Raw genomic sequence first — 144,179 nt, 5'->3', positions numbered from 1 at the left:
TTCCTGTAAACAAGTTTAAACATTTATGATTATCCCAGGATCTTTCCACTACAATGAGCCTAAAATAAACTTTTCCTCTTCAGCAATTCTTCAACATTTCTTATTGCTCACTCGTACAATCTGAAAGAGAAAAGACACATGTAAACACTACTTTCATTAACCTCAACACTCCGACCCTATTAATACTCACACCTTCAATAATCGCAACCGCCAAACCGCAACTGCTTTGCCACTCCATCTGGATCTGGACACTGGAAACTGGAGCTGGGGATTATTTTAAAGTTGCTTGGGTACTCATTGTTAAAAGCTCCATTTAGGGTGTGAACCATATGAATAGAGCTGAAACAAAAATGTAAATGATGTATAGCATCAACAATTAGAATTTTAGATGTTAAGTCAATGATGATGAGTAGTTTCAAAAGATTTCAACACCTTTATTTATTTTGAAGGATTAACATTGGTTTTTGCTGTTTTATTCAGATTAGCCTGTGTACAGAAATATTAAAAATGAAATTGATTAGCGATAGCATAAATCAATACCTAGGGCCGGGACCTCTGCTCCGGCTGATACCATCTCAATCCCGAGTCTTACCTACACCAGCGAAGCTCTTAGAGCCTTGAGGTGTGGATCGGACTCAGCAGGCTGTTCTATACTGGAAATAGGGGCCAGCACTGGGAAGGCCCTTAACATTTGTCCTACCTGTTCACAGATCCTGCCAAGACTAAGCTGGGATCCAATTGCGCCCCCCAGGGACAACAATGAAAAACCAGTCCGGAAAAGGCAGACTGCGGTTAAGTGTCTTTTACTTAATGCCAGATCCTTGGTCAAACACAGCACGGAAGTAGCTGATCTAATTCAGGACGCTGGGGTGATGATAGCTTTTATCACAGAATCCTGGACCGATGCTGCTTCTGGCCCTGACATAGTGATTGCTACCCCGCCGAACTATGTTTGCTTCACCCAAAATAGAGAGAAAAAGAAAGGTGGTGGTTTAGCTAATATTCACCATCACTCACTCAGAGGATCCTTCCAACAGGGGCCCATAGGTCCAGATGAGACTCTTCTTTTTAATTTCACCTTATCTGACCACCAAACTTTCAGAGGCTGCCTAGTTTATAGACCCCCTAGGATGAAAGCACCTTTTTTTCTCGCTCCGGGTAAAATATTAGAAACTGCTGCTACTGCCCAAACATTCACTCTACTAGGCGACTTTAATTTTCACTTAGAAAACGGCTCGAACCTGGATACTTGCGATCTTATCGAGCTGCTACAGGGAGTAGATCTGATACAACTGGTCAGTGGCCCCACCCATAAGGCAGGGCACACCCTGGACGGTATTTTTTCAAATCATCCGAGCCTCAATGTACTATCAGTCCAGCCGATATACTGGTCAGATCATTCAGCAGTCCATTTTAACTTTGTCTCAGCCCCACCAGTGAGATCATATAGGGTCAGACCCGCCCCACGACAGATAAGGAAATGGAATGACATAAATCAAGATGAGCTGGAATGCTTATTAAAGTCAACTTTGGAGCCACTTTCAGGAAATACGGAACAAGCAGCCCAGGCCTACAAGAGATGGCTTGATGATGCATGTTTACAACTGGCTCCCCCTAAAACCTTTCTCCCCACACGGTCCACTCCTTCCGCTCCCTGGTTCTCTGAAGAGATCAGAGACCATAAAATTGTCTGCAAAAAAAGGAAAAAATCTGGCAGGCAACTTTTAGCGAGTCAGATAAAAAAATCCTGAACATTGAGCAAAGAGCGTACAAAGAGAAGATCCAGCAAGTGAAACGAGCCTTCTTTACGAAAAAGGTTAGAGAAGCCAGTAATGCCCCGAAGGAGCTTTTTCGAACTGTGGCTTCTCTGGAGGTCCCCAAGACCATAGAGGTACCCCCCAGCCTTCCGCTTTGCGAGAAGCTGGCTACTTTTTTCCGTGAAAAAGTTGAAAAAATATTTTCTCCTTTAGACAGTCAAATAAAAACTTCGGTGGAATTCTCCACTAATAACTCGGAATCCGACAATGGCCTAGAAAAACTTTCTTTCTTCTCTCAAATCAGTGAGAAAGAGGTAATGAGCCGACTTCAAAAGATAAAATCAGGCTCCCCCCATGATCCCTGTCCTGCCTCTATCGCCAAACTAGCGCCACTTACTATTGCAGCTTGCCTTACCCCCCTCTTTAATCTCATGCTGGATAGTGGGGAATTTCCCGCAAAATGGAAACGAGTCTCCATCTTACCTCTCCTTAAAAAAACTAACTTGGACATAGCCGATTTAAACAACTATCGGCCTATTGCAAGACTGCCCCTTCCAGCCAAAATCATGGAAGGCTTTTTAAATACGCAGTTAAGCATTTTCTTGAGAACAGGACAACATCTGGACCCATCCCAACATGGTTTCCGTGCTGAACATAGCACTGAATCCGCCCTAATTAAATCGGTAGAAGACATTAGAAGAGTGGTAGACAGAGGAGGTAGAGCCGCCCTGATCCTGCTGGACCTGTCCGCGGCCTTCGACACGGTCCATCACAAGTTGTTGGTGGACCGGTTGAGGGCCTGCGGAGTTCAAGATAAGGCGCTGAAGATCCTGCAGGCCTTCCTTTCCAACAGGACTCAGTCGGTGACACTGGGGGATTTTGAATCACGCCCCTTTACACTTCCTTGTGGAGTACCCCAGGGCTCCTCTTTGAGCCCGACCCTTTTTAATGTCTATGTTTCCCCTCTAGCTCCGATAATTCGAAACTTCGGTTTCGACCTCGCAGCTTATGCGGACGATACCCAGATAGTGGTGTCGCTGCTGCCGGGGGATATAGATAGCACTGCGGATAGATTCAAAAGCTGCATGCGAGAAGTGGGGATTTGGATGGCTCAAAACTGTCTTAAATTGAATTCCTCGAAGACAGAAGTGCTACTCTTTGGCTCCAAAGATAACTTCTGATCCCCGAGATGGTGGCCTGAAGAAATGGGAACTCTGCCCGCCCCAGTGACCAAAGTGAAAAATCTCGGCATTTTGGTGGACGACACATTATCTTTTAAACCTCAGATTAATGCCCTGGTGTCCTCCACCCACTTTGTTCTTAAAACCATCAGGAAAGTGCTTCCATTTCTGGAGCAAGAGCACAGAAAAACAGTGGTCACCGGTCTAATTCTTTCCCGGCTAGACTACTGTAATAGCCTTATGCTGAACGCTCAAGTTAGCGTACTAAATAAACTCCAGACCTTACAGAATGCCGCCGTACGCCTGATAACAGATACACCCAAGTTCGTATCGGTGGCTCAGGACCTGGCAAAACTTCACTGGTTGCCAGTGTGGAAACGAATTACCTTCAAGGCACTCTGTGTGGTCTTTAAAGCAGTGCACGATCGGGGCCCCAGCTGCATGAAGGAACTTTTCCTTTGGTACAAACCGGCAAGATCTCTTAGATCTAGTCAGCAGGCTCTGCTTTCGGTTCCTAGAGTTAAGAAAGCTAGATGGGGAGGTAGGAGCTTCTCCTTAGGAGCCGCAGTAGCCTGGAACAAGCTTCCCCTCTATATTAGACAATTGCCCGATCTCCTATCCTTTAGAAAGGCACTGAAGACTTGGCTCTTCATCCATTAAAGCACCGATCCACACACACCAGCTCATTCTGCTAGCGCCAGGACACCTCCGGGTAACAGTGCGCTCTAGAAATGTAAAAAATAAATAAATAAATAAATAGTATGCGTATTTTCACAAGATAGTAGTCCTGGTCAGCGCTCTACCCTTTGACGCTGTCGTGCACGCACACCTACAAAAGAGGCGGATGATGCAGCCGCGCAGTGGACGCACGCATTGGGTGCAGAACTGGTGCGCCAAAGGCATGCCTAAGGCAAGCCCGTCTGCGCCTGTCACGCCCGACCGGGACTAGGGGCCACAACTCCTGCCGTTTTTTCAAGGGAAACTTACATATACACTGCGTATCAGCTGATCAACCTTAGAGGATCTACTTTGAGTAAGTATTCTTACTCCATCTTACCCTCCAGCAGTATCAACCACTGCCTTAATTGTTCTTTTAAACTCTGTTCCCCTGCTAACCCTTCAAGTGCCAAATCCTCTCAGAACACTCTTAAGATGTTCCTACCTAACCGTCGTTCTTTCACCAAACATTCTTCAGAAATTCTGTTATTCCTGGAGGAAGAAGCCGCTGATGTCCTGTTTCTCACTGAGACCTGGCTGAATAGTGAGGCAGATTTTGACCTCACACAGGGGCTCCCTTCGGAGTATGCCATCCAGAGGCAAGACCGGGTGTCCTAAAATCTCTAAAGCCTGTCTTCATAACCTAAAGGCGGAAGAGGATAACAGCTGCAAAGAGTGTCAGTTTAATTGGCACACTAGAGATACGCAGAAGGTTGAGGACATTAGGCTTATATGTGGGTTACTGAACACCAGATCCATGTGGAAGCATAAACTGGACATATATGATCTGCTCACTGATATAAAATTCGACCTCCTATTCCTCACCGAAACGTGGCTTGATTCCAACTCAGAGCCAGATGTTGTTGCTTCCCTCCCGGCAGGATATACATTGGTGAGGTTGGATAGAGCCTCTGGTAGAGGTGGTGGGATAGCGATAATATCTAAGTTGCCGCTATGCTGTCAACTCGAACCGCTCACTACCGCTGATAGTGAGACAGGAGCCTTCTCTATTAAGGTTAATGCAGGCAATACGGTGAAGGGCTTCCTGGTCTATCGCTTTCCAGGTCCATTCACTCACTTTACTACCAACTTAATTGAAGGTATAACGGAAGCAGCCCTACGTAGGGATAAGTTCTTGCTATTAGGTGATCTTAACATCCATTTGGATGATCCATTGGACAAAGGAGCCACTGACTTCTGCCAGGACCTTCACTCTCTCCAACTCCATATTAGATCTCAGGCCCCTACCCATCAAAAGGGCCACCTACTGGACCCTATTTTTGCCAACTGGGATGAAATTGAAGTAAAGACCCCCATACCAATTCCCTGGTCCGATCACTTTTTAGTGCCTTTTGTTATAAGTGTCCCTGCAGGCAACATCCACGAGCGAACTAATCCGAAATACCCGAGTCGTAAGTGGGCTGCTTTTTCTAAAGCCAAGTTTGATACTGCGCTGATTAAAGGTGGCAGACCGGGAGGTCAGGATGCTGATTCCGCATCTGATAGACTGGAAGGTCGCATTAAAGATGCTCTGGATGACATAGCTCCCCTTTGTCACAAGAATTCCTGTAGTAGACCCCAGAAATCGACCCCTTGGTTCAGCGATGAGGTCCGCCGAGGTAAGGCGGAGTGTAAACAACTCGAAAGGCAGTGGAGGGTGGCCTATCTTGATCAAGCTAAACAGAAGTATGAAGCTAAACTGAGAGACTATCATAGCTTAATCAGGCGTTCCAAAGCAACTTATTTATCAGGCAGAATAGGGGAAGCTAGAAACTCCACGAAAGAGTTATTTAAGATTTATAAATAAATCTCTCTCTGTGGTCATCGGCTGACCGGTCTAGTGTCTCAGAGGAATCCTGTAACCGCATCGCAGCTTTTTTCTCTGAAAAAGTGGCTACCATCTACTCCACTTTTTCAGGAGGAAACAGAAGGGGATCGGATTTTAGAGAGTTTGAACAAGAAGCTGTGGATGTTAATAGGCTGGAGAACTTTCTCACCCCACCCCCTAACGAAACTACAGCAGATATGCTGCCCAATCAAGTCAGCTTCCTGGATGTCTAACAACTGCCTGAAGCTGAATGGTGCCAAAACTGAGGTGCTCGTGGTGGGGGGTGGTCCGGATGTGTGGACCTCGGCATGGTGGCCAGCATGCCTAGGCACCACTCCCGTGCCCTGTCAGCAGGCCAAAAACCTCGGGTGATGTTTGACTCTGACCTATCGTTCACTCCCCAGATTGGTCGAGTGGTTGGAATGTGCTACGAAATGCTCAAGAGCCTGCGGAAGATTCTGGACCTGCTCCCCGTTGGTGCCAGGCGGACGCTGGTGCACGCCCTTGTGACATCGCGACTAGATTACTCCAACCTCCTCTATCTGGGGACCACGGTTAGAAGTCTGAATCGCCTCCAGGTGCTACAGAATGCCGCAGCCCGACTGGTGCTGAGGCTTCCGAGAAGAACGGCCTCCAAAACGGCCCTGAAGGCTCTCCACTGGCTCCCAGTTAGGGAAAGGATCACTTTTAAAGCATTATGCACGTGTCATCACATGGGGGAAAGGCGCCCGATCCCTTACAAAGCCTTATCACTCCATACAGACCTAAGCGGATGCTTAGATCCACTGGTACTGGCTTGGTAGCTGTCCCCAAAATTAACAAAGCGCGCATGGGGGGCAGATCTTTCAGGCTCCTTGCAGCCAAGAGTTGGAACATGCGTCCGCTGGAGCTGCGTTTAGAACCCTCTGAGCCTAAGTTCCGTAAAGCTCTCAAAACTCACTTGTTCCGTTCATTACTTGTGTAATCCATCTCTATCTAGCCTCCTCATATTCTCTCACTCTAGCCCGGGGACACGCCGGTGCGCGTAACCAAGCACTTTACAAACTTCCATAATAATAATAAAGGTAGAGGTGGGGGTATTGCTATCATATATAAAATGGAGCTAAGATGCTGCACCTCCTCAAGTTCACTTTCCAACTGCGAGAGTTTTCTTTTAGCAATCAGTGTGTCTCATGTCTGCACTCTTTCAGGGATTTTAATCTATCGTCCCCCTGGCACACATGGACAATTTTGCAAAGTCCTCCCTGAAGTGGCAGCTAATATAGCTAGCTCTCTCCCCAACTTTACTTTATTAGGGAATTTTAAACTCTATTTTGATGACCCTTCCCACCAAGCCATGAGTGGGCTGGTCGATGGCCATGGCGCATTTCAACTTAATCAAACAGTTATTGTTCCCACCCATTCATAAGGTCATCTCCTCGACCCCGTTTTTTATAATATGGAGAGTCTCCTGGGTGGGGTCCCTATCCTAGTGCCCTGGTCAGGTCATCTTTTGATCCCATTCACTTGGAGCCCGCAGATGGCTTTTACCCCACCATCAAAAACCAGAAGACAGGTTTGTCCTTGGTCTAAACTCTCTACAGAGGATTGGGTGTCAATTCTGGAGAATAGTAGACCTAGATTTGATTCTAATCATATCAGGCTAATGACAAGCTTAATGAATGGCTTGAATCATTTATAAGCACAGTTCTTCCATAAAAATGTATCAGTTGCAAGGCTGAAACTAACTGAATGGCCTGGTACTCCCCTAAGCTTTCGGGAGCTTAAGAAAGTTTGTAAAAAACTCGAGAGAAGATGGAGAAAGGATTTCTCATCTGCTAGCAAAACTTAATATAGGGAAGGAATCAAAACCTATAAAGAAAACATTAAATCGGCTCAGGCTCTCTATTATGTAGAGAGTATCACTTCTGCATCAAATTCCCCATGCCAATTTTTCACATTGTAAATTCCCTTCTTAAATTGCCTAATACTCCTGCTGTGTATGATGATGCGTCAGCCCGCTGTAACCAACTTGCAGAGTTTTTTAATAAGATACAAGACATTTATACATATGTTCCTCCTGTGGGGGTTCAGCGGAATCTACCTTTATTGGACAATGGTTCTCCTACCCCAGATCATTTAATAGAGGAAATCCCTCCACTGAATCTGATGTCACTGCAAAATGTATTTGACTGACTTAAATCTGGCTCTCCCAGAGAACCAGCCCATCCGGCCCTTTTAGAGCAAGTATTTGATACAGTCTCTCCAGTTATCTTGGAACTGGTTAATGCCTCATTTCTCACTGGACTAGTCCCCCCACCCCCATGGAAATGTGCAATGGTAAAAGCACTCTTAAAGAAGCCTAATATGGACACTGAGGTGTTGGGGAATTACCGACCTATATCATTATTATCAGCATTCAGTAAGGTCACTGAGAAGCATGTCAATTCTGTCCCCTCTGAATTTCTGGAGAGCCACAATTGTTTACATCCCTCAAAGACCAGATTCAGACCCCAATAAGGCACTGAGACTGCAGTTTTGGCAGTGGTAGAGGGGTCCAGAAAAATCCTGGATGGTTAAGGCTGTGCTGCGATCTTTCTTTTAGATCTCAGTGCAGCCTTTGACACTGTTAACCATTAGCTTTTGATCCGGAGACTCTGGGAGGTGGGAGTAAGAGGGGGATTTTTGAAGTTGTCTAGAAATGTTTTCTGGAGGGCAGGTCTTTCCAGGTTTTTGAAGATGAAGCTTTTTCCGATTATATTCCCCTCAGATGCAGTCCTCTTTTAAGCCCCACTTTATTTATTGTATGTATGAGCCCCTTAGCAGAGATTGTGAAACCTTTTGGATTCCAGATTATTACCTTTGCTGACGACACACAGTTGGTCGTCTTCTTTAACCATCTTGATAACACAATTCCAGGCCTGGTTTTGTGTCTAGAGAAGGTAGCAATGTGGATGGAATGCTGATATCTAAAATTGAATGGGGTCAAGATAGAATTGATGTTCCTGGGCATACCCCCTATTATGAACATAGGAGCTTTCTGGCCAACCTGCCTTGGCACTGTCCCCATCCCTAAGGACCGGATTAAGAGCCTAGGCATCTGGCTCGACCGGAATCTCGACTTTAATGAGCAAGCACACAAGGTTGCTGCTAGCTGTTTTGGCATCCTTAGGATGCTGGGGAAAGTTCTTCCTCACCTACCTTTTCAAGCAAGAAGACTTTTGGTACAGGCACTGATTCTCTTGCGGCTGGATTACACCAATGCCCTTTATCTAGGAGCTCCAAGCTTTACCACCAACAAACACCAGATCATTCAAAACTGTGCTGAGCGCATGCTCCTGAGAATCCCTCACTGCCAATCGGCGAAGTCCGCCTTAGCCACCCTTCATTGGCTCCCTATTCAGGAAAGAATTGAGAAGGCTTTGTGCATGGCACACAAGGCCTTAACAGGCAGGGGACAGGCTATTATTTGCACCATCCTGCTCCCCTACTGTGCTAATAGGGCCCTACGATCGGATAATCAACATCTGGTGGTAGTCGCTAAAATGCAGAAATCCAAAAGTGGAGGACTGCTTTTTTCATATAATGTTGCCAAGCTGTGGAACTCCCTTTCCCTTCAGGTTCATCTGGAGGCTAACCATCTGACATTCCGTAAACGCCTTAAACCTCACTGTTTCCCTAGGCTGCTCAGTGTTCTTTAATGTCCTGCTTCTAGCGCTAGGACACCCTCGGGTACCCATGCGCTTAAGAAATGTCGATTCATTCATTCATTTATCTGATGGTGTCATCAAGCTTCTGGTGTTTCTTCCCTCGATTCCCACGGTAAACATTCATGCTGGCACATTAGTATAACACTGATGCAAAGGCTGTTACATGGAGGAAAGTTCTCATGAGAACCTTTTTACCCAAGCTAAATGATGCTTAATGTTTTCCAGTATGATGACAAAGGCCTGTTTAGAAGAGATAGGGCAAAGTACAATGTATCCAGATGAAGCATACCTAAAATATCTAAATCATTATTTAACATAGCAAACACAGCAATTCTCCTTGTTTTAAGGTAAACGATCTAATACAGTGTGAGGAAGCTGAGTGAAACACATGATAGGGATCAGCAAATTCCTAAGCAAAATGCTGGTACTAGGCAAATCTTCTAAATAAACGTTTATTATGTTATGAGCAGGAGTCAAAAAGAAAGGTTCTTGAGGCCTACACTAAATGTGCACATTTAAGAAGAATAGTTTGGTACAAAAAATGTTTTTTAAACATGCCTATATTCTTAACACTCAAATACATTTCGCCTCATTATTTCATTATTAGTCAGCTATTGCGTATATTAGTTATACACTAGAAAGATTTATTTCGTATTACAATGAGGGGACACATTTTTCTGCCTGCCATTTCGAAACAAAAACATTTCTACTGGAACTTTAAACGCGTTCTAAAGATGCAGTTCTTTTTTTTAAATTGGATTTTATTGAAATCAAGAAAAAATAACAGCAATAATATGAATATAATTAATCCTAGTTGACAAAAAAATCAGTAAACAAAGTAAAAAATGCAGAAGGATAGAACTATCTAGCTGTATACTAAAGAAAAATGCTTCAGTGAAAACAGTGAAGAAAAAGTAGGTGAAGAAAACAAAACAAAAACAAGGTAAGTAATATAGAGCAATTGAAAAGAACATGTAGAATGTATGAATTACATAAAATTATAAGATACATGTAAATTGTATGGGTTATATAACATTGTAACCATAACAATAAAACTGGATATCATAAAACGACGTGGTAATAAACATTCGGAAATAAAGAACCAACTAATTATCTGTGAGTGGAAAGGCAAGGGAAGAAACTTAAGGTGGTTTTCGTACATCATCTGATACATTTTTAGAAGTGGCATTAGAAGAGGCATCTTGAGATAAATACGGAAACCACAGAAGATCTCTTTTAATTGCTAGAGATATAGGAGAGACATAAGTAGTATCTAGTAGATGATGAAAACACACAGCATTCCACCAGGATCTGAAGGTTTCTTTAGCGGCTTGCTTCCAGTTTGAAGTTAATAAATGGAATGCAATAGCTAACAGTAGGTCTAAAAGTTTAAAACTTAGCAGAGATTGAGGCCATTGGGTGAGATAAAGTACGTAAAATATATTTGTGAAAGAAAAGGGGATCTGACCCTTAAAAAGACTTAATTTGGGACCGGAGTAATTGCCAAAATTGATATATTGAACGCCATTCAAACAACATATGCTTTGAGTCTGCAGCAGGGCAGGGACAGGACCAGCAAGTAGGGGATGTTTCTGGAGAGAGGGTCACTATGGACACTGGGGAAAATAGAAAATAGTATTCAATGATAAATGAAAAAGAGGGTATGTGTGGTATTAGCAGCCCAAGAGGTTTTGTGAAGCTTAGAGTAGTGTAGCATGTAGTAATGTAGTAATTCGCCAATCTTGTGATAAATCTTTTTCCCATGCCAGTTCAATTTTAGATTTTTGCCTTTCAGAGGGAAGTAGTAATGATTTGTAAATATTGGATGCTGATAGGGAATGTTCTACGATTGAGAATAAGTGTCTGTAATTCGTCATAAAATCAGAAGTACTTGGTAGGTTATGAAGAAACTGGAAAAGAGAAGGATAGAGAAGATTATATTGCAATGTAGAGGAAGATGGCAAAGAAAATTTTGATTAGAGATCAGAGAAAGTAAGGGGTTGGTTATCAGATAAATGCTGAGATATCCAACATATACCTCTAGAGTGCCAAATTTTCCAGTATATAGAACGATTACGAATCCGTAGTGAATTATTATGCCAAATAGATTGCCGATGGAGGGAACTAGCAAAGGCATATGAAGAAGATAGAAGCGGGTTCAAAAGTTTATGAGAGTGAAAAATGACAGGGGAATGCAAAAAGCAGTGTTATTAGTGAAAGTTAGGATCTTTTGAAACTCAAAAGGGGCAATAAGAAAATTTTCCATCTTTAACCATAGAGGAGGGTATAAAGGAAGATCCGTAGATATTCACTTAGTGGCTTGTTTTAGTGAAAAAGCGGAATGATAAAATCGAGGAATCTAAAACCTCCATTAGACCTCCATTAGGCCTATCCCTCTTTAAAGAAGTCACGGCTATACGCAAAGATTTACCTTTCCATAGGAATTTGCTCAAAGTGGAGACAAGGCTATACGTGAAGATTTACCTTTCCATAGGAATTTACTCAAATTGGATTCAATTTTCTTAAAATAGAATTGAGGAATGTGAATGCGAATCATAGTGATAATATAAAATAATCAGAAGCTTTACCGTTATCAAAAATTGAAGCCTGGGGACCTGAATATAATAAAGAAATTAAAGCAATTCGTTTAGGAGGATGGAACATAAACGCCCAACAAATCCAATCAAATGCTTTCTCAGCATATAGGGTAATTGCGGCAATAGGGTAGTCTAAAGAAGAAGCCTTGCTTAAAACATTAAAGAAGACATGAGAAATGTCAGATGTAAGTCTTCCTTCAACAAAGCCTGCTTGCTCAGGCCCAATAAGGTCGGGCAGAATAGGATCAATACGAAGTGCCAAAATCTTTGCGAAGATCTTATAATCTGTGTTAACTAAAGAAATAGGTCTATAATTCTTACAAAGAGTATGATCCTTATCCTCTTTGGTAATTAAGCAGATCAATGCTTCTTGAAGCATACCGCTCGAAGAACCGTTGTCATTGAAAGATTGGAATAAAAGCAAAAGATTGGGCAAAAGCCATCTGGCCCAGGTGCTTTCCACGATGTAGGACCGAAATAGCATTAGAAATATCTGCTTAAGAAATATCAATTCACAAAGATTCAAATTCATCTTGGCTAGAAGGGGGCGAGGTAATGGTACTAAGGGCCTCATTAGGATGGCGGACGTACCTGCGTCCGTCCGCCACCCCCTAGGTGGAGGGACCGTCCGCAGGGGCAGCGGCGGTCCCTCCGGTGCAATTAGGATGTGACCGCCACCCTGGCGGTCACATGGTGTATCCTTAACCTTGCGGCGGGTGCTGCTTCAAGCAGCACCAGCCGCAAGGTTAAAAAAGCATGTTTTACACTTACATGCACAAAGCGGCAGGCACCGCACGGTGAAATGAAATGAAATGAAATTTGATTTGTAGAGCGCATGGCTGCCCGAAAGCGTCCCAGCGCTTGCTTAGGGAACCCGTCCTGGTATTCCCCTGCAAGATAACCCATTACTGGGCATCCCCAAGATGAAAGCCAGGCATCCCGCTGCGAGGGGCCGTTGTGGAGATTAAGCAAGCTATTGCCCAGAGTTACAGAGTGGGACTCCATGATTGGAATTGGCACCAAGGCGAGAATTGTCAGGTCCGGGAAAACTTGAGCCCAAGACCCGCCGAGGCGGGGAATTGAACGCTGGTCCGGGCCAGACCTCTGCATCAGGGTCTGCCGCTCCAACCACTTGAGCCACACTTCTCCACTGCCTGCCGCTTTGTACATGTAAATGCTGGGGGGTACCATAGGTACCCCCCATGTGCACCCCCCACCCCCCGACACCCTGGGGCCCCCAACTGGCCCCGAAACACCAAAGGCCACATGCTTTTCCACAGCAGAAAATCTGTTGTGGAAAAGCATGTTACAATGCACATCTTAATTTGTCTGACGGTGTCTTGCAGCCACCGCCACCAAATAGCCCTCCACACCCCGCGGATCAGCGGCGGACGGACCTGCCATCTGCCGCTGGTCCCACCGCAATCCCACCGCCATCCTAATCTGGTGGTGGGTGTTTTCTGTGGCCACGGCGGTGAATCCGCATCCTCCGGGCCAGCGGTGGCTTCCGCCGGCGCAGAGGATGCAGATTCACCGCCATCCTAATGAGGCCCTTAATTAGGAAAGGAGGTCAGACATATCTGGTGATGGTTCATGAATATAAAGTTCCTTATAGAAGGAGACAAATTCATTTAGAATATCCTTATCTTTAAAAATCGGAGTGCCGGCAGGACCTTGTACAGGTTCTATTTTTCTTCTTTCTTTTCTCACTTTTAAATAGTTAGCCAATAGTTTCCCCATTTTGTTTTGGCCCCCATAATAGCGAGAACTACTTTTCAGTAGATAATTGGAAGCTGCGTCAGTAGATGATTAATTAAAAGTAAGTTTAGCGTCAATGAGATTCTTTAGTGAGGATTCATCATGAGAGTGATAATATGTGTATTTTAATTGTTTAACTTTATTAAGTAGTTGAGAGGATTGGACTTCTAAGGATTTTTTCTTTTGTGATACAAAATGCACATTAAAACCTCTGGCAGCTGTTTAAAAAAATCCCATACCATCACAAAAGGAGAGTTTGGGGTGTTGTTGATAGTGAAAAACTCGGAGGCAACGGAATTGAATTTTTTACAAAAATTAGGGTCAAGGAGTAGGGAATTATTAAAGCGCCATCTTCATGGGTGTGGAGAAAAGGGGATAATATCTATGTCACGAAGACAGGTGCATGGTCTGAGATGAGGATTGAACCAATTTCAGATTGAATGGCTTGTTGGCCCCGGGATTTGCTTAGGAAAAGGTAATGAATACAGCCTTGTGAATGGTGAGCAGCCGAATAAAAACTGTGGGGCACATTATCAAGAGATGTTTTGCCACTTTTCCGGCACATATCACAGGAAAAGCGGTGATTTTCCTATTGCACTATCAACAAGGACTCGCTAACATTCGTTAGCGCTTGTTTCCTTGCGATAGCAGCCATTTTTTTTTACGCTTTGTATGTCAACCATATTTATCGCTAATGATATGCAAAGTAGGCATTCCTCACTAAAACAACATGCAAACAGTCGCAAACACAACTTCCCTCTATTACCAATGTGGCCCCGGACCCCAGAAGCGATATTAATAGTCGCGCTAACAGTGATTATCACTGGTATTTAACGCCTGATTAAAACCTGACTTAGCCATCTTGTCAATGGGAGATGGATTGTCAGTCCACACCTGCCTATGAGCAAGCTTTACATTAGAGCTTTCAAAATATTGCTGCATTTCTCATGCTATTGCTGGTTGTCACCAACATCGCTGGATTTTACAACGCCTCTGAGCAAAGGGTTGCTAATACGCCGCTAATACAGCGATGTAACCCAGTGATAGCCGGCGATAGTAAAAGACGCGCTAAGTGCGCTTTGCGATAATTATCGCATTCTGTTCATAATATGCCCCTGATTTCTTTAAGGTCAGGATGACAAAGTCACCAAATATCAACTAACGCTTTACGTTGCACTGATCATGAAAATTGTGATTGCATTTTAGAAGGAAAATACTTAACTTTAGAATTCCTGTCTAAAATGGGGTCACGGATTTGATTACAATCACCACTAAATAAAATGTAATCATCATCACATGTAAGCAGTTTATCAGATACATTCGTCCAGAAAATGTTATCACTTGAAGCAGGTCCAAATACATTAAAAATAACCAAAGGAAACCCTGCTGACCTTGCATTTTGGGGCGAATTGTTGAAACCCGTGGTTCTGCTGCCCGAGACACCGCAGAAACCTCCATTGCTGCAAGTAGTCCTCCCGCCACCGCACACCACCTCAGCGGCCGCAGTGAGGAGGACTACAACTCCCTGGGGGCATTGCGGCAGGAGCCGCCATCGTCATTTCCCGCCCCCGGAGGCGCTTGAAATTGCGTGCACTCCCGGTGGAGCGGGTGTAACCCCGATGACCTTGCATTTTGGGGCGAATTGTTGAAACCTGTGGTCCTGCTGCCCGAGACACCGCAGAAACCTCCATTGCTGCCAGTAATCCTCCCGCCACTGCACACCACCTCAGTGGCCGCAGTGAGGAGGACTACAACTCCCTGGGGGCATTGCGGCAGGAGCCGCCATAGTCATTTCCCGCCACCGGATGCGCTTGAAATTGCGCGCACTCCCGGTGGAGCGGGTGTAACCCTGCTGACCTTGCATTTTGGGGCGAATTGTTGAAACCCGTGGTCCTGCTGCCCGAGACACCGCAGAAACCTCCATTGCTGCCAGTAGTCCTCCCGCTGCCGCACACCACCTCAGCGGCCGCAGTGAGGAGGACTACAACTCCCTGGGGTATTGCGGCAGGAGCCGCCATCGTCATTTCCCGCCACCGGAGGCGCTTGAAATTGCGCGCACTCCCGGTGGAGCGGGTGTAACCCTGCTGACCTTGCATTTTGGGGCGAATTGTTGAAACCCGTGGTCCTGCTGCACGAGACACCGCAGAAACCTCCATTGCTGCCAGTAGTCCTCCCGCTGCCGCACACCACCTCAGCGACCGCAGTGAGGAGGACTACAACTCCCTGGGGGCATTGCGGCAGGAGCCGCCATCGTCATTTCCCGCCACCGGAGGCGCTTGAAATTGCGCGCACTCCCGGTGGAGCGGGTGTAACCCTGCTGACCTTGCATTTTGGGGCGAATTGTTGAAACTCGTGGTCCTGCTGCCCGAGACACCGCAGAAACCTCCATTGCTGCCAGCAGTCCTCCCGCCGCCGCACACCACCTCAACGGACGCAGTGAGGAGGACTACAACTCCCTGGGGGCAATGTGGCAGGAGCCGCCATCGTCATTTCCCGCCACCGGAGGCGCTTGAAATTGCGCGCACTCCCGGTGGAGCAGGTGTAACCCTGCTGACCTTGCATTTTGGGGCGAATTGTTGAAACTCGTGGTCCTGCTGCCCGAGACACCGCAGAAACCTCCATTGCTGCCAGCAGTCCTCCCGCCGCCGCACACCACCTCAACGGACGTAGTTAGGAGGACCACAACTCCCTGGGGGCAATGTGGCAGGAGCCGCCATCGTCAATTCCCACCACCGGAGGCGCTTGAAATTGCGCGCACTCCCCACGTCGCGGGAACGCGCGCGGAACATGCCGGGCTAAGCCCGGGCAAAGGGCGGGCCCTCTGTGGCCCTCAGAAGCCAGAGGAGGCCGGGCTGGGCCCGAAACCCTGCTTAATTCAACGCAAATGCTCACTGGAACTGCAAGCACTCACATCTTATACTGTCTTTCATATTTTTATCATTGTGGCCATTTGTGACTGACTATTAAACCATCACTGCAGAAAAAACTTATAACTAGTCCACCCAAACTAACTATCTTCGTTTTGAACAATGACGCGTGAAACTAGAAGCAAGGCTGCAGATGGAAGGGCAAAGCTGACAGGAACCCTTGATGACTTTATAGTATGCACTAATACACTGATAGACCAGGGAAACTGATGCTTATGGAGAGAAGGGTCTCTCAGGATCGAGCATTTGCAAAGAGGTCCTCTATGGGCCACATTGCTGAGGTTCGCAGCCTGGATAATGTGATAAGTAATCCAACCCCTTTGCAGACACACGTAGAGGTCCACAACAATACTTGTACCCAGCCTGCACTTCGGGATTCTATCCCCGGTGATTCCCAGGACCTGGCACCTTCAGGAAATATCCTGATTACCACATTCATAGATTCCCAGGTGGAAAGTACCAATAATGAGTCGCGAGGGAAAAGGGAGGGAGCAATTCCAAAAAATAGACATACCAAAAACAACACCACCTCTAAGAAAACAAAATCGGTAACTCTGAAAAAACCGGGAGCCCAAAATAGTAAAGAACAACAGAGGGAAACATCTAGGGCGGATTCAGGGTAAGAAGAGGTTGGTTCTAGAATATTGCCTCTGACCATTGATGATTCCACTCTAGATGACACTTTGGCTGATATGTTTTCTAACAGCACTACACCCAACAGTACAGGCATTAGTGTAGATAGGGAAGATCTTTTTATATCTACACTAAAGACCCTCATTAAATCCTTATTGTCTCCCCTGGAAAATAAGCTTCTGGCAATAGAAACCCAACTTAATGTGCTACACAAGGATATAGAAGCCTTGCGTATGCCCGAGGATAAAAAAAGTAGGTCATTCAACACTACCCGTCAATAAACCACGAACAATAGACAAGCCATCAACTGAAATACAAAAAACACCTCCCAAAACACCATTACCAAACTCTTGCCCGCCTGTAACAAGCAAAAACTGTGTTAAATCCACTTCGAACACTGAGGCTATCACGAATAAACCAATCAACTTAATTATCCCCACCCACAGTCCTGATAAAGTCCACCAAGATAGGACTGAAAAACGCAGAGGGATCAATCTACCACCTGAAGCATGCCCATACATGGTAATACTAACTGGGGTCCCTGAATTGGTTCCCCAAGCCACTGAACTATTTTGGGCTCTTAAAAATAAGGATTCATTGGCTAAATTCTAACCACCCCCTTCCAACAACAGTAACTAGCAACATCTTGATGGTACAGAGGGTTCCCTGGGTGGGAAAAACTAGAAAGAGTATTCAAGGAGACTGTGTGGTGGTAACCTTTGAAGATCCAAGAACAGTGGACCATATTTGTCTGGGGGCAAAGAGAAATAACGGAGTATCTATTGTGGCAAGACCACTCTCTTTTTTCTATATGCCAGCACAGCCAGCGGACAATAGATGGAGTTGGATGAGGGGCTCAAATTATCCCAGGGGAGGGTGGGGGCATGAAATGCTTGGGGACCCAACCCTAAATACTTGGGGAGAGGGGGTAAATGATGGCTGGACTTCAATACACCGAAGGGCGGGGAGAATACACTATAATGACTGACAGCAACACGCAGAACGGATGGGCCCACAATATGTCCCCTTTACCATCCCCTGCTATAATCGGTTTAGTGAATTAGAGGCAGTGGATTGACGCACAGAACACAAAGAGGCCTTACAGTCCCCCTTATCTGTATCAACCCTTAGTAAGCCTATGGAACCAGTCACTCCCTGATTTGATTATAAGAAAGGAAAGTGAATTGCCCAATAATAGTAGCGTCAGGCAATTAACCGTTCTGGAAAATGGTACCAGACAACCGGCCTGTCTAAATGGTAGTTGGAACATAGCGGGTATTGCATCCAAACAGGAGTGTCATACTTGGCTAGAGTCTGTAAATAGTTTCGACATATTATGTTTCCAGGAAACTTGGTCCAAAGAACCCATTAACCTTAATGGATATGTCTCTTACTCTCTACCCGCTCTGGCATCTCCATCAGGAAGAGCGAAGGGAGGGCTTTTGGTCTTGATTTCTGTTAAACTCCATATCATGGTGAAAAAACATGTGCTAGTAGGCGCCCATTCACAGATTCTATGGCTGAAACAAGATAATGGCAGAAACTTTCTCTTAATTAATTTTTATAACAACGTCTTTGACAGTTCACAGCATCTGGTGGTAGCTGCCCTAGAGAGTGCCCGTGAAGCTATTACTATGGGTTCTAATGCTGCTTTTGAAATGATATAGGTAGGTGACTTTAATTTGGTGGTTTGCCCTCTTTCAGATCGAAGGGTATGTGGCATTGTTGACCTGAATGGAGATGCCGATATCCATTTCCCACATAATCAATATGGGTATTCATTGAACAACTTGTTAGCTGCCTATGATATGGAAATTTTGCCTTCTGCTGAAGATACCACTGGTGCCAAGATTCCTACCTATACAGGACGGAACTCAAGTTCCATAATTGACTATATCTGCATGTCCCACCTCATTTCCTGGTGTAGGGGGCCAAGGGTTATGGATTCTTCCCTGCATAGCGATCATAATTGTGTAGCTATAGAGGTGACCTTTTGGAAGCTAAATTCAGCCCTTAATAATGGTGTTATTGTTAACATTGAACCACACAGAACTAATGGATTTAGAATTAGATGGAAGGGGGACAAAGCAGAAACGATGTCTACTGCCATCGTCAGGAACTGTTTTTCAGATATCATTGCCATCCTGGATAGCAATGTGGACAATAGTAAGACTGTAGCCAATTTTATTACTATTAATGCTCTTATTGAGAGAGTAATGACCAAAACTGGCAAGGGGAAAACTGACCGACAGAGGGGGTGGTTTGACCATGCCTGCACCCTCGCACTGAAAAAGTTGAAGGAGGCACTCACTGTAAAACCGAGAGTAACGAGTGTGGTAACACAACTTAGATTTATCTACCAGGAGGAAGTTAAGCGTAGAAAGAAGGAACTGCAGCTGGAAGCCTGGGATAACTTGGCTCTGGCAGCAGAAACTTCCAATAATACGCTATTCTGGGCAAAAGTGAATGGTTCGTTCTTAAAGGATGACAAAGTTCCCGAATTGACTTCAAATGTTGATTCTGACTCCTGGGTCACTCGCTTTTCAGGTATTTTTGACTCGTAGGGTTGGGCTAGGGTTCGTGATGGCACGTGTCCTGTTGTTCCACTAAATATTACTCTAACGGAAGTTGAGGATAGCATCAGAGCCAGTAAAGGGGGCAAAGCCTAGGGCCCTGACGGGGTACCTATTGACGTATATAAATTCATCCCTGAGATCTGGGGTCCTTTGTTAACCAAAGTCTTTAATGCTGCAGTCTGTTATGGGGTTCCTCCTTCGTGGGAGGAATCCATCATTGTCCCAATTTACAAGAAAGGTGACAGGGGGAGGTGAAGAATTATCGCCCCATCTCGCTATTAGACTCTTCTGTAAAAATTATGAGTCGGGTTTTACTTACAAAATTGGAAGAGTAGGCCACCTCAAATAATATTCTTGCAGACTGCCAATATGGTTTCAGGAAGGGGAGGGGAACCATCGAACAATGCCTCAATCTTGAACTCTTGATAGGGAAGTATACCCAGGCAAAGTCAGGCTCTCTCTACCTCTGCTTCGCGGATTTGAGTAGAGCCTTCGACCTGGTGGACCACGGCATTCTCTGGGCCAAACTGTTAGAACTGGGAGCGCCTGAGGGCATTGTCTATTTCCTGGCACGTGTCAATGCCAACCTATGTACGAGTGTCCGTTATGGCCCAAGTGGGGAATGCACACCCACATTTAGGATAGGGCGGGGTATTAGGCAGGGGTGCGTCCTCGCCCCCCTCCTTTTTACACTTTTTATCAATGAAGTTGATAAAGTTCTTAAAACTGTTGTGGCAGATGCCCCTAAAGTTATTAATATCGACGTCCCGGTATTATTATACGCAGATGACGCGATGCTGCTGTCAAGGACTCCCCTGGGTTTGCAACGACTTATGGATAGGTTTTCTCTTTTTATTTGGTGAACGTAAACTGGTCATTAACAAATCCAAAACTTATGTTATGGAATGTGGTAAAGGTAAGGGGAAACACCACCCATATTTTATTGATGGCCAGAAGGTCCAATTTGTGGATAATTTTTGCTACCTGGGTATTACATTTTCTAAAAATAAAGGCTGGGGTTGTGAGCTCAATAACGTTAGTTCCAAAATGACGAAAAGCGCACATGGGGTATGCAAATTTGCCACTAAATTGGGAGATAGGCAGATTGAAGACATGCTTAAGATCTATGAGGCGAGATCCCTATCGATTGCAATTTATGGAGCTGGGATATGGGGTTTCGCATCTGTAAGTAGTCTCCAGGTGGAGGAAAACTGTTTCTTTAAAAGAATTTTGTGCTTACCTAAATCATCTTCTAATGATTTAGCCCACAAGAAACTAGGTATCCCTCATCTGTCTGATTTAATTGCTTGAAGACCTTTAACGTTATGGCGTGCTGTGTGGGCGAAGGAAGAAACGTCCTTAAACAGAGCTATTATAGGGGATTGTCTTTCCCTTGACAATTATCTAAAGATCCCATGGATTAAATATGTAATTAACACCTTTAAGGAGATTATTGGAATTGATGTCAAGGGGGACAGCCTAGCAGCCTCCGACTTGTCTAAAGCTGAACTGAAGAATGCTTTTTTGATGTATAAGTCTGAACAGCGGCGATGTAATGGAGCTAATTTATCCACTTGTTCTTTCTATGCCAAATATAACGAAAGTGCGGGTTTTCAACCTTATCTAAGGCATGTTAATAGAGCGTCCCACCGATTTGTTTTGACTCAGATGAGGTTGGGGATTGTGCACCATTTGGTGGCTTTCCCTTCCCTGAACAAGCACCCAGAGGGCGCGTGCCCATGTGACAATAGTTCCGCACAAAGCACTCTGCACTTTGTTCTGATATGCAAGTTATATGAACATTTTTGTATTGCCTTGTGTTAGGACAGTTCATGATGCCTTGAAATTGCTTTTTAATTTAAATCATGTTGATATCATGCTTTTTTACTTCTACTTTTCTTTTAAAGCGATTAGGGCCAGGAAAAGTATGATTTTTTTAACTATTTATATTGACTTTTTTTATTATGCTTTTTTATTGATGAATGAACCCTGCTTGTATTTGCTGTGCTTTTATGGACATTGTTTTTATGCTCCGAAATAAAGCCTTATGAACTGAAACTGAACTGAACCAAAGGAATCCTATCAATCAAAAGCTTAACAATACCCAGAGTCCTTCAGCATCAGCCTCCTGGTTAACAAAAGAAAAATGTAATTTCTTATGACATAGAATCAAGATTCCATTTTTCTCACCCAAAGCTGGAGAATTGAACACATTACCCACCCAGCATCTCTTCAACTTGGAGGCTTCAATGTCGGAGATATGAGATGCTTGGAGCAAAGCAATATCAGTTTTGAACTTTGCTAGGTGAGAGAGTGCCCGTTGCCATTTATTAAGATTGTTTAATCCTTTAACATTTGTTGGGACAAATTTTGAGGTTTGCAAGGGATTCTGGGGAGCAGAAATTGGTGACAGCCAGACAAGTTACTCCATCCTGGATTCCCCTGGGTGTCTAGTTTTCAAAAATGTATATGTTTGCTAGGTTTCCCTAGGTGCCAGCAGAGCTAAGGTTCAAAATCTACAGCTAGTCACTTTGCAAAATAAGGGTCAATTTTTACTGTGAAAATGTGGTGTTTCCATGTTGCGTTTCGGGCCAGTTCCTTTCGTGGGCACTAGACCTACCCACAAAAGTGATGTACCATTTTTCTCAAAAGACTTCAGGGAATGCGCGTGTGTGGAATTTTGTGGATCCACGCAGATTCCAGAACTTTCCACCACAGAAATGTGAGGAAAATATGGTTCTATGACACATTTTGAGGATTGCGAGGGATTCTGGGTAACAGACCCTTGTGAGAACCAGACAAGTCATCCCATCCTGGATTCCCCTGGGTGTCTAGGTTTCACAAATGTATAGGTTTGCTAGGTTTCTCTAGGTGCCAGCAGAGCTAGGGTTCAAAATCTACAGTTAGGCACTTTGCAAAAAAGGGGTCAGTTTTCACAGAGAAAATGTGGTGTGTCTATGTTGCATTTTGGGCCATTTGCTGTCACTGGCCCAAGGCCTACACCACACAAGTAAGGTATCATTTGGAGAATGCGGGGTGGATGGAAGTTTGTGGATACACGCAGAGCCCAGAACGTTCCATCACAGAAATGTGAGGAAAAAGTGATTTTTTAACTAAGTTTGAGGTTTGTAATGGATTCTGGGTAACAGAACCTGGATCCTGGATTCCCCTTGGTGTCTATTTTTTCTATTTTTTTAAAAAAGTACAGGTTTGCTAGGTTTCCCTATGTGCTGCTGGCGCCTAGTGGGCTTTCTGCCCGCCCAGGGGGCAGATCAGGGGCTGCTGCCCCCATCCACCCCCGGGGGAGCAGAAAGACCATGGCATTTTTGGGGGGTGATGTGGACATTGGCATGCCCATTCTGGGCTGACCTCACCCATGAATTAAAAAAGTAAATCCTGAGGCCTAGTGGGCTTTCTGCCCCCCGAGGGTCAGATAAGGGACTATTGCCTAAATAGGCCTCGGGGGAGGGGCTGAAAGACTGTGGTAATTGTTTTTGGAGTGGGGCATTATCATGCCCATTCCGGGCAGCCCCCGCCCCTACCTTATAAAAAAAACATGGTACTTAGTGCACTTTCTACCCCCCCCCCCGGGGGATTATTGGGGGCTAATGCACCCAAACATCAATAAAAAGAAATCCCGGGTTTCTAGTGGGCTTTCTGCACCCCAGGTCGGCTGATTGTGGGCTACCGTCCCTGGTTGCCTCCTGTGTGGGCAGAAAGACTGACATTTCTCTGGGGGGCATGGGGGCATTGGCATGCCCTTTTTGGGCATCCCCCAGCGCAACATCAATTAAAAAAAGTCCTTGTTTTTTAGTGGTTTTTCTGTCCCGCGGGGGCAGATAGGGGTAAAAGCGCTCCTGTTGAGTACTTTCTCCACCATTCCAAAACAATCCTTTTGGTGTCACAGTACAAGGTATAATACAGTTCAATACAGGGCAGCACAATGAATGATGACCAGCAGTAGCTATATATCACCTTAAACTAGGCAGGTGATAATGGAGACAAGTCATACATGTTTCATGGTGCCTATTTTGTTGTGCAAGCCGAATGAGACAACAACTGGAATCTCAGAACTGTGGCAAATTTAACATTTTTAAAAAGAGGGGGTTTAAGCTTTCCCTTGAGCCACATTTGTTTAAAACAAGGGCAGTTAGGAGGTGGTGATGAGGGAGGGTAGAGAGAAGGGGCATGCTTTAGTTGGAGTGAAGTGGTGGGAGGGACGTGAAAGTTACAAACTGGAATGTGGCACTGGAATGAAAACAACAAGAGTACCGAAAATAGAAGCAAAGGGCAGGACAGAGATTGTGGCGTAACGGCCAAAGCTGGTGGCCTTGCAGCTGGGGAGACGGGTTTTAGTCTTGACGTTGTCTCAACATCCTGTACAACCATCCCTGAAATGAGTGTTAACACACAACTATTAAATGAAAGATATCAGATAAACGAAAAAACATGCAGACGACAAGCATGCTTCAAGTGTTTGCAGGCGGGGCGAGATTAGGTAAAGTAAACAAAAAATGCAGTGCAGACAAAACCGAATAAAAGATGTTCCACCCGCCAACACGGATGCAAAGGAGTACTTGGGCCACGGGACACTAATAAGAGTAAAACACAGAAAACAGCATGCTACAGTCAATAGAAAGGGAGGAAAAGTTAGTGCCAAGCAAACAAACCAATGAAAACTAAAGGCAGGAAGTAAGCCCCTTTTAAGATTTATATTGAATACAATAGATTTCACAAGCACAGTTTGCAAGCACGTTGTGCAGGCAAAACCTAAAAACTGCTAGACTTTTCAGAAGCGGCAGTCTGATTGGAGCTCTGGCAGAAAGAAAGGAGATAAGACCAGGTACTGGCACATATATTCTATCTAAGTCTCCTCACAACAACATGCGCTGTCCGAGAGTAGCAGTGTTTTTGGTAGGGGGGACTGTTCTGTAGTGCGAATTTGACCGGAAGGTACCAGAGCGCTTTACATGAGCACCAGTTATGTTACAGGCAGGAATTCTCATTTTGTTCAGCACTCGGAGATTAAGTGATTTGCCCAGAACCACAGGATGTTGAGTGTCCCTGCTGAGACTCGAAGCCGGTTCCACAGCGTTGAGATCGACCGCACGAGACATTAGGCCACATCCTCTGAGTTAAGTAGTTATGCCTCCAACTTCTTTCTATTTGTGAATTAAAATTAATTGTACAATGATTTTCAATCTTCAGTGGAATAGATTTTTGTACTGTCACTTTAAGAAACATCAATGTCAGATCGCCAAGTGTCAATAGCTTTATACAAGTATATTGTGTATAATCTCTACTTTCTATGCAGGTTGGAGTCACTTGTCCTCTAAATCTATGTTGTGACAGAGAACCTTCAGGCTCACAGCACACAAAAGGTGTTCTGCCAAGACATGAGCATAGGTGACTTATTCATCCAGTTATAAATGTTCAGCAATCACTCCTTGAGGCACTTATGTTGCATTGCAACAGAGGTCTATGTTATTTTTTACTTTACTAAGATATTGTCAACTATTAGTGGTTGCATGGGAATGCACATGTAAAATCCCTGGACTGCCCCTTGTTCAAACTAACACAAAGCACTTCCTTGCATTACTGTTAGGCAACTTGGATGAGATGGAATATAATTAGGGATCCCGGTTTTATGGTATGATTTTTTTTAACATTTCGGTCTGTATTTATCCATATTTATTTTTTGGTCATTTTATCTGTATTTATCCACATTTATTTTTATCGCAAACAAAAGAAGACGCTGCAGCTAGTATTTTTTCACATGCATTTAAAGAGACACTGCACACTTGCACTCAGTTGTTATAGGTTTAGATATATTTATATATACCTCAAATTAAGTAAACACAATACATTCATCGGAAAACTTTGCAAAAATAATTTAAATAGAACATAGGCCTAAACAGACCTTGAGTAACTTGCATTAGGAAACCTTTACTGTAGGGCTGTACACCCTAGGGACCAGAGGGGAGGATAGAAATAGCTTTTTGTAAACAGGCCTTTAAATCCTGTTCTTATCTTGTCACATATAGCCTCTGGGATTAGTTGGACCTACATATGAATTCTTTTGGCTGATTTTTCTTTTATTTTGTTTTAATTGAGGAGATAATACTTATCCAGCGTACACTATTTATGCCTTGCTAAAACACAAGGTGAGTGTTCATATTTTGAGGGGAGGAGGGTGTGGAATGCTTTGTTTCCAGATCGGAAACATTCTTCCTCCAGAGCGAACACAAAGCACAATGGAACTGGGCCAGGACGTCTTGGAGTGCTTTATCTGAGCACCAGTTAAATTTACTTGTTCATATGCATTGTTTACAGACATGTGGAAATTAAGTGAAATGCCCAGAATCACATGATGATTTTATGATGCAGCATCCTAGATTACTCAATGAAAGTATTTAAATTGATTAACTGGCCAAAAGGGTTTCACCCTGCAACAAAAGAACGGCGAAATTGCGTACACAACAAAAGCAATGCACTGCTCACCCTCCACCTTCCCCTCTGGAGCAAACCTAAAGACAAGGGGCTGCTGAAAGCATTAATGCACATTAAATAGGGGAAGGCACACTGAGGCAGAAGCAACAGACTCCAAAATTGCCCAGCTCACCTGAATAAAGCAAAGCACTCTCAGGCCATGAGACCCAGCACACATCCAGAAGTGACACAGGGAGAGCATGCCAGATGGAAATGACTACCCCAGGCTCCCCCCATGGATCCTGATGAATGACCTGCAAAAGGAGAGCATCAAATGTGGTACTAAGAGTCCGCCCTCTTAGTAGGGCGCCTTTCATGTGCAGATGGCAGCCATTTCTCTTTGCATCAGATAAGGCAACCCTGGGGTGAAACACTGCCCGAGCTCAGCTGAATGAAGTGAAGCACCTCAGACTATGAGACGAGGCACATGCTGAGTGCAGATGCATTGCTCTGTGCACCAGATTAGGCAACATTGGGCTGAAGCACTTTGTCGAAATCTTGTGTGTCTGTATTTTTCCGTTTATATTTATAAATACAGACAAAGGAAAAAATACTCCATCTGCATTTATATGTAAAAATGTGTTTAAACAGAAAACTGGGAGCCTTAAATATAATTTAACAAATCAACATTTTGCACCAGTGTGCATCCCTCTTTGTGACTTTGCACTAATACAAAGTGTTAATATATATTTTTTTGTTTTTATTTATACATTCTCTAAAATAGAAAAAATAATCAAACATGTTTACACATCTCATCAAGTCAAACAATTTCGATACTGTTAGAAATGGGATTTCTGGTTGGCTAAGGCTTGCGCCAAAGCCAGGCAGAAACCACCACTATAGTCAGGGCAAGGGACTTACACGCCAAAGATAACGTTTGCTCACCCCTTGGTAGCTTGGCAAGAGCAGTCAGGCATATCCCGGAGGCAATGTTTAAAGCATTTGCGCACGCACACAGCAACAACATCCCAGGCACACTACAAAAGAACTCTACACAAGGTTAGATAAAAATAGCCTTTGTATTCTCATAACACATTAGAATAGTAAACACATAACATACACTGGGCCAACTGGCATGGGCAATATTCACAAGGGATTATTTACACATGACAGGGCCACGTGGGTCACTGTCAGGATCAGCATTTAGCAGAAATTGGTAAAAGTAATAGATCATAAGCATATAACTAGTAACCACTGGTAATCACTGAACTCCACCTCAACCTGTAACATAAACTACATTATGCACAGTCACAACAGTCACGAATTACATTCTGCGCCAACCTCCCCAGCATTAACACATTATGCAATCTCCTCTCCTCCAAGCATTGGAAATGCAATAGGTCTCGCAGCATTAGAGTTAGTGATTTTAGAATTGTTTATGGGGTTTTTTTGTACATCTTTAGCATTTTTGTTTCCTGTAGCCAATGCTAAAGAATTACAAAAAAAAAAAGGCATAAACATTTCTAAAAGCTCTAACTCAAATGCTCCGAGACCTATTGCACTGTGTGAGGGTGAGGGGTTGAGGGTGAGTGAGGGTGAGTGAGGGGTTGAGGGTGAGTGAGGGTGAGGGGTTGAGGGTGAGTGAGAGTGAGGGTGAGTGAGGGTGAGGGTGAGTGAGGGTGAGGGTGGGTGAGGGGTTGATGTTGAGGGTGAGGGGTTGAGGGTGAGTGAGGGGTTGAGGGTGAGTGAGGGTGAGGGTGAGTTAGGGTGAGGGGTTGAGGGTGAGTTAGGGTGAGGGGTTGAGGGTGAGTGTGAGGGGTTGAGGGTGAGTGAGGATGAGTGAGAGTGAGGGTGAGTGAGGGGTTGAGGGTGAGTGAGGGTGAGGGGTTGAGGGTGAGGGGTTGAGGGTGAGTGAGAGTGAGGGTGAGTGAGGGTGGGTGAGGGGTTGATGTTGAGGGTGAGGGGTTGAGGGTGAGTGAGGGGTTGAGGGTGAGTGAGGGTGAGGGTGAGTTAGGGTGAGGGGTTGAGGGTGAGTTAGGGTGAGGGGTTGAGGGTGAGTGTGAGGGGTTGAGGGTGAGTGAGGATGAGTGAGAGTGAGGGTGAGTGAGGGGTTGAGGGTGAGTGAGGGTGAGGGTGAGGGGTTGAGGGTGAGGGGTTGAGGGTGAGGGGTTGAGGGTGAGTGAGGGTGGGTGAGGGGTTGAGGGTGAGTGAGGGTGAGGGGTTGAGGGTGAGTGAGGGTGAGAGGGTGAGGGTGAGTGAGGGTGAGGGGTTGAGGGTGAGTGAGGGAGAGTCTCATTGTAGGTACATGGCTTTAGTAGGGTAGCGGGGAGAGGGAACAGAGGGAGGATAAGGGGAGGGGGGAGGAGAAATGTGACACGGCGGGCAGGGGAGGGGGCGGAGCGGGGGCCTGGAGTCCGGCTGAGGAAACTGATGTGCACGCGCTTTTAAGCTCAATGCGCATGCGCATGCGCATTGAGCTTAAAAGTCACGGGCACTGCAAGGAATCGCCACGATTCCTTGCAAGTTGGACAAAGAGTGGATAAGCCCCCATAGTCTCGCTTGCTCGATGCGCATGCACATCGACAGGCGAGACCTAAAAACAGCAGGTAACAAGAGCGATTGTCCAAAGTGGGAAAAGGGGATGTTAGACTGGGGCATCGTAGATATCATTCACTCTGCGCCCGAATGTAATAACTATAAGGCTAAGCCCCCTAACCCCTGATTGCGTGTGCAAACCAGGTCACAGCATCACAGGATCAGTATTTGCCCACAACAAATGGCATCCAGGGACCAAGTTCACATGTAGGGCAATAGAACAATGTCAACAAATATGGGATGCAAACATACAGAGATATACATGGACAGGAACTAACACACACCCTTGAATAGCAATGGAATTAACATAATTTTCTTTGTTTCAGAGGAAATGGGGCAGTAAAGATGGGAAGCAACCTCAATTGTTACACCACCATGGACGATGCGGACATACAGGGGCACCGCTGGCCTGATGGATCACTTTAGTCAGTGCAGGACACATGCAACTACCCCCAAACTGAATGACTTCTGTACACTTGTAACTCTACATACGCCTACCCCCGTGATACCAGAAGTGGACCTCTCCGACTTGCATAACCATCCCATGGGCCGTTATAGTAATGGACCGTGGTTTGATTTTTGTAAACGTTATTTTACCAACATCACTTCTCGTGTTATCATTGATGTCACATTTTGCGACATATCACGTTTTGAACTGTTATCAAATATATGACCAAGTTCTCACTCCTACAGATTTTCAGATCTTGGGAAGCTGCAAAAGAGCAAGTTGGGCTGTAAAAAGTAAACTAAGGAGCACGCTTTAAGGCAGATCACCCTGCAACTGATGAACTACCCACCTCGGCAGTGTAGTCCACCTTCACTTTCGTGATGGTCCAGTAGCAAGGGTCTTCGCTGCTCTGCAGCCACGACTTGCGGGTCACAATCCACCCGATGCCGAAGTGACGCAGCCCGCTGAGCAGGGCGAAGAGGCGGCTTTCGTTGCGAACGTCCTCCCAAGCCAGCACGGGTAGCCGCTTTCCAGTGAAGGGTCGGGTCATGGTTTGGTAATCCAAGGCATAGCGCTGCGAATCACGCGGGCGATTCTTTAGAGCCCGATACTCGCGAATCTTGCGAGCCATTTCGGCAATCAGCCGCAAGCGCTTCTTCCGAGCCATCGCTAACTCGAAATGGCCACGGACACACAATCAGAAAACACTACGATAAGCCTCAAGCTTTGAAATGTCCCGCTGTAGCTTTCACTTAATAACCTGATTTCTGGCTTGCGCTATGAAAGGACATAGAATAACATCGTATGTGACGGTAGGAACGTTCCATCCGAATCTGTTGCAGAAGGAATGGCAAACCAGAGTACCCGCATCTATGGGTTGAAGAACATGCTGTTGGTGGAAGCAGCCATTGTAAGGTCATTAAGGACTGTGCACCCGCCTAAACAGACCGACTGTGAAACGGAAGCTCAAGGTCGCTAAGGATTGGTTCCCCCCAGGTGACTATCACGGAAAATAAGTTAGCCTCTACTCATAGGTGCACTTTATTTCGCGCCGGAAGTAGGCGGGTTCTTTGTCTTAGTGTAGTAGGTTTGCATTTCTCAAGAAATAAAGCATCTTCAAAAGACGAATTGAGTAGCCATGTTGGAATGGGGAACTCAGCGTATCGTATCCTATACTTATAGAGAAGTAATCCCCATAGTGCTTTATATTCCACTAAAACACCTTAATGAAAACTTAGAGCTTTCGATAATCAACAGACCGCCCAGTTAGAACAGTTACTACATCAACATTTTCAATATTCGTCTTATGTCTGTACGCCATATTTGAGTTAGCCGTCGAGTAACTGATGTGTGTGAGAGTAAGTGTGTCCCTTCGGCACCCAGACCCACTTCACCGGTTCCACATTATAGTCAGTGAGAAAATTCCACACGGCGATTTTATGGAGTTTTAAACACGTTTCGTTCGGCAGCACGGGAAATGAAGAAACTGGGCTTCGATGCAGACAAGCGAGCAGCAGGAACTCTGATCAACGGAACCGTAGTTGGATGCAATTTTATGCGGGTTGCGGAAAGAAGCAAACCAACGGAAGTGTGTTTGTTTTTGGTGATTTGAAATGACACCGTCTGAGCCATGAACCTAGACATCAAATAGTTGTGTTCCCCCGAACCTCCAAAGGCAGAGCTGCACTGCTCATGTGAGCAAGGAATTTCAACCAATTGAAGAAAAAATAAACTCAGCTGACAGTGGCGGACGCATACAATCAGTGCCGATGTGCAACTAAAATCCATTGGAATTGCCTTGCCAACAGTTCAATGTATGCCCAAAACCCATTACGCAAAATACATCTCGTAACAAGACGGAGGGAAGAGAGGGGAGGGGGGAGGAGAAATGCGACACAGCGGGAAGGGGAGGGGGCGGAGCGGGTTAAATTAAACTAACAAGACGGACGGAGGAGAGGGGAGGGGGGAGGAGAAATGCGACACGGCGGGAAGGGGAGGGGGCGGAGCGGGTAAACAAAGACGGACATGCACGCGCTTTTAAGCTCAATGCGCATGCGCATTGAGCTTAAAAGTCACGGGCACTGCAAGGAATCGCCACGATTCCTTGCAGTGTGGATAAAGAGTTGATAAGCCCCCATAGTCTCGCTTGCTCGATGCGCATGCGCATCGACACGCATCTTCCACTGTATGGAACTCCACGAACTAGCCAAAAAACTCTGACATGCTACACAGAGTTCTACAAGCAGCCGAGTGCATTAGGTCGTGCCATTCGAACTGATTTTTAGCTCCAGGTGTTTGTGCCGTGCTGGAAAATCAGCAGGAACTGCACCATGTGCAGCCCAAGAGGGCACTGCTTTTTTCTGCTGCTCTGGTATAAGTTCTACTTGAGCGGCAGCTTCTTAATGCGAACGCAAGATTTCTCAGTGTGAGCTGTGGTGGCCATCCTCTACTGCCCGTGTTGAGAAATCTCACTGGGAGGTGGTCTGAAGTAAGAATTTCTTCACTTGCACTCCCAAACTTAACTTTGGCAAGTGAGGAAAAAACTCTGGTACGCTATGCCGAGTGGAAATTTTGGGAACTCTAAGCACTACGTGGAGTGCAGAGTGGCAAAAACTCTGCAAACTCTACGAGCGGAGTGGAATTTCACTCAAGGCCTAATTTTGTCCTGTCTGCCATCCTGCCACAGGAGATATGATCACCCTTGGAATGCAGGTCCCAATTCCTCCCTTCACGTAAGAATCTCAAAAAGGCCTTGCGGAGTTAGATGTCTGCAGTTTACCTTGAGCCCTTATTTCTGGCCTTCAATCATGAATGGACAGTTGTAGCTATCCCCCCAGCACCCAGATGTGAATTTGAGATAGGCCGACACGCACACAGAGCCATGAGCATCGAAATGCCCACTTTCCCGAAGTGACATTTCCACCTTAGTAGTGCAGAAGGCAATTGGACTACCGGAAAGGATTCGGCTTTAATAACTCATCAATATCAAACACTATACTGCTACTATTTTACACATAGTAAATACTGCTCAATAGCCTTTCCCCTCCTTACCCCATGCTAATCTTATGTGAGAAACATGCCTCGTGTGGCATGATCGATGTGTTACCTCCATGGATGGCACAGTCAGTGCTGCAGGTACATGCCCTGGGTATATGTCTTACCCATACAAAAGGAACTTAACCCGAATCAGCCAATCATGTATATACCAATCACCAGTATTTATATGACAAGCACAGCGCTTTAGAACTGAATGGCAGTGTCAAACATGCTTAAAGTCCTAAGACTAGCACCTAGATCAGCAGACACCCGGGAAGAAGCCAAGCAAAACGCTGAAAGGGCCATTTCCAACATGACCCATCTAACATTTGACTTCTGGTTTGCACATGACTTGATACCAATTCCAGTCCTGCTATCTGGGACATGCCTTGCCAGCTCCCCATATATCCACCTGTGCCACAAACTACAGTGGAAACGTCACAATCAATGAAAGTGGGCCTGAAGACCCAGGAGATGTCCACATGTTAAAATAACGTACCTGTCTCAGCATCTTGAACATAGCATAAAACTGCTAACTGGACAACACTGACGTTCTAACACAGATAAATGCAACAGTACCTCACAGTCTCCCAATACTTTTAAAACATAAATCTTGTAAATTGCTGTTGTTTTGTTGTCTATTTTTGATCTTTCCACATTTTTTTTGCTGGGTTGGCAATATATCTGCCCTTCAAACAGATACACTCCTTAGGTATCGTTGTGTGTGACTGCCACACTATCCTTAGAAAAATGGGGGCAGATTTACATGCCCCTTGCTTTGCCACTACGTCACTTTTTGTGTCGCACTGGCAGCGCATTTTCTGCCCCATATTTACAAGGACAGGAAAAGCCACCTTGCGTGGCTTTTCCTGTCCTTGTAAATATGGCCTTTTACACGCAGCACTTTGGGTGAAAGGGGCGTTCCATTGGTGTTGCTGTGGGTGTGCCCACGCAACACCCATGGAACCAGACATATTTCCAGATTTACGGGAAATCCTAAACCTGGAAATGCGTCAGTTTGCTACACCTCCTTAGGGGTAGCTTAGCAAGTCGCAAAGAGGAGAAATGTTTTCATTTCTCCTCGTTTTTTCCTCTTACAACGCGTGCTGCATTCTACAGCACGCATTGAAAGAGGAAAATGCCTGTAGTGATCGTTTTTGTGCAGGAAGGTGCCTCTTTCTGCACAAAAACAATCTCCCCAGGGTGCAGGCATCTTTGCACCATGGTGCAAGGGGGCCAGCGCCGGCGCATGGCAGCTGTTTGTGCACAAGTGCAGGGGAGAGCACAGGAATGCAACATATCATTGTAGATATGTTGCATTCCCCATGCTCTGAAAGTGGCGCAGCCACAGTGCTTGCGGTGCCGCTCTATGGCACTTTCTTGTAGATCTGCCCCATAGTTTCTATCAAACCCTGTCAAACATTCCCTCTGCTTAGAATCCCTTCGGTGTAGCTGGTTCTGATATTTTTGGGCATAAATCTTGGACTGTTAGCCTTAATCCCTTTTCTGACTGCCTCACTATGTCTCTCGTTCATAGAGGCATGGAGGGTCCAAGCACCCGTACTGCTAACAATAAAAAATGAAATTGTGTCACGTTATAAACTATGACTCAATTATTGGTTCATCTGCAGGCCATTCATCCGTTTCTCCGACGCAATTACACGCCATGGCTCAATCAGGGCGCGTATCATGCAGAGTGCTTCCTGCCCAATGGGCAGAGTTAACTGTTTTACAGGCCGGCGCTCCGTTCTACTTCAAGTGGTCCATTTGCAGGGAAGTAATGCGTTTTTTTCGATTTATCTGCCTTGAAATAGCCCATCTGGTCTCAAGTAAAGAAAAACATCCATGGATGGCACTAAAAGCATATTAAAAAAATTAGTAATTTCCTGATCGCATACATCCATTTTTTGTTATAATTTTTGGCAGAGTTTCTTATTGTTCAGACTCTACACAGATATAAATACTAGGCGACATTACTGAGAAATGAGAATGCCGGTTTTCTGATTAAGAAAGTTAATGTAAAGTGCACAGTTTTTTTTATAATTAAAGCCTTGTGCCATGATCCATTAACTTGCATTTGAATACATAGAAAAAAGCACCATGCGGCAAAAATATATAAAATGTAAAATGCAGGAGAGCAGAGAGAAAAACCTTTATTGTGTTGTTTCTGCAAAACTCACTAGCCAAGCTCCGAAAAGCAGCTCATACTTCTGATTTCAAAGACAGGCAGAAGAGCAGAGAGTAACCTTTCATCAGGAGGGTGCCCAGTGTGTTCAACAAATGATTGTTTACCGACACCTTCCCCTAAATGTAGATCTTCCTTCATACAATGAATCAGATAAGACCAAAAATTCTTCTGTTTTACTTGGAATTTTAGCACCTGGGTGCAGCCACCTCTGAGACCCTATCTCCTAGCTGATCGGTACTGGTGAGGTGGTCAATTTGCAGTTGCTGTGCATTAAATCCAGGCCTGAGGCGTGAAATATAAACCCCACGCAATGGGGAATTGCAATGTAGGATGAGTTATACCAGTAGTATAAAACACAGGCTCAATTAGAAATAGTGGCATATCAACTCTGCGGGGTGCAGGGCCTTGGATCCTATGGGTAACAGGCCAGCAGTGCATGCATATACCGAAAGTGGAGGCTTCAGTGCTTCATCTCTATCTGCTAAGAGTCAGTTACAAGGGAAGAGCACTGAGGCAGCTCAGGGCAGCTGGCACCATGAACACAGGATAGCCCAAGCTGTTGCTGGCAGTCCCCTAGTAGTGTTTCTTCTACCGTGTAATCTTTACGGTGAATGGAATTCCATTGGTGGATTATCTCCAGACTTATCACTTCCACTCAGAATCAGTGTATATTGCAACTATTACCCACCTCAACATAAGCCCCCTAGACTGCTGGACCACAAGAAAAACTAAGGTAGTATATATAATGCACACTCCTAGCACTCTATCGCCTTCCTCTCTTCACCATCCTTTTTAATTAATTAATTAATTGTGTGCTTATATAGCGCTGGAATCACTCCCGAAGGGGTACCTCCGCGCTTCGACCGCTGCGAAACCCTTCCTGGCTTCCCTGAGAGATGGTCCCTTAATGGGTATCTCCAGGGTGAGACCAGGCATCCCCGGCGGTCTGGTGGGGCCGTTAGTGAAGATGAGGCAAGCTAGTGCCCAGAGTTGCCGAGTGTGATCGCTGATCAGAGTGGGCACCGAGGCGAGAGAATTATCGAGTCCGCTGACCCTGGTCCAGAAACCTGCCGCGTCGGGAATCGAACCCTGGTCCCGGGCCGTCCTCTGCTCTCGGGTCTGCCGCCTCTAACCAGTGAGCCACACTACTTCACTAGCCATTCCTTTGCCATATAATCCTCCGTCTTTCCCTTTGTTCTCACTTTCCTCCACACTTTCTCCTCCCACCATCCTACCTTCACTCCTTCTCTCTCCCTCTCCCAATGGCCTGTCCTCCCATTTCACTACACACACTCATGTTCTTACTCTTTGTTCTATATTCTTCCTATATTCTCTTCCTCCTTCTCCTGCCTTTCTCTTTTTCCTGCCTCACCTCTCTGCTTTTCTATTGCTTTGCCCCCTTAAGTCTCTCCCTCCTTTGGCCTCTTCAACCTCTCATTTTGTCTCCCTCCTTTCTCATTCCCTTTTGTTTCCCATTGAACTCCTCTTTCTCATCAATTCTCTACTTCTAACACATCTCATTTTTGTCTTTCTCTCTCATCGTTCTCTTCCTTTTGACTCTTCCTCCTCCAGACGCATCCCTTTTCCATTTCCTTTTGCCTTCTCTCCCCTTACTTTCTACCATACACCTTTCCGCAACCCATTTCTCTCAATCCTTTTCACTTGTCTCTAGATTTATCTTCTTCATTTGTCTCTCCATTCTCATCTCAATCCTTCCATTTCTCTCTCTCATGCCCGCACCTCCCGATTCCTTCTCTCCCTTTATTTCTCACCCCTCACCCTCCTCTTTCCGTTTGCCTTATCTCTCTTCTCAATCTTAACTTATCGTGCCCTTTTATTCACCCTTCTCATCCCTTTTCTTCTTATTCAATCATCACTACACTACATATTCCCAATGTATCCACAACATAGTTGGTGCTCCTTCCTTTTCAACTGTAAAAGGCATTCTATGACATGCTTATCAGAGACATGTCTCATGTGAGACATGTTCTACGAGTTCTGACTTACACCAGCAGCACATTGCATTCAACTAATTGTAGAATCAATTGGATATTTGTGTTAATGCATCCAATATGCAAAATGATACCAAATGTAAAAAAAACATGCTTCAGACCAGCAGAATGTGTGTGTTAGAAATTGAGGTTTCTGGTTGGCTGAGTATACACCCTGAACCTGCAAAGTTAAGGGGCCCCCTAGTACTAATGTGAAGGTCACCTAGCCAGGGAAATACATATTGTAAATAATCTCGGGCAACTTCAAAATAATGAAAATATCAGAACATGTCAAATAAAAATAGTGACACTAGTATTTAGAAAAATACAAAACAATTTATTCAAGGTTCATAATACTATTTTGAATATAAAAATATGATAGGTATAGACCTAAAGGGACCATGATTTGTACAACATCCTAACTGCAAACATCCATCACACATTCACACTGTAATCTAATACTCATATCAATATATATATAATCTGTTTGATAATAATACAATTCATGGATAAGCCAGAGTCAATACAGAAAAACATCTAATTGAACACATGAATATTAGGATGGTTTCCAAGTTGTCTCTATGCGCGTTTCGGTAGAACACTGCCTTCCACAGGAGTTCGACCACCGAATGTTGTGTTCACTTTTGCATAGGGTGATAGATGCCTCAAAAAAAAAAGGGGCCAGCAAGCCACAGGATAATGTCTTTACTTCTTTCAAAAGAGAGGATATATATTGCAAACTTATTGTGCTAACAATGAAAAGGCGGAAGTTCTTCTCTATAACATCTAGACTTTCAGACTGGCAAATGATGAACCTGGCAGGGTGGACGAGCTGCCAATCCACTAGGTCTCACAACGTGTGCTCGGTGCGTTCATTCTGAGATTGGTGCAGACAGCTCAATCGCTGAAGCAGGTCACGTAGACTGGAGCGCCCAGATTTGCAAATGCTTAAAAAAGAGTATACACCCTGTCCATGAGGGAGCCACAATCCTAGTCAAGGTAGGTCAGATAAACAACCTAAATTTACCTGTGCTAACGTTCTGGGAGCTTTGCACAGAGCAGTCAGGCTTAACTTAGAAGGCAATGTGTAAGTATTTGTGCACAATTTAATTACAGGAACACAGTGAAAACACCACAAAGAGACCTCACACCAGTTTAGAAAAGTAGAGTACATTTATCTGAGTAACACAAGATCAAATTGACAAAAATCCAATAAATAAAACTTGAGCTATGGATTTTTAAGGATTAAATATGAAGACAGTGCTTAGAAGACACTAGCGGTCGAAAGGTTAGTTCAGGTTGCGAGGGACCGGTACAAACCCAAAGTTCGGGCCAACTGCAATGGAGGGCATGCTGGCTACAAAAACCCATGCAGGACCTACTAAGAAAGTACCATGTACTGAGCAAAGCATTAACACTGAGCATACGATGCCTCAGGATTTTCCCTGCAGTCCTGTCACTGCGTTGGAGACGAGCCTCGCAGATGATATTGAAGATTTGACGCTGATTCGTTTTCGAGCCATGCAGATGATGTTGAAGAACAGCACTCTGTCATTGTCTAGTCTCGCAGTCATAAGCCACATCGTCATCGATTGGGCACTGTATCAGCATTGCTGGGCAATGCGGAGAATTTTCTCACACAATCGGACCATTGCTCCAGTTTTTGCAGAAAAACAACTGCAGAACCTAAGCTTGAGTCCCAGGACTAGAGGGGGCACCTCAGGCACAGACAGGATTCACAAACAACAGAGTCCAGCAGCACCAGCAGAGTTGCAAGAAGTATTTTGTGTCCCTGAGACTTCAGAAAATAGGAGTCAAGCCAGCAGCCCTTAGAGAATCAGGGATTGAAGGACGTAGAGATCAGGTCCAGTCCCTCTCACTTCCATGCAAGAAGTAGTAGGCTAAGACAGCAGAGCAAGTTGCAAAGTGGGAGTCCCTCCTGTAGCACAGCAATTAGCAGGCAGCAGGCCAACACAGCAATGCAGGTAGCCCCTCCTACAGCACAGCAGCTACTCTTCCAGGCAGAATGTCGTGAATTTCAGAAAAGTTCTGATTTGGTGCTGTCAAGGTTCCAGTACTTATACCTAAATGTGTGTATGAAGTGGGGGATGCATAGGCTTCCCTGTTTTCAGTTTCTATTTTTGTTAAATTCAGGGAGGAGGAGACAAGATGGCGGATTGACGCCGTCTCTGGGAACAGACCAAGGAGGCTCCTGGAGATTTAAGCTTCCCTATGAGCTAATGAAGCATTTCATCTATTCGTGCTAATAGCTGAAAGTGTTTACTGCGAGACTATGAGAGAAGAAGGAGGGATATTAGCCCCTGAAAAAGTTTACCGGGATTTGATGCCGGCGATTTCCCGAGTTTCCCAAGTTTCTAACCACTGCCTTTCACCGGCGCTGGTTGCTGTCGGACTGCCATTTTGGTGCTCTCCTTTTCGGTGCCATATCGGCCCCATCCGCCACTGCAACAGCGCTGTAACCGCTGTAACCGCTGACATGACACCAACAAACACCTCCGCTCGAGGGGGCAGCAGAGTGAATCGTCAGCCGGAAAGCTCTGCTTCGAGCTTGGACGCCAATGCGAGGATGAATGGAGCAGCAGGGGGCAGTAAAAATCATCAGCTGGGGAAGGCGGCTGACTCTGCGGAAGGCGCCAGCATTGCAGAAGGTGGAGTACCACGAGTGCTGAAAAGACAAACATTCGTCTCGGAAGGCCAGTAGTTCAACATCTAAAATTCAGGAAACCAACAGAGCTTACAGATATTGCTACAGTTGCTCCTAATGGCAATTACCTGTACCTGTTAAAGACAATTATAAATGCTATTTCCAGAAAGCAACAAGATTGCAGTACCCCTGCATCACAGAATACCCGGGAACCAGTTCAACGGATCTCCTATTCTGAGATACAATTTACAGAGAATACAGATGACATCTCTACTGGAATAATTGATATGGAGCTAAAGGAAGCTTCAGGGGGTTATACTGAGTCTGGATCTACGGGAAATCACAGAAATGGAAATGCTAAATATATGAATGCTGGAAATGCTGAACTACCCGATTGCAACTCAGGTGCTCAGTGCGCAGACACCTCTATGAATGAATATGAGGGCTCTGTTCTCTCCGGAGAAGACATCAGTGGCCTAAATCTCAGGTCAGGAAAAGGAGCGACACAGTAAGGGCTTATAAAGAGATCAACGGCCTCGCAGAGATGTAAGAGTGTTAGCGCCCCCCTCAAAAAAGGATCTTAAGGCTAAAATAACGAAAGAACCAAAGAAGACCATATCCACAGCAATTATTGCTAATAAAGGGTCTGGGAAAAAGTAAATGCTTCTGGCTAAAGAGCTATCAAATAATAGCCTCATGAGGAAGTGGGTCCAAGCTACAGGAGGAATTAAAACAGTGATGGCCAGACTCTCGAATGTGTGGCTTATTGAAGGAGGGCAGGCAGCAGGTGGCAGTGAAAGTGGGTCAGATAAAGATCAGGGCTGTTTGACACCCAAATTAGACCCAAATATAATCAAGAGGCCTGGCGATCTGGAGGACCTAGTGGATCCCGTACAATGAATCATGATGGGGTACCCCTAGTGCCTGATCCTCTTTTTACTCTGACCACACCATTAATATCTCCAGTACCTCTACTTTCTCATATGCCTCAATCAACTGAGGACTCTCAGAGAAATGAGACTCAGGGCAGTGAAACTACAATATTGTCAATGATTTTACAAGAAGGATCAAGGGGGAGAGAGCTCTTTGCTCAAGTTAAAGCAGATAACTATAATACACAGCAAGCCCTCAAGTAAGTTACAGAGAAAGTCGGGGCTGTGTCGGAGGAGCTAACTGAGCTCCAGCGGAGTCGCTTTTACAAAAGAATCTACATCTAAAACTGTAAGCTTGGTCTTACAGCATGAGGACCAACTTAGGAGCATGCAACTTAAGTTGGAGGATATTGAAAACAGGCAAAGGAGGCAGAACTTAAAACTGTTTGGAATACCAGAAGGCCAAGAGGGGGCGGATCCTAGAGCCTACATAGTCCAGATCTTGCAGAAAGCCTTCCCTGACTTGGGAGACTGGGATTGTCAGGTCCAGAGAGCTCACAGGCTCCCAATTGTGCAACAACGTCAGGATTCTCGGTATCCAAGACTGTTTCTGCTTTATTTTGGCAACTTTCTGCTGTGACAATTAGTTTCCCTAAAAGCGGGCCCTAGATCACCGATTGCTGTCAATTCCTTCTCTATATTTTCTCCGCTCAGACTTTTGTAAGGCTACTATGGATAGAAGGTGGCAACTGAGACAGCTAATTGACTCATTAAAGGATATGGGGGCTCAAGTCTTCCTACAAGAGCCTGCTCGCTTGAATATTATGAGAGGGGGACAGACGTATTTTTTATTCTCTAAGTCAGATGTAAGCGAAATGATCCAGAAATGGCAAAAGGAGGCCTCTTAGATTTAGGCTGCACTGCTTTGTTTTGTTGTCCACCTTTTTCTCTCTACTATGCTTATATTTACTAATTTGTTTCTCTCCAAATTAGATATGAAATAGGGAGGCCTTTGTATTTGGGAGCCGACGTGGGATGGGGTCCTAGATGGCTGCCATTTCATCGGCAGCTAAAGGAAGAGGATTATTCCTCCTTCTACAAACAGGGTGGTGGGGGGAGGGCTTGGGTTGGAGTTCTAGTTCGGGTAGGGTTTTCGGGTGGGTGCAAAAAAAATAAAAAAATCAACATGAGAATATTACAAAATCAAAAAAACAAATGCTAAGATCACTACAGATTCAGTTAATCGGAAAGAAAGCAGAAGATTAATAATAAAATGGAATTAATAAAATGTTTAGCTTGGAATGTGGCAGGCCTGAATAGCATGAATAACAGGCGCCTTGTATCGGAGGAACTTAAAATGTATAACCCACAGACAGTGATTCTTTCAGAAACACATGTCTCTTATAAAGATAGAAGTTTGCTAAAACAATTAGGTTATGATGTAGTTGCATGTCTCTTATAAAGATAGAAGTTTGCTAAAACAATTAGGTTATGATGTAGTTGCTAGCTCAGATCAAAATGCCTCAATCTGAGGAGTCGCTATCTTAAAACATCAACAATTCAGAGCAGAAATAGCTAAGGTGCTGGTAAACAGTCAAAATATCGAGTTTTTAATTTCGACCTACACTAATATCGAGTTGCTAATATCGATGGGACAGAATATCGATGTCCAGAATATCGATGGCCAGAATATCGACCCTAAGGTAAGTAATATCGAAATTACTAATATCGATAGCATATATATCGAAATTACTAATATCGATAGCATATATATCGATGTAAGTAATTTCGATTTACTAATATGTGTTAGAAATATAAGTTAAGTATTTAAATTAATTGTTATAATATGTGTTTAATATGTTTTTATAATTTAAAAATATATAAAAGTAAATGATATGTTTTACTACCACAGCGGGTTGTGGGTTTATAGGGGAATAGGGTGGGAAGTAATTTATTTGTAATTAAATAATTATTTTTCAATGATTAATTTATTTTGCAATTAAATATTAATTGGCAATTATTTATTTTAATTGATTAATTGATTAATTAATTGATAATTTATGTATATTTTTAACTAAATTATGTTTTACTACCACAGCGGGTTGTGGGTTTATAGGGGAATAGGGTGGGAAGTAATTTATTTGTAATTAAATAATTATTTTTCAATGATTAATTTATTTTGCAATTAAATATTAATTGGCAATGATTTATTTTAATTGATTAATTGATTAATTAATTGATAATTTATGTGTATTTTTAACTAAATTATATGTTTTACTACTGGAGCGGGTTGTGGGTTTATAGGGGAATAGGGTGGGAAGTAATTTATTTGTAATATTAATTAATTTTGGGTAAAGGGGTATTTTTAGGGTTCAGGGTCAGTTTTCAGTTTTTGGGTAAAGGGGTATTTTTAGGGTTCAGGGTCAGTTTTCAGTTTTTGGGTAAAGGGGTATTTTTTGGGTTCAGGGTCAGTTTTCAGTTCTTTGGTAAAGGGGTATTTTTAGGGTTCAGGGTCAGTTTTCAGTTCTTTGCTAAAGGGGTATTTTTAGGGTTCAGGGTCAGTTTTCAGTTTATGGGTAAAGGGGTATTTTTAGGGTTCAGGGTCAGTTTTCAGTTTTTGGGTAAAGGGGTATTTTTTGAGTTCAGGGTCAGTTTTCAGTTCTTTGGTAAAGGGGTATTTTTAGGGTTCAGGGTCAGTTTTCAGTTTTGGGGTAAAGGGGTATTTTTAGGGTTCAGGGTCAGTTTTCAGTTCTTTGGTAAAGGGGTATTTTTAGGGTTCAGGGTCAGTTTTCAGTTTATGGGTAAAGGGGTATTTTTAGGGTTCAGGGTCAGTTTTCAGTTTTTGGGTAAAGGGGTATTTTTTGAGTTCAGGGTCAGTTTTCAGTTCTTTGGTAAAGGGGTATTTTTAGGGTTCAGGGTCAGTTTTCAGTTTTTGGGTAAAGGGGTATTTTTAGGGTTCAGGGTCAGTTTTCAGTTCTTTGGTAAAGGGGTATTTTTAGGGTTCAGGGTCAGTTTTCAGTTCTTTGCTAAAGGGGTATTTTTAGGGTTCAGGGTCAGTTTTCAGTTTATGGGTAAAGGGGTATTTTTAGGGTTCAGGGTCAGTTTTCAGTTTTTGGGTAAAGGGGTATTTTTTGAGTTCAGGGTCAGTTTTCAGTTCTTTGGTAAATGGGTATTTTTTGGGTTCAGGGTCAGTTTTCAGTTCTTTGGTAAAGGGGTATTTTTAGGGTTCAGGGTCAGTTTTCAGTTTATGGGTAAAGGGGTATTTTTAGGGTTCAGGGTCAGTTTTAGGTTTTTGGGTAAAGGGGTATTTTTAGTGTTCAGGGTCAGTTTTCCCTACTGTTGCACCCACTGGAGTGGGAATAGTAATTATTGTTAAGTAATTATATTTTATATATTATTTATTATTTTATTTTTTTATTAAATATGTATTATTATTTTTTTAACAATTATTACATATATTTAAATATGTTTAAGTAATTATTATGTATTATTTACAGTTTTTTTTATGTTATTTTAAATTTTTAAAAAATCGATATATTTAACAACGATATTTTTTACATCGATATTAATTTTTCGATATTTTGGTACTTACCATGTTGTACATAGGGCGTCGATATTTTTGCTATCGATATAATTACGCCGATATTTGTGTAGGTCGAAATTCTGTCTGTCGAAATTCTGTCATAGATCCAAGGTGCTATAGCACAGTTAGTGATTGAAAGTTGTAAATATGTTTTCTGTGTATTATACGGCCAGAATATTAACGATTCATCAGTTATAGACCGGGTAAATATAGAGCTGCTAAATTGGGAGGGGGAACAGGTGGTAATGGGGGATTTTAATTGCATCATGAATTACGAGATTGATACTACTAGACATTGGGCTGTTCCGAGAATGCGGAAGACTCAGGCTGCAATCACAGAACTTGGGTGATTACATACTTTAAGGGATGTTTGGCAGGTATTATACCCAAACACAGCAGGCTACACTTATTACTCGGCTGCACATAAGCTATGCTCCCGAATAGATATGGCTTGGGCTACTGACAGGATCATTGAGTCTGGTATAATGGAGATCTGCCCAAGGGTCACTTCTGACCATAATCCAATACTCATTTCATTTAAAACACCAGCTAAGAGCAAGAGACTCAGGTCTTTTTCGTTCCCCCGATATCTATTTTCAGATAAGGAATATATAATCCAGATGAAGAGACATCTGAAAGAATTTCTTGAGAAAAATATTGATTCAGCCTCACCTACTGTAGTGTGGGATACATGCAAGGCCAGTATCAGGGGATTCTCCCAACAATATATTTGGCGACAGAATGGGGAACTCAAGAAGGATTATCTTAAATATTCTTATGGTGGAGAATCAACAGGTAGAAGCACTTCTCAAGGGTTCATCAAAAGCAGAAGATCTGGTGTATATATTAATCTAGGTAAAAGGATGGGGGATGAAGTCTCTGATTCACTGATGGCCGATGTCACACTGGCAGAGATTAAGTTGACGATTGCCGCCTTGCCCACCGGTAAAGCAGCAGGAGAAGATTCAATACCTCTTTAACTATATAGAATCTGTATGGATGAACTACTTTTACTTTTTAATCAAGTAATTAGCGTTATTGGGGTAGGAGGAAAGGCCCCTGACTCATGGAACATAAAACAGATTGTCTTTAAAAAAAAAAAACAACGAATGAATGCGGGTCATATAGGTCAATATCGCTTATAAACGCTGACGCAAATTTTTTTGCTAAAATCTTGGCGACTCGTCTTGCCTCGATATTGCCTGATTTGATGTCTCCTCAACAGCATGGCTTCATTCTGGGGAAGGACACCACGGCTCATGTAAACATGGCTGTGACAGCATTCGATGTTGCTAGGACAAAATCAACCCCACTTGGCATGATTCTTATAGACGCTGAGAAAGCTTTTGACAAAGTGGGGTGGGATTTTCTCTCGACTACATTATCTGCATTTGGTATCAAAGGCAAGTTAATGCAATGTGTCAGAGCTTTATTTGATCATCCTACTGCAAAAATTATATATGATGGACTACAGTCTGCTACTTTTCTGATCTCCTGTGGCACCCGTTGGGGGTGCCCTTTATCAACCATATCATTTGCACTATCAAGAGAGCCATTTATTCTTGCCCTGCAAAACCAGCCCCTAATAAGCCCTTTTGCATGTGGGATGAATAGTCTCAAAGTCATAGCTTATGCAGATGACATTGCAGTATACTCAACCGATGTTGACGAAGCACTGAAGGGGATAATTGAAGAGGCTGAGAGGTTTGGCGCAATCTCTGGTTATAATTTAAACACAAATAAAACCCAAGTCATACTAAACTATAAATCCCCGACTCCAGTTTTGGGAGTCTGCAGTGTTACTACTTATTTAGGGGTTCACAATATCTGCTCGAATAGAGAAGATTGCAGCACTAAATTAAGAATTAGCATAAAGTGCCTATGGGCATTAGCGGGCGAATAAATATAATAAAAATGAAAATTCTGCCCAAATTCCTCTATTTGTTTAGGTCTATTCCTTTAAGAGTGAATAATTCAATTTTTAAACGTTTGGATGGGGTCTGTAGTAGCTTCATAAGGGGGTATGAGAAAGCGCGATGAGCTATCGATCTATTGAAGCTTCCATTTAATCAGGGGGGGGGGGGGGCTTGATTTTCCTGATTTCAAACGAAAACATTTTCGGCAGCATTCTTGGGCCGTCTCCGTAGTTTAATAAATCCTACGAGTAATACTTTTTTCTTTCATAAATTTATGTTAGGGAAGACTATAATATGTTCCTTTTTAGAACCAATGACCCGAATTATTACAAGCGGGTCAAATTTTAGCTTGCTCATGATAGCGTAAATATCTGGCGGGCTATTATGGCTAAATGTAACACGTCATTCTATCACGTCAAACTTCCCTTGTGGGATAATCCTGGCCTCCCAGAAATTTTCCACGGGGTAGTGGGAAAACAATGGGCTAGTACTGGGATCAAATGTCTAGGGGATCTGTATGGTTACAATGGGTTCATTACATTTGAGAGACTGAAGATTTTATATAACCTTCCAGAAAACATGCAATTTAAATATTATCAGATCAGAGCCTACTTTATACATACTATGAAATTGGTAAATGTTCTGGATTCTGATATATGGAATCGTTTTTACGGGGCTAATTTTAAATCGCTGATTAGCATAGGGCACAGAAGTCTAAACACCTATAAGGCAGACCACTGTGCTAGACTAGCAGATCATTGGAGTCAAAGCATGGGGACATCGATCTTGGCTGACACTATCTCACAGGCCTTAGGCAGTATTAATAGGTCTGTACATTCATCTAGCTTGAAGCTGCAACAGTATAAAACTATTTGTTTATTATATTATACACCCAAAAGAATATCTAAATGGGCATCTAATAATTATGCCGTTGATCAGACAAAATGCCCTAAATGCGAACTGCTGGCAGCGGATTTAAAACATATGTTTTTTTTATTTCCTGAGTTAGCAGAATTCTGGCAAAAGGTGACTCAAATAATGTCCCAGAAACTAGGGAGCCCAATAAAGCTATCAGTAACATATGAAATGATGAGCGGAGCGAACACGAGATCTAGCCAAGCGGATTTAATTACCATTTTAATAGTTTGTGCCAGGCTCACAATAGCTCGAGTTTGGATATCATGTGGTCCTGTGTCAGCTTTAGAACGGTGGGGATTGGTCAAAGAGATATATGATATGGAACTAGCATTATCTAAAGTGAGGGGTACCCGATCAATTGGAAAACTCAAGAAAATGTGGGGGTCATTGTTCTAAGACTAAAGGAATATTACTGCATAATCTTGCTTGATATGTATTATACTTTGTTATTGCTGTTATTTATTTGGGCGGTTTAAAAAAGAAGACAATTTATATTTCATTTTTGGTATATACTCATGTTGGTAAATAAAAATTTTCACCAAAAAAATAAATACATTCTGGTGGGGTTTTATTCAGTGTTTTCAATTGATTTCAATTCCTTAAAAAAACAGTGGTTACCAGTGATTACACATTTTCGCGCCATTAAAAACAACAGAAACAGTGTTTTTCCGGTGTTTATTGAATGTTTTGCTTTTAATATTGCTTGCTTTCTGCACTGATAGTGCATGGTATATAGACAGTGTACGTATAGTGTATATAAGGTCCAAATACATTTTTGCATGTTAAACCTATTGTAGTTCACCATACAATACTTCTTCAGTGAGTTTTTGGTCATGTTTTTATTTATTTATTTATTATTGTGTTTAATAGAGCGCAAAATTGACCCGTTAGGGTATCAGAGCGCTTTACACAATTAATAGGTTGTACACAAGTGACATAGGAGGGGGGTAGAAACATTTGGGATAAAGACAGGTATATACATTTTACAAGAGCAAGAAGTCCAAGAGCCCAAGGGTGGGATGCTCGGAGGTGCCGGGTGGGTAGCATCCGGTAAATCCAAAGTGTAGCAGTCATAGGATATAGAGCAAAGTTGCTGAGGGGAATGCAATGCAGTAATTTAGGCAAATAATTTGCCAATTAGGAAGGTTTTGGCCTCCTTTTTGAAACTTGCCAGAGACGGAATTCTTCTAATAGCGGGCGGGAGTGAGATCCATATCCTTGCTGCGGCCCCAGATAAAGCCGATTGTACGTTTTTTTTCTTTCGCAAGCACGGCGGCTGGAGTAAGAGGTCTCGGGCGGATTGGGAGTTTCTGGCTCCTCTGGATACTACGAGTTTCATTTTGAGAAAGGCAGGGGATTTGATGTAAAGAGCCTTGAGAGTGATGCAAGCCAGTTTAAGTTGGATCCTGGCCTCAAGAGGGAGCTAGTTCAGAGCTTTCAGGTGTGGTGAAATGTGGTCATATTTCTTTGAGCCTGTTAGGAGTTTGAAGGCGGCGTTGAGGCAGGCTTTTAAGGGGGCCACAGAGATCTTAGGTAGGCCAGAGAGGGAAGGGCAACCATATTTGAGTCTGGAGATGACTAATGCCTGGACTGCCATTTTTAGGTCTGGAGTATGGAGGAAAGGTTTTAGTTTTCTTAGATAGCTCAGGTGAAATCTGGCGGTTTTGGCCATCAAGTTGATGTGGTCTTGCATATTCAAGCTGCAGTCTAGGGTTATTCCAAGGGATTTGGCAATTTAAAGCTGTGATCACCTTAGTCCATTCCTGTATGTCAGGGCTGGTTTTGGGTGAGGAGATTAGAAGAAATTCAGTTTTTTCGGCGTTAAGCTTGAGCTTGTTAAAGGTGAGCCATTGGACAGTTAGCTTCAAGGCCTCCTTCAAGAGAAGAGATTTTAATGTAGATCTGGGTGTCATCGGCTTACATGTGGTAGGAGATATTGGCGGTGCGTAAAACTTCTGCTAGCAGTTCAAGGTAAAGATTGAAGAGGGTAGGGGACAGGGTTAATCCTTGGTGGACTTGGACCGTGATCGGAGAGGGAGCGGACAAGTTACAGTTGATTAGGAATCTCTGAGAGTGGTTCTGGAGGAAGGACCTAAACTATTCTTGAAACAGTGGAGGAGTGTAAGTACCTCGGCGTAATTGTGGGCAGCAAGGGCTCATTCCATCAGCAAAAGGAAGCAATTAAATGGAGGGGAACAAGCATAGCGATCGCACTAAGGTGCCTAAAAACGAAAGCAGTCGGGCGAAGCTTCACCCCCCTGCTTCAAGTCCCTAAGGCAAAACTAACACTGGCCATAACGTACGTAAGTGAATGCCTTCGAGGGAGGGATGCTCAGCTATTGAACAGCACAACAGCGAAAGAGATGAGAATGATATTCAGTCTGCCCACTTACACCTCACAGGCACAATTAAGGCTGGAATTTGGCCTAAGAAACCAAACGTTGAAGCGAATGGGCACCTATGTCAAAAGATGGCACAAAATCCAGAGAGGAGAAGCTGCAAGTCTAAATTGCTACTTATGGAAAGAAATAGAAATAAAGACCAATTGCGCGGCCGCAAAATATTTAAACCAATCAATAAATTCCTTGTGCCTACAAGAAGCCTGGAGGTCCAGCGGGTCCCATAACAGCTTCAAACAGTCAATAAATCAGTTAGAGCCATCTCATTAACAGAGGACTAAGCAAGCTTAGTCAACCGTGCCCATGGCTGGATGGTCATTCAAAGCTACACAAGCAGCCTCTGCCAAAGCTATATAGGGGTCGGGTTCACTCGGCGCATAAAGGAGAAGTTCTTACACTTACGGCAGGGGCTACTTCCATCACAAAAACACCTCCCTCCATGGAAAAGGCCCCAAGTATCAATCAACTGCCGAATTTGTGGGAACGCAAAGGAAGACATCCAACATCTAATTTGCACCTGCAAAGGCCTGGCCACAGAGCGCATTTCACACTTAAAAGTGCCCTTCAACAAGTTGGGCATAAGATCAAGCCGGCAAGCGGTCATGGCTTGCTTCGATGGAAAATACATTCAATTAGCAAGCCATGTTGTAACATTTTTGGAGAAAGCAGAAAAGAAACAAGACAGCCAGATGGCAGACACCAGCAGAAGTAAAAACCAAGAAGCAAGCTAAAGGCGCACCAAACAGCCAGCCAAGCTGCACATTACAACGTAGTTTAAAACCCAGGGGTAAGACCTTCCATACAGCCACCGCAGGAATATAAGGGACTAATGCCACTGCAAGGGTCACTGAGTGTGAAAGCAGCATACATTTTTGCAGCAACGCCTATTTACTGCAGGAAACTATTCCCATCGTACATTCGTTTTTAAAAATCGCAGGTGCAAGACTTTTAATATAGCCTCCAAGCAATACAAGGGACTAATGCGATTTTAATCCACGCTCAGTGTAAAAGCTCCATGCATTTTTGTAGTAATATCCATTTACAATATGAAGCTATCGTCATTTTATATCTTTTATAACAAGTGTATTTGTCTAACGTATTAATATTTGAAATGGTTTTAATTAACTGAGCAATAAAGATTACTTACTTACATTCGAGGATGGGGCCATCCAGTCCCATCTTGAGATGGAGGCATTCAAGGAGTATTTTGTGGTTGACCGTATCGAAAGCCGAGGATAGATCTAAGAGGATAAAAAGACAGGTTTTGCCTTGGTCAAGGGTTTGGAGGGCATCACCCACGATGTAGAGAATGGTCATTTCAGTGCTGTGCCCAGGCCTCAATCTGGATTGGAAGTTGTCTAGCAGGTGGAAGGTGGTGATGTGTTGGCTTAACTGCTGTTGCACACATTTCTACCGAACTTTGGCAAGGAGTGGGATATTGGATATAGGTCTAAAGTTGTCAGGGGAATCAGGGGAAGCAGGGTTCAGCGTAGGATTTTTTAGGATGGGGTGACTTGACCGGCTTTTAGAGAGTCAGGTATTGAGCCCTGACGAAGGGAGGTGTTGATTATTACAGTCCAACTTGAAATGATAGATTGGGAGGCAGCGGCTAAGCAGTTGGAGGGGAGTGGGTTTTTAAAGTGGTTGTTTGGGTTTAAGGAGGATAGAATTTTCCAGACGGAAAGGTTGTCATAAACTTTGAAGTTGGACTAGTGCGCTTGGTTTTTGGGTGAAATCCTGTGGGGGATGCAGCGTGGAGAGATGAGGCAGTTTCGGAGAGGGTTGATAGTAGGAAGCTGATTTAAGTCTGTTTCCCAGGGCAATAATTTTGTCAGAGAAGAAAGAGGAAAATTCCTCACATGTTACTAGAGATTTGGGGGTTTCTTTGGAGGTTTTAGCCAGTCTGTTAGATTGCTGTTTGACCATTTCAAAGAGCTTGCTAAGTCTGTTCATGGTGTTCCCCAGTTCTGATCTGAAGAATTCTGTTTTTGAATTGAGGATGTTATAGGCATTTCTGGTGCGGCGGAGCAGTTTTATATGGGATACTGAGGGGCGTTGCTTCCAGTTTCTTTCAGTCTGCTGGGAGGTTTTCCTTTCATTGTTGAGGGATCTGTTGAACCAGGAGTTTTTGTTTTTGATTTGGGTTCCTTTTCCTTTAGCGGAGCAAGATAGTGATTTGTGAGGTTGTTAGCCGTTCGGGTATAAGGTGGGGGAGGACAACCTCTCAGCATGCAGTCTGTTTCCCGAGATGTGCACTCACTTTTTCCTTCTCATGTAAACTTTTTTCTGTGAAGAGGCCCTCTCAACATTGACACTTGAGACGGGCAATGCCAAAACAGCCAGTACACAATTTGTTAAGTCTGGCCATTAACATAGTTTTCCATGCCAATACTGGTGCACTTGAAGACTGTGATTCTCAGGGCATGTTCTGCAACTGGGCGTTTATGCCCTCAGAATTATTAAAGCGGTCAAAAATGAAGTAGCACTTTTGAAACTATGGAGGAAATTCCCCTTTACGGACGGGATCTAGAACTTGTACAGAGTACCACAGGAAGGTTTCATTGACTTCAAATGCCATGGTTGGTGAATGGACATTCCTATGCATCATTGCATGCCATTTCTCATACATTGTAAAATAAAAGTTCCTGAATTGCTCTTCAACATTGCTTTGCTTACCAAGCGGCAAGCACTCTAACATGGAACATGTTGCAGAGCCAAAGTCACTTAAGGTGTCGCCTACCCTTCTCTCAAGGAGATGTTTCACATCTACACCAATCATGCTGAACACTTGGCAGATAAGGGTGTTTTCAGACTCTAGTATTTTTATGATGTTCACTAAAGTAGTTATGTGTTCCTGTAAAAATCTAAGAATGCAGTAGAGTGTACTTTTTTTACATCACTATCAATATGCAACCAAAGTTCCTCACATTTCTTGCCTTTGGCATCATCACCCAGCAAACATTTTGAAAACAGTTGCCACATGGATAATATAGCATTCATCACTCCTTGGACTGAGAACCATCATCTAAGTGACACAGTTGGGATGACTCTTTCTTTGATGCCACACAAAGCTCGAAATGGGAAATATTTGCATTTTAGTTCCTGCGCAAAACAAAACAGTGCCTCAGAATGGACTAAAAAGTCCATAACATTCTTCATTAACTCTGAAGATTGTAAAGATGCTTTCAGCATACCACATAACAAGTGGCAAGGATCTCTTGCAGGGAAGCACTTGATCTCAGGTATTGATTTTGTGCTGTCATCACGCAACATTTTCATATACGTACATGGGTAAATGTGATGACACATATTGGGAAAGATTGTTATGAAACCAGACATTTTACCTCTCAGTGAAAGAATCAAACGCAGCCAAAATATCAAATATAATTTTGATATTTCCTGATCCTTTACAGTTTATAAAATAATTAAACAAGACCCAAAACATGCTTCTAAACCCTGTATCTTTAGACAAAAGACCACGGGCCCGATTCACAGAATGAACTTACTACTTTTGGCATTCACAGAATGCACTTACTACTTTTGGTATTCACAGAATGAACTTACTCATTTCGGTATTCACAGAAGTTAGAACTACTAACTTTAGGACTCCTAAATGCCTTCTGTGAATACCGAAAGTCTTAAAATTTGGATTTTTCTCAATTTAGTAGTAGCAAAGTTAGGACTACTAACTTTAGGACGCCTAAATGCCTTCTGTGAATACCGAAAGTCTTAAAATTAGGATTTTTCTCAATTTAGTAGTAGTAAAGTTAGGACTACTAATTTTAGGACGCCTAAATGCCTTCTGTGAATACCGACAGTCATAAAATTACGATTTTTCTCAATTTAGTAGTAGTAAAGTTAGGACTCCTCACTTTAGGACTCCTAAATGCCTTCTGTGAATACCGAAAGTCTTAAAATTAGGATTTTTCTCAATTTAGTAGTAGTAAAGCTAGCTCTCATCTCCAATATATCCTGTGCCTCCTGTTTTGAAGTGATAATTCAACCAGCTGCCAAAGTCAATGATTGCTACTTGCACAAGAGGATGAGCATGCAGGCGGGAGATATGCATTTAAGAGTTATGACCTGTGTACCTCTAATGCTAATGAGAGGGGCCTGCTCCCAGCCAAAAGCAACTGAAGTGCTGCTAATTAAGCCTCAGCACCACCCCTGCTGGTGGCTACTCTGGGTCACTCTGAATACAGCATTCCTGCACACTGTGACACACAAACACTTAGGGGCCAATTTCAATGTCGGACGGACCTGAGTTTGTCTGACATCGATTAGGTACTGGGACTGACTGACCTCCTGTCCATGATCCCAACCCTGCAATTAGGATGCGACAGAAAGCAATTTGGTTGCAGTCTTATTCTTTGTAATAGGAGCATGCATTCTGACCAGAATGCATGCTCTTATTGTAAAGAGAAGAGATGCAGTTCATTCCTGCACCCCGTGCACCGAGGGTCGGGCCCGTTGCCTATGTCATCGTAATCGGCCCTTAAGTGGGATGCCAACAGCCCCCATTGGTCCAGATAATGGGGGAGTTGCTGACTACACAACATAGTAGTGCCCTGGCAATCTGTAGAAGTAGAATATTGTTTTATATAGCACTTATTACCACCTGTTTTGAAGTGCTATAGATAACAGATGTTTAATTAATTGAATGCAATTAATTGACTGAGCTTGGAAATATGGAAGGTTGGGTCAGTGATGCCAAGATTCATACTCCTGTCCTGATGATCAGTCCATATTTCAGATGTGAGCTTTAAATTTACTGCTCCATCTTACCAGCTTTCTAAATAACACATCCTGTATGTATGTATGTATGTATGTGTGTTCTTATCATCACCTCTGTTCAGCAAAGTGAGAGCAGTCGGGACACAATGCCTCCTATAGTCCAAATCTAAGAATTACACAAAAGATAAAAATATCAGAGGCGGCAACAGTCTCATATTATACCAAGATCTGTGAAGGGTATGTTTGGCAGAGGTGTTTTTCCCTACAGGGCGCTTAAACAAGTAACTTGCCACAAATAAAATTATATTCGGTTTTCAGGGAGCAGCTAAGCATCAATTAAATCTGCTCTGGATCTCCCAAACCTTGCTCGCCAATCAGACGGCCTCAAATAGAAACCAACCTTTAGGTCATAACTTATTTTGGATATACTGTTTCATATCACGCTTCTTCACTTTCTAAGCGCTATAAAGAAACAATGCTACTATTACACAACTTTATACCACTGAATATACTGATCTCAGAAAGACTGAGGGTTAAGCTGGTGTGCCCGGGCAAAAATTCCTGATGCGTTTATCAATATATGTATGAACAATGAGTATTTAACTCCCTGAGCCATGAAGCCGAAAACCAACCCACAGACGTGACCATGGTTCCAGGGACATTCTTAGGTGTGACTACTGCATTTTAGAGCAGGGATGCACATACCAGCCCTAAAATATGTAAGTCTAACCCCTTTCCAGGGCTGAGCCATGTCACTGCATCTGACAGAAGTAAGAGTAATGTAGCATCTTGTCTTCCTCTTCATTGTGTGTCAGTGTTTTAAATGGGAAAAAAAGTACAGGGACTCATGAAATTGAGCTGTGGCCTGGATGCATGCAGCACAGTCTGTGGCAGTATCTCTTCACTATTGAGTGATTTTTACACTGCAACTCTGCCTGGTAGCATGCTCAATATAATGTTGCACATCAACTAGTGCACTTCTACTAGTTCACTGTGCCCTTTTCATTCATAATAGTTTGCTGATGTTCAGGTTTGTCATGCCATCTATGCATAAAATTAGGGTCCAGAATCAATATTCATGTAGTGGAATAGTCATTATGATGAACCTGCACTTTCGGTTCTGTTTAATGATATGATTTCCTACATAATCCCTGATTTTAGGGGTTTGCCAAAAGACTTTTCAATTCTACTACAGATAATCAGAGTTTCTCAATTGATTTTGCTGCTCATTTGGGATGTAGAATAATTCTAACTGTGCACTATCCTGTAATCCTGTGGTTACTGATAGTCTTTATTGGTGACTCCATCATGGTGGTTGAATTTCTGTAATAAATATTTTAAACATATTCTACTGATCTAGAACTTAATTATTGATTAGGCCTTTACTGGATATATTGTATTTGTGATGTGTGTGGAGGTGCCTTGACTCAGGGACACATTGCCTCATGAAATTGAGGTTGAACACTGATTCTGAATCATCAATTCTTTGGCGAAGTTATTGAGGTACATTTTGGGATGTTCACATTTGGGAGTTTGCAGTGTCCACACTTTAAATATGGTACTTACGTTGGATGGTTGGCACATGGGAGTTTGAGACTCAGATAGTTGAGAAGTGTAAATGAGAGGAGGCATTACGCTTGGAGAAGTGTACCCGAGGGGAATGAAAGGATTGTTAAAGGAGGAGAGCATTAGGAGATGAACCTACTAAAAAGTGCAAGAGTAATGAAAAACCAGTGTACCCCTGTTCTCCTCAGAGATATATGTACCCAGCTACTCTTCTGAGTATGCATCTCTACCCCTTTGTGCCTCTGCACCCTCTGGCTCCTTTATCAGTCTACCCTCTGTACCATCATTGAATAATGCAGCACTGTGCAGAAACACCACCTACATGGTTCTAAGAAGATGTGACATTTCTTACTACAGTTCACAAGTGAGCCACTTTACAAACTGAGGCCAGAAGGCTGTTTGCACTACACACGCTGTGTGTATAGGACAGAGCCATCGTAAGGATTTTTGGGGCCCTTGGCCAAGTGTATTTTGGGGAATGTCTGGAACCATATTGAAGTTAGGATCTAATTACAGCTCTTTCATGCCCTTTTTGGCCAGGTCCCTCACAGTGCACAGGTGCACTCTTCTAAATACAATGGGGCAGATTTACAAGCCTCCTGTCTACTGTATTTTAGAGCAGGGATGCACGTACCAGCCCTAAAATACGTAAGTCTAACCCCTTTGCAGGGCTAAGCCATGTCACTGCATCTGACAGAAGTGAGAGTAATGTAGCATCTTGTCTTCCTCTTCATTGTGTGTCAGTGTTTTGAATGGGAAAAAGGTACAGGGACTCATTAAATTGAGTTTTGGCCTGGATGTGTGCCAAGGGGCAGAGCTAGAAGCCAAATATTTAAAAAGAACAGGATTTTTTTTGGGTGGGAATGATGCAAATTGCTTTAATCTATGATATATTGCTGGTACCCTTGCATATATTAAGGATATTTTTAACATTCTTTTTCAAATGTTGTTTATATGAAAATTGCCGGTGGACTAATGGCAAATGAATCACATTAAAATGTTAATATTATATACAGTTTTAGCTACCATGGGCAGCTTATAGAAGAAAAGTAGACAATGCTTTCTGACCAACCGATTCTTGTTGACAGATTGTTCAGGTAATTATCAGGCTTCCCTTTTTATCAGAGGCATTAATCCAATGAAAGTACTATCTTAAATTCTCAGTCCACCATGATCAATTGCAAAAATGAAAGTTTCTTCATCTAACAGGACACAGTTTAGTTAAAACCTAACCAATTCAGAAAGTACTGGAAAAACAAAAATTGTGGGACTGCATTTGGCAGCTTGGAGATTGCCAAGAAATGTGACAAAAGAACAGCAGTGATTCTTACTAACAGACATCAAAAAAGCGTCCACATTGATTCAAAGGGGAACTTTTCTTCCCCCGTTGCATGAATAACAAGCTGTCTCATTAGCTGATCTCCTTCCTAGTTGCAGAGATGTTTAATCATTTGGTAATGGGTCAAACCTTTGAATGGGTAGGCCTACACATTTCAAAAAAAGAAGGGACGACAGACGATGTGTGGAAAGACAATTTCTCTTTGGTGGAAGCAGATAATTCATACAGCTAAAACTTTTTTCACATTCACTGATGAACACAGCAATGTTTTAACAACTTTTATCAATGGCATAACATTTAGAGGTATGTAGGCAGCTTTGACCTCCTTGTACTCTCAAAATCCCCTGATGCTATCCACCGTATTTACTCTCAAGATTTGACACAGCTGCCTCACATTTTTGTAACCCTTTTGAATATCCATGCTGTCTTCTAGCCAGTTTTTGGGAGGAAGCAGTTTTATGTCTTGCTTAAACAATTTCATGTTGTCGTCTTTGGGAGTGTCTGCCATTATAATGCTGACATGGGAAGATTTTGTGGTAGAACATTCTCTTTTTAGGATTTCAGCCAAGCTCCAGTAGAATTGACCTGCATTTAGTATTAAAATTTACTCTTTTCATTCAGGTCTACAACCCTGAAATTAAGGCTGCTGCAGGCTTCCATGGCTTACTCGGTGTATGGGCCAGGAGTGTTAGCCATTGATTTATGGATCATCTGAAAGAGTTGTGTCATTGCGCTGACACTGGCGAGAAAAGTCACTCAAATCTGCTGGAGCAACCAATATAATACCAACATTCTTTAAAAATGAGCAAGAGGTCAGAATATTGTTGAGACCTGCATATTTTGCTCTATCTCTGGCATCTTGTTTTTGGTCAACAGCAGCTTTTGAGAAATGCTAGGGTAGTGAAGAAATGTTCTGCCAAACAGCCTTCATGCTCCTATAACTAGAAGCAACCCAGTGAATGGAAAGAATCTGTCCAATTACAAGAAAAATGCTGCTCAGTTTCCTTTGCACACAGTCTTGGTTCTCTTTTATATGTAGTCGACGAATATTACAAAGAATATAGTTTGTCAAAGAAAATCTGAAAATGATTTTCGCCTGAAATTTCTTTCATAACAGCGCCCACAGCTAGCTCCAACCGATGATTGTTACAGTGCTACATAAATATACCTAGGTAGTGAATCTGAAGCTCTAGCATAACCGATGCACCATCACAAGCCAAGGCAATCAAACATTTTCAAAGAAAATCCTCATGAAAGCCGCACAGCAGAAATGATATCATTAGCTGTGGTGCCATCAAGTTCACGTAAGTAAAAAATAAAGTAGTTTAAGAGAAAAACAGTGGTCCTTGACTGTCAATCAGGAAACAAACATTACATGAAAAACATTTTTGATTCTGAAAATGCAAATTAAATCAGCATATTTCGACTCAAGCGGGGTAAGGGAGATATATGTCTTATCTCAATTGGCTCTATATACATTGAATAGAAAAGAAATAGTACCCTAGTGTATCAACAAAATCAATAAATTGTCACCACACTCTGAAAATGTACAGTGTTTTTCTCTTAAACTGATTCATACCCAGGTCCTTTGATTCTATGGGTGTCACCCCATTGATTTAATGGTAAAAAATAAAGTAGTCACATCAGAATCATTTGCGACCACAGCACGCAAGCAGAGGACAAGCACAGATTTTCCACTAAATGTGGTTTATTTGTCAATTAACAAGCATATTTTATGTTTTTACTCCAATGTCCTTTCTACATTTTTTCCTCATGCTCAAAGCTATAAGGGTAAAATGTCAGCACCTGTATTGTTAATATGAAGAACACAGCTCATATTTAACCCGTTCAGTTGTTGCACATCAACATCCAGTGCCCTATCTACAAATGGCCGCCCATGTTTTGTTATTTTATATATTGTACGAAACACAAGACATTTTGTTTCCTGTTCTGCAATGTACATGTTATGTTATGTTATGTTATTGCTATTTGTTACGAGCACAGCTACTCAAGAGTGTCCCGGCGCAAGCCAACTAAAAAGCAGTGAAACTAAGAGAGGCGCAACTTAATTAAACAGCAGAGTCTTTAGGGGCTTCTTAAACAGCCTGAGGTCTTGGGTGATCCGTAGTTCAAAAGGAAGGGCATTATAGGCTACTGCGGTCTTGAAAGAAAAAGAACTGCTGCCGTGCGAGTGAGGCGAAAACAGGGAACCACAACTAAATGGCGCGCGGCTGAGAGCAGTTGTCTCTTGGATTCCTAGAAGCTAAAGTGTCTTCTGAGATAGGGTGGTCCGTTCCATGCAACACTCCATGAGCTAGAATGAGGGCCTTGAACTGGATACGTCTGGCCACAGGAAGCTAGTGTAGGTCCCGAAGGTGTTGTTTCATGCTAGATCTTCCAGGAATGCCAAGAAAAACTCTAGCAGCCGCATTTTGTATTGTTGCTTTCAATTTTTCGAGCTGATATCCAGGAAAGCCAATGTAGAATGCATTGGCATAGTGAATGCATGACAGGATAAGAGCTTGTGTCACCATCTCCTTGGCTGGTCTGGGAAGCAGTGGAAGGAACCCTCTTAGTGATTTCTGTATGCCGAAGCGCATACCAGCAAGTCTCTTTATCTGAGGGAAGAACCGGAGGTCCTTGCTGAACCATATTAAGGGATCGATTAGGATCGCGGACGGAAACGTGTTCCGTCCGCCAAGTAAGGTGGCAAGATACTCCGGACCTGTCCGCGGATAAACCGCCATAGCGATTAGGATAATATATGAACGAAACTCCGATCGCGGCGGACGGCGCACACCAAACTCCGTCCGCGGCGGTCGGAGTATACCTGAGACCGCCGCAAGCGGACGGAACCGAAGAAACACCGGCCTCCGTGTACGCACATGACCGCGTGAACATCCACATCTCCCGCTATACCTGCGTAGGCTCCGTGTCCGCGATTAGGATAACTCCGCAAGTGCCCCGGTAGGCACCGCAATCCACGTCCGCTGCAGTAACAATGCAACGAGAAACCGTGCATCACAGCGGAAGGCCAACACAAACAACATCCCTACCGTCAAACCAATGACAAACAGTGCGACGGAAGTAAATAGCAAACACAGGAAACAGAACTACCACCACCTGAAACATCAAAACCAATCACAAGACACAATGACCCACCCCCTAATACCAAATAATGCACACCAGTCAACACACCCACCTAGCACCTGACTGCCAATAACCATTGAGACAGGACCAAGACACAGACTATAAAAGAACTCCCACCCACTCCCGAAATCCTCTGGATCACAGCATAGCTGCTAGCAAGAGACACAAGAGTACCTACAGCACACACCTATAGAATACACACAACCACCACCCAAACACACCCACAACACAAACACCCACCACACCATTCCTACACACCACACACCTGCACCTCCCACCTCACTCAAACCCACACCCTGAGCACCACACACCATGGCACCAAAATGGAACCCCAAATTCACGGACACAGAGTTAAAGGTAATGGTGGATGAAATCATCCGTGTAGAACCCCACTTATTCGGGGCCCTAGTCCAGCAGACCACCGTAGCCAGGAAAAATCACATGTGGGACAGGATAGTTACTAGGGTGAATGCGTCCAGGACCGTGCCGAGGACCAAGCAGGAGATACAGAGGCGGTGGCTTGACCTTAAAACCTGTGTTAAAGCAATTCATGCCAAAAACCATCTCCGGGCACATCACACTGGCGGCGGAACCCCCCCGGAGCCCTTACCCTACACCGACTGGGAGGACAAGGTGCTGAGCATACTGCACCCAGAGACCCTTGAAGGAATTGAGGAAGGAGAAAAGGCTGGTAAGTACAAACCAAGCACCACGAGCACAACGACATGGCGTGCCTCACACAACTCACAAGACACAACTCCCAGGCCCCAACCCATGCATGCAGTCCACATACTCACCAACGTGTAAACCACTCCAACAGGCCCCCATGTCCATAGGGATGGCGGTGGTGGTGGGTGGGGTGTGTGAGAGGTCACTAGTACAACTCCCAACAGGCCCCCATGTCCATAGGGATGGCATTGGTGGTGGGTGGGGTGTGTGAGAGGTCACTAGTACAACTCCCAACAGGCCCCCATGTTCATAGGGATGGCGGTGGTGGTGGGTGGGGTGTGTGAGAGGATGGCACTACAACTCCCAACAGGCCCCCATGTCCACAGGGATGGTGGTGGTCGTGGGTGGGGTGTGTGAGAGGTCACTAGTACAACTTCCAACAGGCCCCCATGTCCATAGGGAGGGCGGTGGTGGTGGGTGGGGTGTGTGAGAGGATGGCACTACAACTCCTAACAGGCCCCCATGTTCATAGGGTGGGCGGTGGTGGTGGGTGGGGTGTGTGAGAGGTCACGAGTACAACTCCCAACAGGCCCCCATGTCCATAGGGATGGCCGTGGTGGTGGGTGGGGTGTGTGAGAGGTCACTAGTACAACTCCCAACAGGCCCCCATGTCCATAGGGATGGCGGTGGTGGTGGGTGGGGTGTGTGAGAGGTCACTAGTACCACTCCCAACAGGCCCCCATGTCCATAGGGATGGCAGTGGTAGTGGGTGGGATGTGTGAGAGGATGGCACTACAACTCCCAACAGGCCCCCATGTCCACAGGGATGGCGGTGGTGGTGGGTGGGGTGTGTGAGAGGTCACTAGTACAACTCCCAACAGGCCCCCATGTCCATAGGGATTGTGGTGGTGGTGGGTGGGGTGTGTGAGAGGTCACTAGTACAACTCCCAACAGGCCCCCATGCCCATAGGGATGGCGGCGGTGGTGGATGGGGTGTGTGAGAGGATGGCACTACAACTCCCAACAGGCCCCAATGTCCACAGGGATGGCGGTGGTGGTGGGTGGGGTGTGTGAGAGGTCACTAGTACAACTCCCAGCAGGCCCCCATGTCCATAGGGATGGTGGTGGTGGTGGGTGGGGTGTGTGAGAGGTCACTAGTGCAACTCCCAACAGGCCCCCATGTCCATAGGGATGGCGGTGGTGTTGGGTGGGGTGTGTGAGAGGATGGCACTACAACTCCCAACAGGGCCCCATGTCCACAGGGATGGCGGTGGTGGTGGGTGGGGTGTGTGAGAGGTCACTAGTACAACTCCCAACAGGCCCCCATGTCCATAGGGATGGCGGTGGTGGTGGGTGGAGTGTGTGAGAGGTCACTAGTACAACTCCCAACAGGCCCCCATGTCCATAGGGAGGGTTGTGGTGGTGGGTGGGGTGTGTGAGAGTATGGCACTACAACTCCCAACAGGCCCCCATGTCCATAGGGAGGGCGGTGGTAGTTGGTGGGGTGTGTGAGAGGTCACTAGTACAACTCCCAACAGGCCCCCATGTCCATAGGGAGGGCGGTGGTGGTGGGTGGGGTGTGTGTGACTGGACACTGAAATGTCATCAATTTGAAAATAACACGTAATGTCCACAGTACTGATCTGCACAATTTTATTCCCCAGGTGATCGTAATCTCACTGGTGGAACCACCATCCGGCCTCAAGACTCGCCTCACACAGGACTCTCTGGGGACAATGCCACAGCCAGCTCAGGTGCGGAGGATGGTGCGGGCCCAAGCAGGCTGCCGGGGCCATCTGGCTCCCAGGAGATTCCAGCCCCGACTACTACGGCCTGTGCAATTCCTGCTACACCGGCCACTGTGACCTTCATAGCCACCACCACCACCACCTCCACCACCACCACCAGTACCACCACTCCTGCCTCTGCCACCCTGCCTAACCCACCGCACGACGCCGGACCTGCACCATCCCAGCCACACAGGGAGAGTGGGCGGCAAACGAGAGAGCTGAGGCCACATCAGCCAGGCAGGAGTACTACGCAACGACGTGCAGAGGAATGACACCCACCCCATCCCGTGGCACAGTTATTGGAAGCCCTAGCCAGGGTCCAGGCAAACTACGAGGGTGGGCAGGCACAGGCAGATCGTGCCCACCAGGACTCAGTGGAGAACACCAACATGTTGCGGGCCATTGAGAGCCGGCTTGGGCAAATGGTTGACATCATGGCCCAGAACACAACCATGTGGAGGGGATGGATAGCCCGCAACACCCCACCCCCACCCCCCTCAACCAACACCACGGGCAGCAACACCACCGCCACCGCCACCTGCACCCCTTGCGACAGATGTGGCACATGAGCAACCTGCTCCCCAGCTGACTCCGTCCCGCCTCCAAGACGGAGGGGCCGTCCGAGGCTAGAAGTGGGGGAGAGCAGTGTGGATGCTCCTTCCACACGCCCCAAGAGGGGCCGTCAATGACTGAGACACTGCCAGAGCCAGCCATTCACCCAGCAAACTATCCTGTCCCACCTAGCCAATCATTGGCACAGGTCTGCTGGACTAGGCAGACACCACCCAATGTGGTGTCAGCACGGACATTTCATCTGCCATTACCTTCAACTCACACTCCCCCACTCCACACTTATTTGTAAATATGCACCAGCATCAATGCACAATCTGTAAATAAATACCACTTACTCACTCAATGATGTGTTGCCTCCATGTTTATTCACATGATTGTATCAGAAACAGACGTTACCAGGTTCAGGGATCCAAGTCGTACATAATCATGCCGCAGCGGGAGAGACCTAGGGAAAAACAGAGACAGCAAAGACACGTCAGGAAACAGAATCACACTCATCACAACACACTGCAGTGCAACATTCCACAAACCACACTCATCACAAAATGATTGGATGAGAGGACACACATCATGGAGACTTGCATGTCCAAAGAAATAAACACACACACATGCATACATCACATAGCAGAACACACAGATGATGCAGACCACAACGACACAACACCAGCAAACATACACAGGGCATACACAACCAGCACAAGAGGTGCTCACTCACATTCGAGGGAAGTAGCGATCAATGAGCTGGCGCCTCTGGTCCACACCTTCCTCCTCACCACTATCCTCATCAGTCGACATGGGTGGGTTGGGAGGGTGAGGAACTTGTTGTTCATCAGGTTCCAAGAGCAGTTCAATGTTATTGCGCACAGCCAGGTTGTGGAGCATGCAGCAGGCAATCACGATCCTGCATACCTTGCCTGGTGAGTAAGGCAGGGCCCCTCCGGTCTTATCCAGGCACCGAAACCTAGACTTCAGCAGTCCAAAAGTACGTTCAACCACTCTACGTGTCCTTCCATGGGCATCATTGTATCGCATTTCACCCGCTGTAGTTGGATTACGTATGGGACTCAGCAGCCAAGGCCTGTTTGGGTAAGCCGAGTTGCCTATGTTGGGGGAAGAGAGAGACAGAAATATCACTACCAGAATTGGTGGGCACACCATGCCACACAGATATCACTCCTGTCACCACAGCATACTCACCAACAAGCCACGCTTGTGCCGGATGCAGATTTGCCATCAGTTGGGGGACAATGCTGCTCCGCATGATGTGGGCATCATGTGCAGAGCCTGGAAATCTTGCACACACATGGGATAGGATGTTGTCGGCCTGGCACACAACCTGCACGTTGAGGGAATGGAAGTGCTTCCGATTCCTATACACCTGCTCACGTGCCCGTGGTGGAATGAGAGGGATATGTGTGCCATCAATGGAACCCACTACGTGTGGTATCTGACCCAGTGCATAGAAGTCTGCTTTGACCGCTGCCAACTCTGCCGGCTGTGGGAAATGTATGTAGTCATCCTTGTACAGCATCATGGATTTCAGAACATCCCGAAGTACCATGCTGAACATGGACTGTGACATCCCCCCGGCATGTCCAACTGTGTACTGAAAGGTGCCTGTTGCCAAAAAGTGTAGTGCCGCCATCACCTTTGCTGTGGGTGTAATGGAACCTGGATAGGTTCTTCGCGGCTTCAGGTGAGGAGACAATTGGTCTACAAGCTCCATCAATCGACGTCGATCCAGCCGGAATTTCCTGATCACCTCCTCGTCAACCATATCCTCCAGCACAGTGTATGGGCGATGGACATTTGGAGCCCTCCTGTGTGGGAGTAGATGGAATGGAAGTCAATTCACAAACAACGCATGGCTGTGCAACTCACTCACATGTCAACGAACTCTCCCAACAAGTAAAATGTAGTGTATAATTGTCATATGTGTGACATCTCTGATTGTCACTACAACATGGATTGCCGTAGCAACAATGTGCAGCCACTAGCAACATGATGTGTCTCAACATGTGCAATGCAACTTAGTCTCAGGTCAACATAACTGCCAACAAGTCATGTGTCATGACCCAAATGTGTAGGAGCCACATCACAGACACACATGCAAGTGCATGCACACAAACAATAAAGATACACACACACCATCTCATCATGCACCAATGGCAACACCAATAATGGTGGGCATACGTACATTGCATGCATGGTGACACAACAGGCAACACACATACACTGAATACATGTGTACCCCCACCATAGTCATTACCTCACATATACCACACACTGACAACAGAATCAGAATGTGGCGATACATCCGGGATGTACTGTGTAGATGCGAAGAACTAGAAACGTGTGTAGGGAAACACCCGACGTCGACATGCACATGTGTTGCACATTGTTTGCAGACCGATGGGCATAGTATGGACACACATGGAATAGAGCATGACATATGAAGTCACGCAATCACGCACACAACCGTCATAACGCAACTGCAGACAATACAACACGTTGCATCGTCTGAAAATATACAATCATTGGCGCCGCCATGGCGGTGCACTGCTTCCGCTGTTTACGAATGGGCATACGCGGGCCGCGTTCCCTCTTCCCATTGGCTGCATGTGCACGGACCGTCACGGTCACACATCGGCAACCGCATGTGCTAGCCTCCGGGACGGATGCTTCACTTGCAACAATGTTCAATCACTGACGCCAACATGGGGGGCACGTATTCGGCGGGGGAGGTGCAGGCCAACACATCCTTTCGCTGATGTCAATGGACATGGCAGGTCATGACCCCCTTACAGTTACATTGCATCATCCACCGTACACCGGCCGGCCCAGCCTGGCCCAGGACCGGCGTGCCGGTCATGTCAACCATCGCCGTGCCAGGCCCCATCCACTACCGCCGTGCCAGGCCCCGTCCACTACCGCCGTGCCAGGCCATGTCAACCACCGCCGTGCCAGGCCCCGTCCACTACCGCCGTGCCAGGCCCTGTCCACTACCGCCGTGTCAGGCCCGGCCCAGGACTGGCGTTCCCGCCATGTCAACCACCAACGTTGACATGGCCGGCACGCCGGTCCTGGGCCGGGCCTGGCACAGCGGTAGTGGACGGGGCCTGGCACGGCGGTAGTGGACGGGGCCTGGCACGGCGGTAGTGGACAGGGCCTGGCACAGCAGTGATTGACATGGACGGCACGCCGGTCCTGGGCCGGGCCTGGCACGGCGGTAGTGGATGGGGCCTGGCATGGCGGTAGTGGACGGGGCCTGGCACGGTAGTAGTGGACGGGGCCTGGCACGGCGGTGGTTGACATGGCCGGCACACCGGTCCTGGGCCGGGCTGGGCCAGCCGGTGTACGGTGGATGATGCAATGTGACTGTAAGGGGACTGTGGAGAAGTGTGGCTCAATGGTTAGAGCAGGCAGACCTTGATGCAGATCTCTGGCCAGGTACCAGGGTTCGATTCCTACCCCGGCGGGTCTTGGGCTCATTAATTCCCCTGACCGGATATTCTCGCCTCAGTGCCTATTCTGATCATGGGTCCCACGCTGCAACTCTGGGCAATAGCTTGCTTAGTCTCCACAACGGCCCCCACAACGCAAGGGATGCCTGGTCTGCACCATGGGGGTGCCCAGGAGTGGACACTTCACAGGGAAAGCCAGGAAGGGTTCCCTTGCGGTATTCGTACAAGCGCCGGGAAACCCACTGCGGATAGCTGTGCGCTATACAAGTACAAAAACATTTACAAAAAAAACCATAAGGGGGGTCATGACCTGCCATGTCCATTGACATCAGCTAAAGGATGTGTTGGCCTGCACCTCCCCCGCCGAATACGTGCCCCGCCATGTTGGCGCCAGTGATTGAACATTGTTGCAAGTGAAGCATCCGTCCCGGAAGCTTGCACATGCGGGTGCCGGTGTGTGACCGTGACGGTCTGTGCACGTGCAGCAAATGGGAAGTGGGAACAAGGCCCGCGTATGCCCAATCAAATGTAGCGGATGCAGTGCACCGCAACACCATGGCCAGTCATTGGCCCTTTTCCAAACACGCATCCAGGGCTGACCAATGGCTGGCGACGTATGCCACTGACATGGCCTCAAGGCCCTATATATGTGTGATTTGCAAAAGCACACATTCAACGATGACCACCGACTGCTGCCTGTGAACATCACCTCGACCTGCTGCTGCTGAGCTGACCACCAACTGCTGCCTGTGACCATCACCTCGACCTGCTGCTGCTGAGCTGACCACCGACTGCTGCCTGTGACCATCACCTCGACCTGCTGCTGCTGAGCTGACCACCGACTGCTGCCTGTGACCATCACCTCGACCTGCTGCTGCTGAGCTGACCACTGACTGCTGCCTGTGACCATCACCTCAACCTGCTGCTGCTGAGCTGACCACCAACTGCTGCCTGCAACCATCACCTCGACCTGCTGCTGCTGAGCTGACCACCGACTGCTGCTCTAGTGCCATACTCCTTGAACTTGCCATGTCGAGAGTCAAAGAGATCCGGTCTCGTCCCTTCACCGCCGCGGAGCTGGATGTCCTCGTGGACGGTGTGCTCCGCAACTTCGGACGGCTGTACGGCGCCCCCGGACAGGTGGTAAGTGCAGTGGGGGACATGTTGGTGTGCATGAGGTGGTCAATTACCCTGGCCTCTGCAATCTTGGCGGTGTGCTGTGGACCCAACACAATTGTCGGAATGTGCATGGCTGCTGAGAGATACGTGTTGCCCCTATCTGTGTGACTGGCCAACTGTCCACTGACTTGCACCCTTTTGTCTCCCATCATGGTAGTTCAAGCTGCGCCTTCGCAAGGACGTGTGGAGGAGCATTGCATGTGATGTACGGGCAGTGGGGGTGTCCAATAGACGACATACACACTGCCACAAACGCTGGGACGACATTTCCAGGCTGAGCAAGAATGTAGAGGAAGTGACACTAGGGATGATTCCAAGAACGCCACATCTGGCCCGACGCTCAATGACCCCTCTCATGCACCGTATCATTGCTGTGACGCATCCTGACCTGTCCGACCGGCTGCGTGTGGATCAACAGCAAAGTAGCGGTAAGCATACTGTCTGTGTATGTTGCATGGGAGTGCAATGCATGTATTGTTGCCCAGACACATTAGTGACTTCAGTGTAGCGTATGTATCGTTGCAATGGCATGTGGGTGCCATTGGCGGAGTCAAAAGTCACTTCCAGGTCCGGCATGTTGACACGCCACTCGCTAAGCAGTTGAGTGTTGATGCACATGCTGTAGTGGTCCATCGCCCCATGGCAAGACATGTGTGCAGATGTACGTGCTCCTGCCCTGTCCGCATGCTGTACATGTTTCACAGCCAACAGCGCTTATTTCATGTGAGGATGACTGGTAGGGGTGGGCCGTGTGCAGGTTGGGGGCTAGATGTACTTTGTCAGCAATGGCATTAGGGATTCCTTGTCCTACTGTACGTGAGTGTGCCCATGACTTACACCTCTTTTCTGTGCATTTCAGCTTTGGCAGAGGGCACTCAGCCACAGACGGCAGAGATGATTGGAGGGAATGCATCCGGATCAGAGTTCGCGCACACGCAGACTGACACAGAAGAGGGCAGCGCTGGAGAGGGGGACAGGACCGTCCCTGAGGACTCACATGTGGAGACAACATCGTCCTCATCTTCCGACAGTGTTGGTGAGTCTGCACTGTTGTCACAGACTGGGAGTGGCTAATCAACACCTTCGGTCGGGACGCAGCACACAGGGCCCACACTGCCGCCAACTGCACCATGTACTGTTCGTGCACGCAGGAGTAGGGGGAGCAGAGTGGCGTTCGGTGTCGGCACCGCTGCCCCTGCCTCGGTGAGCCAAAATGCACTTTGTGCTGAGGCTGTTGATCTGCTGCGACAGCTGTGTGTGGGGCAGACCAATATGACAAATGCATTCCAAGACCACGATAGGAAGTTGGGGCAGGTGGTGGCATTCATGGAAGGGATGCATGGCGATCTTGCTGGTCTACACAGGACAGTTCAGTCATTGGCTAGCAGTGTGTCGTCTGCCATTGTACAGTCGCATGGACTGGGTGCTACTTCTGTTTCCCCATCTACCACACTGGATGTCTCAGGGGGGAGTGAATATTCTGACCAGGACTCGAATACAGGTTATTGCACTAGAAGCAGCGTCAGCCAGCACGTCAGGGCACGGAGGGATCAGACACCATCCCCTAGGTCAGAAAAATCTGTTCACAAAGACAACGTCAGATACACTGGAGTACACACACGGGATCCACAAGTGGTGTTGGGGGAAATGCCTTCACATGCTACACAGGCATCCCACACAAAAGGTACTCCCAAGGCAAGGGTTACTCCCAGTTCCATGGACACTACCTTAGACATGGACAGTCAGAAGACAAAGGCACCTCTGGAGACCAGGGACACTCCCAAGGACAGGGACACTAGTAAGGAAGGGGCCACTCCCAAGGGCAGGGACAAGGACAGTCAGAAGACAAAGGCACCTCTGGAGAGCAGGGACACTCCCAAGGACAGGGACACTAGTAAGGAAGGGGCCACTCCCAAGGGCAGGGACAAGGACAGTCAGAAGACAAAGGCACCTCATAAGAGCAGGGACACTCTCAAGGGCAGGGACACTAGTAAGGAAGGAGCCACTCCCAAGGGCAGGGACACTAGTAAGGAAGGAGCCACTCCCAAGGGCAGGGACAAGGTCAGTCAAAAGACAAAGGCACCTAAGAAGAGCAGGGACACTCCCAAGGGCATGGACACACACAGGGAGAAGGTGTGTTCTGGAGACAGGTACACCAGAGACGACAAGTCTGCTGCCAGGAACAGGGCACCATCCAGGGAACAGGGAAAGTCCAGAGACAACATTCCTCCTACGGAAAAGGAGCATCCAAGGGACATGGCTTCTCCCATGGACACTGGCGCTATCAAGGACAGGCATACATCACCCCTTGCTGCACTAAGGCTGATGTTGTTGAGGGAACGGAATACAGATGTCTCCGTGGTGGTGTCACCCCTTACCTCCACTCCCATCAGGGCCCGTCAGGAGCAGAGGAAGGTGGGCCCTGTTGTAGCATCCCCAACGACACATGTTGCAGAGGCCAGAAGGCAGCCACACAGCAAACGACAAGCATGCTCCAGCACGTCCCTAGAGAGCATACCCCCGGCAGCAGATGCACCACCCATGGTGGGTAATATTTCATTTCTGTCCGAACCACTTGCCAGTCCTGTCCTGTCCAGGGTGCACTCACATATCCCCAAGAGACGTAGACACGCACCATTGACACATGCCCACCCCGATGTCGGTCAAGTGCAACTATCACCAGCTCCCAGAGCCACCCTGCCTCCCGGCCCATACAGCCCTGTGGCTCATCATTTCAGTGGTCCCAGTGGCGCAGCTGCAGTTGACTCGCATGTGTCAGATAGTGGCACTGTGTCTGTTGTTTGCTGTCATGCATCATGTAGTAGCACTGTATCAGTTGTGCCCTCTCCTGTTTCTGGTGCTGGCAGTGTGTCTGGGTCTATGGCCCATGTGTCAGTCACTCGAGCTGTGGCTGTGTCTCACACTCCTTTATCAGGTGCTGGCAGTGTATCTGGGTCTGTGGCCCATGTGTCAGTCACTCGAGCTGTGTCTGTGTCTCACTCTCCTGTATCAGGTGCTGGCAGTGTATCTGGGTCTGTGGCGCATGTGTCAGTCACTCGAACTGTGGCTGTGTCTCACACTCCTGTATCAGGTGCTGGCAGTGTATCTGGGTCTGTGGCGCATGTATCAGTTACTCGAGCTGTGGCTGTGTGTCACACTCCTGTATCAGGTGCTGGCAGTGTGTATGGGTCTGTAGCTCACGTGTCAGTCACTGCATCTGTGGCTGTGTGTCACACTCCTGTTTCTGGTGCTGGCAGTGTGCCTGGGTCTGTGGCCCATGTGTCAGTCACTCGAGCTGTGGCTGTGTCTCACACTCCAGTTTCTGGTGCTGGCAGTCTGTCCGACGCAGGTACTTCACGCAGACCACATGATAGTGTGATGTGAGGTGCTGTTCACTTCATTCACATGTCATAGCACATGGTGTGTACATTGTCCATTGTGTACAGACTTCCACTATTGTGGTCCTTGGGACGGGTTGCTTGGAATACATACTTGTGCTGCCTCTGATGTACCTGTTCAGTGCTATGGACTGTTGATGCACTTAGCCCCTCTCATGTACTGCCTCTGATGTACCTGCTCTGATGTCGACTATGCCCTGTGGCTGTTGTGATACAGCAGTCTGCCCTCTCATGTACTGCCTCTGATGGACCTGTTCAGTGCAATGGACTGTTGATGCACTTAGCCCCTCTCATGTACTGCCTCTGATGGACATGCTCTGGTGTCCACAATGCCCTGTTGGTGTTCTGATACTGCAGTCTGCCCTCTCATGTGCTGCCTCTGATGTACCTGCTCTGGTGTCCACAATGCCCTGTTTGTGTTCTGATACTGCTGTCTGCCCTCATGTGCTGCCTCTGATGTACCTGTTCGATGCCATGGACTGTTGATGCACTTACCCCCTCTCATGTACTGCCTCTGATGGACCTGCTCTGATGCCCACTATGCCCTGTTGCTGTTGTGATACTGCAGTCTGCCCTCTCATGTACTGCCTCTGATGTACCTGCTCTGATGTCGACTATGCCCTGTTGCTGTTGTGATACTGCAGTCTGCCCTCTCATGTACTGCCTCTGATGGACCTGTTCAGTGCAATGGTCTGTTGATGCACTTAGCCCCTCTCATGTACTGCCTCAGATGTACCTGTTCAGTGCTATGGACTGTTGATGCACTTAGCCCCTCTCATGTACTGCCTTTGATGTACCTGTTCAGTGCTATGGACTGTTGATGCACTTAGCCCCTCTCATGTACTGCCTCTGATGGACCTGCTCTGATGCCCACTATGCCCTGTTGCTGTTGAGATACTGCAGTGTGCCCTCTCATGTACTGCCTCTGATGTACCTGCTCTGATGTCGACTATGCCCTGTGGCTGTCGTGATACTGCAGTCTGCCCTCTCATGTACTGCCTCTGATGTACCAGCTGTGGTGGCCACCATGCCCATGCTCATGCATACACTGTGAATATACCCCGATTATGTGTAATAAAGCAAGTCAATCATGTGTCGTGCTTTGTCGGAGTCATTCCTGCGTGTGTGATACAGGTGTGTTTTTGTATTTGCTTCAAATCAGTGGGTACAGATACCTGACACTCCCCCTCCCAACGTCACGACCCTTGCAGGTACTCCCCTCCAGTAGCGTACCTGCGTAGTCCTCGGTAGTGGGCCAAGAGTAGGACGTGGTGGATCGCGAAGAGTATCGGGTAAGCGTGTAGTGCTGGGTCCATATCGGCGAGCAGCTCGTGGTGGGTATGTTCGCTGTGGGGCATCCGCAGTGTTCAGGCAGGTTGTTTTTCTGCAGCCCTTTTATGTGTATTTTCCGCCATCTTGATTTGGGGGACGGTCCTAGACGTCAGTCCGTACGGCGGAGTCTCTGGATTGGTTACGTCCGCCGCGTGGTCGGGTGTAGATGGCCCGCGGAGCGTGCTCTTCCGTCGTGGACGGAATTTGGACAATCTTTCCTATCCTGATATGGCGGACGGAGTGACCGCGACAGGCGGACGCAGAAAAGGCATGTTCCGCATACTCCAGGGCTGCGGAGGCACTTCCGTCCGCCATCCTAATGAGCCCCTTAATGTGCATGATTTTACATGTTTTGTGCAATATTTTCTGCAGTGACATGACCTGTTGAAATTATTTTGCCGTAGAGACATCTGCTGCTTACATTTCTCTTTTCCATAATGAGTTACGTTGTAATTGGACTATTCCTGTGCAAGTCTTAAGGCTTGCGTTGTATATACACCCAGTGTTTTAGCGATCTACAGGCATATTTATAAGGAAGTGGCGGAACGCGGCATTGGACTCCTCAGCCTAATGCCACACTGCTCCACTTCTGGAACATAGGGATGCACTGTATTTACAAGAATACGGTGCAGCCTTGCGTTTCCCCCTGCGCTGTCGCAAATTTAGCTGCCTAGCCCCAACCCAGGCAGCTTTGCACCATAGTGCAAGAGTTCCTGCTTTGATGAGAATGATTGTTTATGTGCAGGAAGGTGTCCTTTCCTGCACATAAACAATCTGAAATGGTGTTTTGAAGCTTCTATTTGTGCTGCTTAATGCAGAAGACATAGAAGTTGCAAAACTTCATTTTTTTCAATGACTGTTTATATGCAGAAAAGGACACCTTCCTGCACATAACATTCAATTGTGTATTGCTGTTTCCATGTGTGATGCACAATGCAGCACACATGGAAATAGCAAAAACGAGGAGAAATTACACATTTCTCCTCATTGCACCAGGGTAAAACCAGGTTATTACTGGTCTTATTTTGGCACTGCCCCATATTTATGCCACCCTTGTAAATATGGGGCAGCTTCAACATCAATTGTTGTTGTAGTGAAACGCTCACCACAACACCCATTGCCCGCCCCCTCATGCTAAGTATATTGTAAAAGGTTGCCTTATTCACAAGGAGGCATTAAGCCACATAAGTGACTTAAGCCGCCTTGTGAATAAGGCGAGACCCCTAACGCCACTAGGCATGGGCGGAAAATCCGTTCCGCTCGCGGATTTTGCGGATTTTCGGGAAATCCGCAATCCGCGAGATTTGCGAATTTCCCGCAAAATCCGCAAATCCGCGAGCAGCGGATTTTGCTCGCACTGTTCGCGTGAGTTCGCGCCCCGCGAATAAGTGCAAAATTGCAGAAATACGATCTTAGCAAAACTGAAAGTAACTACTTACCAGGTTCAAAAGTTCAGGCACATCATTAGTAGCCATTTCCTGTAGTGCTTCCTGAGGGGCCCCTCCAGAGTTCAGTTGCCAGTTGAAACTATTATGTGACCCTGCTCTGAACCTCAGAATAGTTACACATATGCCACAAAGGTCCTGAATTACAGCTAAGGGAGACAAGCAGGAGCCAGGCTGGAAGTTAAAATCCATTAATCAGCCCCTAATTCATTATTGTCAGTTGGGGTAGGGCAGGTGTTGTAACTAATTTTGCAACAATGAAAGCACTTAGCAAGTGCAAAAGATCACTAATCAGGGCGCACTAAGGAAGCAGGTGCCAGCTAAAAAAATATTCTGTGACACATTAATCAGCCCCAAATTAATTCAGGTCACTTGAGGCAGGGAAGGTGTGCTTTGCTTTGCCGAAAATAATGTACACTGGACAACCAGAGGGTGTGGTGATGAAACAGAGGGTGGCATGGGTGGGCCAGAGGGTGGCATGAGTAGTCAGAGAGTGGCAGTGGTGACAGAGAGTGGCAGTGATGAAGAAGAGTGTCCCAAACAGGCTGGACACGTAGAAACAACAAGTTCGCAAAACTTGCGACCCGACAGGTAAGTTCGCAAATTGCGAAATTGTAAAAACCCTCGCGAACTGGCAGAAACACGGGCGAACACAAAAAAAAAAAAATCCGCAAATTCGCGGGAATTCGCGGATTTTGCGGATTGCGAATCCGCAAATCCGCAAAATTCGCGAACGCGAGATCCGCAAAATTCGCTCATGCTTAAACGCCACCACAACGTCAAGAAAAGTGACATTGTGGCTGCGACAGGGGGTTGCCAATATGCCCCAACATATTGAGCAACCATTTTTTTTTACTTTCAACAATTAGCCAGCTATATTATTTACAGAAATATTGCTTTTGCTCAATATTCCAGCAGTTTGGTATGTCCTTATCTTTGAACTCAATTGTAGCAGATGTAGTGAAAAGCAGTGGTTTTGTTTGGCAAACAGGACAAACTTTAACTAGAATGATGCTCAGTAGTGTCAACAGTGATATCATCTGCATTATGATTAGTATTACAACCTTCAGATACAACACATTCAATGTCGTCAGCACACTCCGGCTTCATTAGCTTCGTTTTAGTGCCTTGAGAGGCACCATTCTTTTGCAACCAGTTCAGGAAACTCATTTTCACTATGTAGACTGACTTTGGAACGGTAGCAACCTAACATCTGACACCGACAACCTCACCCCATTATTATTGTCCCTCAAAGCTCAACACAGTTAAACTGGAAGACTAAAAATATTGTTTTGATCTGCAATGACTATACACACATGTGGCATGGATTATGTAAACTGACTTGTCAAGGTGTAAGCTTGCACAAGTTGATAATATCGAATTGAAAAACTGCACTCTGAGGCGAATTCTGAAATATTCCTGCACGTAGTCCCATACATAAGTCAAGTGAGTTTTAGGCATGAGGTAACTTGCTCAGGATAACACAATTTGTTCTTAGCAGAAGACTTGCTTTGAAGGATAATATAGCTTCCTATAGCCAAGTCTTGATTTGCATTGTGCACAGAGGTCAATTTCACTTACAATGAGCATGCTGTGCTAGCTTGCACAGCACCAGTACATTAAACAAAACATTAAAAGCTGCAGAGACTGGTTTTACTGAAAGAGGAATGATCCTGTTCCTATAATATAGCATTGCATTAACAAGAACATTAAAGGTTGCTTACAGGGGTGAGGTTTTTTATGAGAACCACTACATTTAGGAAGCAGGCGAGGACCAAATTACACGGCAGGGCTTGGATCAAGAAAAGACAATTATGCATCAATATGACAATTACAGATCATGAAAAGACAACTGCAGTGAAATGCAGAACAGTCTGTGGCAGTATCTCTTCACTATTGAGTGATGTTTACACTGCAACTCTGTCTGGGTAGCATGATCAAAAAAAAATTGCACATCAACTAGTGCACTTCTACTAGTTCACTGTGCCCTTTTTATTCATAATAGTTTGCTGATGTTCAGGTTTGTCATGCCATCTATGCATGAAATTAGGGTCCAGAATCAATATTCATGTAGTGGAATAGTCATTATGATGAACTTGCACTTTCTGTTCTGTTTTATGATATGATTTCCTACATTAATCCCTGATTTTAGGGGTTTGCCAAAAGACTTTTCAATTCTACTACAGATATTCAGAGTTTCTCAATTGATTTTGCTGCTCATTTGGGATGTGGAACAATTCTAACTTTGCACTATCCTGTAATGCTTAGGTTACTGATAGTGTTTATGGGTGACTACATCATGGTGGTTGAATTTCTGTAATAAATATTTTAAACTTATTCTGCTGATCTAGAACTTAAATATTGATTAGGCCTTTACTGGATCTATTGTATTTGTGATGTGTGTGGAGGTGCCTTGACTCAGGGACACATTGCCACATGAAATTGAGGTTTAACACTGATTCTGAATCATCAATTCTTTGAAAAAGTTATTGAGGTAAATGTTGGGATGTTCACATTTGGGAGTTTGCAGTGCCCACACTTTAAATATGGTACTTACGTTGGATGGTTGGCACATGGGAGTTTGAGACTCAGATAGTTGAGAAGTGTAAATGAGAGGAGGCATTACACTTGGAGAAGTGTACCCGAGGGGAATGAAAGGATTGTTAAAGGAGGAGAGCATTAGGAGATGAACCTACTAAAAAGTGCAAAAGTAAGGAAAGACCAGTGTACCCCTGTTCTCCTCACAGATATATGTACTCAGCTACTCTTCTGAGTATGCATCTCTACCCCTTTGTACCTCTGCACCCTCTGGCTCCTTTACCAGCCTACCCTCTGTACCCTCATTGAATAATGCAGCACTGTGCAGAAACACCACCTACATGGTTCTAAGAAGATGTGACATTTCTTACTACAGTTTACAAGTGAGCCACTTTACAAACTGAGGCCAGAAGGCTGTTTGCACGACACACGCTGTGTGTATAGGACAGAGCCATCGTAAGGATTTTTGGGGCCTTGGCCAAGTGTATTTTGGGGGCCCCTGTCTGGAACCATATTGAAGTTAGAATCTAATTACAGCTCTTTCATGCCCTTTTTGGCCAGGACCCTCACAGTGTACAGGAGCACACTTCTAAATACAATGGGGCAGATTTACAAGCCCCCTGCGCCACCAGTACATCACTTTTTGTGACATACTGGGGGCGTAGGGGGCTCCTCCATATTTACAAGGACAGGATAAGCCACCCTGCATGACTTTTCCTCTCCCTGTAAATATGGCCCCTTCACACGCAGCACTTTCCGTTGAAGGGGCGTTCCATGTGTGTTGCTGTGGGTGTTTCCACGCAACACCCATGGAACAAGACACATCTCCAAATTTACGAGAAATCATAAATCTGGAGATGCGTCTATATGTTACGCATCTAGGTAGATGCTTCACTTTGTAAACCCCTGCGCTACATTATACCTACGCCAGGTATAATGTATACAGGGGGGGCATTCTGAGGCAAGACAGGGTCATAGAAGTGACGCAGTGAAATCTATAAGATTTCACTGCGCCACTTCGAGGACACAAATGAGTTAATTTCTTACGCCTGCCTCACAGCAGACTTATGACTGACGCAGACCCTTTCACACGGGGCTTGCCCCATGTGAATGGACACATTGCTGGAGTTGCGTCACTTTTGTGACACACTCCAGCAATGCGTCACTTTTGCACCATACAGATACGTCTGAAATACTGACGTATCTGTGACACCTTTAGCCATGATGCGTCATACTGTAAATATGACGCATCATTGGTCTCGCAAGGAGGGCGCAGTGAAAAGTGCGTCACTTTTCATAAATGAGGCCCTAGGAATTTACTCAGTGTCCTTACAATGGGAATTGCCTCAATTTTTTGACACATTGCTGTGTGTAGCCATCCCTAAAATACTGATACAACATGTATCAAAACCCAAGAATGAGTCATCCAAAAACGAACATTCTGAATGCTGGGAAAAGAGATGATTTCTCCTTTACACTGGAAGCCCCTTTTATGGTGCCTGTGTCTGGAGCTGGAATACTCATTAGCATTTTTCCTTACACCCATACCAGATCTTTGGGTGCTCAGAAATGTGAGCAGGAAGGGCTTGCTAAAGGGATGTAAGTTCAGAGGTAGCATTTACACTAATGCTTTCTCCAGCTGATTGTAGGGTCCCATTTGTGCCACTGTTCTCCAAATTGAGCTGAAATTAAACATACATATAATACAGCCTAGAGCAGTTTTAATATCTGGAATCCGAGGAGTGATTTTTTACAAAGATGATATCTTAGTCTTTTATGTCCTGACCAAGTCTTGAGGATTCCAGAACATAAAACTCATGGCTATATCAGTATTGCCACTGCCAGCTGTGACATAATGATAAATTGGCCACTTTTGCACTGATTCTACCATTTCCTTGATCATTTCACTTATTTCCAGTTACAGTAAAATCATGCTCTCTGTAAGAAAGGACATTGCTTACCTTAATATAACGTGATGTCATAAGTAACATGCATTCATAATACCTTGTGCCTTCTAAAAGCAACTACTTTTTTTGAAGGCAATATGCCATTGCCACAGGCCACGAAATGAGACTCTCCTGCTGCTAGAAACCGTTCTTGCCTAAAGAAATTGTGAATATTTCAAATAAGTATGCAAGTTTTTTGTTTTCCTGAAGGCAAGAATAAATTATGGACACGTTCTGTTCCGTGCTGCAAAAGATGCTGAGACTGTTCAAGTTTTACAAACAGAGATGAGCATAGTTGGTGAAAACTCATGTCCGAGAAGATAAAGATAATGCTCAATATACATATCTGGAAATGTTTAAATGCAATTCACCCTAACCACTTGACCTTCATGACTGAATATGGATGCTAACCTTCCAAAAATATGATTTATATAAAGTGCTTAACATTATAAATCTGAACTGATATAGTTTACATGGTCAGGCTGATTCATTAGATGGCTCATATAAAATGTATTGCAAGTCGGTGCCATCTGTTTTACACATTGGCACTTATTTGCATTGCTCCATTGGGGATACATCAGTAGTCCCATATCCACAATAATTTTTACTTCTAGACTTCTCTTTCCTCTTCTCACCTGCCGTATCCTCCTCCTTCCCTTAGCTGCTCTTGTCCATCTGTTTCACCTTTCCTTCCACCTGCCCGTCCAACTCATACTTTCTTCTATTCACCTTTTCATCATTAAAATGTTTCATATTTAAATCCACTCACTATTGCTATCAATATTTCCATGAATCCATCTATCCTTTCACCCATCCATCCTCTCACTCTTCGCTCCTCCATCCTTTCAGCAAGCTGCCCATCTTTTCAAGTCAAGTCAAGTCAAGTCAAAAATACTTTATTCGGCTGATAAAATTAAACAGATACAAACATTTTAAAAACTGCCGATACATTAGGAGAAAGAAATTACACATGTCCATTAAAAGGGCCCGTCATACAAATATTGTGTGTACTAGAATTAATCACTTAGCAAATAGAACTAAAACTAATTAAAGGGAACCAGAAGGCAAATATCAGAATCAGAATGAACCTAAAATACAGCAAGTAAAATACAACAGTAACGAATGCTTAATAAAAAAACACTTAATTACACATTAAAAAGTGGTCATGCTGTTACTATATGAAAATAAATGTCACATAACTACTGCTGGGACATCTTCTTCCTAAGTCTTAAGGTCCCTGGCAGAAAACTCGCAACCCTGAAGCACACCATAGGGGAGGAAATCATTGTTTGTCGAAGGCGGCATAACATTCACAAAAAAATATAAAATTCAAGGTATCCTGTTTCGAAAAATTGTCACAAGGACAAGGCTTTAGGGCAGCAGACGGTGAGTAACCCTCGGGATGGCTAATAACCAGGGTACCTGGTTCAGCCGAAATCTGATTAGAACAAAGCAATGTTGCGCGTTGGAGACGAGTGACAAATACGGCTGTGTCTATGACTACAAACTCAAGGTGAAGTACCTTCTCACTGAAGGCTTGGCTAATTCATATCCCCCCTAATCCCCATCTGCTTAGTCAGGGACCCCTGATTTATATCTCTGGTAGCTGCCGGACCTAAAGGTGTAGGTTTAATATACATGTCAGGGCACCCCAGCCAAGGAACACGTAGGGCCCCCTCGTGGGCAATACGGTCTGCTATAACCAACTGGTTTAAAGTAGTGGTTGTGCTCAACCAGATTCTCAGCATACGAATCAGCGGTGCAGTAGCAAGAAGGTCAGAGATATATATACCCCAGACCAAGCTCTTCATGGAAAATGGGGCTAAAGGAGACAGCAAGAAGGCCATTCATACATTTATTGTTGACCCTCTGAATGTCCCTCACATCCTTGTAGCCCAATACATCACACTCATATGTGGCCCTAGAAATACATTTTTCTTTATACACCTTGAGGAGGGCGGGTATTGGTTTGGACCCCAGCCTTTTAGCAAAGTCCTACGTGGTCCCTACTGCTCTTGCCAGAACGTTCTTTTCAAGCTGTCTTTGCGCAACCCAGGTCCCATGGCCGTCACACATTACCCCCAGATAAGGGAAGTTAGACACTTTTGTCTACCCCCCTACAACACAATTTGCACATAGCAGCCTTTTTACTGCCCATTGTCATGGTATGAGATTTAGAAAAATTGGTGGCTAATTCGAAGTGAGTCCATAAAATCGATAAAAACATGTAAAAGATTTTGGAAAACTACAGTGGTCCTGGCAAACAATACTGCATCATCTGCATACAATAGTGGTGGGATCAGTTTGGCCTCTGCTCATTGGGATGTCTTTAGTACAGGCTGAGAGGAGGTCCCCTAGCACAGGGTCAGACTGATTTGCATATCGTCATTTCTGAACTGGGGTGGCAGAGTGGGCTAAAGAACAGTGATGGATTAAACCCAGATCTGTGGACTGGGTGTGAGTGTTTGATTGTTTCAGATGCTCCGTCCATCACCACCCCCTTTGTACCGCTTTGTTCGCCATAAGTTGGCAGGGTGTGCTCAGACATGAGTCTCTTGCTCACTTTGCCACTGGATTCTAGCATGCCGGGCTGAAGACGGCTGAAATACCAGAAACCGGTCCTCGGAATCTTGTTTCCGGTCCAGGGAAGGCATTGCTTGGCAGTTTCGTCTGGACTGTTCCCATGAGGCACAGGGTAAGACTGATTTGCATATGGCCATGTCTGAACTGGGGTGGCAGAGTGGGCTAAAGAACGGTGATGGATTAAACCCAGATCTGTGGACTGGGTGTGAGTGTTTGATTGTTTCAGATGCTCCGTCCATCACCACCCCCTTTTGTACCGCTTTGTTCGCCATAAGTTGGCAGGGTATGCTCAGACGTGAGTCCCTTGCTCACTTTGCCACTGGATTCTAGCAAGCCGGGCTGAAGACCGCTGAAATGCGAGAAACCGGTCCTCGGAAGCTTGTTTCCGGTCCAGGTAAGACATGGCTTGGCCGTTCGGGATGGACTGTTCCCATGAGGCACTGGGTCAGACTGATTTGCATATGGCCATGTCTGAACTGGGGTGGCAGAGTGGGCTAAAGAACGGTTGTCAATTTATCACCCACTTGGAACCACGCTGCAGGAGCGACGATTTTCCCTTCTCTCTACCCCCACACAAACTGCAGGCCACGATATAAATACCAATGTACTCTACAGCCTGGGCCAGGAGAGAGGGAAGAGTAAAAATAATAATCCCAGGGAGGAGGAAGGCTTCGGGGGCCCAGGTAGTCTCCTGATTGTTCTCATAAACTTGAAAAGCATACAATGAATCTCGCACCCTGCAGAGGAGAGACAAACAGAAAGGAGCACTTATAAATATCACCTCCAGGTCTGTCTCTCTAAGCACATGCAACACCAAGCTCCAAACACAACCTCTACCCTCCTTCTTACCCGATGTGAACTTCAGCAGGGCTGCATAGAAGACTCCTTTCCTCGGTTGCAGTGAGGAAGCCTTCAAGACGGAACACCACTCCGATTCAGTGTTCCTTGCTCTTATGTACACGTTAGGGGAAAAAAGTCCTCGGACTAAAAAAACCCCGTATTCATTTCTGTAGTGCAAATTAAACTCTCCGCATGCCCCGCTTCCCGAAAAACCCGTGGCCACAAAGGTAAATAAAGAAAAAACGTCAGAAAGTCGCCGGTTCGTAAGCAGAACCAAAATTCTCACACAAGAACGCCGAGTGTAATTCAACACCCGGAAATGACAGCACCGGCAAGAAGGCAATGTTCGTGCGCAGCCGCGCACATGAATCCAAATCCCTATCTGTAGCAAGTTAAGATACTTGCAGCGTCCAAATCATCCCACGTCGGTAATCCAATTCAAGCTTCAGGAAAAAAAGTACTTTAAAGTCAGAACGAAGCCTCGCTCTGACTCCCAATTCAGTCCCAGGGAGAACAAACACGAACTCAGCCAAAATCTCAAGAGCACGGTCCACAGAAAGATAACATGACCGAGAGTAAACCAAGCACCGACTGCCCGGCTTCAGGTCATTAAATGCGATCACATGGGTCAGGAGGGGAGGAGGGTAATCAACATCATGTGCATAGAGAGAGGACTGGCAGCAACCCGCATCTAAATCCCAACAGTACCTCCCCTCAAAGGCCTCCCAACCGGACGGGGCTTTGAAGGGTGGCGTAAATGAAAAAGCCTCACTAATCTAGGAGCATGAACCCCACTCGCTGCCTCCCATGTACGATCCTCAGGGGGATATCCCTTCCAGTCTATCAGATACATGAGTTTCCCATTCCTTCTCCTGGAGTCCAAGATAGCACTAACCTCCAACTCTTCTTCCTCTTCTATCATCACAGGGGGAGGTGGTGGCAAAACCTGAGTGGTAACGACATAGGGTTTCAGAAGGGAGGTGTGAAAAACAGGATGGATCCCATACTCATCAGGTAACCCCAACTTCAGTGCTACAGGGTTGACTACCTTGAGTACAAGAAAAGGACCCACAAACCTAGGCTGTAATTTACGGGACCCCCCTATTCTCAAGTTCTTAGTGGAAAGCCACACCTTATCCCCCACCCGATAGGAAGGAGCAGGGGCCCTATGTTTATCTGCCTGCCTCTTCATGTCCACCTTGGCCTTTTCTAGATGTTCCAACGCCGTATTCCAGATCTGAACCAAAGAGAGACCTAAGGCAGTTACAGCCGGTACCTGGCCAGAAGGCTGAAAGGGGATCGCTCGAGGGTGGAACCCCATGGAACAAAAGAAAGGGGTCATTCCCACTGCTGAATGCACACTGTTGTTATAGGCGAATTCAGCAAGCGGGAGAGCCACAACCCAATTACAAGCCAATGATGTTCCCAGACACCTCAAATACTGCTCCATGGTCTGATTAGTGCGCTCCGTCTGACCATCCGACTGAGGATGATAAGCGGAGGACAGACATAGATTCATTTTTAAGGCAGCACACAATTCCTTCCAAAAATGAGAGATAAATTGAGCCCCTCTATCAGAGACAATAGACAGAGGCAATCCATGCAGGCGTACCACTGAAGACAAGAAGATCGTGGCCAATTCCCCTGCAGTAGGCAACTTAACCAAGGGTATGAAATGTGCCATCTTAGTGAAGGAATCAACCACAAGTAATATGACTGTAAAACCAGACTCCAGAGGTAAGTCCGTCACAAAATCCATACTTATTGTTTGCCAGGGAGCCTTGGGGACCGGTAGAGGATGCAACAATCCTGAGGGTTTGGCATGAGTTGGTTTATTCACAGCACACACCGGACAAGCCTTCACGTAAGACTGTACATCTCTTGCCACTGACTCCCACCAGAACCACCGCAAACAAAATTCCATGGTCTTGGTGGAACCAGGATGCCCAGCAAGAGAAGAGGAATGACACCATTCCAATACCATATCTCGGAGATCAGGGGGAATAAACAGTTTGTCCTCATGATACAGCAACCCAGTTCTTAAGGAAATCAAAGGTTGTGACAACCAGGGTGTAAGATCAATCTTTGCCAGTTCTACCCGAACCAAATCATTAAAGTCATCAATGGAAATGTTGCCCACTATTCTCTCAGGAGCTATGAAGGAACACCTCTCTTTCTCCACTGTCAGGTTAGTGTGTTTCACATGGATACGGGACAAAGCATCCGATTTTAACTGTTGTACCGCGGGCCTATAAGTAATGATAAAATCATACTCATTAAAGAATGAGACCCACCTCATCTGTCGAGGGGTTAAGGCTCGTGCTGACCGGAAGAACTCCAAGTTCTTATGGTCAGTGAAGATAGTTATCGGATGCCGAGCACCCCACAAATGATGGCGCCACTCTTCTAAGGATAATTTAATGGCCAACAATTCACGCTACGCCACGGTGTAATTCGTCTCAGCGGGCAGCAAGGTCTTAGAAAAAAAGGCAATCGGATGCATATATCCATTCTCCGCATCTCTCTGGGACAACACCCCCCCTACTGCACACAAAGAAGCATCCGCTTCCACAAAAAAAGGCAATGTAGGGTCAGGATGAACCAAAACAGGGGCTGTCGTGAACCTTTCAATCAACAAATCTAGAGAAGACTGAGCATGGTCTGACCAAACAAAAGGCACCCCCTTGCGTAATAACACCGTCATAGGTGCTATAATTTCAGAGAAATGCGAAATAAACCGCCGATAAAAATTGGCGAACCCAAGGAGGACTTGAATATCTCTTACACAAGTGGGAGACGGCCAAGACGTGATAGCTTCTGTTTTCTTGGGATCCATCATGATCCCCCGTTCGGTAATCACAAATCCCAAAAACTCCACTTTAGGAGTATGAAAACTACACTTTTCAAGTCGAACATACAACTGATGTTCCTTCAGACGCTGCAAAACCTGTCCTACATGGACTTCGTCTTCCTCAACGGTGGTAGAAAACACAAGGATATCGTCTATGTAGACTATGACGCTCAAATCCAAATATTCCCTCAATACCTTGTTGATAAAGGGGGCATGGCTTGGACGCCGATCGGGATGGCGGCGTGAGCTCGCAGCTCCGCGCGGAATCCCGCTAATTCTCCTGTTTTCCGCACCCTGGGCGACCCGAGGTCGACGCTCCTGCCCTCTGAAGTGTGGGGGGACAGCTGGGCACAGACGGAGAGTCGCAGGGGGACTGCTGGCCCCGAGGAGATCGAGCTGGGTGACGGCCGAGGTGTTGCAGAGAGTGAGAAGAAAATGGCGGCGAGGAGGTCGGGAGGCCCCGGACTTCAGCTTTGGGCCGAGTTGTCGCCGGCTGGCAGGAGGTCCTGCACCCGATAGGTCGAGACACTAGGGCCAGCGGTGTCGGATCCGGCGATCGAGGGACAGCGATTCACCCCGCTCAGACCTTGGGGACCCTCGCTGGTCGCCTTCGCTACATCCTTCCTTCCCCCCTCGGACTTCCGAGGGGGTCGGCTGAACAGAGCTTGCCAAGCTGGTCATTGATCCTGAGGGTATCGGAGGCGGCTTCCGACCCTGCTCGGTGCCGGGGAATTGTAACTGAACTACGATCGCGGAAGCTAGACGGGCTCTTGGGCCTGTGGCGCAGTACCCTGGAATGGCGGCGATGGGAGGGCTGGTGGCCGAGGAGCGCCCTGAGGGGGACCCAGCGACATCGACTCGGATGGGCGAGATTCCCTCGCCGGAGTTGGACCAGGAGCAGCGGCTGAACCGGCGTCTGGACGCCATACTCGATGCGATCACCTCGACCAAGGAGGCGCTGCATCAAGACATTGCCCAAGTGGCCACGGGACTGGGGCTATTGCGAGCGGACCACGCGAAGCTGGCGGATAGGGTCAAGGACCATGATTAGCTGTTACTTGACCTGAAGCCATCGGTGGTGACCGCGGAACACAAAATCACGGACATATTGGCCCGGTTGGACTCGCTGGAACGACGGGCGGAGGATGCCGAAGGCCGCAATAGACGGAACAACGTGCGGGTCGTGGGCCTGCCGGAACGAATTGAGGGGGAGGATGCGGTGGCCTACATGGAGACCTGGTTCCGCACAGTGGTGGCGCCGGAGGGGCTTACTCCTTTCTTCACTCTGGAGCGAGCCCACCGGGTGCCTGCTCGCCCGCCAGGGCTTGGCCGCCCCCCCCCGACCGATGGTGGTGCGGCTCCTCCACTATAAGGACCGGGATCTCCTCATCCAGCGGGCTAGGATGTCGGGCCCATACGAGGTTGAAAACAGTAAGGTCACGATTTTCCCGGACTACACTCAGGCGGTCCAGAAGAACAGGGCATCGTTCCTAGCGGTGAAGAAAGAGCTCCGGGAGGAAGGCATCCAATATTCTTTGCTCTATCCGGCCAAGCTGCGGATCATACTGGATGGAACTACGCACTTTTTTCAGACTCCGGACGAAGTTTGGCAGTGGCTGGAGTCGTATAGAGCGGGGACGGACAGATCACATAAAAGCAGGCGAGATCAGCCTAAGCCACCCCGGATCAGACAATCGCAGCGCATCCGGTCCCGCAACAGGCGCCAGCGGGAGAAACGGGAGGCTCAAATGGCGGTGGAGAAGAGGGATGCGCTCGCAGCGACGGCGGCCATCACGGGGTCACAACAGAACAGCGAACTAGCAGAAACGGACTCGGGCGGGGAAGGCAGCAGAACGGGAGAAGACCTCTCAGAAGCGGAAAGCTCGAAGGGGCCGGTGGTGACCCCCCAGACGTCTGTTGGAATATTTTGCGGCTGAGACTGTATTGGGACTTGATCGAGACTTAATGGTAGGGTGGTATCCTGTTGGTGATGAGTGGGTAGCCGGGAAGGGGGGCTGAGCACATAGTAGGGGATGGAGGCGCGGGGCGCGGGCTCCGCTAGCTGGGGTCGGCGGTAACTCACCCCCCCCTGGGCCCTTAAGGCCTGCTGTGGTGGAGACCACAGGGTAGGAGAGTGGGAAGTTGGTTCAAGGTTTGGATGGGGGCTGCCTTTGGGTTCGTGGGCTCTGTCCTGGGGAGTGGGGTTAGGGGTGTTTTTCATTTCAGGGAGTGTTGGGGGGGGGGCAACTGCTTTGGGGGGATTATGAACCTTTGTCTGGATCGGACTGTTCGATGTTGGTATGGGGACATTACCTAACTTGAAATGCCTGACGTGGAATGTCCGGGGGCTGCGGACTATGGTTAAGCGCCACAAAGTACACGCATTCCTGGTGCGCAGGGGGGTTCAGATTGCTATGCTGCAGGAAACTCATCTGACCAAAAAAGAGTGCGCTGCATTGCAAAAAAGATGGCAGGCCAGGTGTTCGGCACCACTTACTCAGCGTATGCCAGGGGGGTGCTGATCTGGGTGAGGGCGGGGATCCCATTTCAGGTTCTGAATCAAGTGGTGGACCCTGATGGTCGGTTCGTGGCGGTGGAGGGGAGGTTGCATGGAAGGGACGTGGTTCTCTGCTGTGTGTATGCGCCGAACACTGATCAGGCTCGGTACTTCGATGGCCTCTCTGGGTCCTTGGCTTCTTTCCTGGCGGGCCCGATAGTGTTAGGGGGGGGACTTCAATTCGATCACGGATGTGGCCCTGGATAGGTCCCATCCCCCCCTGGTAGACTCCCCGGTGCGCAGGTTGGCCATGCACAGGAAGGATTGGCAGGACAGATGGGGGTTGCAGGATGTTTGGCGGGAGCAGCACAGGGACACCAGGGATTACTCCTTTTACTCTGCTCTTCACGATCTGCATGTCAGGATAGATTCGGTGCTTTGCGGTGGGTCCCTAGCCCCATTGATTTCCCATACGGAGTACCTGGCTAGGACCATCTCGGATCACAACCCCCTATTGGTACACATTCAGTGGCAGAGGGAGCGCTCAGCGATACCAACATGGCGGCTCCGGCCGGAGACGCTGGAGGACTCAGTATTTAGCGACGCGGTCCAGCAAGGCATTGACCGCTATTTTGGCGAGAATGAGGGCACGGCTACGAGTCGGTCCACTGAATGGGATGCAATGAAAGTGGTGGTGAGAGGGGTGTGCCTGGGTAGGTTTTCGAATGCGCATACGACTGTGTTGAATGCACTCATGGAAGCGGAAGAGACCTTGAGGGGTTTGGAGCGCCGCAGGCCGGCCAGGCCGGACTTACAGACCCAGTTATTGGAGGCGAAGGAAGCGGTCGCCACCGAGACGGAACGGTTGAGGTGTTACGACTACAGGCAGTACGTCATCAGAGCGCATGCGGAACGGGACAAAGTGGGCACCCTCTTGGCCAGACTTGCTAACCCGGAGCTTAGGGGCTTCCCGATCCTTAGCATTAGCAATGCACGGGGGAGATGGTGTATTCCCAGGCAGCGGTGTTGGAGTGTTTTCGGGTGTACTATCAGGAATTATATCAGAGTCAGTTGGGAGTGGAGGTCCAGGAAATAGCAGAGTACTTAGGGGAGAGGCAGCTTCCGGTCCTAGCTGAAGAGGAGGCGAAGGAGCTGGGCGGCCCGATCACGCTCACTGAAATACGGGTGGCCATTAAACACATGGCTCGTAATAAAACGCCCGGGGTGGACGGGTTGCCAATCGAATTTTATCAACAGTATGTCGACAGCCTGGCCCCCAAGCTTCTGGTGGTGTACACGGAAGCTTATGAGGCAGGGGGACTGCCTGGGTCCATGCGTGAGGCCTTGATTGTACCGCTCCTAAAGCCTGGCAGGGACGCAACGGATTTGAGGTCCTATCGCCCGCTATCCATGCTGACGGTAGACTACAAGATCCTGAGCCGAATCCTAGCCACCAGACTGGCCCCACACATGACGGGCCTGGTGCACAGGGATCAGGCTGGTTTTATACCCACGAGGAGCACGGCGCTGAATATTCGCCGCCTGGTGGGGATAATGGACGCCATCTTGGGTGGGGACGGGGCTCCAGCGGTCCTGTCCGTGGACATCGAGAAGGCCTTTGATAGCTTAGAATGGACTTTCCTGGATGGAGTGTTAGAGAGGTTTGGCATGGGAGAGGGGTTCCGCCGGTGGACGAGGGTTTTATATGCCTCGGCGACAGCGAGGGTGCGCTTGGGCGGTCTGGTGACCGTGGCATACCCGGTGGGTAGAGGCACGCGACAGGGGTGCTCCCTATCCCCCCTATTGTTTGCTCTGGCGATGGAGCCTTTGGCGGTCCATGCGAGGTCGGGTGACAGGTACGCGGGGATAACCAGCGGCGGGCAGCAGCATTATATATCATTGTATGCGGATGACCTGCTCCTGTACCTCGACGACACGGCGCGGGCCCTGGAAGGAGCGATGGACCTGCTATCGGAGTTTGGCCGGCTATCGGGCCTTAAGGTCAACTGGGCGAAGACCTGTGTGTTTCCGCTGAGAGCGGGGTCGCCCAACCCTGGTCGCGATCTGGGGGTGGTCTGGGAGCCGGCTTGCTTCACCTATCTGGGAGTCCGCATCTATCATGCGACTACGGATCTATTGGAGGGTAACATTGGTCGGTGCGTCCGGGCACTGAGGGGCAGCATGTCCTTCTGGTCGACACTCCCGCTGACGGTTCTGGGTAGGATCGCTCTTTTGAAAATGGTGGCGCTCCCCCGCTTCCTGTACTACTTCCGGACGTTGCCTATCTGGATTCCTCAAGGGATCTTAAGAGACCTGAAGACAATGATTATTGGTTTCCTGTGGGGGCATGGCCGCCGTAGAGTGGCGCTGAGTACGCTGCTTCATCCCAAGATTGAAGGAGGTATGGCTGTGCCCGACTTTGAGCTATATTATTTGGCGGCGCAGTTACAGGTCCTCACGCAGAATGTGGCCAGGGTGTTTAGGGGCCCGGAGGAGGACCGAGACCGGGGGATACAACGCCATGTGCTGTCCTATATTGTCATGCAGCAGAGACTCGAGTTACGAGGCCTCACTATGGAGGAACGAACACTCCGGCTGTGCTGGCAGCGGAGCCTTAGGAGAGCGAAGGTGACGCGACCTTATGCACCGGAGATCCCGATCGGTATGCTGACGGCACTGCCACACGGGGGAGATTGGACACCATTGCTAGATTGGGAGGAGGCGGGCCTACAGGTAGTGGGTGACCTGTACGTCGATGGGGCTCTGGTACCGTTCGAAGTGCTCCGGGAACAGTTCAGGCTGCCTGACGGGGGGTTCCTCCTGCACGCGGCGGTGGTGGCGGCTATCCAGAAGCACTGGAAAGGGGGGTTCATGGAACCGACCACGACTATGGCGTGCCAGTATGTGGTAATGGCGGCGGGCACGTTCAAGGCTGTAACATGCCTCCATAACAGGATGCTGAACGAGGGACTGGAACCGCTCTAGGGGCTCAAGGCTAAATGGGAAGAGAGTGTGGGCCGGCCCATTCCAGATACGGTGTGGGACCACATCTTGCGGCGCACGTGGAAAGGCACGAGAAATGCGCGCTTCCAGCAAGTACATTTCTATGTGCTCCATAGGGCCTACTTAACCCCCGAAAAAATACAGCGGTACTTCCGGGTGCCGGACGCCCGGTGCCCGCGGTGTTCGTCTCCAGGAGCGGACATGGATCATTTGTTCTGGGGATGCTCGCACTTGGAGGCCTACTGGGCGGAGGTGGGGGACCTCCTAAACGATGTAACTGACAGAGAGGTGGATTTCGACATGGCGGCATGCTTGCTGCTCTGGTTCCCGCATACCAAACACACCAAGGTGACGAGCAAATTTATTGATCTGGGTCTGATACTGGCGCAAAGAGAAATATCGTGGCATTGGAAGTCCAGGGGTGGGCCGTCACTGCGTAGATGGAAGAATGAATTGCTGCGGTGGTCTGAATGCGAGAGTGTGCTCCGGATGAAGCAGGCTGTTAAGATTGGAAATGAGAAGGTTTTGGATGCAGCACGTGCGTGGGAGCTGGTGGTACAGGCTTTGCGTGATTCTTTGGTGGAGGATGACGACTGAGGGACTTAGGCCAGCGGACACTGCGGGGCAAACACAAACAGAATGGTAACTTACACTGTAGTGGACCCAACCAACGCGTAGGGACGAGGCATACACCTTTAGCAGTTGCCAGGGGGGGGGGTATTGGGGAGGTAGTTTGGTGGGAGTTTGGGGTGGGTCGGATGCCAAGTAGCTGGTCGTCTGCTAGGGCGCCTTGTGATCAGTAGGACGGTGGGGTACTATGCGGATCGAGAGATGGCTGGGGGGAACGGCCAGGCATGATAGGCCCCACAGAGCTCGGGGTAGGTCCCGCCATGGACAGTACCACTGATTACACAACTGGAATGGCTGACGGAAACAATGTTGAGGGTGGGGGGGTAAAAGCAGATACGTAAAACGACATATCAACCATGGTCCCTATGGGACGAGCACCGTGAGGTTCCCCTACTGAGTGGAGTATTATGCCGCCCGGCCTCCGGGATGCGGGCTGAATGGCTGTGTACGATATACGTTTTACTATTGACCGGGGGAGATGTCATGAGTGGACTGGATGACTATTTGTATCCTGTGGTTTCTAATTCTGCAATAAAAACAAATTTAAAAAAAAAAAAAAAAATACCTCGTTGATAAAAAACTGAAAAGCAGCCGGAGCGTTACATAGCCCAAACGGCATAACACAATATTCATACAGGCCGAATTTGGTCCGGAAGGCAGTTTTCCATTCATCGCCTTCACGGACGCGGATGAGATGGTAAGCACCCCTTAGATCTAACTTAGTGAAAACCGTTGCATGCTTCAGTTGATCAAGCAACACAGGTATCAAGGGAAGAGGGTACTTGTTCTTAATCGTACCCTTATTGAGCGCTCTATAGTCTACACATGCCCGAAGTCCACCTTCCTTCTTCGGAATAAAGAAGATAGCCGATGACACTGGCGAGGAAGAGGGACGAATGAACCCTTTCTCCAGCATCTCTTCGATGTACTCCTTCAAATGCTGTTCCTCAGGGCCCGACAAGGCATAAACACGACTACAAGGCAACGTAGCCCCAGGCATCAGGTCAATCCGACAGACAAAAGAGCGATGCGGGGGGAGTTCCCTAGCCTTCCCTTTATCAAATACATCGCTATAAGCAGAATAAGATTCAGGGACCCTCAGAGCTTCCCCCGTTCCTCCAGAACTCACAGCACAAGTCAAAGGGGTAATCCAATCTGTGGCGACCTTGTAACAATTCTGCAAACAATGAACGGAGTCAAGGGTCACCGTTCTCCTTATCCAATCTATCTTGGGGTTGTGTGTCTGCAACCATGGTACCCCCAAAACTACTTCGAAAGAAGGGGCATCGATCAAATCAAAACCTATTTCCCCCGAGTGACCGTTATCCCCTATCATACATAGAGGTTCGGTCTGACGTGTGATGGTACCAGATGACAATTCAGTACCGTCGATGGCCCGTACCGGTTCTGGTTGTTCCTTGTAAACCCAGGGAACTCCAATTCTCTCGGCCAACTTGATGTCCATAAAGTTCCCCGTAGCACCGGAGTCTAACAGAGCCGACACAGGAGCCCTATGGTTGTTGGATATCACCAAACAGACGGTGATAGTAAAATGTCTGGGGACTCTCTTCACTATGCCGGGTATTTGATACGGAGTACAAGGAACCATAGAGTCCACATGCAGGGCGTCCCTGTGCACACAAGCCACCGCCTTCCGTGATGGTTCCTTGGAAGGTTTCACGGGGCAATCCCTTGCATAATGTCCCTCATGGCCACAATATAAACATAGGTTGTTGGATCTACACCTTTCTTTTTCTACTGAAGAGAGCGGTCCTCTAACTCCCATTATCTCCATCGGTTCAGGGGTCTGTTTCAAGTCCCCCCCTGTTCCCCGAGAATCACTCCGAAAAGATAGAGGGCGTGACGGAAAGGATCTAGTTCTTTCTCCCTTTCTTTCCAATAACCGGTGATTCAACTTCACCACCAAATCAATAAACTCAGTACAATCAGAAGGAGGATTAACCACCTGGGAAACCACATCCTTTAGTTCTTCGCTTAACCCCTGATAGAAAATGGAGGTACGTTTATCAACAGGCCAATGGGTTTCAGACACTAATCTATTGAAGGTGGATACATATGTAAGTAGATCTTGTTTACCTTGCCGTAACTTTAATAGTTCAGTGTCACTGGCCTGCATAAACGCATATTTGGCAAATAAGGCATGCATCATTTCTTTGAACATATCATAATTATTCAGAACGGGATCGTTGTTCTCCACCAAAGGCACCGCCCAGGTTGCTGCTGTCCCTGCCAAATAGGAAATCACAAATGCCACTTTGGCGGAATCGTTAGGAAAAGCTGTGGGTCTACACAAAAAGTGGAGCTGACACTGATTCATGAAGACAGCGAATTTATTCGAGTTACCCGTAAAACGTTCAGGGACCGCTAAAGGGACCGGAATAGGGGTGGTAACATTCACTGTCATGGGAGCAGAGCTACTACTCGCCCCTCGGTCAAATTGAAAAGTGGCAGGTTGTATCACAGGTTTTCCTGCTCCCAAACTCCCCAGTTCTCGGGACCTAGCCACATCCAACTCCCTATGCAAACCTTGGTTCTCATGTTTAACATCCTGCAATTGTGTCTGTAAAGCAGTTATGGCACCCATTAACTCCTGCATAGTGGGGACCCTGTCTTCCCGCCCATTCTCCTCACTCTTATCTACATCCATCCTCGCTCGGGCAGCGCAACTATTCGTGGGCTTGGTTTTCTGTCAATTTATCACCCACTTGGAACCACGCTGCAGGAGCGACGATTTTCCCTTCTCTCTACCCCCACACAAACTGCAGGCCACGATATAAATACCAATGTACTCTACAGCCTGGGCCAGGAGAGAGGGAAGAGTAAAAATAATAATCCCAGGGAGGAGGAGGGCTTCGGGGGCCTAGGTAGTCTACTGATTGTTCTCATAAACTTGATAAGCATACAATGAATCTCGCACCCTGCAGAGGAGAGACAAACAGAAAACAGCACTTATAAATATCACCTCCAGGTCTGTCTCTCTAAGCACATGCAACACCCAGCTCCAAACACAACCTCTACCCTCCTTCTTACCCGATGTGAACTTCAGCAGGGCTGCATAGGAGACTCCTTTCCTCGGTTGCAGTGAGGAAGCCTTCAAGACGGAACACCACTCCGATTCAGTGTTCCTTGCTCTTATGTACACGTTAGGGGAAAAAAGTCCTCGTACTAAAAAAAGCCTGTATTCATTTCTGTAGTGCAAATTAAACTCTCCGCATGCCCCGCTTCCCGAAAAACCCGTGGCCACAAAGGTAAATAAAGAAAAAACGTCAGAAAGTCGCCGGTTCGTACGCAGAACCAAAATTCTCACACAAGAACGCCGAGTGTAATTCAACACCCGGAAATGACAGCACCGGCAAGAAGGCAATGTTCGTGCGCAGCCGCGCACATGAATACAAATCCCTATCTGTAGCAAGTTAAGATACTTGCAGCGTCCAAATCATCCCACGTCGGTAATCCAATTCAAGCTTCAGGTAAAAAAGTACTTTAAAGTCAGGACGAAGCCTCGCTCTGACTCCCAATTCAGTCCCAGGGAGAACAAACACGAACTCAGCCAAAATCTCAAGAGCACGGTCCACGGAAAGATAACGTGACCGAGAGTAAACCAAGCACCGACTGCCCGGCTTCAGGTCATTAAATGCGATCACATGGGTCAGGAGGGGAGGAGGGTAATCAACATCATGTGCATAGAGAGAGGACTGGCCGCAACCCGCATCTAAATCCCAACAACGGTGATGGATTAAACCCAGATCTGTTGACTGGGTGTGAGTGTTTGATTGGTTCAGATGCTCCGTCCATCACCACCCCCTTTTGTACCGCTTTGTTCGCCATAAATTGGCAGGGTATGCTCAGACGTGAGTCCCTTGCTCACTTTGCCACTGAATTCTAGCAAGCCGGGCTGAAGACGGCTGAAATGCCAGAAACCCTGTCCTTGGAAGCTTGTTTCTGGTCCAGGGAAGGCATGGCTTTGCAGTTCGGGCTGGACTGTTCCCATGAGGCACAGGGTCGGACTGATTTGCATATGGCCATGTCTGAACTGGGGTGGTTGAGTGGGCTAAAGAACGGTGATGAATTAAACCCAGATCTGTTGACTGGGTGTGAGTGTTTGATTGGTTCAGATGCTCCGTCCATCCCCACCCCCTTTTGTACCGCTTTGTTCGCCATAAGTTGGCAGGGTTTGCTCAGACGTGAGTCCCTTGCTCACTTTGCCACTGGAGTCTAGCAAGTCGGGCTGAAGACGGCTGAAATGCCAGAAACCGGTCCTCTGAAGCTTTTTTCCGGTCCAGGGAAGACATGGCTTGGCAGTTCGGGCTGGACTGTTCCCATGAGGCACTGGGTCAGACTGATTTGCATATGGCCATCCACATCTGTTGACTGGGTATGAGTTTTTGATTGGTTCAGATGCTCCGTCCATCACCACCCCCTTTTGTACTGTCATGAGCCCTTCGGCACCCGTTTTAGAGCTATTTACCCTATGGGACTTTGCAATCTGTGCAGCCTACCATGCTGTTATGTAGGTGCTGGTAGCATGGACTCATTAACCGAGGCCTAAGCATTCGTGCCCACATTCTATTGTTTCACTGAGCAGGCTGTGGCTCTCGATGTTTAGCCAGCCTTTGGTTAAGCATAATTTGCCTGATTTTCCTTCAGATGCCTATCTGGTATCTTTTACCATTATCTTTGGCCCTGGGTGAACCTAATTACCTCTCTAGTGAATGCTAATAGTCCTCTTTCATCCCCTGTTATCTCTAAGCATAGCTCCTCTGACCTCCTGTCTGGTGTGGACAGTTTTCGCCCTTTGTTTATTTTTTTGATCTCAGCAGCCCCAGCCCTTACAAGGAATTGCAACTTGGGCATTTTATCGTATTGTAACCTAAGGGACCACCTCGAGATCTCAGAGTTCTATCCCTTCGTATCGCCACTTCCTTTGGAAACCACCTCCACCCAGTGTGGTGTTGCGCTCTAGTCTACGAGCGTGAACGCGATAACGCGTCACGCCATAGACGAGAGCGAGGCACGCGCGCATGCGCAGAACGGAGAAAAGTAAGAACGCGAAAGGAGAGAACGGCAGTTGGCGACCGGAGCAGCAGCTAGTTAGACGCTCTGCGCTCTATATGCATTGTAGTTGTATTTGGATGGAATAAAGCTGTCCTGAACGCAAGAAGTCTCTGAGCACTGTGTGGGGGACACTTATACATCATTACAGTGGCGACGAGGACTGGGATCACCCCACCGTCCACACACAGTCGACTGGGAGTTGATCCTAAACATCAAGAGACCACCCCAGCTCCAGAGAGCAGCGCACGGAAGCAGCACCAACGCAGAAGCATAGAGCGTGGCAGCAGCGCACCCCCACTACTCGGCAGAGGACCAGTCGCAGACCACCTCACAGGTCAGTGCTGTCCCGGAGGCGAGGGGTTCCTCAGCCAGCACACTGGCAACTAAAGGAACTGTCCAGAATCCAGAGAAGAGCGAGCAGTCCTCCAACCCACAGCGAGGGACAGGGGATAACACCCCAGGCAGCCCCAGAAGCCAAGGAGACACCGCAGGTGGAGCAGAAGCCTCCAGTGCGCCCAATAGCCCTAGGGCCCAAGTAGAAGCACCCAAGGACGAACCTAGGATGGCAAACCAGTCCTCCGCATTGATGGCTCCCATCCCTTTCCTACCCAGACCAGGCGAACCCCAAATGAAGTGGGAAGACTGGAGGGAATACTTCAGGAATTACATAGAAGCGCTAGAGGACGAGAATGGACAACTATACGCCCCAGCACGGAAGAAAAGATTGTTGCTACACAACCTGGGTCCGGAAGGGGTGAGGGTGTTTGCCAACATAGTGCCCAAGGAACGTGACGCAACAGAGGACGACGTCTTCAAGAATGCGCTAGAAGACCTAGACAACTACTTTCGCCCAGCCGTGTGTGTATCTATAGACCGTTACAATTTCCAGCAAAGGAAACAGGAAGCAGGGGAATCAATAGATGACTACGTGGCCGCACTACGGCGTCTGGCCATCACGTGCAAGTATGGAACGCTACAAGATGAGTATATAAAGGACCAGATAGTAATGCATACTACCAATAAATCAGTCCAGGACAAACTATGGGCACAGAGCGAGACGTCGCTCAAGGACGTCATAGCCATGGTAAAGAAAGCTGATATGTCAAAGCGCTGTGCAGACGCAGCCAAACGAGAAAGCACGCAGAAGCAGATGGTCAACAAGATCGATGAGGCCTTGACCACACACAAGCAAAAAGGATCTTACGTAGACCAGAAGCAGGAACCCAGATGGGCAGGGAAGCAAATGGGACGACCGTCCACAGACAGCAAGTTTTCATGCTACAGGTGCGGGAGCACAGCCCACTCGGCACAGGACAAACGTTGCCCGGCGTTTCGTGCCAGATGCGCGTTCTGCGGCCTGGTCGGCCATTTTGAGAAAGTATGCCGCAAAAAGGGGAAGAGATCCACAGTAAAGTGTGTGGAGTCAGTACCGTCAGAAATCGGTACGGAAGACGATCTGGAAGACGGCGACATGGTACTATGTATAGAAGGCCAGGTACTTGAAGTAACAGGAAAACGCACGGACAAACCACGCACGGACATGTTCATCGGCGGAGTCAAAGTGCACGTGGCCGTTGACTCCGGATCTCCCTGGGCAATAGTGCAACGGTCCATATGGGAAGGAGACTTTGTACCCGTAGTAGGGCCTGATCTACGCCCACCGGACATTCATGCCATCTCCTACACCGAAAACACCATTCCCATGATAGGCTTTCGGCCATTGAAGTTCGAATTCAGAGGAAGAACGGCAACCTGCAAATTGTATGTGGCAGAAAGAGGCCCCTCTGTACTCGGGTGGAGAGATGCAGGAGACCTAGGAATCAAATTGGATCTTGGCGGCAAGGAACAAATCCTCCTAACAGAAGAACTGCGGACCACCGACGGTGAAGATTGGAAACTAACCTACCCCAAGGTTTTTGATGGAACAGTAGGGAAATTGGACAAATTTGTCCACAAGATAATGCTCAAGGAAGGAGCGACACCAGTGTCCCACAAGGTCAGGAACATCCCCATATCCACAATTGGAGCTGTACAACAGGAACTTCAGAGGCTGGAAGGACAGGGCATTATAGAGCCAATAGACAGTTCAGAGTGGTTGGCCCCCCTGGTTGTAGCCAAGAAGCCCAATGGCAAAGTCTGTCTATGTGTGGACCTCTGGGAACTCAATAAGTGCCTCGTGGTGGAAAAGTTCCCTCTCCCTAGAATTGAGGAAATGTTAGCGAGAACAAAAGGCGTTACCCATTTCTCCACTATTGATCTCACGTCTGCGTACCACCAAATCGACCTGCATCCCACAAGCAGAAAATACACCTCCTTCATCACGCCCTTTGGGTGCTACCAATTCCGCCGCATGCCTTTTGGCCTGGCATCGGCAGCTGCGGTCTTCCAAAAGTTGATGCATCGATTATTCAAAGATATACCAGTATTTTCAGGATGACATCCTAGTAATGGGGTCCAACCTGGAAGATCACGACGGAAAGCTGACCAAGGTCCTCACCGTGCTGCAAGACAAAGGCCTCACAGCGGAATGGAGCAAATGCAAAATAGGGATGTCATCGGCCACCTACTTGGGACACGAGATAGGGACTCACGGCATATCTCCCAAAGGACAGAACGTGAGAGCCATCAAGGAAGCCAAGGCCCCGAGAACCAAAGAAGAGGTACGGTCGTTTCTCGGTATGGCCGAGTACTATAGTAAATTTGTGAGACACTTTGCCACCAAAACGCACAGGATGCGCCTGCTCATCCGAGACAAGTCAAAGTTCGACTGGGACACTGAAGCTCAAAGTGAATTTGAAACGGTGAAAAAAGACATCAGTGAGGCCATCCCTTTGCAGGGCTACGACCCCTCAGGCAGCACCATCCTGACCACGGACGCCAGTGACAAAGGCCTGGGAGCGGTGCTAGCACAGGAGAGGGCGGATGGCTCAGTAGAGACTATCAGTTTTGCTTCACGAGCTCTCTCTCCCACGGAACAAAGATATAGCGTCATTGAGAAAGAGATGCTGGCGGTCACATGGGCAATGTGCAAATTCAGGCAATTTATATGGGGCACCAGGTTCAAAATCCAAACGGACCACAAGCCATTGGTCAAGGTCCTGACGTCTTCAGGCCATGACACTGCCACCCCGCGCATTGCAAAAATGACGCTCAAATCATTGGACTACACGTATGATGTCGAATACCTACCAGGAACTCAGAACAGGGTGGCTGACTACCTCAGTAGAGCTTCCGCCATGGAGGATGCTCTGGCAACTACACCGGACATGGACGAGATGGTAGCAAGCATGGCTGACAATGAGATGACGATAAGCAGGCAAGATTGGGCAGCAGCCTATGAGCAAGACTTGGAGAAGTCAGAAGTCAAACAACACCTCATGTCAGGTTGGCCGGACAAACGGAGGCTCACTGCAGAGGTGAGGAAGTTCTATGAAATTCGGGAGGAACTGTCCTTAAGCGACTCGGGAGTCTTCCTGTACAGAGGCGAGAGAGTCATTCCACCCGAAACCCTGATACCGACATTGTTGAACCAACTGCACGAAGGACACCTAGGCATCGTAAAGACAAAAGCCCGAGTGAAACAAATGTATTGGTGGCCGGGCATGGATGCCCAAATAGAAAGGCAGGTGAGAGAATGTGAACAATGCCAAGGATCGGACAAAATACTCCGACCTCTCAGGCCAGTGCTAGGGAAATTCGAGAACCCCCAAAACCCGTGGGAAGACCTAGCTGTTGACCTCCTGGGACCAGTGCTGGACAACAGAGGAATAAATAAATTTCTATGTGTGGTCATCGACAAATATTCCAAATGGCCGGAGGTGGATGTACAAGAGTCCATGGACACCGAAACAGTGTTGAAGTTCTTAACTTCCCTGTTCTTAAGTGAAGGAATACCAAAGACCATACTTAGTGACAACGGACCTCAGTTTGTCTCAGACAAATGGACCCGATTCATGAAGAGGAATGGAATCAAATCAAAGCACACAGCAATCTACCACCCAGCGTGTAACGGCCAAGTGGAACGGTTTAACCGCGTACTCATGGGCTCAATACAAGCAGCCATCATACAAGGGAAAGACTGGGAGGCAGAAGTACAGAGCATGTTGTGGGCGTACAGGATCACCCCCACGGTGGTAGGATATAGCCCCTTCCAAATTCTGAGAGGCCGCCTTCCGTTCACCCGGGACAATGTGGTGTGGAGAAAAAACTGTAACCAGCAAATGGTCCCCAGCAGTGGTGCAGCACAACCTAGAAAAGGCTCAAAAGGTGTATGCAGCTCATTACGACAAGCGGCGCAACACTAAAGAAACCGCGCTGGAGGAGGGAGAATGGATCAGAGTCAAACTTCCCACCCTGCAAAAGAAAGGAGAGAGCAAGTATAGCCAACCCTTACAAGTCAAGGAGGTGCGAGGCAGAGCTGCCCTACTCAGCGATGCCAAGGTGTGGTCCCAAGATCGAATGGCGAGAGTCAACAGGATCGTAAGTTGGCCCAAGTCAGAGGAAGAGGAAATACGTATAGGAGGAGAAGAAGAGACGTCCACAAGCGGGGAAGGCCAGAGTGAAGCCTCAGAGGACAGAGAAGAAGGAGGAGAAAAGGAAGCGCAGACAGCAGAGTTAGCGGGGGGCCACGCTATCCCAGCTGCAGATGGTGAGAGAGAGGATCAGAGAGACACTGAGAGGTTTCCTGGAGGAAGCGATGGTGAAGAGAGCAACCTGGTAAGACGCACCCGCATGGGCAGAACTGTCACCTTGCCCTCAAAATATAGAGACTTCGATATGAGTGGACATTAAAGTTGGACTACAGAACTGCTATAATTCAGTGTGTCAAAGGGGGGAGATGTGTGGTGTTGCGCTCTAGTCTACGAGCGTGAACGCGACGACGCGTCACGCCATAGACGAGAGCGAGGCACGCGCGCATGCGCAGAACGGAGAAAAGTAAGAGCGCGAAAGGAGAGAACGGCAGTTGGCGACCGGAGCAGCAGCTAGTTAGACGCTCGGCGCTCTATATGCATTGTAGTTGTATTTGGATGGAATAAAGCTGTCCTGAATGGAAGAAGTCTCTGAGCACTGTGTGGGGGACACTTATACATCATTACACCCAGCTTTGCCGACTTGGATGTTGGGCATTTCTATGGGCAAGTAAGGCTGCTTATATTCTGGGCATTTTTGTTTTAGTGCCTTGATTATTTATATATTGATTATTTTGTATTCTTTTTTTAAACAAAAGAGAAATAGATTGCACACCTGCAATTTGAGGAACTCTGTGGCGGGAATTTACCTCATCCTTGTGAACACCTACCCTATTAGGAGGACTTCTTTACCCTATATATTGTAGTAGGTTTATCTTCATCTTCTCTACTGAGACCAGTGTATTGGGTACTCTGTACACGTGCACTGATCATTTGTAAACAATCTTATTATGTTTAACATTCTTATTTTGAAGTGGCATGCTGAATTCATTAATTAAATTCTGTAAAGCAAGCGATATACTTCAAGTTTATTACTGGCTTTACAGAATTTAATTAGTGAATTCAGCATGCCGGCGCCTGGATACTAACGTAACCTTTTTTTGCTTACTGAGTTGCTCGGTGCTACGCCGTGGTCTACTCGCAGGTGTTGGGGCTGCTCTAGGGAACTATTAGGTCTGTCACTGCTGCTAAAATAATGGTGTTCACACACGGACCTGCCATTAAAGCAGCGCAAGAAGCAGACAATTCAAGTGAGAGCAGTTTGTCTTCAAAAGTCAAGATGACAAACTGCCCAGACTCAAATTCTCGGCTTCCTATTGGCCTGCAGTCTTTACCCCACCCTTTCCCTACTAGTCACAGAACAGGACCATCCCTCCTGTGACAAGTTGGGAAAGGTTGGGGTGACCATCCTCTCCACTCTCTGAGTGACATGAGGGCTTAAGTGTAAAATGCCCGGGGTTTTTTTTTATCCCCACGTCATCAGGGGGTGGAGACTGGTCCTTTAGGCTATGTATTTGCGCCAGGCACAGGAACCCCTGCCCAACATCCTCCAACCATCAGGTATGCTCCCAACGACCTCCTTAAACTTCGAGGCAGATCTGACTGCCCTTGCAAACTTGATCTTTCCAAAGTTTTCGGTTCCACCAGTTGAAGCAAATGTCGTTGGATACTCAACTTCGTCACCAAGCAGCCAATATCCCCCAAACGACCCCACTTTACAGGAGGTCTGATAAACGCCAGGTCAATGTGCAAACATAGTCAGGATATTCACGACCTGATCATCGACCACGACCTGGACTGTCTCATGATCACCGAGACCTGGCTCACGGAAGACAGTAACCCTGACATAGCCATCGCCCTTCCCCCAGGCTATTCCTTTCACAGACAGGATAGACAGAAAGGTAGAGGAGGAGGCGTTGCATTCATCCTAAGGAACTCCTTTAGCTGCCACACCTTCTGCCTCGACCCCCTCACTAATGTAGAGGGACTAGGTTTCTCCATCAAACTTAGTCAAACCCTCTCTTTCTCAGGTGGTCTGATCTACCGCCCACCCGGCAATGCCGCAAAATTCCTTGGCTCCCTTAATGACGCACTAGGACACTTCTTACTCCGCTACCCCCATTTCACCCTCCTGGGCGACTTTAATCTGCATCTCGAAAAATCCGCTGACCCCTTCACCAGAAATCTTCAGCAGACACTGGATATCTTCAATCTGCAACAAAGCGTCAAGCTGCCTACTCATTCCCTTGGTCACACCCTGGATGGTGTCTGTTCCAATTTCCCGTCCATCTCCACCGTGCCCCCTATTCCCCAAATTTGGACGGATCACAGTTTGATCCATTTCCATATCCTCAACGTTCCCCCTCTTAACTATAAAAAACCAACTCGCCAACACATTCAGTCCATCAACTGGAAAACAGTCCAGAAAAGTCTTATTTCTCATCCCTTTTCCTCTACCAATGCCCCCTCTTCCTCTGGTAACATCGACAAAGATGCAGTCTCTCTCAACAACTGGCTCTCTCAAGAAATCTCAAAACGATGCCCACCTAATAAAAAAGACAACACCCTAAAGAAAACGAAAATTAAAGCCCCGTGGTATACGCCTGACCTTACAGCCGCTCACCTACTCTGCAGGAAAGCAGAACGTAAATGGCGTAGATCCTACAACAATGACGACCGTAATAACTACATTCTACAAAGGAAAAATTATCTTTCAACCATTAAATCAGCAAAAAGAACCTACTATGTAAATGCCATTAAAGAGGCCAGCCAAAAACAACAAACCCTCTTTTCCATAGTAAAATCTTTCACCAAACCAAAAGCTCTTCAACCAGAAATCCCCCCTTCCCAAGAACTGTGTGGCAAGATCTCCGATTACTTTGAGGAGAAAATCAGCTCTATCCACAAAAACTTCCCCCCTACCCCCCCCAGTGTACTCAATCTTGGAGCTAGACCAATCTCGCCCGACTGCTAACAGTCTCACACACTTTACCCCGGTGACCCTGACTAAGACCAGAGAAGCTATCCTTTCTTGCAAATCTGGCTCCCCTTCTGACCCTTGTCCCCCCAAGATCCTCCACACCATCATCGATGAAATCAACCCCATCATCAATGAAATAGTCAACCTCTCCCTTAAAACTGGCTCTGTTCCTCTCTCTTGGAAAAAGGGTGTGGTTAAACCTCTTATGAAAAAGGCAAACAAACCCCCCTCTGATTTAACTAACCTTCGTCCCATCACCCTGCTACCTGCGCTGGGCAAAATAACAGAACAGTTAGTTCATAAGGAGCTCAAATCCTTTCTCGATGCCCACAACCTACTTCACCCCCAGCAATCCGGTTTCCGGTCTAAACATTCTACCGAGACCGCCCTGATCGAGCTGACCGATACCATCAAAAGCCTCCAAGATCAAAGGAAGAAGGCCATCTTGATCCTTCTTGACCTCACGGCGGCATTCGATACTATTTCCCACTCCATTCTGCTAAACAGACTTATGGACATCAGCGTTACTAACTCAGCCCTTGCCTGGATCAGTTCATTCCTCAGTGACAGGTTTCAAACTGTCTCACTGGGCCCTTTCCAATCGAAAGAGAAAAAGATCTTCTGTGGTGTTCCCCAGGGCTCCATTCTTAGTCCCCTCCTCTTCAATATATATCTCATCCCCCTGCTTACTCTTATAGAATCGTTCGGCATAACTGTCACGTCCTATGCTGACGATACTCAGCTTGTCCTCCCTCTCGACGACAATTCCAACACGGCTGAACTCAATCTCAAGCGCTGCCTCACAGAGGTTTTCCAATGGATGGACGCCAACCACCTCCGCTGCAACTCGAATAAGACCGAGATCTTGCCCATTGGAAAGAATGCATCCTTCTGTCCCGCCCTGTGGTGGCCTGATAATTCTGCTGCCCCCCCTCAGACTGTTTCATCGGCCAGAAACCTCGGAGTTATCTTCGATTCCGATCTCTCTTTCGATACCCATGTCGCAGCCGTAGCAGGTAAATGCTTCGGCATTATGAAGTCCATGCGAAAGTTCTTTGATTTCCTCCCGCTTGACTCCAGAAAGACCATTGCGGTAGCCCTCATACTCTCTCGAGTGGACTATTGTAATGGCCTCCTGGCAGGGACCAAAAAATCCACCCGTCTGAAACTTCAAAGTGTCCTGCACACTGCTGCGCGGCTTGTCCTTAAACTCCCACGCAAATCCTCTATCTCCACTGCCCTCAAATCCCTACATTGGCTCCCCTTGCACAAGAGAATACTCTTTAAAATTCTCATTGTAGCCTTCCGAGCCTTCAATAAATCCGGCCCATCCTACCTGTCAAGGCGCTTCCCTCACTACACCCCGGGTCGCACTCTCAGATCTACGCAAGAAAACCTCATGACCCCCTATAAATTCAACCTGAAGTCGAAAGGTGAAAAAACACTCAGTACCCTGGCGATTAGAGCCTGGAATGGCATGCCAAGGCACCTCAGACTTCAGACGCATGAGAAGCCGTTTAGGAAACACCTCAAAACGTGGATTTTTAATCTCTCTGATGACTGGACCAAAGCAGCCATCTAGCCCTCAACCACCTTCCCGGCGATCTGGTACCAGGTTTTACAGCGCCAAGATGCTCCCTTCGGAGCGAACGTTAGCGCTCTATAAATACCTATCCAATATCCAATTTGCTGAGCTGACGACCTCACAACCCTCAGGGCAGTGAGCTTGTCAGACCAGCAAATACATTGGGCCAAATACAACAGGTTTCGAAATATATGCTTGCTCGCTGGCAAGCAATGCGTCACTGAGAGTCTCTATCAGACAAATCACGGTAAAAAGAGCCCCGACCTCAAAAGTCAAGAAAGAGGTGTGTGTACATTTTTTTAAATCTTAAATAGGAAAGTGTTTGTTTGTTTGTTTTATCATTTCGACAATGGTCAACTGGAGGTGAAAGTGAAGGGGGGGAGCCCCTCCATCCTATCTCAGAATCTGCCACTGCAACCCAGCAACAACCCCAAGCAGTAATCCTTTGAGAAGGGATACCATTGGAAAGACGATATTCTCTCTTCCCAACAGTGCCTCTTCCATACCTTGAGGTTAATGGGGAGGGTTATTGCCCCAGAGGAAGTACACAAGATCAATAGTGCACTCTCCCATGGAACTGACACTTTTCAATTCCAATTCCTGTACGGTAAGCAGCCCACTTTGCTGCATAACTGTCCCTATTGGTCTTTGAGTAGCCTACCCGAGCAAGAATGGCAAGTCCTGGCCTTTCCGTAATGGGGGCAAATTCTTACACTCTGGTCTACCCCCCCCAACCTCTCCAAAACCACAGCTAAATCCTTCAAGCCCTGAGTCACTGATCTCTGACCTTCGTTATAGCACGGACAACAGCACAGTCACTAATGACCTCATTTTCTACTCTAGAAGAACCTCTGCGTGACGCAAAACCTTTGCCCACCTCCTTAATGTACGTGCAACAAAGAACATTCCCTACAGCGCCAAGCTAACAATAACACCTTCTTCAACCCTGCGAGCTGACCTCACCATCACTCTTTACAAAAATTGCATTGTCTTGATCGAAGCCTCAACCAAAAACTTGGATAAATGTGCAGACCGTTTCACCCGTCTCAGAAACCATTTGCATGACTCTGGTAGGGTAACCAACTCCAGCACCGATGAGTCCTCATGCAGCCTATCCAGCATAGCTAGGCATTCACAAACCCCTCTAAGGTCTTGCCGACAGAGACCCCCCTATCCACTCCAGCACGGCGCCAAACCTTGCCAGCAGAATCACCCCTAGACCTTGGTTCCCTCCCTACTAGCCATGTAGACTGTGCCACTGGTACGCTCCCAAAGCCCTATAATACAGGTCGTGCTTGCCCTCCCAGTCCTCAACCCAAACCACAAAGGGACCCCAGCATAGATCCAACGACCTACAACACAGGCCGTAATAGCCCTCCCCTCCAATCTCCTATACATGCTGACATAACGGTTCCTGAACAACTGCCCCCCATGCCCTCTAACACCTCCACCTGATAGGGACATGGTTTTTCTGCTCTCCAGAGCTACCAAAGTAACCCAGAGCATTCATATCTCTATCTTGGAATTAATAAACCTCCTTCAACTCGCTGAACTCTCCCTCACCAACCTCTTGCCCCTGCCTAACTCCACCCCCACAGTTGACAGAGCCACCTAAACAACCTTTTCCGCTGGCCTTGAGACATCTTCGCCACTATAAGCAACCAAGTCACCTCTCAGAGGAAGAAACCCTCACTCTGGTCCTCTCCGACACCTCTTCCCTTGCCGCCCCAAGTCCACTAGACCTCACTAAAATGGAAATCCCTGCCATCCTCCGAGACTTCAACTCTACCCTAGCTACCCCTTATCCTTTTGACGGGAATGCCAAACATGTTATCCGCTCGGTCACTATCAATGGCAACAGGCCAGCCACCCTCCGCAAAAGAACTGTGGTCAAGAGTAATCTAGCACCTGTTCACCTGTCCGCCTAGACTCCCAAAACTCCGTCCAAATCTTTATTGTCTTGTCTGTTAATCAATTACCGATCGGTAGCTAAGCAAGCCGCAGATATTGCTGATCTCATCCTTTGCAAAACTTCGATTTAGCAATCCTAACAGAATCATGGCTCAATGAATCCTTATCTCCATGCCTGGACCTCCTTGTCCCTCCTAACTAGAATATCGCAAGGCGGAACAGACAATTTAACAAGAAAGGAGGAGGCATCGCCTGCATCTACCACTCTAACCTTCTTGTCACGGAACCTTTGGCAGACAACACTGAATCCTGCGAATACCTCACCCTCGCTATTTGCAGCAACTCCAAACAACTATGCAACCTACACATCTTTTATCACCCCCCTAGGCAGGAATGACTCCTTCATCGACCACCTGATGGAAATCATCACAGCTAAGATTGCCACCAATACCAAAGATATTTTCCTAGGTGATTTTAACTTACACAGGAACAATACGAAGGATCCACATGTCAACGCCATCAAAGACCTCCTGGCAGATCAAGCCCTCACCCAAGCCTGCTCACTACCAACTCACTCAAAAGGGGCCACCCTTGACTGGATCATCTCTAAAGAATCAACTGTCAAGCTTATCTCTATTGACCCATGCGACTGGTCTGACCATCATGCCATCACCTTCCATCTACCTGGCACCCACAAAACAAAAGCACAGCAACAGACAATTCCAAAACGCTGGATCAGAGAGACAAAGAACTTGGACCAAAGTGAACTTGAGGCTCGATGCAAATCCATCCGACCTCCCTCCCTTCACATATCACAACAGTCAGTGGCCTCAATTATCACTACTCTGCAACCATCTCAAACATCCTTGACGATATAGCTCCACTAAAACTGAAAAGAACCCAAATCAAAGGCAGAAACCCCTGGTTTCACAGGATCCAGGATCCCTTAAAAATGAGAATGAGAGGGGAGCCCTCCGGCTAGCTGAAAGATCCTGGAGGCTGAACCCCTCTACCGCACATCTAAAACTCCTCCGCCAGGCCAGAAATGTCTACAACAGGAATATACTCAATTAAAAAAAAGACTTCTTCAGAACTGAACTAGAGAAAGCCAAGAACAGACCCCACAAACTCTTCGAACTGGTCGAACACCAATCTAATAAACTGGCCAAAACATCGGAAGAAACCCCCAAGTTTCCAATATCTTCAGAGGAATTCTCTTTCATCACTGACTAAATCTTTGCCCTTGGAAACGTACTCTGTGCCATCACACACCCTCAACCCCTTCCTGACCTGCCTCCTCCCACCGCAACACACCCACAGGCTCCACCCAAAAATCATGCTCACTGGACGGTCGTCAAAGACTACGATGAAGACTCCATCTCTAAAATCCTTTCTACCTTAAACCTGAACAACCATTTCAATGACCCGCTACCTGCCAACTGCCTAGCTGCCTTAGCTCAATCCATTATTCTCAGCTGGACAACAATAATCAACGCCTCCCTTCAGCAGGGAACAATGCCTGACTCTCTAAAAGTCGGCCAAGTCCTCCTCATTTTGAAAAAGCTGTAGCTGGATCCAGCTTCCCCGACAACTTCAGTCCCATCTCCAACATCCCCTCTTAGCCAAAGTGCTGGAGAAATGTGTGCAACAGCAGCTAAGTCACCACATTAACAACTTCCACCTGCTTGATGACTTCCAATCTGGATTTAGACCAGGGCACAGCACCAAAACCACCATGCTCCACATCGTGGATGATGCCCTCTAAGCCCTTGACCAAGGCAAAACTTGTCTCCTAATCTTCCTGGGCCTATCCGCGGCCTTCGACACGGTCAAACATGAAAAACTATTCGATTGCTTGAAACTCAGGATGGGATTGGATGGCACTGTTCTAGATTGGTTTAGGTCCTTCCTCCAAAACCGGTCACAGAGACTCCTAATCAACGGCAACCTTTCATTTCCATCCCCAGTCACAGTTGGAGTCCCTCTAGGATCAACCCTATCCCCCACCCTTTTTAACCTCTACCGAGAACCGCTTACCGAAGTATTACCAGCAGCTAATATCTCCTATCATATGTATGCTGATGACACCCAGATCTACATCTAAACCTCTTCTCTCGAAGAGATTCTCTCCCTGAACGAAGCCCTGAAACTCACCATCCAATGACTCGCATCCAATCAACTTAAACTCAATGCAAAGAAAACATAATTTCTCCTGATCTCCCCTCCCAATACCAATCTCGAGATTCAATCATGGATTAAGGCTATCAAAGCCTTAAATTGCCCACTGACCATTGTGATCTCTGCTAAATCCCTGGGAAGTACCAATGACACCAACCGGAACATGCGGGACCACATCAATTTGATGGCCAAAAGCCAGATTTCACCTGAGCTACCTTAGGAAATAGAAACCCTTCCTCGATTCTCCCGACCTAAAAAAGGCAGTCCAAGTACTTGTCATCTCTAGATTGGAATACGGCTGCTCAACCTTCTCTGGTTTACCCAAGATCTCCGTGGCACCTCTTAGCCCTGCCTCAATGCGGCCGGCAGACTACTAACCGGCTCAAGGAAATACGATCATATTTACCTACACCTGAAACCTCTCAACAGGCTTTCCCTGAGGCAAGAATACAGCTCAAACTAGCATGGATCACGCACAAAGCTTTATACTCTAACTCCCATGCATATCTGACACAGAAACTTGTGATCTCCGGAGGAACCAGAAACTCCTGATCTGCCAAAGACCTCTAGCTCCACCTGTATGGTTTCTGAAAAAAACCCGTATAATCAGGCATTCTCAGGGGCTGCTCCAAGAATATGGAACTCTCTCCCACTCGACATAAGAAGAATCCCCTCGCTTCAAAAAGGATGCTGAAACCTTCCTTATGGACAAATTTCTCCGCTAAAAATTGCCTCAATCACCACTATGGGCCGACCTAGGGGCGTCCACTACCTCCCTTCGGACTACCTTGTAACTCCATTAGAAACTTGGAGCCTGGCTTGAATAATTGTAAACATATTCTGTAAATATGGTATCTCGCCTTGAGTAACTGGTTATGTAAACTGTAAATACGTGCTCTTCTTTCCCTAATGTATCCGGCACCCCTCCCCCTTACTACTTGAGCTATTACTGATTGAGTTGAAGTCTGTCTGTATATTGCTTTGCTCTCCCGTAAAGCACTCTGATACCCTAACGGGTCAAGTTCGCGCTCTATAAAACACATAAAATAAGTAAATAAATGCCTGTCTCCAGTGACCAAGTCTTAATCCCAGATGATGACGGTGCACTGATGTCATCAATCTAACACAGGAAAAGTAGGAGGCTGATGCAAAGGATTTACCTGTGAGGGCATACAAGGGGAAGGCTCTGGTGTGAGCAATGGAGCCATCCCCTTACCCTGTTTAGAGACAGTGATGTTCTTGCACACTGAACTAAAAAGGTTGTCCAGGAGGAGCCGAGCTAGCGACCAAGATGGCCGTTTGAGCATCGGCTCCACCGGTCGCCACATCCTGACCTACTATCCGGCACATTATCCTGAGCCCCGTCCCTATCATCGGGTGGGGGACCAGCACCTGAGTCGCTAGGTGAAATTCTGGCTCATTTAGTGGCTGTGACGACCGAATATCGTCGTCCAGAAAATTGGGGCCTGTGGCTTCGAGGACCGGGGACCCGAGTGCAAAGCCACCCGGGGCGGAGTGCAACATCGGCCTCTGGGACCGTAAGTCGCTGGTCGGATCCTGTTTTGTCGCACTCGAGTGGCAGCCGGGACGACGTGGGCCTCTCCACACGGACTGGAGGCTGATCATCGCAGGAACTGCCCACATTCGACTGAGGAGTGGTGGGTTTCCCCTGCCTTGGCGATTGAGATGGCGTCGAGGGACTCTGATAAGATACAGCAGAAGACCTCGAAAGCCACTCGACAGGTCCAGTCGAACCGTATTGATAAATATGCTATTTCCAAGGGGTCCCCAGGTGAAACGAAGCGTCCCCCGGCAGGAGGCACAGATGGCGACACAGCCGGTGGGGACCCTACTATGAAAGACTTACAGCCTGATTCATGTAGCCAACAGCGCTCGCAAAAGGGCCAGATTCTGAGAATCTGGCCCTTTGCGAGTGCGATTTTTGCATTTGGTATTCTTCAGCCTGATTCATGTACGGGCCGTTTTGCGTGGCCCTAATAGCGAATCATAGCGACTCGCTATTGAGGACACGCAAAACGGTATTCATGTAGGAATTGCTAAATAAATAGCGATTCCTACATGTTCTCTATTTGCGAGTAGCAATTTGCTACTCGCAAAAAAAGGAATAACTCCCCATTCATTCCTATGGGCCAAAAGGCCCATAGGAATGAATGGGGAGTATCCCTTATTTGCGAGTAGCAATTTGCTACTCGCAAATCAGATAGCGATTTTAAGGGTGCCAGGGGTGTCCAAAGGACACCCTGTAGCACCCCTAAAATGCACATTTGAACAGGTGTTGCGCACACACATGTCCAAAGGACATGTGTGTGTGCAACATACAACTTAGAAAAATGCTTTTAAAAGCATTTTTCTGAGTTTTTGCTATTTACCGAGAGGTCTGACCTCTCGGTAAATAGCGGCCCAAAATTGCTAAATCGCAATTTTTAAATGTGTCATGAATAGCATTTAAGGAATCTCTAATAGAGATTCCTTAAATGCTAATCCTCGCATCTTTGCTAATTCTCTATTAGCGATTTTTGCATTTGGGATCAAGAATACCAAATGCAAAAATCGCACTCGCAAAGGGCCAGATTCTCAGAATCTGGCCCTTTTGCGAGCGCTGTTGGCTACATGAATCAGGCTGCTTGATCCCAAATGCAAAAATCGCTAATAGAGAATTAGCAAAGATGCGAGGATTAGCATTTAAGGAATCTCTATTAGAGATTCCTTAAATGCTATTCATGACACATTTAAAAATTGCGATTTAGCAATTTTGGGCCGCTATTTACCGAGAGGTCAGACCTCTCGGTAAATAGCAAAAACTCAGAAAAATGCTTTTAAAAGCATTTTTCTAAGTTGTATGTTGCACACACACATGTCCTTTGGACATGTGTGTGCGCAACACCTGTTCAAATGTGCATTTTAGGGGTGCTACAGGGTGTCCTTTGGACACCCCTGGCACCCTTAAAATCGCTATCTGATTTGCGAGTAGCAAATTGCTACTCGCAAATAAGGGATACTCCCCATTCATTCCTATGGGCCTTTTGGCCCATAGGAATGAATGGGGAGTTATTCCTTTTTTTGCGAGTAGCAAATTGCTACTCGCAAATAGAGAACATGTAGGAATCGCTATTTATTTAGCAATTCCTACATGAATACCGTTTTGCGTGTCCTCAATAGCGAGTCGCTATGATTCGCTATTAGGGCCACGCAAAACGGCCAGTACATGAATCAGGCTGTTAATGGCAGCCATAACTGGGGTCCAATTTTCCTTGGGCAAGATGGACACTAAACTGGACACGGTCACAAACGAGGTGGGCCCCATCAGGGCCGACCTCACTAAAACAACGGAGAAGGTCAGGAATCTAGAGGTCAAGACAAAGAGTCTCCTTGAAGATGTCTCTGAGCTCCAGCGAGAAGTGCAAGATCTTAAGGCGGCCCAAAACAAGCTTGATTGGTAGCTTGATGAGCATGAAGGTCGGGCCCGCCGTAATAGTATCCGCATTTTGGGGGTTCCGCAGAAATCCGAGGGGGCGACCCAGGACCTCTTTGTCGAATAATCTTATTCTCAAACATCTAAAGCCGAAGGGCCTCAGTAATTTTTTCACGGTGGTAGAGGGTGCATAGGATTCCCGGAGGCCGCCGTAAGGTCGGGGCATCTCCGCGTCCCATCATCGCCCGGGTTCTGAATTTTCGTGACCGAGATGCTATTCTGCAATCGGCAAGATCCACCGGGCCATAGGCTTATGAGAACACTTTGCTGTTGTTTTTTCCCGACTTCACGCAGATGGTCCAGAGACAGAGACAAGGCTTCATGTCCATCAAGGGGCGGCTGAGGGACAAATGCATGAAATATTCGATGTTGCATCCTGCCTGCTTGAGGATCGAACATGATGAAAAGACTTGGTTTTTCGACAATCCTGAGGTGGCGTCGGACTGGTTGGATCGAGTCGAGGGCCCGGACTTGGGGACACAGGCCCAAACCGACAGTAGAGAATAGTGCATCACTCGTGACTGTAATGTCACCCCTATCCTTTTCGCTGGAGCAGGGGTCTGGTGGGGGCTGTTTTTTCCTTCCCTCCCCCTCCTGTAGACTATTTTTGATTGAGACTCTTTTCTGTAATTAATTGGTTGGGGGGAGAGAGGGGTCGGCTTGGGGTGGTGGGGGCGGGCGGCCTGTTGTAAGGTCCTCATCCGTTTTTCTACTTTTAGATACCAGTTAGTGGGGGCGACAGGCACACTGCAAGTTGGGGATGTGCATTTGTTACATGCAGGGTTGGGGGTCTGGTTGTTGGGTACTTTCTTGTGTTGATTTGGACGTTATCCGTGGGGAATTGATTGTTGAGTTGTTTGTTTTGCTTGACCAGAGCTTGCTATGGGTGCCTATGGCTATCCTGTTCTTTATCAGAGATAGAAATGTCCTCCGATAGGTTGGGCTTGGGGTTTTCCGTCCTTAGTTGGAATGTGAATGGCTTGGGTGATAAGATCAAGCGTACTATGGTGAGTCAACTGATTAGAAGTCACTCGCCTGACATGGCGCTACTACAGGAAACTCATCTTATGGGTAAGCGTTGTATGGCACTTCACAGAGGAGGCTATAAATTAGTGGCTCATGCTGGCTTTACTTCCGGCTCTAGAGGTGTGGGGATCTTGGTAAAGAACTCCTTTCCCTTTACTATCCAGTCGACGTGGTCTGACAACGGAGGCCGATATGTTGGAATCTCGGGGTTATGGGAGGGCAGGACTGTCACTTTTTTGTCTATCTATGTTCCCCCAGCATTGCAGGTGGACACTTTCCGCGATCTGGGCCGTGTGTTTCTGACTTTGCCCACTGGGACCATGGTATTGGGCGGGGACTTCAATGCGGTATTGGATGGTAAACTGGACAGGCACCCATCCCGAGCCCTGCTGCCTTCCCGTAGATGGCTGGCGGATTTTACTGCCACAACGGGCTTGGTGGACGGATGGTGCCTTCGGCACCCCAGCGATGTTAGTTATAAGCACGCCTCTGCAGCGCATCACTCACTCTCTAGGATCAATTATGTTTTGTTACCGGCGTCTCAGGTGGCTCTTATTCAGGAAGTGACCCATTTGGCGCGGTGGGTGTCTGATCATTTAACGATATGGCTTCGATTACAAATGGGACGGGGTGATGTGGGAAGAGTGGCACCGATTAATGCATGGCGTCTGAAAGACCCCACTGTCAGGAAGGAACTTGTACGGGTCACGGATCACTACTTTCAGGAGAATGTAGGTTTGTTTACATCAAAGTGTTCCCTGTGGGAGGCGTATAAAACTGTCACGAGGTTGGAGGTTCTCTCCCTTGTCTCTGGGCAGAAGAAGAAGAGCAGAGCGGAAATAGATAGGGTGGAGGCGGAGTTATTGGTTTTGGAGGCTGCTGTCTCCTCCGGGGGTGATCCTGGGGCGGGGCACCGACTCGGGTTGCTCCGGGATGAGTACAGAACCCTGATGCGTGACAGAGCAAAGACGCAACATGCTACCACGCAGAGTAGAATATATGAACATGGTGACAAGGCCGGGAAGTTGATGGAAAAGGGTGATTGGGGTTCTCGGTTGGTGCCGGAACTGCGTATTGCGGGTGCGGCGGTCTCGTCGGACCCTCAGTTAATCGTAGATGAATTTGCCTGTTATTTTGAGGAGGTTTGTACCTCGACAGGGGACTTCAAAGAAAATGCTGACATGATTCTGGATATTCCTATGCCGGTTCTGTCGGCGGAGCACAGGGACTTCTTGGACTCCGCCCTCACGAACGACGAGGTGGCGATGGCCATCAGGGGGGTTCACTCCGGCAAGGCTTCGGGCCCAAACGGTCTCCCCATTGAACTGTTTAAGCTTCATGCCAACCGTTTGGCCCCTCCCCTGAAAGACATGTATCTTGAGAGCAGGGACCGCGGTGAGCTACCATATGATCAACACATTGCCAATATCATGCTTATTTACAAGGATGGTAAGCCACGCCTGGAGTGTTCATCGTACCGCCCGATCTCCCTGTTAAATGTGGAACCTAAAGTGTTGGCCAAACTGCTCGCCGCCCGCCTAGTGAAGGCCATCGCGACACTGGTGCATCCGGACCAGTCTGGTTTTATGCTGCGTCGGAATACTGCCCTCAACCTCCGACGGCTTCACGGGGTGGTGGCCGGTGCTTCTCGCATCCATGAACCGGCAGTGTTGTTGTCCCTGGATGCCACAATGGCCTTTGATCGTGTGGAGTGGCCGTACCTCTTTGCGGTTTTGGAGAAGTTGGGGTTTGGCCCCGAATTTATTGGTTGGGTTTGCCTACTCTACTCTGCCCCCCTGTCTCGTGTGGTTGTTAACAATCATAGATCCCGTGACTTTGCACTTGGGAGGGGCACACGTCAGGGTTGTCCTCTCTCACCACTGTTGTTCGCCCTCGCACTGGCTTGGGTGCCCTGGGACTGTTCGATTAAAGGGTTGCGTTGGTCACCGGAGTGGGAGGACAAGATCTCGCTTTAAGCTGATGACATCCTGTTGTATCTGACCTCCCCTCACAGTTCCCTGGTGGTTTTTATGGATGTCCTTGTTATTTTCGGGAGGTATTCTGGCTTCGCCATTAATTGGGCGAAGTCGGTCCTTTTTGTGTTAAGCGGTGATCCACCTAGAGTGCCGTTGAACTGCCCGGTTAAACTAGAATTGGTCAGTTTTCGTTACCTGGGGACCCAGATATCGAAAGACCACAAGGTGCGTTTCAGCCTGTATCTACTTCCCCCGTTGGCCAGACTGCAAGGTGATGTTGCTTGATGGAAAGGATTGCCGATCTCTATGGTGGGTCGTGCAGTCCTCTTCAAGATGATGGCCCTCCCGTGCTTTTTATACGCTCTACAGAATTCCTTTGACCCGTTACCTCCGTCGCATTTTAATGAGATTGAATCTTTGCAGCGCAGCCTGTTGTGGGAGGGGAGACCGCGTATCGCTTTGTCAAAGTTGATGTTGCCCTGGTATGATGGGGCGTTGGTCTCCCTAATATCAGGAAATACTATTGGGCGTCCCAACTGGCTCTATCAACCATGCCATCTATGGCTCACCAGTTGACCCGGGCTACGCAATGGAACGGGGCCAGCTGCCCGGGGTATACCAGAGTGTTGTATGAGAGGAGCGGTCGTTTCCCTTTGGTAGGTCCTCCAGCAACAGGGTATGGCATGAGGCTAACAGAGCCATCAAATGGGAGAGACGAATAACGCTAGCTACACCTTTGTGGAGTTCAGAGAAGTTGGGCACTCTTTGGAAATCGAAAGGGTTTGACCAATGGGATTTGATTGGAATTACTTAGGTGCGTGATGTGTGGGGCAAAGATAGGGTGCTGACGTTTGAGGAGTTGCAAGCCAAGTATCAGCTGCATGATACGGAACGATTTAGATACCTTCAGGTCAGCCACGCTCTACATGCTGTGGTCCCCAGTCGTGTGACACTCCCGGTGGCCTCCCCGCTGGAGACAGATTGCTGGATGGTCATTTACCCACCAAAGCAATTTCACTGACATATAGGAAACTCGTTAACCGCTCTGGGGACCCCCTGGAGAGGCTAAGGGAGCAATGGGTGGCAGATGGCTTGGTCCTGGATGAAGAAGATTGGAGGGAGGCGGTATCATCCCCTAGGGTAGTGGCTGTCCCGATGAGACTCCGCTTGGTCCAGCTACGTATTCTGCACCGCTCCTACACCTCGGGCCCTGGACTGATGAGAATGGGGTTGGTAGTATCTGGGGATTGTCGGCGGGGGTGTGGTATGCCGGGTACATTTTTACATATCCTATGGGAGTGTGAAAGGGTCCGTGATTACTGGACCAGGATACATCTGAAGATGAGCGAAGTTTGGGGAGTGCAGATTGAGTTGGAGGCGCGTCGCTGTTTGCTGAATGTATGGGAGCCCTCTGACCTTTCGATCCATGGTAAAATCTGGGTCACACTAGCTTGTGCAATAGCTAAACGAAATATTGCACAACTCTGGGGTGCTGCTCGAGCGCCTCGGGTTGGGAAGTGGATGGAGGACCTCGACTGGTGTATGTTCCGGGAGAGGTCTGTGTATGTATCGAGGGGGCGACCCCGCAAGTGGGGCTAGGTCTGGGGTGCGTGTAATACCTTCCGGGGTGAGATTTGTACACCACCTGATGTAGATCCTGACCACATGGAACCGGAGGACACCTAAGCCCGTGCCTCACAATTTTGTATTCTGTCCATCATTTCTGGTGGAGGTCTATGTTCTCATTGTAAACATCTGGTCAGTTTGTATTGTATTGTGTTTATTATTGTTTAATAAAAAGATGTTTAAAAAAAAAAAGGTTGTCCAGTGAATGCGACTGTGATGTTGTATGCACTAAATGTATTAATACCTGTACAAAGTGTGTTGGTTGTGGCATTTGCGTGCTGTTCTGGGATTAAGGAAAGGCCACATTTCCTGAAGTAGTCCAGCACTCCAGCAATGCTTATGCTTTCCTCAAATGTCCATTCATCCATTAGGCGAACCGCAGCCTCAATTGAAGAGAGGTTCATGTGTGACTACCTAAGGAACAAATGGACTAATGTACATGAATCACCCCGCCTGTCGCCTATGTGTCCGAAACATCCAAATGTGAAATTTATTGGGTTCCCTTGTTGTCCTCTAACTAAATAAATGTCGTAGGACTTCTGAGATTGGGTGGGCAAAATGTTGGTGTCTCTTATTCATATCTATATCCGCTTTCTATCCAGTAATTTACTCATATGGTAAGCCAACAGATGGCTGTCATCAATCAATCAATCAATCAATCAATGTTTATTCTTATAAGTTAATAAAAACCATCACAATATTGTCATGTACACATCTTGCACCATGTAAATCAATAGCAGACCAAGTAAATTCCTTATGTACGACAAAGGAGCCTGATGTCAGGTTAAGAGAACAAGTCACATTTAGATCCATCGCATTTTAATGAGTTTGTTTCGCACTGCTAAAAACAAGCACTGGATTCACACCCACCGGTGCGAACCAGCAAATGACTGCAAGTGGTATTTCACTGCAACCTAGCAAATTGAAAAATGATGCTAGAGTGCTGACTTCTCCAGCACTATTTGAAATGAGGCAATCATGTATTTTTAGCGCTGGCATCTGCCCATTAAGCCCAGCTGGTAAGTGGTGCCGCAGGATATTGTTCGCGTTGAGAGCGTGAAAACCTAACACCTTTTTTTTAGGAGACTGGTGAGTTCTAAACTTAGAAATGATGCCTCGTTTTGATGCAGCTGAAGCTTCGGCGTTATCTCCCCTCCCTATTGCACCTGTAGACTGAGAAGAGAAAGATGTTCCTGAAATGTAGCTCCTCTTATAGCTTACCGAGTGACAGTAGGAAAGAACGTTTATAATAGCATTAACTCGCAGATGCAGCCACACGTGGAAATATAAAGGGGCATATCTACAAGGAAATGGCGCAACACTGCAACATATTTTGCAGCACCCCGTTGTGTCATTTCAAAAACGCAGGGATGCACTTTATTTACAACAATACAGCGCACCCCTGTTTTTTCCCTTGTGCTGGCTCAAACAAATAGTTGCATATCGCCAACACAGACACCTTTGTACCATAGTGCAAGGGTGCCTGGGTTGCAGGGAATGATTGTTTATGTGCAGAAGAGTGTCCCTTCCTGCACATAAACAGTCAATAACTCAGTCAATAACGGCGATATGCTGCTTCTAAGTGTGCTGCTTCTGCAGCACACATATTAGTAGTAAATCATCACTATTTAATGATTGTTTATGTGCAGGAAGGGACACCTTACTGCACATAAACAATCATGAAAGGCGTTTTGCTTTTTCTCTGTGAGCTGTACAATACAGCGCACATGCAAAAAGCAAAAACGAGGAGAAATAAAAGTATTTCTACTCGTTGTCCCACTGTGACATCTGCTTTTGCACGGCATTAGTTTTTGGCACTGCCTCAGATTTACAGATCCCTGTAAATCTAGGGCAGCGTCAAAAAGCAAAGAGTGTTGCGGTGTAACTCCCAAAGCAACACCCATTGTACATTCCTTTCATGCAGAAAACTAAGGGAAAAAGGAAACATATTTACAAAGAGTTGTTAAGTCACGCATGGGGGCATATTTACAAGCCCCTATCACGACGAGACAGTCACTTTTTAAGGCGTTCATGTGGCGATAGGGGCTTCACCTTATTTACAAGGCAGCCTTCAGCCACTTAATGTGTCTCAACGCTGCCTTGTAAATAAGGCCCCCTTTCACGCTATGTTTAACGTGAAAGGGGAGGGCAATGCGTGTTGCTGTGTGAGTTCCACCTCAATACCCATTGATTCTGACGGCTGACCCCTATCTACAAAGGAGGCGTAAATAGGAGGCAGCACCAGAATTAAGACTAGGGAAAACCTTGTCTTACCATTGCGCAACAAGGAGAAATGTTTAATTTCACCTCGTTTTTGCTGTTTTCCTGTGGCTGCGTTGTGCAGCACTCATGAAAACAGCAAAAGACTAATGAAACTTCAGAAACAGCGGGCTATCCATATTCACAAGAATATGGTGCAGCCCTGCATTGCCCCATGCGCTGGCTCTACACTTAGCAGCCTAGCGCCAAAGCAAGGGTGTCTGCGTGCAGGGGAATATTGTTTATGTACAGGAAGGTCCCTCTTCCTGCACATAAACAATCATTCTTAAAAAATGCCATTTTGCAAATTCTGTGTTTGCTGCGTTAAGCAGCACACATAGAAGTTACAAAACGGCATTTAAAGATTGTTTATGAGCAGGAAGGAGGACCTTCCTGCACATAAACAATCTTCCCCTGCACGCAGACACCCTCGCTAGGCTGCTAAGTGTAGAGCCAGCGCTTGGGGAAATGCAGGGCTGCACCATATTCTTGTGAATATGGTCCAGCCCGCTGTTTCTGAAGTGGCAAAATGAGGCGTTAAGCCAGGTAGGCTACCGCCTCACTCTGCTACTTCCCTTGTAAATATGCCCCAAAGTAGCTTAACACCACTTTGTAAATATGGTGTCGGGTATTGTGCCACCAGAATGTCATTCTGGTGGTGCAATCCCCATGCCCCAAAGACTATTTTAGATCACTGTTGGCAACAAACCTTTGTGAAGAGTAAGGTTCAAATCTCTGAAGGTATTAGCCACCCATTTCACATTGCACATATATTACGAAATTTCACGAGATTGAAAATGTGTAATATTTTGTGCTACATTCTCTCAAAAGCAAAGGTTTGAGAAGAAAAAAACTCTGAAACATTGAAATGATGCCCCTATGAGAGTCATTTTCTGCTTGAACCAGTCACTTGACAGTATGCCAACATTTGAAAGCGAGTTTTGTCCTCATGTTCAATTTTCAAGTGACATAACAACAAACATGTTTTGTGAAATGTCAAATAAGTTTGTGTAATCTTTCTGAATCTAAAAAAAAATCTTTACCAGTTTAGAGGAACTCTTGTGGGGAGAACCACAGTTTTATCAGGCAGGCTATAGTGTGGAATCTTTCAGGGCATTCATAGATATGCCAGGGATTTTGGAAGAGGCTTAAGGATGCATCAGGGGCTCTTGGGCCAAAGACACACTTAAGGCATACAAATCAGCATGAGAGCCATGGAGTAGTTGGTGTCTGAAATGGGATGAAGATCCCGTTTCAGCAGATGTTGCTGGGGTTTTGAATTTCTTGCCAATACTGTTAGTGGGGCAAAATCGTACAGAACAATTACTGGCTATAGGCCAGTGATATCGTCAGGACATGATTAGGTGGATTCTAAACTAGTGGGTGAACATCCTTTGGTATGTAGTTTTATGAAAGTGGAGAAATATATAAATCTCCCATGAGTCAGATATTTTTGTTATGTCTAATGGTAATTTGGTGCTAAATTCATTTCAACATGAGTGGCAATGTTACTCTTTAACCCCTTCCCTGCGGCGCGAATTTCGCCGGGGTGTGGGGATATAATTATAAGGGGTTAAGTTACTCTCTGCAAACTGGGTGACGTTGTGCTTGGAGTTCTTTGACAGTGTGTTGGATCTTATGGCTTTGGACATTTCTGAGATTACCTTTTCGCCTGTAGGGATGCACCTCAATGTTACAAGGTATACAAAGAACACATCTACTTATCTGCAGTTCCCAGGTTTCCCATGAAATTCAGAAGCTATGTGTGGTAAGGTGTCTTAAGCAATATGGAGATGTCGCAAAATATATGAGAGCTGCAGACCCACAATTGTTCATAGCTCTTTGCAGATCCTTTGCTTCAAGAATATCTACTTCATTGAGAAGATTGGTTAAGGAGGTATGGCATTGGAAGGGGTAGACGCTGCTCATTGGCTCCTTCAGCTAGAGGTGCTAAGACGTTTGCAACGTTGTAGGTAAGGGCTAAGTTGGAGGATATCATTAAGTCTGCAGCGGGGTAGGCTTCTCTGCTAAGGCCGAGGAGATTCGTCCCACTGCTCTTTGAGCAAGAAAAATAAAACTATAATAAAATAGTTATTATTGTTTTATTTTTTTCAGATTCGAGGCTGGGTTAGGGTGAGGTGGGCGGGGCTTGAGGCACAGGGGGAGAAGTGGTTTATATACTGTAAGAGTGCATGACTGTCTGGCCGGCCTTCTTGGCCTGGCCAGACAACCATGCGCACTTTGTATGTTCCCCACCAGGCTGCATTGCACAGCCTGGTGGGGAACATTCCCATCTGAGCGCTGATCAATGGCCCTAAGACCAATCACAGTGCTGTATTGCAGCCTTGTGATTGGCTTAGGGGGATCCAATTACAATGCTGCTTTGCAGCCTTGTGATTGGCTGTGGGAAGCCTGGAAGCTTTCTGGTTCTAGGACTCCCAGAGAAGCAGAAGAAAAAAGCTAGTGGTAAAGAGGTAGGTGATTTTTTTCTATTTTATTTTGTCCTGTGCTCGTCCCCTTCCCCTCGCCACACTCACCATATCACCACCCCTCCACCCTCATTCCATGCCAGACACTACTAGTCTACAGATTGGTCAAGGGTATCAACTTTTAAGACATTTTACAGTAAATTTATTTAGCATGCGGCAATGGAGGTAGTGAATATGCTTTTGTTATATTTAGCTTTGGTGACTTCCCTGCTGCCCAGCTGGTGTGGGTCTTGGAATGCCTGATGTCATCATAGAATCTTGGGTGCCTGGCTGGTGTGTGTAGTGGCAGTTGATGGCAGGCAGGCTGAGTGGCAGGGAGGCCACTCCTGGTGGGGTTATTGTCTTCTTAACTCTTTTACTTGAAACTGGAACTTGGAACTAACCTTTATTAAATCCAGCTTGTCTTATACCTGACTCAAGAACTTCTTTATGTACAACAGCTTTGAACATGCTTATTATGACCCTTGTCTTGTAATGAATTGCAAATTACCTTAGCAAGTTAAGAAAGAGAGCCCTGATTTTATTAAAGACAACGAGACAAGTATTATCCCACCACTGAAGATATTCCACACTGGAACTTTTAGTAACAAGCTGAACAGACGGTCTTTGGAGTTTGTGAAGGTAATGTCTATTCAGAGTTAGCATGAAAATCCCAGATGGATACTGGAAGTAGATAGGAGGATGTATTAGAGCTACTCTGATGTTTCTGATATTTATGTTTACAGACAGATTTGGAAAAGTGATGGCACATCAATAAAAGAGGTGGTTTTTGTTTAGGCTATTTATAAAGTGAACCTAATCGGTGCCCCTGAAGATATATCCTGTTTGGATGAACTAAATGTTGGGAATTGTACATGTTTAAATGGCTGTGAAATAAACAATAAGAAAAGAGACTGCATAAAGCTTGACTCCTTTTCTTTAATAAAATCAAGACTCTCCTTCAAGACGTAGCTTGTGAATCTGACATTTTATTTTTTATGAGGTTTTTTCAAAGTTGAGCTATTCTTATGCCATAAAATGTTGCTGCAAAAATAGTAAAAGGCTTCGTCACTTTCTAGCTTGGTGTGCATTCTGGTGACTACTTCAGTTATAGACAATTTGAAAAGGGACCTGGATGATGGGCTGGTTCCGGCAATGCTAATATTGGACTTTTCTGTAGCCTTGGATAAAGTCAACCAAAGGACCCTGTTGGATCTACTAAGGATCGCAGGCTTCAGAGGCAAAGCCTACTGTTGGCTTGACTCTATTTTGGAAAACAGGACCCAGGCACCCCAATTGAAAGCATTTAAAGTGCCAGACCTTATGATTGAGTGTGGGGTTTCACAAGGGTCTGCATCATCTCTTCATCTTTTCAACATATATATCTAGCTCCTCATAAAGGAGATTGTGGAAAGAGAGTGCAGGATATTTAATTATGCTTACAATTGTCAGATCCTACTTCAGATTGGCACTTTCAGCACGTCCACACGTCCAGTATATAAGTATAATGCATTTAGCTATAGCTCAATGAGACAAAATAACCTTAAACAAAATGTGTAAAAAATTGAAACTGAAAATTCTGCTCTCAGGACTAATATCTTCTGGCTTCTAGACATGGGAACGCTTCAGGTCCCGAAACCTGTGGCAAAGAGCCTTGGGATATGTATTGACCACAAATTGTCATTTAGGCCACCTTTCAGTGTGGTGACTTCTAAATGTGTGCTCCTATTATGAACAATCAGAACAATTCAGACCTATCTGACTCTGGTCGCGGTCAAGTCTGTTAAGGCAGCTGTTTTTGGTGCCAATCCAGTGCATAATCTGAAAGTACCAGAGCTCTCGTCACAAGGCCACTAGTGCTTGCACCATCAATTGCCCCTATCAGTGCTGTCTATGACAGTACCAAACTAACCACTAGCCATCCCAGACTTACAAGTGTGACAATACAGACTATTCTAGGCCCCCAAAGCTTTGGTAAGGTATCAGTAATTTTTCATGTATACTGAACTAGTATACAACTGTAGTTGTGCTTGTCTCTAAAATAGACAAACAGCACCAGCATGTAGCAGACTGTAATACGTGCTGGTATTGACAATTAGGTGCTGGTGCCAAGCAACTGAAGCCCTCCCACCCCCACCGCTCAAATTAAGCACTGTGACAATCTAGACTATGTGAATAGCATAATTCTTGATCTCCCTGATAGGGAACTAAAGGGGCTACAGCAGATTCAAAATGTGCCAAACAGATTGATTGTTAGATTGCCCCACAGAACACATATTACCCCCTATCCTAAGATCTTCATTGGTTTCCTATTAAGTAGCGTGTTAAATGTAAAGTCTGATGCTTCATTTTAAGTCCCTAAAGGGAGTGGCTCAAAAGTTTTTGAAAGATAGTTTGTCACTATACTACCCTAAAGGGACTCTTAGAACAGGACCAGCTAAAATCCTGTGGTTGCCTATATTCAAGAAAGCTAGTGAGGGTGGAGAAAGCTTTTCAGTACTCACTCCTAAGGAGTTCAATGCCCTTCCTATAGGCTTCCACTGTATTACGGAATTGGCCCACTTTAGAAAAGCATTGAAGACATGGCTTTTTGAGCGAGCATTTGGGTAAATAGGCTCTGTGTCAGACTCTTCTTCACTCGCTTGTTCTATGATCTCACTAGTGCCAAGAAACCTTTGGCTGAATGTTGTGCTTTAGAAATATAACATAACATAACAGCTACCAAGGGTTCCCTGCTTCCTTTTTTGCATAATTTATTGGACATTCTAAGACTAAAAGAGCATTATTTGGACTAACACAGATTGTGTTTGGATAAAGCTATACCTCTCTAATGAGCTCTAATAAGAGAGAAAAATAGTTGCCCAAGGTTGTTTTTACTCTTTCCAGATTGGCTTTGATGGCATTTTACCAATGCAAAGCTGTAATACTGTGCCCCAAATGGTAAAATGCTTTTGTCATTTTTCTGCTTGGATTGTACATAAACTTCCAATTGCTTTTCCTATATTTTCTTAAAGCTACTCAAAAGATAAAACACAAATGGAATTTTACACTTATTTTTGAACATTCGATGCACAATGCAATTTAGAAATCTGAACGAGGCTCAAACTCCCAGCTTCTCAGGCTTGAGACAAGCCCATAACAACTTTGCTTCAAGAGACTGGACACCTTTTGACTGCAATAACATTCATTTTAACCAACAAGAGGGATTGCACTACCTTTCCTGCATGTTTTGCTAACAACAATGTTTCTAAAAGTGCTCCTTCATTCTCTAGACCAACTGAAATTGACACAGCAAATGTGCTGCCCTCTGTACCTGAAATTGACACAGCATACACATTCTACTAATAAATGCAAACTGTCTCAGTAAGCACAGCATAACAAATGTAACTCAAAGGTAATCTTACAATTTAGCAAGGGGCTACAATATATCTCATCTCTGCTATTCCAACACTATATTTCCAGCGGTCATGAGTCATGAGAGGTATTTGCTTCTGCACCACATGCTGCATTTTGTCGATAATGGTTTAGCGTTGCCACAAGATCACCCTGATTGTGACCGTCTTTTTAAGATTTGGCATGTCTTTGATCACTTTGTTGATCAATTTTCTGAGATCCATGCTCCAGGGAAAGAAATAGAAGTGGATCGGTCTTTTGTGTTGTTCATGGGCCACTTGGTTTTTAGGCAATACTATGGAATTAAGCTGTATATGCTGTGTGACAGTAGGACTGGAAATGTCTCTAATTTCGGGGTGTACACCGGTAAGGAATCCAGGATTAACCCCCTGGTTGTCCATCCACTTTTGGAGTGACTGAGAAAATTGTGTGGGAACTTGGTGGAGGACTTTATAACAAAGGTCACCATTTATATGTAGATACCTTCTACACTGGTGTGCGGTTGTTCAGGGAATTGGCCAAAGTGGACACCGTTGCTTGTGGCACAATCCGCTCTAACCGTAAAGGTTTCCCAAAAGAACTTGTTTGTCAAAAGCTTGTGCGGGGACAGTGCAGTGCCTTGCATTGCAAGGAACTTCTAGCTGTGAAGTTTTCAGACAGGGGAGATGTCTACATGATGACTACTATCCATGATAAAAGCACTTCACCTGTAACTGTTTGGGGTCAGGTTGCTGAAGCGTGCAAACCTGTGTGCATTTTAGACTCTAATAGGCACATGGGTGGTGTTGATAGAGTAGATCAGAGGTTGGAACCTTCCGCTGCTCTTCGTAAGGCTTACATTTGTTTTATGACGTTGGCTATCCGTCTTTTCCACTTGGCAACCTTTAATGATTTTGTTGTATTTAAGGATTCTTGTCTCGAGTCAAAGATTACTTTTGCTAAGTTTCAGGAGTCCGTAAGAGGCAGATTTGTTCTAGTGGAACAGGCAAGTGTTCCTAGAGTTGGAGTGGTAGAGGATGTGGCTAGATTGAAAGATCGCCCCTTTCCTGATCACATTCCTCCCACACCCTCGAAAGACTTTCCCAGTAGGAGATGTGGAGTCTGTTGGCGAAGAGGTACACGGAAGGAGACTCGTATATACTGCCCGAGTGTTCTTCTAACCCTGGGCTGTGTGTGCCTGCTTGTTTTAGAATGTACCACACACAAAATAATGTTTGGGAGCCTCCATGAGTGGGAAAGTGAACTGTCTAGTCTGTATTGTTTTATATTTTTCATTCAGTTTCAAGAATGGAATTTGTGCAATGTATTTAATTTCAGATTTTGTGTTAGTAGATTTGTATCTATTTGAAATTTGTTTGTGTTTTTTTTTGTATAAAAAAATACTCAATGTGATTGCAATGTGTGTATGCTGGCACTTGGCTGGTGGTGTGCGTGGACTGGCGCTTGGCTGCAGGTGTGTGCGGTCTGGTGCTTGGCTGGCGGTGTTAATGGACTGTAAAGAGGTTGGTGCCTTGTTGTGGCTTTACTGCTCAGGAGCTGTGAGTCAATGGCTCAGTTTCTCATCCTTTCAATTAGTAACGGTTAATTTAATTTTTGTGAAATCTCTTGTTAATACAACTGTATATACTGAACCATCACTCACCCACGTGCCAAATCCAACCGGTATGTATGTGTGCTTGAGGAATAGTTAGTTGTGCAGAAATATTTGTGTTTTCTGTCTTACTCAAGCAGTTGTGTTGGTTTTATGCCGGTGGTGTGAATGGTCTTGTGAGTATCACATATGAAAGGTGTGTGAATGGCCTGTAAAGTGGTTGGGGCCTTGACGTTGCTTTACTGGTTCAGTTTTTTGTCCTTTCAATTATTGACAGTGCACTTCATTTTTGTCAAATCTCTTGTTAATAACATTTTATATACTGAACCATCACTCGCCCTTGTGCCAAATCCAACCAGTATGTGTGTGCTTGAGCAATAGATGGCTGTACAGTAATATTTGTCTCTCTGCCATGGTGTACAATTATCTAAGAAAAACCTACCAACTGTAGATATTGTCGTAAACTAAACACCCATGGGAGTACATGGTGATGTCTCTCTTGTGGATCCCAACAAGTTATCTTACCCACAATTTCTTGCAAACCTCAAATTGTGACTGTCACATTTTCATTGCATTATTGTGCCAAAACGTTCCAGTTTCAGAAACAGACAAAGAATGTCCTCCCTCCCAGCATTTTTCCAAGTATCCCAATAGAAATGGTACCTCACTTGTGTGGGTGGGTCAAGTACCCGTGGCAGTCAGGGGCCAAATACCTATTGAGGCAACATCAAAATTACCTATCACAAAACAGCCTGGCTTTGCAAGGAGGGTCCAATGAGTTGTTGGCCCCGGGCTCGGCGGCCATCTAAGAAATCCTACCAAACCCACACATTTCAGAAAACTAGGCACCAGGGGCATTGCAGCAAAGTATGGCTTGCGTGTTTCCCTCAATGTTTTCCCAACCAGAATCCCCTGCAAACCTCAAATTTAGCTGAAAAAATCATGTTTTTCTTAAATTTGCAAAGTTCTGGAATCTGCATGGATCCACTAATTTCCTAAAACTTAGCATTCCCCCAGGTTTCCCGATAAAAATGGTACCTCATTTGCGTGGGTGGGTCAAGTAACCGCGAAAGGCAAGGGCCAAAAAACTATTGATGCGACATCGAAATTACTTATCACAAAACAACCTGGTTTTGCTTGGGGGTCCCATGAGTTTTTAGCTCCGTGCGTGGTGGCCATCTAGGAAAACCTACCAAACCCACACATTTCTGAAAACTAGACACCCCGGGCATTCTAACGAAGTATAGCTTGCATGGATCCCCCAACGTTTTCCTACCCAGAATCAGCTATAAACGTAACATTTACCTGAAAAAAAAACCTTTTTTTCACAAATTTCTGTGTGGTAAAGTTCTGGAATCTGCGTGGATCCCCAAATGTCCTACCACCCAGCGTTCCCCCAGGTCTCCCGATAAAAATGTTACCTCACTTATGTGGGTAGGCATTGTGGTTGCAACAGGAAATGGTCCAAATCGTACTGTGGAGACTTCAAAATTACCTATAACAAAACTACCTGGTTTTGGGGGGGTTCCTGGGGTTCTGGCCCCCAGCTCACCGCCATTTAGGGAAACCTACCAAACCCACACATTTCTGAAAACTAGACACCCTGGGTAGTCCAATGAGGTATGGCTAAATTTGAGGTATGCATGGTATTCTGGGTAGGAAAATGATTGGGTACCCACGCAAGCCATACCTCTCTGGAATGCCTCAAGTGTCTAGTTTTTAGAAATGTGCGGGTATGGTAGGTTTCTCTAGATGGCCGCCGAGTCTAGTTCCAAAAACTCATGAGACCCCCCTTGCAAAAAATGTTTTTTTGTGATAGGTAATTTTGATGTTGAATCAATTGGTTTTGGGCCCTTGCCTGTCACAGTTACTTGGTCCACCTACGTTAGTGGGGTACCATTTTTATCGGGAGACCTGGAGGAACGCTGGGTGGTAGGAAATTAGTGGATGCACGCAGATTCCAGAACTTTCCCACACAGAAATTTGGGGAAAAAGCAATTTGCTCAGCTAAATTTGAGGTTTGAGGGGATTCTCGGTAGGAAAATGTTGGGGTACCTACTCAAGCCATACCTTGATCGATTCCCCCAGGTGTCTAGTTTTCAGAAATGTATGGGATTGGTAGGTTTCCCTAGATGGCCGCCAAGCCTGAGGCGAAAAAACTCGTTGAACCTCCCTTGCAAAACCAGGTTGGTTTGTGATTGGTAATTTTGATGTCGCCTCAATAGGTTTTAGGTCCTTCTCTGCCACGGGTACTTAGCCCACCCACACAAGTGAGGTACAATTTCTATTGGCATACTTGGAAAAATACTGGGGGGAAGGACATTTTTTGTCTGTTTCTGAAACTTGAACATTTTGGCACAATATGCAAGGAAAATGTGACAGTCACAATTTGAGGTTTGCAAGACATTGTGGGTAAGATAACTTGTTGGGATCCACAAGAGAGACATCACCATATACATTTTTGGAAGACATTAGGGAACACGGGGTGCATTGAATTTTGTGGATCCCAGCAGATTCCAGTACTATCCACCACACAAATGTGAGGAAAATTTGTTTTTTGTCAATGTTTTAGGTTTGCAAAGGAGTCTGGGTAACAGAACCTGGTGAGAGCCAGTCAAGTCACCCATCATGGATTCCCCTGGGTGTCTAGTTTTCAAAAATGTATAGGTTTGCTAGGTTTCCCTAGGTGCTGGCTGAGCTAGGGTTAAAAAACTACAGCTAGGCACTTTGAAAAAAAAGAGTCATTTTTCACTGTGAAAATGTGGTGTGCCCACGTTGCGTTTTGCGCTGTTTCCTGTTGCAGGCACTAAGCCTTCCCCCACACGTGAGGTACCATTTTTCTTGGAAGACTTGGGGGGGGGGGGTGGAATTTTGTGGATCCACGCAGATTCCAGAACTTTCCACCACAGAAATGTGAGGAAAATGTGTTTTTTGTCACTTATTTAGGTTTGCAAGGGATTCTGTGTAACAAAGCCTGGTGAGAGTTAGTCAAGTCACCCCATTCTGGATTCACCTCGTGTCTATGTTTAAAAACTGTATAGGTTTACTAAGTTTCCCTATGTGCTGGCAGAGCTAGGGTCAAAAACTACAGCTAGGCACTTTGCAAAAAAGGGTCATTTTTCATTGTGAAAATGTGGTGTGTCCACGTTGCGTTTTGAGCTGTTTCTTATCGTGGGCACAAGGCCTATGTTATATTCTAATAAGTGATAAGTCACTGTGTATACTTTTCTGAATTGGTTGTTATCCCCTATGAGGTGTTGGACTGTGTGTTTTTTGGAAAAAATGGGGCCCCTGCCTATTAGGATAAACCCTGGCAAGGCGAAATTGTTTTTTTTGGAAAGGGAAAGTGCACACCGGGTTTCGTGTTTTATCAAACTGAGAGTGATTTAGACATGTGTGTTAGCAACAAATAATTCTTCACCCAAAAAATTGTGGTTGATGTTATTTATTTTTTTGATTTTAAAGTATTTTAGGTTTCTATTTTTCTATCTTTTTTTTAACTTGTTATACCTTTGCTCATCTATATACTTTTTTTGTTTGTCCAAAACATTATCATATACAAAACATACAAAAATTTTCATATAAATAGTTGCTTATTTTAAAATAACCACATAATCATCGTAAGAAACTTAATGTAAGTGCAGATATAATTCCTTCAACGCGTTTCGGCTGTCGCCTTCCTCAGGAAATCTGCCTTGTTCTGTACTATGGTTAGCGTGGCTAAAAAATGATGAAGAAAATATACTTTGTGTGTGTGTACAGGTGTGCACTAGAGAAGACTCCGTCTATTGAAGCTTCTCTTATTTGCCTCTATGGTTTTACCCTTTTGAAGTGGTTTTTACCTCGTATGAGGTGTTGGACTGTGCATGACGGGTACGCACATGAGAAGTCTACCTTTCGAGTAGCATCTCTGATTTGCCTCTTTGGTTTTACCTTTTTTGAATTGTTTTTCACCTGTTATGAGGTGTTGGACTGTGCTTGACGGGTACGCACATCAGAGGACTACCTTTCTAGTAGCTTCTCTGACCGCGTTTTGGAATGATAAGAATGCTCTTTCGTTTCTCTGGATTTACCCTTGTTTGGGTAGAAGAGAATGTTTTTTAGTTTCTCTGGATTTGCTCTTGTTTTGGGTTGAAGTATTCATATCATCCTGTGGTTAGGGGTTGCAACATTACCCTTTAGTGTTGCGTCTTTAAGCTTTGTGTTATTCTTGAAGCTTGTTGACTTTTTGTATGTGTGTATGTCCATCACCACACATTTTATTTAAATTTGTCTAATTGCATGTGTGTACCTTGATCTTGCATGCTTGTATTTTTACTGTTCTGATGAGGGGGGGATGTGTTGTAATCTAATAAGTGATTGATGCATCCTCTCTGTTCATGCTCTTGCCTTGCTGCTCAGTCTATGTGATGTCATCAGAATGTTGAGAGTGTTTGAGAGGAAGAAGTAAGCAGTTGGTGTGAGGGGCTGAGCGGAGATGTAGCTGCTCCTGTTGGGGCATTACATGAGGCCTAGCATGAGACTTAATATGGATCCTCCTTGAAGAGTAAAGCTGTGATCCTGAACTACATCACTTGGACTACGGATCATTCATTTAATTTTAACACCCTACCCACACAAGTGAGGTGCCATTTTTATTGTGAGACTTAGGGTAATACAGAATTGTAGAGCAACTGTTATTACCTATCGATGCATTTTGCCTTCCAAATGAAAGACAATGTTTAACCCCTTCGATGCTCATGACGAGCTCAGCTCGTCATGAGGCACAGTGGAGCTGTGCTGATGACGAGCTGAGCTCGTCATGAACAAGGGGCTTTTAAATAATTCAGCACTGGAGGAAAATTGCTCTAGCAGCCAAGGTGTTAAAAAAGAAGTCCTTTTGAAAACTGACCTATAATTCTCATGCTAGTATCGGTACTGCCAATTTCGGGAATTGGGCAAATATCTACTGTTTCTAAACTCTATATTTTGTTCCCATTTCAGAAATAAATAGGTGTTTTTCATACCGATTTTTCCATGTATACATTTTACCAGAATAATTGCTATATACCCGGTACATTATAAAAAACCATTGCAAGACGCTGCTCAGTTATTGGCTCTGAGTTCATCGGGTTCTTGGTAAACCTACAAGTCCTCTATATCCCCACAACCAGAAAGGTCCAGTGGATGTAACGCAGTGCTTAATTTGTGCCGGTGCTTTACGGTGCTTAGCCCGCCACTTATTTTTCAGGGCCGGGTCTATACTATGCGTCTGCACGTCACATGGCATTGTGTTAAAGTAAATGTAAAATGACCAGCCGCGGCCCGTGGAGGGAGTTGCGGTGGGGCAGGGAGGCGGGGCGGGGGAGGGGCAGGGTGGGGGGTGATAAAAACCGGCATATGGTAAGTAAACAATGTAATTAATAAAACAAATTTCGTAGCGCACGCTGCATCACATTTTGAGATGCAGGGCACGCTACAAAATTAGTTTTATTAATTAAATTGTTACTTACCACCAAATATCCATATGCTGGTTTTTATCACTCCCCACCCTGCCCATCCCCCGCCCCGCCCCGCCTCCCTGCCCCACCGCAACTCCCTCCACGGGCCATGGCTGAAAATGACCTCTCTGACTAACAGCAGACACTGTTGTTCCTCCCCCGAGTCTCCGGTAAAGAGTTTTGAAGCTGTGAGAGCCAATGATAGAAAGATTGCAGGTATATCCATGATGCGAATATTATGCCCGACTCCAGCTATATCCATGGTGCGAATATTAGGCCCTTCGTTCAGCGTTGCCGGTGGGCGGGACACTAAAATTGGGCTGCATTTTGTTCTGCTGGTAGGGGTTGTGTGCACGCAGGGTGCATGGGTAGATTATTTTCTAATTGCCATGCCCTGTCAGACACATACAGTCACCATCAGTTCAGCTTGACGTTGATGGCTGGCAGCAGCAGCAGGCCTACCACCAGTAACTGTAAGTAGCCAAATCAATTCTGCTTGCTTGATAATAAAGAAATTTACACATACAGCTGACAGGCAGCTGACGCTACACTTTCACACGCAGCGCCGTGCCACCGCCGCACATGATCGCAATAACCTCCATTTCCAGCTTGGTACTGGTAACTGAATATATGGCCCTTAGAAGCAGACAGTGGTTGCGGCATGGCCGAGTAGTTTAAAACAATTCACCAGCTACACCTCCAGATTCCAGACTAGACACACTTCAGGTGACACTCATACCTTCGGTGTCCATTTTTAACAAAAGGACTTTCATTTTCTATGAAAAAAAGCCTGCAACGCAAATGGATTTTTAAAAAGATGCAAATGCTTGTTGTCCCATCATTGCACTGTGTCATAGTAACGTTTCTCCTATTCATTCGCTGGTGCAAAGCTACTTGGCTCAGGGATGAACTCAAAACCGACCCAGAATGGCTCTGCTTTGTTCTGTAAAGCATTTACTGCAAAAAACTTTACCAATTAGGAGTTAAATGGCAGCTGCTGAAAGTGCCCATAACTGAAAAAAAGTACATACTTTAATATAAACACCAGCGGATGGATTAAGGTTTTCACCGCCAAAACCCCCACTCCTCGTGTTGGCAACCCTGAAGTTGTTAGGAAAGAACAAGTGGTATGGCCTGAAAACATGTGCGCACCACCACATCCTCAGCTCCTTCTCCCAGCCCCGCCTGCAATGCTCTATGCACCAAACGTTGTTAAACCAAACTCCACAGTGCAGAGGCAGTGCCCTGGCTCTCCCTCGCCCTCCGCTCACCCTCCCCTCATAACGCGAGCTGTGCTCAAATATCGGCCTCGAAGCGCGGAACAGAAATGAGTCATCTGCTTGTTCCTCTTGCGGGCTAGCAGGCAGGAAATCACTGCAGGTCGGAAATGATTGAGGGTTACCCTGGGCCTGATTCTTTGTGACTGCCCCTGTGCTTGCTTCTAAGAGTCGGTGTAAAGCATGGTAAACCTGTGAGCACTTCAACACTGGCGATTCAGGGCACCTGGTTTCTGGCCAAAGCAGACTTGCCAGGCTAACCTACATTGTCCTTTTTGTTCAGGTGCTCTTATATCGCAGCTTTAAAACTAACACATGTCTAACACTATAGAGTGGGCTTTGAGTCCACCCCTTTCAACGACTGTCTTTCACGACTAGCCTCTTTGAGCCATGGGTTTGAGACTTTATAAATCACATCTTGCCTCAATCCTGCTGAGTAAACATCTCCCACCCAATGTTATTGGCTGCCTCATTGTATCACCCCGCCTCTGCTCCAGTTCTTGCATTGAGTTGCATAAAGGACTACATTACAACTGTTACCTTCTCTGCCTGCTCCCACTGAAATCTTCCCAAGTATCTCTCTTTAATGTAGTAATGCCCTTTGTGTAAGCTAATTAAACCCAGATCTACTGCCTTTCATAATGTTTGTGGTACTTACCCCTTACTGCTCACCTTCCCATCATTGCATTACCTTTGGATACGTAAATTTTCATTTTTGTTAGCCAACATCAAGGAAGAGTAGATATAACTGAATCTAGAGGAAAGTGAGCGTAGACTGACAGGGGAGAAGGTCGCAGGGACAGACTCCTGATCTTAGGAAGAGTTCCAGTACATTAGTCAAAGTGCAAGCCATAGGGCATCGAAACCATCAGGAACTTCCATAGAGTGCACCTGGAGCGGGGTGTACCATAGGTGTTGCCTGCTTTCCATTTTCATGACCTCTGGTGCTCATCACAGTAGCCTCCCAGGGCACCAATGTGGCCTTCTTAGCAAAGAGCAAAGCTAGCATCTGGTCATACATGGAAAGTAGCTGATCTCTCTAGCAAGACAGTGACGGGAACAGGTGTCGCCACGGTGCAAGATGATCTTGCCACCGTGATGTTCTCAATGTGATGTGGGGTAGGTAGGCGTGGCTTATCAGATCAAGGAGGGGATGAGTGTCTTTAGTAATAAGAAACTATAGGGTAGGGGAAAGGCACCATTGTAATTTGGAGAGGAGTCAGTAGGTGATGAAGGGTAGTCACTTACTTGGTATGAAGTCTGAAGTGAACTAAGACGGAGGCCTGGTCTCTAAGTGGAGAGTTTCATTTGCCAGGTAGGGAAATCCTTCTGCTATCGTCACAGTGCACCATTCGTCCAGTGACAATGACAACCTTCACATAACTGCCAAGGTTTCAGATTCCTATGAGTGCCATTTTCATAATTTCTGTCATTTCAGTGTAATTATGAGTGACATTTCAACGACTATGAATGACACTTTCTGGAGAGAAAAATAAAGCAATGAAGATGAGAGAAACATGTAAATATCAGACATTGCACCCATTTGTGCATTGAGATTGTCTGACTCTTATGTTTTGAGCTAAATCATCACCCTTTATTAAAGCATCTGCTACATTATGCTCCCAAACAGGGTGTTGCATGTCTATGATTGTTCAACACCTTTGAGCGATGTTTGTAATTTTTAGGACAAGGTTATGCTGAAAATGTACTCTATTTTGCTCCGGAGCCAAAATATTTCTCTAGTGGCTTATCAAATGTGTAAGTTTGGAACCGCCTATCAAAACCTTACAATGAGGAAAGCTCCCTTGCTGAAATTCAGATCTGGTATTACATCTGACTTTTACCAGTTCCAGTTGAGGATGTGGGTGGAGTCAATAGAGTAAGTGGGTGGAGCCAGTGGAAGAAGTGGGTGGAGCCTGGAAAAGTAGGCGTGGCTTCTGACAAACATTTGAGCACCTGCACTTCATATTTTACAAATTAAGCACTGATGTAACGGTATATTGCTTTTAAACAGTTGTCATAATTAGAAGAAGTTACAGGTGAAAACGTTGACACAAATGTCTGTTTTTTTCAACTAATTTTCAATTTTTTCTATATTTAACTGTTACTTTCTATAAAGAAACCTTGACGAATCTACGCAAATTACACATTGTTGAATTCAGAATTGTATCTACTTTTGAAAAATGTATAGCTTTCTAGGATCCATTCATTCTTTTATACCAATTTCTACCATTAACTGGAAGGAGGTTAAAGCACAAAAATTTGCAAAAAAAGGCTATGTCTCAGAAAAATGGCAAAACTGTGTAAAAGATTTTGTTTTTCTGACAAAAGTCTGCTTGTCCCTGAAAGCTGGGAAGATGGTGAGTTAAGCCCCACAAACCTTTTGTTGATACAATTTGCAGGGGAAAAAACAGATGCTTTATTTTGCAGCACTTTCTTCCCATTTGTAAAAAACAAAACAAAATGTAGCTGTATTTTGGCTAATTTCTTGGTTTCCCTTCAGGGGAATCCACAAACCCTGGGTATCTTAGAATCCCCATGATGTTGGAAGAAAGTATGCAAATTTGGCATAGATACCTTATGTGGTAAAAAAGTTACAGGGCCTAAGCGTGAACTACACCAAATAGCCCAAAAAAGGCTCAGCATGGGGGGGGGGGGGGGGGGGGGGGGTCCTAGCAGCGAAGAGGTTAAGTGTTGGATTTTTCTTCTTTTGTATTTCACTATATTACTGTTTGAAGTGCTGCATGCATTCTTTACACATTACCTCTAAGTTGAGACTGACTGGTCTGTGACAATCTACAAAAGGGTTGAGCACAGGTTAATTTGGGATGTTTGTGACTTCACCCTGACACGGATTGTGGTTGCTGCTTGAGTAGGGTTTCACCCCCCTCAATCAGTAACCCAATTTCTTACAAAAGGGTCCTGTGGGCTCCACCAGAAATTCCCCTGCAGGCAGGTGCAGTCCCTCAGTGCACTCACCTTCAGGTGGCTCTCTGACCACTCTTTTCCCCCTGCACTGTGAAACATGGAGAGGATTAGAAGCAGTTGCTCTGTGTTTCACTGAATGCGCAGCCCAAAAGTCAGATGTGACTTTGTGGCTGCCCTGAGGGCAGCACATTCATCATAATAGGCTGCACTATCGTGGTGTGTGCCAGGTGCACTTTTTAAATAAATAGGACAGTGTACCTACCAAATGTATAAACCTGCTCCGGGACAGTGTAACATCTGTCGAGGCTAGATGATTGACAATAGCTACTCTTTTCCTCAATCTGCATTGTAGAACATTTGAAGTGCAGTGGAGTGGCAGTAATGTGACAAGTTGCACATTAAGAAAATCCGGAAAAGATAATAATTAATGATAAGACAATACAAAAGGAGTTTGTAGCGGAAGAAATGATAGCATTGTATATCGAGGGTGCGGTTTATTCTAAAGCATGATTTATTTAGAAAAGGAAATAATGCTGGGAGGTAAATAAAATCAAATTAAGCAGTATAAGCGATCTTTCTGTGAAAGAAAAGGGTGGCACCCGAGCGGAAGAGCACCCATTAAGTAAAATAAACGCTGGGAGAGATTGAAAAGGTGAGAAGGCGTTCATCAACAGGTCTTATCGTTGCTAACCTTTTCCAGCTGAAAAGCGGACTCCAGCTCCTCACCCAGCCAATACAGATAAGAGACAATGACGGAGGAGACATTAACATTGGACCAAGCAGGCACCGCCTGATGTGTGTTTCAGAGATTACAACGACGAAAAAACAAACCAACAGGGAGACTGGTTTACATTACCATCTTATAAATAGAAAAAAACATTTTTTATATAGTTTTGTGACTCAGTGCACGATGAAATGTGTACTGCTGAGAACATCGTATAGCAGCACTCCGTATGCTAAAATGTCATTAGGGTAATAACATTAAAAAACAATATTAGTAACCAGTCTTTGACACCACTCTCTAAACATGTATGACTCAAAGCAACGCACTGTGGGATGTTAGAAATTCTTAAGGCTATAATCTGGCTAATTAAAATTAAAATTAAAATAGGGAAATGTGTTGTATTTACCGTGGAAGGAAGAATAACTCTTAATTTGTTAAAGCACCACCAGTTTAGTCCTTCCCCAGGCAATACAGAATTCAATTATATTTTAATGAGTGTTTTCTTTTGAGCAAGCACACGGTTTACTCTGATCCAAGTTAGTATTCCGCATCCTGTTTTTTACCAAGGGGAAGCGGCGATGACTGAAACTAGTTTATTTTTTGGGAATCTGTCAAGGAAAGGTTGTCCATTTTATTTTCTACAGAGGGCCTTATTTAAAAAAAGTAAATTAAATGGTACCACCCTGTGGGGCAGGCGTTACAAGAAGTTAACTAACCCTAATTTTGAGGTCAAAAGAAAGGTGTGGGCACTTTAAAAGAGGTCAATTACGAGTGACTATTTGCACAGACTTTGCAAAATCCTTCACTCCCCATTTTCCTTCCTTTCAAGTTACAATGATCACTACTTTTCCTTTCTCCTCTATTCTTCACTCGAGTCGGAAGTTTTTTTTCATTATTATCTGATAAAATTTAAACCATAAAAGTGTTGTCAGTAAGTGGATCAAGAAGTGCCGGACTCGTGGCTCAGTGGGCCATATATTAAAGGCTGTGTCTGAGGAACAGCCAGCAATGACATTTGAAAGAGACCCACCCAATCCCGTTTTGAAATATTAGACAGTGGCTCTACATCCCCTGTCTGCAAAATAGGTATAATGGTGCCATGCAAACAATTCCACTTTGTCCTGTTATAAGTTTGTCAAGACCAAGGAATAGAGTACTCTTAGGGCTATTAAGTGACCTGGCTGCTGTTTGCATTACAACCAGTCACTCAGAGGTGAGGGACCATCACCTGAAGTCTACCTTTTCTGCATGAGGAGGTGAGAGCCTGCCTCGTACCTCAAAGACTACCTGCCTGCTAAGAATGGGATGGAAAGTGCATGGTTTGCTGGAGAAAAACTGTCAAGGAGGAGAATCCCAATGTATTCCTAGCATGAGGAACACCCAGACAAAGTTGACTGCTTAGATCGAGGTCAGGAATGAACTGTAATGCGGAGGAGTCGCCTGGTCTCTCTGAAGGGTTCCCGTGTGAACTGCACCAAAACTTAGCAAGTACGAGCACCACTATGTTATTCGGAGGCCAGGCATGGGTCTGATAACTGGTCCTGCTGATAAATGCTGTAGAAGAGGAGCCACATCACTAATAAAGTGGGAAATCAATCGGCCTGGAAGGTTGCAACTGAAGACACATCACTGCTGATCAATCAGCCAAGAGACAGCAAATGCTATGTTTGGGTACCCATCTGCACTGACTACATCTATCAATTCTGGTTCCAAAGGGAGGGTGCCAATGTGGTCCACACAATGAGCAGCTACCGCTGCCAAGAGCAGAGAGGCAAGCTGGACCTGCCGCACCACTAGAACTGCAACAGCCATCAAGCCGGTAAAGGGAGGCTTTGCCTGCAAGTGGAAAAGGGGAATGCAATTGTTCAGAGTGATCTGAAATGAAGTCTTAAGGCTTTTTGCCCATTATAACATCTGGAGTGAGAACTGTTGAAATCAATTACATTTCTAACTAGTGGATGCTCCAGTGATGCAGGCTTCTCAATCATATCTATAAGACGACGCAAAGCCACCCTGCGTGGCTTTGTATCACCTCATAAATATGGAGTAAGGCAAGGCAGAACAAACCGCTCCCTTGCTTTAATCTACATTAAGGAGGCGTTTCATGGGCACTGCAGTGGATGTTCCCATGCACACCAGTGGATTTTAGAGCTGCCCGGATTTAGAAAATCACGTAAACCTGGGGCAGCACCAAAACCTTAAGCCTCCGCAGAGCAGGCGTGACAAGGAGAAATGTTTCATTTTCTCCTTGTTTTTTCCTCTTTCCATGTGTGCAGCATTCATCAGCACACTAGAATGAGGAAAACACCTCTCTGGGTTATTTTTGTGCAGCAAGTGGTGGCCTTCCTGCACAAAAAGACTCCTGGTAACAATGCAGACACCCTTGCAACATTGTGCAAATGTGCCTGCTTTGGCCCTAAGCATCAAATTGTGTGACGGCTGAAAGGACATCAATGCACTATATCTCGTAATTGCAGTGCATACTGCAAGTGGAAAATGTGTGGAGCAGCAGCCTGGGGGCCTGACTCTGGACCACGGGGTTCACGGTACGATCCCAGGCAGCAGTTTAGCCCAGCACTATGTGACTCTGGGCAATAGCTCACCTAATCTTCTCGATGGAACCCAGCGCTGGGACACCTCTCTGGAGGTAGCTGTGCGCACTTTACAAATGCTGGTATTTTATATTTCATATCCCGGTCCTTTCAAATTGGGGTAGGGCAGGAGAGCAAAAAGACTTGTGGCTCTGCCCTACACCAAATATTTTGTAAAGGAGACCTCCAGTATCTGCTAGAATGGGGAGATTGAACTGAGAATGGGTGTATGTAGCACTTTACTGAAGATTGTAACTGAGAATACAAACCAGTAATTGGGATTCCTATTGAATCATGCAGTGTTTTTTTTCTTCTGAGATTAAAGTTCTTTCCTTTATAAAATATAAGCAGTGGGCTGGACAATGCACGGTTGACGACTGAATTCTGATCATTTGTCCCTCACACTACTTCCATGAGAAGCTTTTGACTGCTCATCCTAGCTGCCCTGTGAATCAAATGTTTAAAGGTCTGTACGTTGCCGAGTTTGCAGATTGATGGTATGACTGATCCCAGGACATCAGTAGCAAATGTCCTTAAATTCCTCAGCTAGGGTCCAGTAGCCCCTGTCTTCTTTCTGCCCCCCTTAAAATAGGATCTCACATATATGATTATAATAAAACAGTCAGTTCAGACTGAGAGTGCAGTCCTACTGGCAAGTTCTGATGAGGTGTACCATTTCTGTCTTTCCTGGGAGGAATAGGGTGGGAACCTCAGAAACAAACACCAAGCAATTCTCTCAAAGAAAAACAGAGCCAAGAATCAGCATCTCTTTACAATTATAAAAGGTGTTTCATACACTCATATAGTGTACCCCTTCAGCAGCTCTCATGACCCCACAAATAACCAATGGGTGGTGCAGAGAGGTGACCTAAGAATAGCAAATCACTGACCAGAAGTCCCCCTTTCTCCACCACTCTGCACACACTCCTCGTGGTGTACTGCAGGTTGGGTGATGACGTCGTTTTGGATGCTGAGGGTCCTTGGGGGCCAACAAGCCCTCATATTACCTCCAGTAAGTCCCACAGTGTGTGATTGCTGAGAAGACTTCATACGCTATGCCCCCTTTCTCCACCACTCTGCAAATATGCTGCGTGGTGCAGTGCAAGTTGGGTGAGGAAGTGCCCTTGGCTCCAGAAGGTTCTTGGGGCCAACAACTCCTCCCGTTAACTCCAGTAAGCCCCATACGGTGGGATTGCTGACTTTGGAGGCCACCCCCCCTTTCTCCACCATTCTGGCAACATGCCTCATGGTACACTGCTGGTTGGAAAAGGAAGTCCCATTGAATGTTGAGGGTCCTTGGGGGCCAATAAGCCCTTGGGTTACCTCCAGCAAGTCAGACACTGCGCAATTTTTTAAGAGGACTTCAGAAGCCACACTCCCTTTTTCCACCACTCTGTAAATGCACTTCCTGGATCACTGCTTGTTATGGATGAAGTCCTCTTGGCTCTAGAGTATCCTTTGGGGCCAACAGCCCCACATGTTACCTCCAGTAATCCCACACAGCAGAATTGCTGAGTGATTTTTGGGAGGTCATGCCCCCTTTTACCACAACTCTGCAAACGCACCTCCTGGCACACGGCTGGTTCGGGGATAAAGTCCTTTTGGATGTTGATGGATCTTGGGGTGCAAAAAGTTCTCTGTTAACTTCATTAAGTCCTATGCAGCAGGATTCCTGGGAGCTGGTTGGTGGCCCACACCCATTCTCCACCACTTTGCAAACACAGCTACTAGTTGAAAAAAATTCACTTAAAAAACCAAAGGTTACAGGGACGTTATAGTTAGGAAATAGAATTTGCAAAACCTCACAAATACACTTAAAACATCAAAGGTTGCAGGGTTGTTATAGTTAGAAAATAGAATATTTTTTTAAAAGCTTAGAAATTAACAGAAAAAAACAAAGGTTACAGGAATGTTAAAGTTAGGCTCAGTACACAACCTGTGAAATTCAGCAGGTATAGTTACCTGAGCTAACTACAACTTACACCCCCCTAAAACACTGCTTATGACCTCACATACTACATCACTCATGACATGGTCAGTGATATCACTGCTGACATCACTCATGACATCTTAAATGACATAACTGATAACATCATCCACAGAACCACTCACACACCCATACAACTTCTAATACACCAACTGGCACTCCCACACAACGACTCACATACCATTCTCAGACTCTTACAAGCTCTCACACAGCCATTCACTAATCCATAGAGTCACTCACACATCTACTCACCCATACAGCTACTTACACAGGCACTAACTAATCCATACACAGTGGCGGCTCCTCTGCTATGGCGGATGAGTGTCAACTCACTGCTTTCAAGCTGTGCTAAAAGCCCAAACATAAAATGAGAATAACTCAGTTATTATCAGTTTATGTTTCCTTTGCAGGTGGATGGGTGAGGGGGTGCTTCTCTACTCATGGCAAAGGGCATGGGAGGTGTGGTTTGCCCACTCTTAAGTGCACAATGTCAGTTTGGTCGGCCCACTCGGGCCACCCAAACCAGTCATGCCACATTCACACTTCTCCATGCAAGCTGCATTACAGCCTGCATGGAGAACATGCTCACCCATCCATCCCTTGGTGCTCAGACCAATCACAACGCTGCATTGCAGCGTTGTGATTGCCTTAGAGATGGAAGCCTGGCTGCCTGCTTCCTGTTCCTGAAGTCAGAGCAGGAGAGAAGGAGCATAGACGTGGGACCCAGCGGCAGCAAGGGAAGTGTTTTATTTGCAATTTGTGCTCTCTCCCACAATCATGACCCGCAGGTGACCCCTCCCGCGCCCGTCTTTCCACCTGCAAGCCACGCTGGCCACAACTGTCCATACAGCTACAATGCACCCAGTCACTCAGGAATACACCCACTCATTCATCCAGTCATACACTTATGCAGACACTTACACACCCACTCATACAGCCTTACAACTCACACATCCACATAATCATCCATACAGAAACTTTCACAGCTAGTCACTCACCCATACAGTTACTCACACTCCCATACAGCCACTCATGCTGCCACTCACTCACCAATATAGCTACTTATGTACCCACTTACTTACCCATACAACCACACACACACACACTTACATACCCATTCACACATTCTTTATACCACTGGCGCACCCACTCACTCACCCTTACAGCCAATCACAAAGACATTTACTCTATAATACAGCTCGAAGAGCTACTCACTAACCTCTCGAATTCCCACTCCCTCACTCGTACAACCATTGACACAGGCAGTGATCATCATCATATTTTCTTTATTTCTGTTAAATTAATCCATAAATGGTACAGTACAAACATTTAAAATAGATATGTAATAAAACATGCAAATTCATTGTGAGAAAATATTTCTAGATAATTGTAAGTCGTTTGGGAAACTTTGGTCCAACAATACAAATCTCATCATAAATTTTTTAAGATCCATAATATTATAGTAAAAAAAGGATTAAAGAAGTTCAGATGAAACATCCCAAAACTAAAATGATTTACAAAGAGGACAAGTAAACTCCTAGATAAAAGGGCACAAAACCAATCATAAATACAATTGAAAACAATACATTAAGTATGCACAAAACAGGCTAACTATTTTAAAACACAGTAGACATAATGTACCATATGGTTGACAGGTATCTAGCAATTGAATACATCACACAGTCTCTGGTGTTGGGTTTTCATAGTCTAAGAGCTATATGGTGATCCCTAAACCCAAGAAGTTTACAAACAGGATTAATCCAGCATATATTTTGTTTAGCAAAGGCCTTACAGAAAAATAGCACATGTTCAATATTCTCTGGAACTTGATAGCCCATCTGACACAAATTTGATATGTCTCCCTTTTTCGTCCAGGAGTGGGTAAACATAGATATCTGCAAGATGCCCAATATAAATGTAACATAGAGTGCACATGCAGCAGAGTTGATCACCATTTCCGATATTGCTAATACTCAGGTACACATTTGAACATCAAGAAGGAATCTACCAGGGTACCAGGGGACGCAGCAGAACGTTTTACGCCTAATACATAATTCCAGTAACCAATTTTTAATATGGACAAGCCAGGGGATCTTCCCAAAATGGGGGTCAATTAGTATGATTCTAATGGAATCCCTATGGGGACGTAGAGGTTTAGGTCAAATCTAATTAGCAGAGTCAGCTCACTGGTGGGGAGTCTCAAGAGGGTCTTAATAAAGGCATTTTCAGCTTTTTCAAGGGTGGTAAGATTACAGTGCCCCCATAAATCTGCCTAATACATAGCTCCTCCACAGGCCTAACCCATGTCTATCTCCAACGGAAGGGAGATAGAAAAGAGATAGGGCATGCAGCCATTTATGTACTGGAGCAAAAGTGTGGGGACAAAATACACCCTTGTCTTACACCTCTCCCGATTGTAATGTCTTCTGTCAGTTCACCTGCAGGGTCTCACCTATTACTTGCAAAATGTTCTGTGTTTAATGCCTGGATAATAGACAGTGTGCAAAACTACCCAGAGGGACAAGATTGAATGCAGCTCACAGATCCACAAAGGGAACATACAACAACCCCTCATCAATGTCTAATCCCTTCTACTTAATGGACAGAAATCAGACAATCTTATCTATGGTACTAATGTTGGATCTGAATCCCCCCTGTAAGCGAGATAACACTTTAGCTTGGAAAATCCAGTCCCTTACTCTAGATAAGATTTGCTTGCTGTAGACTTTCTGGATATTGTCAATCAGACTTATTGGTCTGTAATTTCCTAGTGTTAATGTATTACCCTTTTTTTATAAATAGGGATTATTTCCAGTCCTTTCCAGGACCTCTAGATCTGTACTCCAGCCATCAATGCATTTGACAGGGAATTAATATAGGGTCCACTGATCCAGGGTACATTCTGGAATAAATCTGCTGGGATTATATCCA

At 46.1% G+C, this 144,179-nt stretch overlaps 1 pseudogene; it reads right to left on the bottom strand.

The window, feature by feature from the left end:
• Positions 1-29,457: 29,457 nt before the first annotated feature.
• Positions 29,458-29,802, bottom strand: LOC147732827 (small ribosomal subunit protein mS34 pseudogene; annotated as a pseudogene).
• Between the last annotated feature and the right edge of the window lie 114,377 nt (positions 29,803-144,179).

This window comes from Lissotriton vulgaris, chromosome 2_1, assembly GCF_964263255.1.
Source record: "Lissotriton vulgaris chromosome 2_1, aLisVul1.2, whole genome shotgun sequence".
NCBI lineage: Eukaryota > Metazoa > Chordata > Amphibia > Caudata > Salamandridae > Lissotriton > Lissotriton vulgaris.
Note: the sequence above shows the minus strand (reverse complement) of the source record. Positions and strands in the feature narration are given on the sequence as shown.